A 121,417-nucleotide genomic window follows, 5' to 3' on the forward strand; every position below is an offset into this window, starting at 1 on the left:
TAAAACAGACCACTCGCAGTGGTAAGAGGCCCTGGAACTCGGCTACGAATCTGAGAAAAGAACACATGATTTTATTCTGACAGTGAACTCAACAGAGAACACACTTCATCCCAGTTTGCTGATTGCTTTTGCCACTGGAATCCCTTATTCTTTCTGAGGAAAGAGCAGGCAGGAAAAATAGCCCTGGGATAAGAAGTTTCAGGGAGAACAGAAGAAACAGTTAGAGTGAGAGAATGTACTTGTCTGAATAACTGACACACTGTAATTAGACAGGGATGCCAGTAAACAGTGGCACTTTAAGATTTCTGAATGTAAATCATGTTTTTAGAACATAAGAACATAAGAAAGTTTACAAACGAGAGGAGGCCATTCAGCCCATCTTGCTAGTTTGGTTGTTAGTAGCTTATTGATCCCAGAATCTCATCAAGCAGCTTCTTGAAGGATCCCAGGGTGTCAGCTTCAACAACATTACTGGGGAGTTGGTTCCAGACCCTCACAATTCTCTGGGTAAAAAAGTGCTTCCTATTTTCTGTTCTGAATGCCCCTTTATCTAATCTCCATTTGTGACCCCTGGTCCTTTTACCCATGTTGATACAGCATTATGCATTCATGACTCGGGTACCAGTCTCCTTCCTCCTGTTTCTTCACCTCAGGGTTGTTGCTGTTCTCTTCTCTCCTGTTTTGAATCATTGCTTAATGAAACCTTCCTCACTCACTCTCATCACCCTCCACCAGCAATAGCCAACAGCTGTACAAAAACAGCAGCTGACAGAGAACTACTTCAGGATATAAAACAAAAAGGATTTACAGAAACACAGCTCAACCCGGGCTCTGCTCTCACAGTTTGTGGACGTCAGCAGTGACTCACGAGCGACTTGCTTTCCTTGTCTCTGCTGCTAGTGTGTGTTTTTCTCTTTGCCTTAGTCAGTTCATTTTTTTGTCTTCACAACATCAAAAATTCACATTGGAGAGGCATCATAAATGAAGCATCTTTTCCACCTTCACTCCTGAAAAATTATTTTCATGCATTGTGATTAATCCTCACACTTGGGAGTTCAGTAGCCTGTGTTAGACAGGACTGTTTGTGTCGTACATGATCACCCCTACACAGCATATCCGTGGATGCAGACCCCTACCTGTTAGGACATCAGGAGATTCAGCCTCAGCGTTGACCTATTTTATTTAGAGATCAACCATCACAAAATGTTTTTTTTAAATGACTTCAAATGGAATACAATAGGAATTACATCAGGAAACATTATTATTTCTGTTACATTATTATTACATTATAATCCTCTAGTTATTATTTATTTCTTAGCAGATGCCCTTATCCAGGGCAACTTACAATTGTTACAAGATATCACATTATTTTTACATACAATTACATTATTTTTTTACACATTATTTTTACACACAATTAGCCATTTATACAGTTGGGTTTTTAATGAAGCAATCTAGGTAAAGTACCTTGCTCAAGGGTACAGCAGCAGTGTCCCCCACCTGGGATTGAACCCACGACCCTCTGGTCAAGAGTCCAGAGCCCTAACAACTACTCCACACTGCTGCCAGAGTCCAGAGCCCTAACCACTACTCCACACTGCTGCCAGAGTCCAGAGCCCTGACCACTACTCCACATTGCTGCCAGAGTCCACAGCCCTAACCACTACTCCACACTGCTGCCAGAGTCCAGAGCCCTGACCACTACTCCACACTGCTGCCAAAGTCCAGAGCCCTGACCACTACTCCACACTGCTGCCAGAGTCCAGAGCCCTGACCACTACTCCACACTGCTGCCAGAGTCCAGAGTCCTAACCACTACTCCACACTGCTGCCAGAGTCCAGAGCCCTGACCACTACTCCACACTGCTGCCAGAGTCCACAGCCCTGACCACTACTCCACACTGCTGCCAGAGTCCAGAGCCCTGACCACTACTCCACATTGCTGCCAGAGTCCAGAGCCCTGACCACTACTCCACACTGCTGCCAGAGTCCAGAGCCCTGACCACTACTCCACACTGCTGCCAGAGTCCAGAGCCCTAACCACTACTCCACACTGCTGACAGAGTCCAGAGCCCTAACCACTACTCCACACTGCTGCCAGAGTGCAGAGCCCTAACCACTACTCCACACTGCTGCCAGAGCCCAGAGCCCTGACCACTACTCCACACTGCTGCCAGAGTCCAGAGCCCTAACCACTACTCCACACTGCTGCCAGAGTCTAGAGCCCTAACCACTACTCCACACTGCTGCCAGAGTCCAGAGCCCTAACCACTACTCCACACTGCTGCCAGAGTCCAGAGCCCTAACCACTACTCCACACTGCTGCCAGAGTCCAGAGCCCTGACCACTACTCCACACTGCTGCCAGAGTCCAGAGCCCTAACCACTACTCCACACTGCTGCCCTGATTATTATTTTGATAATAAATCTGTATACAGTATATTTCCATTTGCAGTCATTTTCTTAAAGTGATACCAGTAGAATTTTTTTTTTAATTCAGGACATTAAGGAGGTGCTGGAGAGCTGAAATGACAGTCACTAATCCACATGTTTTAATGCAGTCACCCCCCTATATCAGCTATTCATACGCACCCTTTAATTTCATCACAAACAGACACTGGCCGTTTTATTAGGACGTATAGAGGAAATGCATTAAAAACAATCCAGTTATACTGTGCCCTTTGATCACCAGAGGCAGCTCATCCTAATAAATAAGAACACAAGTGCACACTTCCACTTGTGCATTGTTGAACTTTATTGCATTGCTGAATCGGAATTAACATCAAAGCATTTCAAAGCACAATAAGGACTATTGAGTTCATTGAGTTCTGACCTCGTTCACGCTGCGGGAAGAGCCTGCCATGAGTATGAGATCCTTTGATTTATTTCCACAACTGTATAACTGCAACATGTATCTGTTGGGAATTAGCACTCAGTACACTACGGCCCTTGAACACCACCAGATACTCTGTGACCTTTGACCCTGGAACCTAAAGCCATTACCAGGAAAGCTCATTACGAGATGGGCGTCCTCTGGACATTTGCTACCAAGTTGTTAAGCGATGTCATGCTATATTTTGGGATCTTGTTTGAAGCTCACTGAAACACAGAAATAAGCTCGCGTTCAACCTTCTGCATTTACCATGTAATAGGCAGCTAATTGGAGGGCTGTTAGTAAGCGATTGGCTGTGTAACAGTAGCATCCTTCCTTCTGTTGTGATCATTGCAGTGAATGTGCTCCTCACAGGACAGTGGCCCAAAGAACCTCCAAAATGCTTATCATTGCATTTTTAACATTTTCTTCTACAGATGCTTGACTAAGAGCTCTATTTTCAACTGCTCTTCCCCGGCAACTTAGTTAGTTCTTGCTAATTTTGTAATGTATCCCATTCGGTCACAATTTTGTTATTTAATTTTTAGAAATGTTAAAACAATTTGTGTGAACTCTATGGAGTTCAAGATGTTGCCCTGCCAAAACTTGTTGACTTTCATTTGAAGGCCAAAAATATCTGTACAGGTACTATAAAATGCTTTAAAAGTAAAAAACAAAACAAAAAGAAGCTGAATTCAGTCTTGGATATACAAAAAAGAAGACGCGTCTGGGTGGTGATGGTCTCCTCCTTCGTCGTGCTGTTAGGTGTTTATCAATCACCTGTGATGTTTTTCAGCTTGCTATGCGAACCAATGCTTTGGCGCTAAGCAGGGTCGGCACAGTCTTCCTCCGTGACATTGAAGTTTGACACCCACATCTGTGCAAACGTTGTTATTCACCGGCATCTCTGTCCATTAAAATACACGGCGAGGTGTGAATGGCAAGCTCGCTGACCCAGTCAGGATTACATCTTGTGGGTCTCGAACCGGAGATCCTGTCATTTTAGACAAGGAGATAAATGACTACACTGCTCCGAGCGAGCTGTGGAGAGCACCCCTGGTCCTCTTTGCACTTCACTGCTCTCCTCAAGTTAATTGCTTATAAAATAAAACATTAAGGCATTAACATTTTGACTGTGCATTATTACATTTGTCATCCAGTAATAAGAGTGAATCTACATAGAAAATTGCATGGTGCAATGTGAAAGGAGGCCATCCTGTTTGTTATGGATAGCATTTGCAAGTTGTGGCTGTGCTGATGAATCATGCTGTAAGAATCTTGATAGCTCATTCATTTTTATTATGATGTGCGAGGCAAATCCTATAGGATTCTAGCTGTCTTTGTACACAGGAAGACTACAGTAATGTATGAATCAATTTGAATTCCCAATCAAAACCGAGCTTTCCTGTCAGGAGCTTACTTTAATATAATATACATAGATTAGCAATATTTGTGCTGTTCCATTTGAGCAGCACTAGAAAATCTCATTTGAAACATATTCATTTTTTTCTAAAAAAAAACATTCACAGATCTTATATGTCATTGTAAACTAGGGCAGGGATGGTGGAAATATACAATTGTAGGAACAATACTGATTTTTTCTTTGTTATTTTCTGAGCGTGGCTAGTATTGTCATGACCGCAGTCACTAACAGTGAGAGTTTGATCACCAGTGCTTTATACTTTAGTATAGCACTATATTAATTAAAAGGATTAGGAAAGTTGACTTGCATGTGTCATACAGCGTTATGCAAATCTTCTCAAAACTGCTACTGATAGGAATAGGCGCTGTTACTACCCTAAGAGATATACTGTATACAGACCAATAAGAGCTGTGAAACTCTCAGATCTCTGCATGATTACAAAAAAGACAACTGTAGGTCCATCTATAAGAGAATAAAGCTACAAATGCAGCCGTGCTGGGGGTAAAGTAGCTTATGCATTAGCTGTGATCATTTGCTTGGTTGGGGCTGAATGTGGAGATTATTTTTGGGGGATGGTGAATCAGGTCAAAAGGGTTTAGAATCATATCTGGATTTCAAGGACATTACTGAAATCTAACGGGCCAAATTCTTAACAAGGGCAGAGGAAACCACAGTTACACAGCGATTCAGCTTCACAGGAAGAATTAATCCAAGATGCAGCAAAACAAATAAGGTTCATAAAGAGATTCGAGTCAATACTGGGACTGAAATCGCCTATTTATATGCATGTCATGTTGGTTTATGAAGAATTCTGCACATACTTATACAGTGTTACACAGGGGCATATATTAACTCCAGTTTTTTTTTTTTTTTTTACATAGTTAATTAAAGACGGGAGGAAACTCCTTAAAATATATAGTCAAATTCAAATATAGCATTGTAGCATTCCATATCAAGATGTGTTTCCTCACCTTACTCACCAGCATAATCTGCAAGGATCGCCTTTCCAGGGAGTACAAGTTACTGAGTACAACCTACAAAACCTTAAGTCAATGTACTGGGTCTTCCCAAGATTCCCCCTGCTCTTGAAACAAAGCAAAAGTTAATGGAGATGTAATGATAGCACGCGTGAGCATTGTTTTAACATTAGCAGAGAAGGTGTTGAATATTTAAAAACTGGCAACCAAGGTGCAATCAGTTAACCTCTGGAGCTGGGATGCAAGGTGTATTAATAACTAATGGGAAAGTCCTGCTGACTTGTGAGTGAATCGCTATAATGAGATGGCCACAGCAAACTAGCAACCATGAGTATTAGCATAAAGGAAGTATGGGGCCTTATGCCTTTATCTGGATGAATATTAATGCTTAGCAACGCACGTACTGTACTACTGCGGTCTTGATCAAAAGCTGGTATGAGTCTTCAGGGTTGTGTTATTAGCCACATATAAATGGTCTAATTTGCATCATCCAAAATGTTATTGTGTGCAGTTCTGGGGATAAAAGCAAAGTGCATGTACAGAACCGTATAGCATATAGAGACAACTCATTGAGCAAATTTAGATTTTGTTTTTAACACTCAAATAGGAAATACTTGGGTCACATTATTCTAGCCTGCACCTCCCCCTCCCAACATGCCTTTGCTGTGGTGCATGTGTGTGAGGATTATTATTATTTTATTTTTTTTTGTCTTCATATGTTACTGTTTTATAAGGAATTTTAAATCAAATCAAATGTCTTTGGATTTACCAGAAATCGACTCCAGCTGCTTGCAAACAATGCCCATCTGTAGCACAGTGCATTGGCAGCGATGACAGCCCCTATCCATTTGGAACGGTTGTAGACCCTCATACAGGAAGTCAATATTCATTTGAACAAACAGCCAAACAGCCCTTCGGCATCCAATCAGCGCTGCCTACAAGCCCCCATCCTCTTGTATTTGATCAACACATGGCTCTGTGAGGCCAGGAGCTCTCTGTTTGCTCAGGAGTCTGTCAAAACACACTAAGGATGGCGGCTGTTTCCTTACAACTACATTTACAGCACTTGTTCCTGGGCTGATTCCTTCTAAAAAGGCATTCAATCTTATAGTGGAAGTGACTAACTCACAAGGTATGTAAATGACACAGGCTCACCAGTTTTCCAAGCTGGCTTCTGTTCCATTCTCTTTTTTGCAGGGAAGCTGGACACTTCTTCACGTGTGTCTCCTGAAGCATCACAAGACGTGACATCCTATTTATTAAAAACGCACAGAATAGCCTACAATACATTTAGCATTGTGACGGGTATGCACAGAAGAATTGTATTTAGTAAGATATAACATGTGTATGTCGAAACCTTTGCATGAACATGCACATACTTCTCATTTATTAAATCACACCCAAGCATTTATACTAAAAACAGGTAACATTACATTATGGATAATATCCATGATCTCAGCTCAGAGGGATTGCTGGGCACAGCGTAATCCACTTACACTAGCATTTTAAACCAAGATGAAATGTGCTACCTTGGTGTTAATAGTATTATCACTCTAATGAACTAATCATGCATACATATTCATGAGTTGTTTTCATGCAAAATAACACCTGTGTTGAAATAAATTGCCATCTGCTTTCACTACTTTGCCTCATTTCCTTCTCTTTCATTTACCAATGAAGTAAAACATTATTAAATATATGTGTGATGCTCATAATATCAGGAGTGCTGAATAGGGTACTGCTGGAGCCCAGTGACTTACAGCACCAGTAGGAGTAGGGCTGCATCATATCTATCACTGTAACCCTTTAAGAGCCCTACATGCTGTCCCCTTCATGTATTTATATTGGACCACTTTCCTATACACGTCAAAATATGTTACATTCAAAATATACAGTAGCACAAGACCTTATGTAACTACAGGTACATGGTGCAAGGCAAATGTAGTTATTTGTGATTGCAATGCATCTATACTACTGAAGGTATGATCCGGTATGAGACATATTGAAAGGTGCACACGTGTACAATGGAAATAGGTCATGGAGTGATCTATATTTGAACGTGTATCAGGTTGTGAAGCTGATATTATATGTTAAGGAAGGGTAATGGTGTCTGTGAAGGGCATATGAATGTGTTACATAGAGTATGCTGAAAAATATAGTGTGACCGTCTTTCAACACAAACACGTTAAATTCACATGGCCAGTCAGCTACCTAAACCGATACACACAATTACCTGCAGAGTCATTCTCGGAACCCCATGGAAAAACAATGACTGTCTTTATTGATCAGCGAGGAAAAACACCTGCCCCCGCTCTCCCAGGAGTTAAAGAAGACATCACTGCATCTGTGACTCCTGCAGCGCTCCTTAGGGGAACCCTCTGTCCAATGGCTTTCAGTTCAATCCGGGACACTGTCTTGCCTCCCAGCAGTTTCTCAGCTTTTAGCACTTCAGATGTGTCAAGCTTCCACATTTCAGGTGGTAAAACATTCCCGTATCCCCCAACGTGCAACTCTCCTTGAGGCTGCAAAATAGACCGAAAATACAAAATGACCCTCTCAGCGGATCTCAGAGCAGGAGCAGGCATCACTATCGTTTGGTAATTCTAGACTCTAAATGCTTCTGAAATCTCAGCATTCAACTCTTCTATACACGTGGTCCAGAAGTCTTCAGTCTTGGCTGTTAATCTGACTCGTGTTTAAAGCTCTAAAGTAATTCAGCCAGCACGAGAGAATGACTACATGGCGGCTGTGACGCAAAATAAATCGTCACAATGTCCGTCACTCTGGTCATGGTAACGGTGAGAGGCAAGCATTTAAACACTGAAATAAGTTTGGTACAGTAGTCACAACACAGTGTTAAGTTGACAACGACAGGTAAATGTCTATTTTATTCAATTTCAATGTTTGTGTTTTCACAAAGACTAACGCAATGCAGATTGAGTAATTTCTAGGAGATCCTGCTGCAGATGACATACCTAAAGAAAACAGAGTCACACACATTGCACTTGTGCCTTTGATCTTCATGAAAAAAATCAACAATAAAATCAGCAGTCAGACCATAAAGAAACCCTTTTGAAACCTTCAGAAGGAATGCTGGGATGCGGTGAGGGAAGAGAAAAGCGTCCACAGCATTATAAAGTAGCACAGCAGAGGCCTACAGAACAAAGACTGCTTGCCCTTAGTGGTTTTATTCTTTGTTTTATTACCTTTCATACTGAATACTAAGAAATAACTAAACAAAGAATCATATTGGTAATTCTGCTTGACAAGCCATTCAGCTGTTGTTTTATGAAGGACTTACGATATGATAGCTCCTGCAGCATGGTTGCTTTAACAGATTGTGCTTTTCCACCTGAGGCACTTCTGTTACTGACCCCTGCTGGTGGGATGTATTAATAAGCTCTATAACTACTCGTACAAACAGGTCTGACCCTTTTGTACAGCTATCAACTACCCATGTGAATGAATTATGAAGGACTTTGAAGCATTCCTTTTTAAAACAGCCTTTACCAGTTTGGGGATACATAGTGTACAGTAGTATTCTATTCTGGAAGTAACACAGTTCTACTACAGCCTGAAAGTATTCTAAATAAGACTTTTCAGCATATGCAGTTTTGTTTTTGTACATGTAGCTCTGTGTATGCTGGTCTTTATGGAAAGATACATCTATACAAATCGTAATAAACTTAACTTCAGTTTAAAGGCTGGCAAAGAAAAAAACAATCATCTGGTGCTTTAACTGAGGAAAACTAAAATCGGTACTTTCACCAAAAGTTCCCTTTTTAATTTTGAACCCTATGTAGTAATAACTTCACAAGCATTAATATATTTAAATAGAAATAAGTGTGTAGTTACCGTGGCATCAAAAGTATCAGAAGTCGGCTCTTTTGAGCAAAAAACTATATATATATATTTTTTTTTTCTTAGGGTTTTTTTTTTTTTGCACTGCAGGAAATGATTAGCAATTCATTGTGCGAAGGAAGGCCAGACTGTATATGAATAGTGAGTGCCAGGCCCCAGGAACGCTTTGCTGCTGTTATCTGCGTTCAGTAAACCTATCTTGCTTCCTTAGAGAAACGCATTGCCCCTGTTGATTATCAGCCAGGAAACAACCTCACATAAAGCGGCAGAGACAACATCTAATCTTCACCATGAAAAATAGTCTTCCCCCTCTCACGTTTTAGATAAGTCTGTATTAATACAGATGTATGCAAAGCAGAACCCAGCCTGTCACTGTGCTAATCATTCCAGGGATGATAAATGATGTTTATTTTCTGATGATGGAATGAAACCCCTTGGCTGATGATAATTGTAATAAAAAGGCCATATCAAGCCACTAAAGTTATTAAATTATAAACCCATAATCGGCATTAATGTCTCATCCCGACCCTGACGGGAGCCTCGCTCAGGCACTCTAGAGACAGCTTGCTGGAATGTGTCCACCTTCAAGCTTGCAGCTTGCCCTTGACCCTTGAAAACGTGTTTTGGGTAGCTCTTTTTTTCCCACTCGCTAACGTTCACATATTCTAAGCTGCTATCCTAATGTGAAACCAAAGAAGAATAAGATTGAATCCTTGATGAAGTTAAGGATTCTGAGAGTTTCTGCTTTCGTCTCCTGCACATGACCTGGTCTGATTGTTGCAGAAATCTTTCGGGTTCAGTGGAATCACTTTTGGCTGAGCAACTTAACTGTCAGCCTACACTGGACATTTATAGAAAGCTGACTGAAAAATTCCTGGCTCCTGTCCTTCGGTATCAATATCCCACACTCTCCCAGTGTTTTTCTTTAGTCAATAAGAGGGAATATGTAGCTTTCCTGCACAGCGTAAGCTAATGGAAAAAGAAAACCTGCACTAAAGACCCATTGTTTTCTGAATTACGCTAGCAATGCCAAAGACGTAGAAAGACACAGGGATTCTGTCTCATTGAGCTGTAACAGATGTTAAAAGCTGTGGATTCCAGCTTTACACCTACAAAAGTGACTTGTAACCTCAAAATAAAATTCAAACTCGAAGTTAAGACTGATCTCTTAAAGGACACAAGACAAAAATACCAGTGCCATACAAAACATAAAAAGTAGCTTCATGAAAGAAATGAATGTGTTTGCATTTGTGCTAAATCAGTCCTATTGTCACAGATATTTCCAGCATGTGAGACATTGCACATCAGAATCCACAACTCGTTAAGGTCTCTTCTTTGTACTCTGCAAAGCCCTTGAGCTCGTGAGGAGAGGGTTGTTCATTAGACAGCTGGAGACTTGCAGCCATTTTCCAGAGTTGTCCGTTCTTTAAAAAAAAAAAGTGTTTGAATGTCTCTGAGGGAACTGGAGCTCCTGGTGCACAGCCAGCTGGACTGAAAAGAAAAAATGAAAAAGGGCTCGGTCTAATGGGGCTCCTCTTCTTTTAGGTGAGACCCGTCGAAGGAATTCAAGAATGTGCATCTTTACACCTCTGTGGATACCATACAGACAGCAAGACAGCTCTGTGGTAAAAAGAAGAAAAAGGAAAGGGGGACAGCCTAACCAGATCCTTGAATATTGCTGTTCATGCTGCTGACATATACAGTACTGTACAGATGACTCGGTTTCTAGTAAGTTTCTAGAAATGCCAGCACTGGTGTTCCCTACTTATCCAGTCTCAATCTGCCCCTACATTGTGTACACATAATTAACTCAAATACTAGTTGCCGTTTTACAGGTCTGATGCAGTTATCTGGCTGGCTCAATTGGTAGAGCATTGGTTTTTGGGTTATAAGGTAGCTAGTTCTAGTCCCACTTGAGGCACAAGTGTTGATTTCTTATTTTCCAAAATATTGTTTAATTTACCCTATAGACCTGTAATCCAGGCCAATGCACAAATAAAACCAAGTTCAGAATCCCAGCTTATCTACATCACAAAAAGTAATGTTGTTTTCAAACAAGTGAGCGAGCTAGCTAGCTGTGTTGATAAAGCCCAGGACTCTTATTCTCACGTCAGTGAGTTCAAACCCTGTGTTAGGGGTATGCATTTTTGAAGACTTTGCCCTTTTTGATGGAAGGTTTTACAAAATGGGACAAGGTGTCACAGTGGTCTTAATATAGAATACAATAAAGAGGTTAGAACATAAGAAAGTTTACAAGCGAGAGGAGGCTATTCAGCTCATTTTGCTCGTTTGGTTGTTAGTAGCTTATTGATCCCAGAATCTCATCAAGCAGCTTCTTGAAGGATCCCAAGGTGTCAGCTTCAACAACATTACTGGGGAGTTGGTTCCATACCCTCATAATTCTCTGTGTAAAAAAGTGCCTCCTATTTTCTGTTCTGAATGCCCCTTTAGCTAATCTCCATTTGTGATCCCTGGTCCTTGTTTCTTTTTTCAGGTAAAAAGTCCCCTGGGTTGACATTGTCAATACCTTTTAGAATTTTGAATGCTTGAATCAGATCACTGCATAGTCTTCTTTGTTCAATTCTTTTAGCCTGTCTGCATATGACATGCCTTTTAAACCCGGGATAATTCTGGTTGCTCTTCTTTGCACTCTTTCTAGAGCAGCAATATCCTTTTTGTAACGAGGTGACCAGAACTGAACACAATATTCTAGGTGAGGTCTTACCAATGCATTGTAAAGTTTTAACATTACTTCCCTTGATTTAAATTCAACACTTCTCACAATATATCCGAGCATCTTGTTGGCCTTTTTTATAGCTTTCCCACATTGTCTAGATGAAGACATTTCTGAGTCAACATAAACTCCTAGGTCTTTTTCATAGATCCCTTCTTCAATTTCAGTATCTCCCATATGATATTTATAATGCACATTTTTATTGCTTGCGTGCAATACTTTACACTTTTCTCTATTAAATGTCATTTGCCATGTTTTTGCCCAGTTCTGAATGCTGTCTAGATCATTTTGAATGACCTTTGCTGTTGCAACAGTGTTTGCCACTCCTCCTATTTTTGTGTCGTCTGCAAATTTAAGGTTTGCTTACTATAACAGGATCTAAATCATTAATGTAGACCTTATATGTAATGCTAACCTCTTACATGGAGGCAAATGGTGCAGTGTGATAATTCACTAGCATGCTGTGCGGCTCACCTTGGAGTACTGGGTTCAAATCCAGCTGTTTCATTAGTTTTAAAGAATTGGATAATTTACCTTGTAGTCAATGAAAAAGCAGGCTCTTCAATAGAAGTGAGATGACACAGTGGTTTAATTCCCTCGTAATGCTATGATGCTCCTCTTTGAAAGGACTGGGTTCAAATCCAGATAATTCCTTACTTTATTTTCAAAGAATTGGATCATTTTCTATATAGACAATGATAAAGTTATTTTTGCCATGGAGGTGAGGTGGCACAGTGGGATAATTTGCTAGCAGGTTGCGCTGTTCTCCTTGGTGTTCTGGGCTCCCACGCCAGTTAGGAGAATGGAAGTGTTGCTGCTTAAGAGAAGATTCACACTGTGCTTGTTCTCTACTTGCATGCACAAGTCTCTTTTAAAGGTTATTATTGTGTGCATTGAAGAAGAGAATGTGTTGTATCTTACATACGTAAAGTAATGGGTAAAACAACAGGAGTCCAGAAGACACTTGTGTATTTTTAATGTTCCTTTATTATTAACAAAGGCAATCAACTTAACCTTAACACAGGCTGACCCAATCTTCCCTGAAAATCACTCGCACCTTCTTTATATCAGCTTCAGTAGCCAATCCCTATTAAGGCGCACTCTCAAACTAGATTTTTATTGGACAATTCAAACACAAATGACCCAGCCATCAATACTTCAAAATCAAAATGCAATCATTTGTATTATTTTGTGGTGTCTAATACACCACATAATGAAGACACAAGAATCATTGAATACACCCAAGAAAAATCTTTAAAAGAGTGCATGCAAGTGGAGGAAAAAAAAACAGTTTGCCTCCTCTCCTCTCCAGCAGCAACACTCCCACCTTCCGCTCTCAGCCGTTGTGTATAGATTAGTAAATGAACTTCAAACCCTTTCCAGGAACAGCGTTTCCAAGTCCCGTTTGCTACTAGAGAGAGCCTTTGGCTTCACAAGAAGAGAGCAGATGTGTTGTTTTCAAATGTATTGTTTCATAACTATTCATTTAAAATAAGAAATGGAGAAGCAACAAGTCCGGAAAGGGAATTCATTCCCCGAAGTCTATAAATCCCTGCCTATATACTGTAGGTTAAATGAAGCTATTGAACAGCCTGCATGCTCCATCTAGTGGAGCAGTGGCACTATAAGCCAAGCCAAACTTCTGAAGCTTTGCTTTAAAGACAACACTTAGTGTTTATGTTGCCAGTATTGGACTCAAAGATTCTAAAATCAGCCGATAGAATGCATAGAATGCACTTTGGAGATTCTAGAACATGTTTCTTTTATGACTGGCTAAGCACAATGAACCCACGAGTAAAGACTAGAGCAGGGTTTGCTCATTTCAATTCCAAAGGCTATGTTTCTAACCCCTTCCACATGTCTGCTGAAGAAATCAAGCTTGGCAGGTAGCAATGAGCCACACTTCTCTCCACATTAAACACACACACCAAATGCATGGTTTTCATCGTAGCACACAATATTCAAAACACATGTGGGAAGGCTATGGTATTGTGATCACTATATATACAGATACATAGATGTACATATCTAACCCTCTGGTAAGTAGAACAAAGAGGTGCGTTTGCATTTCACTTGCACATTGTTCCTGTTTCCATACAGCCCAGTGGCTCAGAGGCTCAGCTGGGTTTTATCATGCCGGGACCCTCTGGGCCTAAACTGTTGATGGCGTCTGTCTTCTCTTTAAAACAAAGCCGCTCTCTGTGATCTCCCAAGCCGACTTTTGCAAACTGAGTGGGATTTACCTGCTCCCAACCTAACCTCTAACCTCTAGCCCTGATCCCTAACCCCTGACTGCAGCACAGAGAGAATTCATTCAAAGTTTATTTTAGGCATCTTCACTACTTTCGCTCCCAATAAAGCACAGGGTTGTTCTAAAAATGTTTTTTACTCAACTATACTGCATAGCTGTAAAAGACAGTGGACCTCCCAATCATCAGCCTGACACAGTGGGTCTGGTTCTAGTAGCGCACTCCTTATTTATAGACGTAGGCTTGTTTTAATAGCCTGTTTGATAAATGATCGTACATGAGGATTGGCTTTTATGAAACACGGGGCTTATGATTTATTTTAGTGTTCCAGAATTCTCTAAGCCCATTTCCCTGAATACATGAAACCTTAACCCTAACCCTAATGCTAACACTGTTTAGTTTTTAAGTAAAGTAGGAGCTGTTTTCTGAAAAGGGTGCACAATGTTGCTGATTTAAAATAAAATAAAAATTAGATTGAACTGTGGTCTGTTCTGGAGTTCATTTAATGTTCCTGGATGGCAGGACACATTATGTGGCTACACCCTGGGTAAAGAAGCACTAAAAAAGATAATTCCTTCTGTAAATAGACATTAAATCATTGTTATACCATCAAGAAGCATCTTGCTTATTCTGACTTGACATCGTGCACTACTTGTTTGAAGATTAAAAATGATCTAAAGGCAGACAATTTTAACAGCTGTGATAAAAAAAAAAAAAAAAGCCTGAAGCTCATGTTTCAAAGACCCCTGGGTCCTTATTTGATCTTCGAAGGACTGCCATTGAAAGGTGGGCCACAGGTAGAGTTTGTGTTTCTCGTCTGAGCTGGATCCAGTCTTCTGTGCAGTGACCTCTTACTCTGCCAGCGTCTGCTGCGATACACCATTCCCATCATGCACAGGGCATGCCAGTTCCCAGGAGTGCCTGCTCGCTCCTGCCATCTGCCATGATTTATAGAAAATGGGCAATGATTTATGGCCCAGTCATCCCACAATGAAGTCATTTTCTTTTATTTGCTTGGCCTCTGACTCTCCCCGAACTCCCAGCCAGGTTTGGGAAATGAGTGCTAATCATACACCGAAATGATATTTAAGCAGGGGGACTGGCTGGGAATTCGGGCCTTTAATAGAATGAATTTTCAACAGAGGGTGTTTGCTAATCATGAGCTGGAACATGCTGGCTGTTTGAGGTGAGAACAGAACTTGCCAGTTCAGAGCTCTGGAGGTGAAGTGCTTGCTGATTAGTAACTCTCATTGAGGGTATATTTCAATAGGCAGGCCCTGGACTAGTTCAAGTCACCACCTATCCTTGTTCTGAAGCCCTGACGCTGCAGACAAACTAGGTCTGCTGTCAAGGGGGCTCCCCCTGCTGGAGCATTTTTAGTGCTGTCCTCCTTCTGCCTCGAAAGGTCGAGAGCTTTCAGTCCCAGACAGCCCGGTATCCGCTCTGCGATCTCGATCAGGGACGACGGGGTGGAGAGGGTAAGGAGCGGACAGGATGGGTCCACACTGCCAGCAACGCGGCCAGCTGCCTACGAGAGATCAGGCATGGGAAAGCATGACAGCTCACCACTGCACCCGGCCGGGGTTAGGGGTTGACAAACTAGAAGCACATGCCACATGTAGCACACACTTTTAATCTGGGTTTGCCCTCAAATGATACTTCATTTGTTCCGCTGACAGCTTCCCTGGCATGTGGTTTATAATGTATATAATACCTTCCTGTTGAAAGTCCTCTTGACGCACTTCGACTAAGGGCTGGTACACTAGTATGTGCTTCCATATCTGACTGCTGAAATGATTGATGTTTCACAACGAACAGCCTTGAAGGTGAAGCTGTGGGCCATTCTGAAGAACAGACTGTGTTGCAGGAAGTAAAAAGAATGGACCCGTTCCCTCCTGAGTAATTCAAAAACTGTTAGTGGTGCTGTCTCTGGTTCTCCTGCGTTCCTATGATACAGACTTTAGAAAAGCATCAGACACATCAATTGAAGTAGAATTCGTAGGTACAGTGCATCTATGTGCATTTTAAAGCCTGTCTAAATTAGCATGGGTGTGAGCTGAACAAGACACATACAAATAAATAAATAAACAGCAGCGTAATCCCGTTGTGCTCATATTACATGCCTGTCACACACAGTTTCAGAATGAATACAGTTATCTTCTGGGTCCTGCCTTGACTGCTTTCATTCTTTGGCAGCAGCACTCGCTGCTATGCTGAACGCCCCTGTTAAATTCACCACCATGAACCACAGCTCAGTGAAACCCCCTCCGAAGTCCCACGATGCTCCCTGTGCGCACACGGCGCTCAGTGAAACCCCCTCCGCAGTCCCACGATGCTCCCTGTGCACACACGGCGCTCAGTGAAACCCCCTCCGCAGTCCCACGATGCTCCCTGTGCGCACACGGCGCTCAGTGAAACCCCCTCCGCAGTCCCACGATGCTCCCTGTGCGCACACGGCGCTCAGTGAAACCCCCTCCGCAGTCCCACGATGCTCCCTGTGCGCACACGGCGCTCAGTGAAACCCTCTCCGCAGTCCCACGATGCTCCCTGTGCACACACGGCGCTCAGTGAAACCCCCTCCGCAGTCCCACGATGCTCCCTGTGCGCACACGGCGCTCAGTGAAACCCCCTCCGCAGTCCCACGATGCTCCCTGTGCGCACACGGCGCTCAGTGAAACCCCCTCCGCAGTCCCACGATGCTCCCTGTGCGCACACGGCGCTCAGTGAAACCCCCTCCGCAGTCCCACGATGCTCCCTGTGCACACACGGCGCTCAGTGAAACCCCCTCCGCAGTCCCACGATGCTCCCTGTGCGCACACGGCGCTCAGTGAAACCCCCTCCGCAGTCCCACGATGCTCCCTGTGCGCACACGGCGCTCAGTGAAACCCCCTCCGCAGTCCCATGATGCTCCTTGTTTAAGTGACAGCATCAGGACAGAAGCACAGACACCAGTCTTCATTACTTGATATTAATCCTGTGCCTGGTAATGATGTATTATACATTGCCAGTCGCTCTCACACTCATACATTGTATTCCAGTCGCTCTCACACATTGTCTAAGTATTCTATAACTGAACCTGTTGTCTTTTATTAAACCCAAGTTCTCATTCTCTCATGTTACAGCATTTTCACTTGCAGGAAAGTCCTACAGGTCCAACACCATGATAACAGTGTACCTCATGTCCAGTGAGCTATGATGACAATAACATTGGATTTTCTTTACTGTAGGACTATAGCTAGAGCCCCCTCTTGTGTCTGTTAGCTGCAATGACCGTCAGAAAACACCAATTCTAATCTTTATTAAACCATTTTACCCGAACCCCAGAGACAGAGAGAGATCATTATATGGTAAAAACTGAATTAAAAGATTCATGAAAATCCCATGAAAACAGTAGAACATTGGCGGGGGAAATCGATTTAGCCAATTACGATTCACTATTTCATTTCTGTATTAACAAAATGCTTTTTTTTTCTCCAGATGTATCAGCATATGCTTCCTGTTCTGCGCAGCTACATAGGAAACCTCCAGGAGGCTACAGGGAAAGCAGGAGCTGCAGCCCTTCAGACTGACACTCAGGTTCAGCTTCATTAATCAAACGATTTCCAGGCCCAAACCACTTGGCTTTTCCATCAGGTGTAAAGGCTGACAGCCCAGGCACCAGTGAAGGCTTCTGAGGGACATTTCAAATGCTGCCTGACTCTCATTACTTCTGAGCGACATTTCAAATGCTGCCTGACTCTCATTACTTCTTTGGAAAAGCACAGGCACGCACACTGGCTGTTTTAAAGGGGGTTTAATGGGGTTTTTTTTGTTTTTTTTTAACCAGCATAAAAAAAAACAGAGGGGAAGAGTTAAAAGTCAAATTGCTGGGTGGTATAAACAGTATTCATGGCATGGTACAGTACTGTATAAATATCATAAAAGTGTCACCTCGTTGTTTAAGGTGTTTCAATACCCTTATAAAGGTTTCGCACTGTATTTTGGCACTGTGTTTTTTGCAGTTTCCCCCCCATGCTTTTCCCATGGTTATAATATGCATTTCCCACAGTTTACCCTTGTTTGCTATGTATTTTTAATATGCGTTATCATGCATTGCCCGGTCTTTACCATGCTTCCCTATGCTTTACTATGATTTCACTGTGGTAAAGACAGATACTGCTCAGAGTTTTGTATTTATATTGTTTTTTTAACTACAGGTAGTGGACAAAAATATGGGTAAATGAGGGACACCAAGTATACTGAAAGCAAGGGCTTCCACACAGGTGTGGCTCATGCGTTAATTAAGCAAATAACATCCCAGCATGCTTAGGGTCATGTATAAAAATGCTGGACAGGCCTGGTTGCCTATAATTATGGCTAGCATGGCTGCAAGAGGAGACCTCAGTGACTTTGAAAGAGGGGTGATTGTTGGGGTGCATTTGGCAGGAGCTTCAGTGACCAAGACAGCTCAACTTGCTGATGTTTCACGAGCAACGGTGTCTAAGGTGATGTCGGCATGGAACTCCGAGGGAAAGACATCATCAGCAAAGGGCAACAGTGGGCGGAAGCGCATACTCCAGGATCATGATATCCGTGCATTAATTCGAAGTGCAAGGCAAAACAGACGAGCAACTGCAGATCAATTGACTGCAAATTTCAACCTGGGGCGCGAGCAGCCAGTTTCATCAAAAACGGTCCGCCGAGAACTCCACAGAGTGGGATACCATAATTAAGTGACTTTACATTGGTGTTTCCATTTTTTTGTCCACTACCAGTATTTTCTTTTACTGCAGCACACGACTCAGTTGTACTATTTCAACAGCACACTAGAGGGAGCTGTATTTCACTAAATGAAAGCTCTTCCTCACTGGTATTGCTGTTCCACACTGGGGATTATCAGATGTGCTCTAACCCCTTCTGAATCTGCTGCTGTTCTGGCCTTGCTACAGTAACAAGGACCCCCTCCCCCTTCCCCCTATTACCACAGAGGAACCCTATGAATGAAGGGAGGGCAATCATGCTAAAAAAAACTTTAAATATTATCAACTATGATTAAACATAAAGAAAATGTTTTGAAAACAAATTAAATAAACAAGATAAACGAGATGTATCGCCTTGTAGGAATGACAACCACCACTAAGCGCTGTATCTTGTCAGTATTTGATTTATGGAAAGAAAAGCAGCCAACTTCTACATTTCTCATGGGCCTTTAACTCTGTACTGTGATGTGATCAGCAAACCCATCTCTCGGTCTCCAAACACAGCGTTCACCTTACTTGTGGATCAAGAACATCTCGGCGACACATGTGGCAGCAACCTTCAGTACATCCAGGGCCAGGGGAGCCCCTGTGATAAACTACAAGCTGCACTTGCGAAACACATGCAGTAAGACTTGGCGCTGGATGTGGTCCGCTAATAAATTTATATATATATATATATATATATATATATATATCCTTTATACTTAGATATACTTAGATATCTATATCGACCTGTCTGTCTATCTATCTATCTATCTATCTATCTATCTGTGTCTATCTATATATCTATCTATGTATATACTTATTGTTATTGGGTTTTGTAACAAGCACATTACAGTAAGTAAAAACACATAGTGTACAATCTAAGTACACAGTATACATTTATATCTATATTTATTTATATAGTAGCGTGCACGGGGGAAGGCAGCAGCAGGGCTGGTAGGTGATGTAATCACACACAAAGACATGAGCCCGATATACGCTCCTTGCAGAGGAGCCAGCTCCTTTGTACAGCGTTATCGGCGCTATGCTTTAGTGCGAGAGGACCCGGGTTCGCGCCCGCCCTCCGCCTGTGTGTGGATTGCCTCGCCCTGTGTGATGCGCCTGCCTGCAGGAACTGAGGTTCGCTACAATATCACTGAGGAATTCATTTTATGATTTTAATAAGAAACTTCAGAGTCTGTGAGACCAGATGCATACTTGCCTAATGCTTTTCAACATGTCTACTTTGAAATGTTATGTCTATGTAAGTTTTTCCCTGTGATGCGGAACGCACACATAGGCACCTCCACACTATATAGAAACAGTATCACAGGTGCGTTTATACAGTCATTATTTACAGAAAAAGCAACGCAGACCTGCAGGAAGATTCCGATGACAGAACTAATACAAATTCCTAATGTCTCTCTGTTTCACATTGCGGCTCTTTTCTCTGCCTTTCTAACCTCTGGAAGGAGTGAGTAATGGATCATTGCCATGGTGTCTGGAAAAGAATGCTGTAGGCTATGCCTTTATTACAACAAGAGAAGGGAGGGCCCCCGAAACCAGCCTGTTCCAACTTAAACTAATCACAGAAACTCAGCTAACACGCCTTTCCGTCTCCACAATTACAATATGAAGGGAAATGATGCATGACCACTTTATGTCATGTAATTACACAATGGCTCTTTGAACAGGTACTGCATTCGCTGCTCCCTCAGAAGCCATTCGTCCAGCTGTAACTGGTCTGGCCTCCCTCAGCCAGCTGTTATATCATAATATTGACTTTCTCCAGGACCGGAACATCAATAACATCTGGAAGCTCACAGTCAACAAACATCCACATTCCATTCTACTACAGCGCATACAGACCACATTATACCTGTACATTATTAAATAATGGTTAACTCTTGTGAAGTTAATATTTCTCTCATTCTGTCTGTTCTGTTATAAGACAACACAGGACTCCTATCTTTCTATTTATTTATTTTTTTTAAATGGAGAAACAGTTCATTTTATGAAACCTACAGTGCCTATAGTAAGTATTCACCCCCCTTGGACATTTTCACAGTCTGTTGTGTTACAACCTGAAATCTTGATGCATTTAAATGGAATTTTTTTTCCTTTGATTTACACAACCTACTCAACACTTTGAAGAAGCAAGAGAATTTTTATTGTGAAACAACAGTTAATGAAAAATTAAAAAATGATGAAATGTCTTGGTTAGATAAGTATCCACCCCCTGAGTCAATACTTGCTAGAACCACCTTTGGCAGCAATTACAGCTGTGAGTCTTTTGGGGTAAGTCTCTACCAGGTTTGCACATCTGGATCGTGCAATATTCGCCCATTCTTCTTGGCATAATTGTTCAAGCTCTGTCAAGTTGGATGGGGATCGGTGGTGGACAGCAGTCTTCAAGTCTTGCCACAGATTCTCAATCGGATTCAAGTCTGGGCTTTGACTGGGCCACTCTAGGACATTCACTTTCTTGTTTTTAAGCCACTCCAGTGTTGTTTTGGCTGTGTGTTTGGGGTCATTGTCCTGCTGAAAGGTGAATCTCCGTCCCAGTCTTAGGTTTTTTGCAGACTGAAGCAGGTTTTCCTCAAGGATTTGCCTGTATTTAGCTCCATCCATTTTGCCCTCTACCCTGACAAGCTTCCCAGTTCCTGCCGATGAAAAGCATCCCCATAGCATGCTGCCACCACCATGCTTCACAGTAGGGATGGTGTTACCTGGGTGATGTGCTGTGTTGGGTTTGTGCCAGACATAACGCTTTGCATTTAGGCCAAATAGTTCAATTTTTGTTTCACCGGACTGCAGAATCTTTTGCCACATCGTTTCAGAGTCTCCCACATGGCTTTTTGCAAATTCCAAGCAGGATTTTACATGGGCTTTTTTAGAAATGGCTTCCTTCTTGCCACTCTTCCATACAGGTCAGATTTGTGGAGTACCTGAGCTATTGTTGACACATGGACAGTTTCTCCCATCTCAGCCATGGAACGTTGTAGGTCTTTCAGAGTTGTCATTGGCCTCTTGGTGGCTTCTCTGACCAATGCCCTTCTTACCCGGCTGCTCAGTTTGGGAGGACAGCCTGCTCTAATCAGATTCTGGGTGGTGTCGTATACCTTCCACTTCTTAATGATTGACTTGACTGTGCTCCAAGGGATATTCAATGTCGTTTTATACCCCTCTCCTGATCTGTGCCTTTCCACAACTTTATCCCAGAGTTGTTTTGAAAACTCCTTGGTCTTCATGATATTATCTTTGCTTTGAATGCACTACCCAACTGTGGGACCTTACAGAGACAGGTGTATATAATGTGAACCACTTTTATTGCACACAGATGGACTCCATTTAACTTATTGTGTGAATTCTGAAGGCAATTGGTGTGTCATAGCAAAGGGGGTGAATATTTATCTAATGAAGCCTTTTCAGGTTTTTATTTTAAATTGATTTGTGCCCCGTGCCCCCCCCCCCCCATTTTTTCACACATTGAAAGTGTTGAGTAGGTTGTGTAAATCAAAAGGGAAACAAATTTAAATGCATCAGATTTCAGGTTGTAACAAACTGTTAAAACATCCAAGGGAGGTGAATACTTACTATAAGCACTGTATATATAAACCACCAAGTAATATTGTATTTAAGAGTCACCAAAGCTCTCTTTTTGCAAAAAAGGAGATTTCATTCAAATACACAGTTCAATTTAGTTTAATATTAATGGTAAAAGAAGCAGAAGAGGAACAGGCTGTCTTGGCTGTTATGGTTTGCTTTCACACACAAACTCCGCAAAATACGATTACTGATCAGGAATAGATATACTGAAGGGGTTTGATTACTGATCAGGAATAGATATGAGTGGGTTTGATTACTGATCAGGAATAGATATGAGTGGGTTTGATTACTGATCAGGAATAGATATACGGAGTGGGTTTGATTACTGATCAGGAATAGATATACTGAAGGGGTTTGACCCTGACAGGACATCCCCCACACAAATACACAAGTATGGACAGAATTCCTTGTGGTTACAATACAAACACACATGTAGACAGCTAGTTAGAAAACAACTGCACACACACCTTGGAAACAAATAGTGATTTTTATTACATTGTATAAAACTTGGGACAGAACAGAACAAGCAAAAAAAGTTGAATGCCACTGAATATAAAAGAATAAATAAAAAAAATTAAAAAACCCCACACATTGAAAAAAGAATCATTAACTGAATATGCAATACAACCCCTTACATTCTCACAGGATACACACACACACAGAATAAAAGATCTTTGAAACACAAAGTTAGACATGTAATAACATAGAAGACTGAAACAGCATCAAGAGAAAAGGACCCCAGCAATGCCATTATATTTAGTTGATTTGTATTTGGTATGCGCTTCATGGTTAAATACAAAGTACATGGCATACATCTGAAACTTGATTGCCTTGTGCACATACAACTGACTGTATTCACATTACTGTTTCAAATGGTATTACCTGGAGATCTTGCAGCATGCCATCTTCATTATTATAACCCCACTCATGGGTTTACTCTCCCCGTGTGTTTGTTCATAAGCTTTTGTCAACAAGGACAAAGTGCAGACTTTTCAAATATAAGTTTCTGTCCCCAGCTGTACTTTACAGCTCCAAGTTAACATTTGGCCTTGGTTTGTAAATGTATCTATTGCACACTCAAGAGATTACACACAGTCTAGAAATCCAGCTATGCCCAAGCCACGCAGCTCAAGGACCTTGTTCAGTACATGGTTCAAATAAAGCACCCCTCCATCAAGCTTAGAAAGAGAACACACATGAATGCCATTTAAAAGAAAACAGAACTCAATACTGCATTTGCCTTTTGACAAAAAAACGCATTTCTTTTTGAATGTCACATTGCACAAAAGGCACACCCACTGCACCCAGGACACATTTGTCACAGGCTGCAAAAGCAGAGAGAGAGAATGACCCCGATACTGTCAAGTCATGTAGTGGACTCATCTGTGAAATTCCCAGAGGTGATGCTAAAATAAAAATAGAAATGAAATACCTGCACTGGAAAAATACACAGGCTAAGAACAGGAGTTCTGTTGACACTTATATTTATTTATTTTTCCATAGTTTTGCTGCTTCTGAATTTAGTACACATGAACAGTAAGGGACACAGGCTACAGCCGGGCACCAGGAAATCTTCCTCTGAAAATCCTATAAAGCTAATCTTGACTTGAATACACTGCACACCTACCTCTGCTTCTCTCAAGCAGAGTGCTGGTTTTATGAATTGCAGTACTGGGGACCAAAAACTCAAGGGCATTTCCAATGAAAGGGACGAGAGCGAGCGAGCCAAACTCAAGGGCATTCCCAATGAAAGGGACGAGAGCGAGCGAGCCAAACTCAAGGGCATTCCCAATGAAAGGGACGAGAGCGAGCGATCCGAACTCAAGGGCATTCACAATGAATTAGGCACGACAGCGAGCGATCCGAACTCAAGAGCATTCACAATGAATTAGGCACGACAGCGAGCGATCCGAACTCAAGAGCATTCACAATGAAAGGGACGAGAGCGAGCAAGCGAGCCAGCCTGCTCCCTGTGGAGTTGCTTTCCTAACCAGCTCTTCTATATTATTGGCAAGTGGGCAGTGAAAAATGAACTCCCCCAATTTTCTCAATAAAATCCATACGTCTTGTCTGGGTCCCTACACAGGGATCAGACCGGAGCGGTTTGGGAAGCTTGGTCGGCAGTGCACCCACACTCTGCCCTCATTCAGTACTCCAGCACCACACCACTGTGCCTCGAGAGAGCTTTTAGCATTCCAAGAGGGTGCACCTCACAACACAACAGGCCATAGAAGTGTCCTTAATTACCTCCATGCTAACATTACGAACTGAGAAAACCAGCAACCCGAGACCTTGAGCAATGTGTTTTTACCTGCTCAGTTTAGAACGCCACGTTCTAGCTTTGAAAGCTAGCTGACTAATATTCACCCAGATTCAGAAATGGAGTCAAAACTAAAGATTGAGATTGATTGTTTTTAAGCAATTGATAAGATTGGCTGTTCTTTTATTTATATTGTGCTAAAAGGCAATAAATAAAATTAAAAAAATAATACCTTCCCTGCTGCAAGAAAAAAAAAAGACATCCTAATAGATGAAAGTATAAATCCTACTTGCAGTGCAGAGCTGAATGTGTTCATCTTCATCACATCTCTTCAGTAGCAAAACAGCACTGCACTCGCCAGCAAGCACACATGGCAAGGGAAGCCAACGCTGCACTTTCACTTTCTGGAAAGACCACTTGAAGTCCCTTCTTCGATAGACTGTTTAACCCCATCTTCATTTTTCCTTTACTTATTTGATAGCATATCTCCAGCACTATTATGATATGATAAAATAAATATAATGTAAGTGCCCTCCCCCTCCCAAATATCATATCAAAATACTAAAACCATTTCCCTTTTCTTCATTTTTTTTGATCAAACAAAATTTAATATATATTATTCCCATCATTTCTAGACTAACTCACACATCTGTGTACCGCATGTAACTGTTACCTTGTAAAACTCTTTTATAGCCAGTATGTCTTGTACAACGTGCACCCCTTGTATAAAACACTAGCAAAATGTTTAAAAGGGTGCACATTATACTCTGAAGATGACGCAAGTTACCTGGAACATCAATCATTGTGCTGCTCCTTGTAGGAATGGGACAAAGACACACAGTGACACCTTGCAAATAAGTCAACAAGAAAAAACCCCAACTTCCCTTCCCCTCCTGTTTCTTCTTTTGTCTTCTACTCCATGTATTAAGATTCCAAGCGTTTCAAAACACGTTTATCCTGTACATCTGCTTGGGCGAGGGCTTCACCGCCCCCACCCCCCAGTCTTTGAGTTTTCTTGCTCACTCAACAAAAGTACTCTGCAGCCAAATCACTTCAAAATAATATGATAGCCCTCGCTGCCTTCAGCTGAAATCAGAAACAAAACTCCATCAGTGAACTTTTAAATACAGAAGAACTTGCATCATACTTGCCAGTGTTTATCAAATGCAGGGTGCACCCTACATTATTCAAGAATTATATATTATATTCATTCCAAATAACACACCCAATGATACTTCAATCCCCTCGCTCCCTCTCTGAACTCCCCCTCGCAGAGATACAAGTGGAGAGAGAATTGCACACAAACAATACCTTTTAGTGTGTTGATTACAAAACACGACTCATCGATTAAGTAATGCACCATCTAAAAAGAAAAGGAAAAAAACGGATGAAGAGAAAAAACAAACATTTTGAATACAGCAAGCACACTTTGGGCTAGAGAGGTTGCAGCAAATGATGCATGAAACCCATTCACTTTGCTGTACCCTCATTTGCATCACTCAGGTGCATGACCAGAACCAAAAATAAAGCAATAAGTGTTAATCAGTAACTTCAGCACTTCATTGAGCCTCCTAGCTCGGGGCTTCTGTGTCCCTCATTCCAGCTTACCGTATAATCACTCTGAAGGCTGCAGAACGGCAGAGGGCGAGGGGCAGAGCATTGTGAAGGTTCAGATAAGCATTCCATAGTTAAAGTGAAGTATTAATGTGCTGCTTTACACCTCATTAGCCTTTACAGCTCAGGCTTAGTGCACTGGCACATGTTTCACATTTCTATTGGTTTGAGAGTCACGGTTTGAAGGGGTTGCAAGCTTGTATAAAACAGAATCAGTATGAAGCGACACAGTATTCTTACAGTTATCAGACCATGCAGTATACAGACATATATACACATTTTATATATATATATATATATATATATATATATATATATATATATATAAAAAAGAGTGCTAGAAGAACACAGACCTCCACAGCGTTTGCGTTTCTCTGGCTTCCAACAAGGCTGAACAGGAACTGACCTGATCAACCTACACCCTCCTGGCATGAACCGCAGCTGGATTGTTTTTAGAACATTTTACAGCACTGGGGGAAAATCAACCTAGACTGCATCACCAACCTATTTGTGGTTATCCCAGGACAATCCATAAACAGTGATTGGGAAGAAAAAAAACTAAAAGTTGATGCAATGCTAGGCTATAGGTTGATCAAATCAACCCCTTAGTTCCTTAAAGTGGTACTTTATAATGACAGTGATGGAGTGTCGTGGATAGAATGACAGTGATGGAGTGTCGTGGATAGAATGACAGTGATGGAGTGTCGTGGATAGAATGACAGTGATGGAGTGTCGTGGAAAGAATGACAGTGATGGAGTGTCGTGGATAGAATGACAGTGAAGGAGTGTCGTGGATAGAATGACAGTGATGGTCTCATAGTTTTTTGTACAGCAATATCTATGGACTCTCCTGATCAGTTCCCTAAACTTCAAGGAATCTCCTAATAGGGCTGTCAAAGCCTTAGCCCTTCAGTGTCATTCTCTGGGGCTCAATCACTTTGTTTGGTTCATTACGATTCCCGGAAAGAAAAATATTGTTTCTTTGCCTTGTGACTTGAGAAGGTCACTAGCCACTTTCATCAGTGCACGATGTATGATGTGATGTGTTCTGGTTTCCTTTTGTGGTCCCTTACCTCATCAGACACTAAGATATGGACCCCTGTGGGTCCTTGTCTGTAGATCTGGTTGATTTGGCAAGGTGCAATGCTGTATAGGTTAGCTATCTTCTCTGTCAATTCTAGTGCTGTCAATTCTTCCAAATAGATAGCATGGTATACTAAAGAGAAAAGGGAAAATATTTAGATTAATTTGACTGATTTAGGCAGCGTATGATTGTGCTGTATCCACTAATCATTAGTGTGTCAGTACTGCGGTATTATCCATTGACTGGCACACTGATGCTTTCAGAATACAGCCCTGTCTCTTCACCAGAATGCTGTGCAAGTGCCATGAGCACTCCTTCCAATAGAGAGGGCCTTCCTTAGCCAGCCTGGCTCATTGATGAGATAGAGAGGACCTTCCTCAGCCAGCCTGGCTCATTGATGAGATAGAGAGGGCCTTCCTCAGCCAGCCTGGCTCATTGATGAGATAGAGAGGACCTTCCTCAGCCAGCCTGGCTCATTGATGAGATACCCAAGAAACACTCTTACCGCACAATGTGCCGGCGCTCTGGTCCTGTTTCTGTGGTTGCACAGCCCTGCTGTGCTCTGCTTCTTGACACACATAGACTGTGAGGCGTGGGCGGACGTTCCTGGTGGAATTCAAAGCACTCGGATTATTTTTTTGGTCACTTTTTCTATGCAGTTTGAAATGCCCACTTGGAATGCTCCTCCTCCTCCTCCTCACTTCCCCGCTCTCCCTCCCTCTCCTCCACATTCCCCCCTCCCTCCTCCCACTCTTTTCACGCTTCCAAAACTTAGCGCCCGAACCCTCGAAGGCCCAAGGGCAATGCAGAGCTGTGTGGGTCCCTGTTCAGGACCGGGTACTCAGCACTGAGTCTCACCCTGAGCCCAAGGGCAATGCAGAGCTCTGTGGGTCCCTGTTCAGGACCGGGCACTCAGCACCGAGTCTCACCCTGAGCCCAAGGGCAATGCAAAGCTCTGTGGGTCCCTGGCCAGGACCGGGCACTCAGCACCAAGTCTAACCCTGAGCCCAAGGGCGTGGGTCCCTGTTCAGGACCGGGCACTCAGCACCGAGTCTCACCCCGAGCCCAAGGGCAATGCAAAGCTCTGTGGGTCCCTGGCCAGGACCGGGCACTCAACACCGAGTCTAACCCTGAGCCCAAGGGCAATGCAAAGCTCTGTGGGTCCCTGGCCAGGACCGGGCACTCAACACCGAGTCTAACCCTGAGCCCAAGGGCAATGCAGAGCTCTGTGGGTCCCTGGCCAGGACTGGGCACTCAACACCGAGTCTCACCTTGAGCCCAAGGGCAATGCAAAGCTCTGTGGGTCCCTGGCCAGGACCGGGCACTCAACACCGAGTCTCACCTTGAGCCCACACAGCAGATCCCCCTTATCAGCAGTACTAATGAAATGTTCTGTGGTCCCAGAGGAGTTGCAGGGACACCACCTACCTTCTCTTGATTATATTGTAAAGCCGGATTCCATCGGCAGGACCGCAGATCTGGACCAAGTCTTCTTTGGACATCTTTAGTAAATCAGCACCTGACAGATTTAACCAGGCCAATGCAAAGAAATCAAATAACACACCACATAGAGAAATCTCTGCTTTCAGACTAGGTGTTTCTCAGTATATGCTAGAAACACATCTTAAAAGGGAAGACATCTGTAACTAGAGTGATGCCATTTGTGTTGTGTGGTTAAATACATTAAAGCAGAGGTGTCCAAATCACGGTCCTGGGGGGCTATTCCAGTCCAGATTTAACAGGTAAAATGAGATCATAAACTTCTTCAGGGTCTGGATGGAGGTTTAAATTGGTTCAATCAAACACTTCAGAACTGGGTGGAAGGGTTAGCTTTGGCCAGCCCTGCATTAAAGGGAAGCTCTTGTTTAGTGCAGTTCTGACTACTTTTCCTTCGTAACTTTAAAAAAGATAAATCAGACAACCACAGGTAAAGTTTCCACTCACCTGAGAAATTAGCAAACAGCCGGGAGTAGGGCGAGAAGCGATGTCGGTGCAGCCACTGCTGGGCATCTTGGATGGAAGCGTTGGGCAGGAGGGGCTACATTGCAAAAAGAAGATTTGTAATGAACAGTTGCACCAGACTCCTCAAAACACACTCCTAAAAAAATAAAAAAGCATCACATTAACATACATCTTCATCACACTTACATCGGCGAGGTTGGGAAGGAGCAGGTCCCCCTCTTCATTTGGAGAGACATTTCTACTATTTCACAAAGCAGGAAAGAAAAAGAACACAAACAGGTCAACGTGCAAGCTCAATCCACGAGGTCATTTATCATGGGGATGCACTGTGTGTGTCTGTGTGTGTGTGTGTGTGTGTGTCTGTGTGTCTCCGCACAGCGCCTGGCTCTATCACTGCCCCAGTATTCAGCAGCACAGGACTCAGTTTCTGGTTTTTTTTTATGAAGCATGTTACAGTTGGTGTTCCTCTTACGTGCTACTATGCTTAGTACTTCTCACACCAGCCTGGGGATGAGAAAGGGACTGGTACTCAGTCCAGATTCTGAGAGACATTAAGAAGCGGCAGGGCTGCGATGTACTTCTGACTTTCAAAAAAGTTATCAAGACGAGATGACAAACTGAAAATGATACAAAAGCGATTTTATACAAGAATGCATCAGTTAAGAGAACTCTCATTGCACACATGCAAAATTTCTCTTTAACCCTTTAAGTCCTGAATTATTTTTGTCACGCTGAAAATGTAAGTTATAGAATTCAGAACAATAAAGCCTTTATTGAGTATAGATATGAACGGGGCAAAAAAGAAATGAAACTCGTATATTTTGTTAAATGGGGCTTTAGAGGACTGACGACAGGACTGGCGTCGCTGAGAGAAGGGCTGAGGGTTAAACAATAATTCGACTAGGAAAGTCAAATGAAGAACTGGGTATCATTGTCAGCTAGAATGCTACAGCACAGTGGAGTGGAGAAGGTGCTACTTACCCATCTCTAAGGCTGAAGCTCGGTGAAGAGCTGCTGTAACCAGGGGAAGGGGTGTTCGTCACACAGGGCAGGTCAGGCCAGGGAGAACACTAAATTGAAAATCAAAATGCCGCCTTTCAGTACTTTCGGGTACTTTGCGAGTATTTGTATTTTCAGCAGTGAAACCAGTGGTTCGGAAAGATCTAAAGCAATGATATAAATGGGAAAATTCCTCTGTTGCAATACAACTTTTCAACCATGAAATGTTATTGCTTTACTATTATTTTTTTACAAGCTGATTTTACATCTGTTTACCAGGAAACAGCCAATTCTGCTAAGCAGTTAAACGACAGGGTCCTGCCGACTGTGTTGCCCAGACTTCGAGAGCACTGACACAGATAGTCTTTGACCCTCCTTGAAGACAGTCTCTCTGGTTAATGAAGCAGCGTGCTCACCTGCACCAGGCTGTGCGTGATGACATCGTATATGCAATGCTGGTAAGGGAGCTCACCTCTGTAAGGAAAGTGGTTTCGTAGGACTGCTGATATTTCTCCCTTTCCTGAGGGCTTCTTTTCTCCATCTTTTCTCGGTCTGTCTTTTGTTTTCTGTCGGCTCCTTTGGGCTTGATGGAAAGAAGAATAAATATGTAAACATGTTCAATTTTTAATATCTGATCTATATTTTAAACGCATCACCTTAAAGTATACTAGTATAGAGAACTAAACTGTTACTATGCACTGCAGTAGAACCCGGGCGATCACTAGCTTTCAAAATGAAAGTGTCCACAATTAAAGATTTACACAGGAACTAAGCAACCTTTTCATTGGTCCTTCTTACATTCAATTCCTTTAGAGATTGACAGTGCCTCAGATTAACACAACAGCATTCCCTTGGCTTTGGAGGAGATGACGATGACCAATATTCCCAGTGGGGAATGTATTTGCAGTCACCCCCTTTTTGATCTCCTTGCATTGCAAAGGGATCTATCTGTAGCTTCCAGGTGAAGGTCTAATGTAGGTATACCAGCATTAAGGCCAGATTTGATCTCAGTCCTGTCGACTGCATTTCCACACCTTGAACACTTTGACCTGAGTGCTTGCCGAGTTCACGTGCTCCGTGTACTCGCCGCTCGCGTTCTGTTTGAACGAGTCGATCTGGATCCGGAACGGGACGCCCTTCTCTCCTCCGTGCTTCCTGGGAGTAAACTCTGTACTGATGCAATGAACCTGCAATAAAGACCCCCATGAATGCGACAAACCAAGCTTTGAAAAACAAGGAACTTTGAAAATCTGAATGACGAGAGTTACCTGGATAAATGCGGAGGCTCTTTTGGCTGGGTCCCACAGGAACTCAATAGTGTTCAGCTGGGTTGGGTTGGCTCTGGGCTCAATGATCCCAACTGACAATGGGATATCTACAGAAAAAATAAATACAATAAAAAAAAAAAAAAGATTCAAACCCAGGCCTCCACAGAGAAGTGCATGTGGTGCTGGGGAATTAGCCCACTGCACCAATCAGCCCTTTACGGATTTGAGAAACCGCAGCAATAGGGTTGCAGGGATGGCAAGAAGACTCCTATTGCATAGCAGTTTCACCCATTCCAGGTTAATACAAGTTTGTTAAGCCACAGTGTGTATAGGTAACAAGCTCATGTGTGTCTCATAGTAAAACCAGGTATAGATCAAAGTTCTATGCAATGGGAGTCTTATTTCCATCCCTCGGACAGGGAGAAACTGGGAGCTAGGGAGAACAGCTCAATTAAATTCACGTGCATTAGTGATGTTTAAGGCAGACAGTCACCACCAGGACAAATACAGTATTTTTTGGTCCTCATGTTTAAGCTTAGATTTGGGTTCTCACCGATGTCAAGGATCCTGTCTCCTGGTCTGTTCCACTTCCACCCCTCCAGCTGCTGGTGTTCCGTGTACTGCAACCGTCGGTCATGAAAAACCACGCGGATGATGCTCTGAAACACAGGGGACTTGTTCACACACATACACACCCTGAAACACAGGGGACTCGTTCACACACAGCCCATAGCAGACCTCTCCACCAACACAATGACGCATCCAAAAAAACACACTATCTAAATCACACACAAGTGAGGACCAACACTAGTATAGCGAGCTGGAGGAAGTCATGCATAACTGCGAGGAATACTGTACGCCTCCCATTGCACAGCAGTGTAAGCAGTTCCAGGTATCCCATTGAGCCTGAAAGCTCTTCAAAGAGTTACATTAGAGAGAAGGCATCGTTGCATTCACAGCAAGACTGGCATCCTTGAATTTAAAGCACATATAGCTACAACCTTTCTTTCACTTACCTTAACATATTTGCTGCTTAAATCTGTACAACACACTTGTTTTCTGTTGTTAAGCATGCGGATTTCATAGGATTGACCTGCATTTTGAGAAATTAAAAGAAACCATTACATTTTTTTTGACAAAAGGACAGCAGGTTATTCAATAAACCTGACCCTTAGCTGTAGCACTGCAGACATACTGCCACTTTATATTTTCTCTCTGCACACTTTTAAAAATCCAGATTTCACAAATCCATTCTTTGAAACCTGCAGCAAGCTCAATGTAAATTTAGAGCATTACTAATGACCACATTTGTATGTATCACCAGTTTCTTGTCTTAAAGTCTGTGTGGTAAAATACAGAACGCAATGATGGGGAATGCTACTGCGGCACTAGGAACAGGCATATCTATTTTTAAGAAAAATAAAAAACTGAAATATCTTGCTTGCATAAGTATTCAACCCCCACACATTAATATTTGGTAGAGCCACCTTTCGCTGCAATAACAGCTTTAAGTCTTTTGGGGTAAGTATGTACCAGCTTTGCACACAGTGTCGGAGTGATTTTGGCCCATTCTTCTTAGCAGATTTGCTCCAGGTTGTTCAGGTTGGTTGAAAGACGCTTGTGGACCGCAATTTTCAAATAGTGCCACAGATTCTCAATGGGATTGAGATCAGGACTTTGACTGGGCCACTGTAGGACATTCACCTTTTTGTTCTTGAGCCACTCCAATGTTGCTTTGGCCTTGTGCTTGGGATCATTGTCCTGCTGAAAGGTGAATTTCCTCCCAAGCTTCAGTTTTTTAGCGGACTGAAGCAGGTTCTCTTGCAGTATTTCCCTGTAGTTTGCTCCATCCATTCTTCCTTCAATTTTAACAAGATGCCCAGTCCCTGCTGATGAGAAGCATCCCCACAGCATGATGCTGCCACCACCATACTTCACTGTAGGGATGGTGTGTCTTGAGGCATGGGCAGTGTTAGGTTTGCGCCACACATAGAGCTTTGAGTTTTGGCCAAAAAGCTCTATCTTGGTCTCATCTGACCACAAAACCTTTTCCCACATCGCAGCTGGGTCACTCTCAAGCTTTCTGGCAAACTCCAGACGTGCTTTCAGATGGTACTTTTTGAGTAACGGCTTCTATTTTGCCACCCTCCCATACAGGCCAGTGTTATGCAGAGCTCTTGATATGGCTGACTGGTGCACCATTACTCCACTCCCAGCCACTGAACTCTGTAGCTCCTTCAAAGTGAGTGTTGGCCTCTCTGTGGCTTCTCTCACAAGTCTCCTTCTTGTCTGAGCGCTGAGTTTTGAGGGACGGCCTTTTCTTGGCAGTGCCTGGGTGGTGTGATGCAGCTTATTGATACAAATGTGCTCACTGGGATATCCAAACACTTGGATATTATTTTGTACCCTTTCCCTAATCTATGCATTTGTATTACTTTATCTCTAACTTCTGTAGAATGCTCTTTGGTCTTCATTTTCCTTCAGATTCACAGCCTGACCAATGATCCTTCAACAGTGGGGTTTTTATCCAGAAAATGTGACAGCAACTTTAATGGTTCACAGGTGGAGGCCAATGGTATGGTAATTGTGTCCTCGTTAGGGCAATTTCTTTCATCGGTGTAAACTCGGAGCTTCTATAGCACAGGGGATGAATACTTATGCAAGCAAGATATTTCAGTTTTTTTTATTTTTCTTAAAAATATTTCCCAACATAAAACCAATGTCACCTTACAATGATTGATTTTGAGTTTCAGAGTTTTAAAATAAAATATCAAACAGAACGAAATTTCAATGTACCATTTGTAATTCAGTAATATGAGAGAATTGGTCAGGGGTCTGAATACTTTTGCAAGGCACTATATATATATATATATATATATATATATATATATATATATATATATATATATATATATATATATATATATATATAAATAAATAAATAAATAATGTGACATCTTGTAATAATTGTAAGTCGCTCTGGATAAGGGTGTCTGCTAAAAAAATTAATATATATATATATATATATATATATATATATATATATATATATATATATATATATATATATATATATATATATATACACACACACATAAAAAGTGTAGGAAATACAGACAGATAGCTAGGACGAGTGAACAGGCAAGCTCACTATATTAAAGTTGGCTGAGTTGTTTTTACAGTACAGGTGCATATTTATATACTGACTGTATAAAAGCAATCCTCTTATAGCGCCCCTGCCCGTCTCTATGTAGTGCATGGACAGCTGAAAGGTAACTCCGTCTTACCTTGGTTCAGGTAAGTCAGTGTCTCCTCGTGCAGTTTGACAGCAGGGGACGTGGCTGCACACAGAACGTATTGAAATGGGGGCACTTTCGAATCACTCTCTGGAGATGGCTGAGGCTCCTCTTGTTTGAAAATTGGAAGAGCCAGTACATCACTGCAATTGAAAAAGAAACCCTTAATATCAAGATTCACATCCTGCACAACACAAAGCACAAGCAAGGATATATGCTAACGGCACACTAGAGGCTAGTTATGGGGGGTCATTCTCGGGTGTGACAAAAACAACAATGTATGAATGCATACTGAACCCTGCAAGGTGGCACAATGCCTTCACCACAGTAGCAGCATGTCATTCCATGTGAAAGGTGCGCGGTTCTGTCCTGACCTGCTTTACCACATGCACAGGTGTAGATACTGACTGCAGTGAATGACAAGGTTAGAATTCCACCCAGGTGTTCTGGAGACTTCATGATACAAGATTCTGGAATAGCAGTTCAGAACAATAGCCTAATGCTACCAACCAGAGGTCAGAACTCTGGTACTGTATACACAGGATTGCTCTCCATCGTTAAAATACTGAAACTCTCAAATTGTTGTACAAGGGATAGCCACACCGAGTTTTATGAAATGTTACCGGTACCTAATGGAGTTTAACCCTTCAAATGAAACGCTGTCCACGGCAATAGTTAACCTATTAAGTTTGTAAAACTGGTTGTTCCAAATTCCTTATTATTTGACTTGGTACAGTGTTTTTATGCCCTCACTTATACACACCAATTACAAATAGCCTTTTGTTGACAAAATCTCTACAAATGAAGCAAAGCAAACAAAAACAACGTTTAAAAGTAGTAACACAACGGGGGGAGAAACCTGCTGCACACGCTAACCCTGTTCCACAATCTGAACTCGGAGGCACCAACTAGCACGTAGGCTGTTTTTTTATCAAGCATTTTTGCCAATCCGGTTTTGCAATGACAGATGTTTGATCTAACTGGTCCTCTACATTGTGTAGCAGGTTTGAATGAACAAAATCAGCACATGGAATTATTTGAATGTGTTGCCTTGATCTAGCAGGTCTGCAAACGCGATCAAATCGGAAAACACTCGGTTCCGCATCCGGATCCAGCACCAACCCAAATCCCGTCGCCAAAAAATCTTCAGCAATTAATTTGCACGGCCAGGAGAAAGACATTCTTAATAAATGACTTCTCAAAGAAGCAGCTGCCCTTAATTAGGGGTTTAGATATAAACCCCGCTGAATATGAATTAATAGCTAAATAAACACATTATGGCTCCTGCAATGGCACGGTTACATTGGCATTTAATTGTAAGCAATGTTTTTAAAGTAAAACGCCCATGCAGAGGGTTTAAGCATGATAGGGTCACATGACCACAGCCTCCCCTCACGTGAGGAGTGTTAATTCCTATCACCTGGTCTAAGGTAAAGCGCCTCTCCAGAGTTCATCACCGTGTAAAGCGCCTCTCCCAAACAGACGTCACCACCGTGCTGCATTTAAACTCCTGCTTGTTCACAATGCTATTTTAAACTCGGGTTTCATATGGAAAGCGTGGAGATGCCACTCAATGTTCTGGTATCTTCTGTAGGCGGTGTGTAAGTTCATTTCCAAACCGCGTATGGGGATCAGTAGGAGTGTTTCAGTGTACCCTTGATGTTCAATGATTGTGCTTTAGAAGAGAGATTTACCAATGGATACTGTATGTAGTATTTCATATCACACTATTTACCAAAACACTGGCAATCTACTCACAGTGCACGAGAGGAATCTTAAAGAATTTGTGTTGTTAATGAATATAAAGAAATATTCGCATCAATGTGTACAGGCTTTTACAACAGACAGAATACAATGCATCTAATCATTTGGAATACTAGTCAAATAAATGTATGGGGAAAATAAACGACTTTACACACCTGTAAACAGTAAACATTTCCTCAGGTCCCGGAGGCTTTTCCAAGTTTCAAGACTGTTCCTCTTTTTCGAGTTGTAATGGTTTATATGAAATATGTACTTACTAGTGCATATAGACATATATACCCTATATATATAGATATAAACATATATACAACTATGAATTATATTTTAATAAATTATGCTCTGTATACAACTATTCAAAGCATATCCAAAAATCAAAATGCAATAACTATTGCTACGTGTAAGTAAAGTAAGCCATTGTCACAGAGTTCAAGGAGGTCGTTTTGCATGGTGAAGAACAACCAGCTCGGACAGGCAGTCGAGCACACCTTACCGCAGAAAGCTCGTGGATGAAGATTGCTGGTGGTAAGGCTCGGGCTGAGAGTGCCAGAACAGCATGTTTCCTCGATCCCGAAACAGAATGCGATTCCAGCGAAAACTGCAGGGGATGAAAGCAGAAGCCACGGGTCTCTGGATGCTACAGGCAGTGTGTGAACTGGGGAAAGGGAACGTCTCGTCAGTCTATTTATCCACGGGCTGACGTCTACAATCATTTGGCACAGTTAAGGTGACCTCAGGGCAAACACGGGCACCACCCTCTTTTCACAGGCACACGCATTCTCTACTATACTTTCTGTGGTAGAAACCTGCTTCAGCATGCATTACCGTTGAATAGTAAGTAGGTGCTATATACATAAAACTCAGGCTAATATCTCGTGCTTCGTCCACTGCTGGGAGCAAATAGTGAACACCTTTTGAGGGCAAGATAAACGGGTGAGGGGGTAAGCGACATAGGCGACTGTCTACCGAGGCAAAACAATGGATGCAATAGAGTAAATAATAGCAATGCTATCCTGGCTGTATTTAGAGACACCGATACCGTCCGAACTACGAAAGTAATTAAGAACCACACGGAGCCGTGCGAATTGAAACATTAACAAGGGGCTCACCGTTTTACTTGGGAGTTTATGTAGCCGCGAGTATGTTACACAATACGCTGTGTTGCAAAGCCAATAACGTTGTATTTAATACTGTTCTTTCACTGTGTGTTTCAGAGCAGAGCAGTGCACTGATCGGGTTCACTTGATGATACCGTTTATGATGTTTGTGCCTTGGTGGACGTTTGAATAGAAGAATGTCGTTCATGTAGATTTGTATTGAATTGTTGGGGTGTTAGGGAGTGGAGTCAGTGCTTTGGGATGAAGATGTATGATCCTAATGGAGACCACTGTAGCACTGAGAAGCAAGATCCAATAGGATTCAAGCACTGCCAGTCTCAATGCCACTTCACGTGGTGAAACTTGAATTGGGGTCATTGGACAAAAACAATATACCGCTATATGAAAACAAAGAAAACAGCAACTCATTTAAAATAAATAAATACATAAAATACATATCATGTGCTGAATTAAATCAACAAACAAGAAAAAGACAACAAAAGTACCTTTTGAAGTTGGTTTTATTTCTAGAGCAAACAAGTGTATATTTTTAGCAAATTCTATCACATGTGGATGTTAACAAAAACCATGTCATTATCTGTACAGTCGACGCAATACACAAAATAAAACAAATAATATAAATACAGACATGGATTTTACATGACAAAAGCAAGCGCAGTGAACACTCTGCTAGAAATCCCATTTCTAAGGCATGATGCATCTGCAGAATAGAGGAACAGTTAAACATTATGTTTAGCAAAGACTTGCTGATTTAAAAAAAGAAAAAAAAAAAATCGGGCTTCTTTCCCCTGTGTAGACATTTCATTGATTCTCATCTGCAAAGGGAAGCAGGTTTTTATATGACAAAGGCAAATTACTTATACATGGTCTTAATAAGCTGTTAGTAGTAAGCGATTAAAAAAAAAAAAAAAAAAGGTACGGTCAGTTCCAGTCAGGGCAAGCACACATAGTGTACCTTTGCAAAAAGCCACATGCCTCAATATGTTGCACTACATGAGAACTAGAGAGGACTTTTAAACCACTGGGTGTTTACAACATTTCTGTTCTTTCATAGAACACTCATGCAGTCTGTGGAACAATGGGCACAAAGATTCTAAATCCTGGTAACCAGTGGCGACTAGATTTCAGATGTATTTTGAAATGCAGTAGGAAGTAAGTCTCTGTGCTCTGGGCGACTGGACTGACTGTTGAGTAGTTTTTAAATCCTCTCAGTCACAGCACAGGGGATGGCACTGAAACATGCAGGTAGTGGATACTGCTAACGTGCAAAAGAACAAGGACCGGCTCTCCAGGGCAGGAAGAGACCTTTTTGCTTCCCGACAAGATTGTAAAAGCTGTGGATTTTTTTTATTTTAAACAACGTACAAAATGATCAATTGATCTTTGATCGACTGATAACTGCTTTGATTTCAAAAGAAACTCCACTCCAGGGAGCAGAGCACGAGGGTTTTACTAAAATGTAAAACATGACTCGATCCAACGAATTGGGTTAACTGCACTGGGTATTTACAAAAACACAAACAAATAACAGCAATAATACACATAGCTGTGCGTTCATTCAGTTCACAGTCATTGTATTGAAACAGTACTTTGACATGAAGGTAAGGCCTGTCTTTACTGTCCACCCCAAAATGTACCAGAACATCCAATAAAGTATATGCACCATTAGGTAGGTATAGTATTTTAAAGCAGGATATCATCAACCATATATAAATGTGTGTGTGTGTCGTTGTGGTATTGATAGTGCCTGGTAGGTGGCTGAAATCTGGGTATATTTGTTAACTATTCAGTGCATTGACTTACAGTACATCTAGCCAGTGTAAAAATAATAGATGCATTTTGGGATTTGTAGTGTAGCTCAGTTGAACCTCCTTTAATATTTAACTTGACATGAAAACTTTGTTATTATTATGTTATTATTATTATGGAGTAGTGGTTAGGGCTCTGGACTCTTGACCGGAGGGTTGTGGGTTCAATCCCCAGTGGGGGACACTGCTGTTGTACCCTTGAGCAAGGTACTTTATCTAGATTGCTCCAGTAAAAACCCAACTGTATAAATGGGTAATTGTATGTAAAATAATGTGATATCTGTATAATGTGAAATAATGTATAATGTGTTATCTTGTAACAATTGTAAGTCGCCCTGGATAAGGGCGTCTGCTAAGAAATAAATAATAATAATAATAATAATAATATTAATAATAATAATAATTATTATTATTATTATTATTATTATTTACTGTTATGGGGATAAATATAAAGTTATTGTTTCTAATTTAGCCTTTCATTGTTTCTCTTAAAATACAGATTGATGTCTTTTCAATTGGAAATGTGATCAGTGATGACCACGTCAAAGAAATCTCAAATATGAATCAAAGTAAAAACAATAATAAACACACACACACACACACACTGTTATATCCAACAGCCGTATGTCTTCTTACAGCCCTCCAATTGGCCAGCACGTCAAATTCCAAATACTAGAACCCATCAAGCTGCCACGACATGTTGAACTAACAGTACAAACAACAACATGCTTCCACTGGCCTTAAAAAGAACAACCTGTAAAGCATTTTACTGAGCACACTTTGGACCAAAGCATTGTTCTTTTCAAACTGCCCTGTGCACCCCAAAACAATGTTAAGAGCTGTGCAATACTGGTCCTTCAATATATCAGCTGTTTAAAAAAACAAGATGCCACCCTAATGTAGTCAAAGCTTCCTCAGAATCAGTAAAAAGCAAACATGCTTGGTAATGTCATTGTGCCCAAACATCAGCAATACAGTGTGTTGCCTTCAGTTCAGTATTCCGTTACAGTACCACTGAGCCTGCCCAATGATCTCAAAGTGTTAACTGGAATTTCTGTTGAAGGTTAAAATGCTTAATCCTAATCAGTTCATGTCTGTCCCTCCCCTCCCTATCTAAACATGTAAAATGATTTGCAAGAATGGATATTCAATAAGGACCTTGTGGAAATGCTGGACCATTGGTTACCTCATTTCAGATCGCAGTTCAAATTTAAATAATACTTCTACCTCTCAAATCCTCGGACAAGCAGCTTTGTTTCGGGTTGCAATTTAAAAATTAAAATTAAATTAAAATGTGAATATTTCTAAATAATGTTAAGTGAAGAGCAAATAAAACATTTTTTGTTGGCCGTATCATTTATATATATATAAAAAAAAAATGAAATAAAATATACCTTCGCTCAAATATCAGAAATTGACTGACTTGAATATACAATGTGAAACTTCCGTATTTCAAAATCCTGTGAAAATTAGCGCTTACATTAAAAAACAAAACAAAACAAAAAAACGATTCGACACTTACTCGGGCCTCGTTTACATTCATGGCTCTAAGAAAGGGGACTGAAAAGAAGAAGAGAAAGCTAAAGAATGCTACACAGAAAAGAGGAGAAGCGTTTGAAACATTGACTGCAATAGGATCTTTCCCCTAGCTTTGTACAAAGGAGTGTGCTGATGTTAACACAAGAGCAGAAAGGTCTGTGGAGGCGCAGCTCTGCGATCCAATCCTGCCGGACGAGGTTTCAGTCCCACGCTGCTCTGCTAGCTGTGAGTCGACACGTCCGAGGAGGAGCTGCTGTTGCTGTTGGTGGTCTGGGCTCTCTTGATGTACAGATTCAACAGCTTCATCTGAAACACACAATGCTTGTTCAGTGAGCACTCGGTTTACTGAGGGCTCTCATCTGAAACACACAATGCTTGTTCAGTGAGCACTCGGTTTACTGAGGGCTCTCATCTGAAACACACAATGCTTGTTCAGTGAGCACTCGGTTTACTGAGGGGTTGATCCGATCATCTTCCACCCTGCTGGGATGAGACACTTCTATAGTGTACACTGCCGAACCCCCCGGATTGATCACATACTTCTGTCACTGAGGAGCAATCCTGGGGTGAGTGCAATCCAGAGTGATTCTGCATGCATTAAAACACTGCATTAAAATCCAGCTGTGCCTTACCAGCTTGGGGTTATCAAACTGACAACCTTCTTAAACACAAATATACAATATATAAACACTAAATCCAAAGTCTCAGCGCTTTCATTCAGCACTGTAACAATTCTGAATAAGTTCAGGTTTTGCAACTTTGCAAGCTTCTAGTGCCACGTTTATGAATGCAAGTTGATCAACCAATCACTGCAATCCTTGGAGAGTCCAATGGGAATCGGTTTGAGATTTTTACATTTGCGTAGCCCTCATGTCCTGCACTATGATTGCAATTACTGTGTATCAAAATCTTACCACCATGACATGGGAACAAAATGCATGCTTTTTGTGAATTATGTTTCTTAGTAAGCAGTTTCACAGGAAATTCATACATAAGAAAGCAAAAAAAAAAAAAAAGCAATAGTTTTTTGTTTTTCCAGACAGAAACACAAGCTCTCTAACAGGACTCTGTAATGGCAGACAGTCATAGTTGTGTAATTACATAACTGTATAGTACTGTGGGTAATTGCACAACTCTGCTCAGCACAAACAGGATGAATTCTGCCAATCAAGTGGCAAACTAATAATAACAAAAGAGCATGTGATGAAGTGAGAAACCCAGGCAGGAAGGAAGAATGAAACGCAGGAAAGCAATGGACAGAGGCAGTGATCATGTGATTTATAGAGTTAATTGGAAGCAACCATCGTCTACTATCAGTGCTGTTCTGATAGACAGTAATGAGCAGAGCTCTGTGCCAAACAGGGTGGGGATCTCGGATCTTATCAGCACCCAGTACAGCATTACCACAGGCTTCCATTGCTTGTGTTCAGTATCTTTTCCATCACAATAAAGGGTGTGGGTGGTTCAGTGAGAAGGTTACTCACACTACTGAGTAGACACGTGATTTCTAAAGCCTTTGTTAATACAGTTTTGAGGGCAACAGTTCCCCCCACCCCTCCCCCCCCAAATGTTTGACTCCTATTGCATAGCAGGTCTTGCCATTCCGTGCTTTATTAAGAACCAGCAGGGAAGTATAAATGGATTTACCTGCTCAGTAATGCTTTTGTCCAAATCTTGTTTTAATTTGAACCCTTTTTGATCCACTGTGGTTTCTTCTGGTAGTGACATTGTTTTGTTGTGTACATGTACTGGCAGTAACAGCATTAGTTCTAAACAGCTGATGTCAGACAACAGGGCGTTTAGTCTTATTAACTACAGGGGGGGTCCGTGCATCTTGAGTATCGGCGTGCCTCCTGAATGATACCAAGACTGTGAAACAGGAGCTTTATAGACAAATTATTAATTCCATAATCCGGACTGGGAGGTACAAGCACTCCTACACAATACAGTACTTCAGCACTGTTACCGTACCTTGCTTCCAGTGAGCTGTGCAAGGTGTGGCTTCAGCTCTTCTCCAATTACTGAATAGATGGCTACCAGGCAGAAGACACTGGCCTTGCGAACACTGCTCTCTGTGTTATCATAGCCCTAAAAACACACACACACACAGAAACAGAAATAGCTGACAGATCAAACACGAAAAATAAAAAAAAGACAGAATTCAAACAAATCCCCCCCACCCCGCCCTCCCCCCACAACATTCTTGTATTTCCTGCATGATTTGAAGCTTGTGAAACTGTAACACAATACTAAAACAACAGTGTTTCACAAGCGCACACGACTAGCTGCAGCTCTACCTGAAGCAATCCAGGGATAATGTCTGGGAGGAGCTGGTGGAGACTCTCCTTTGAAATGCGCTCAATGACCTTTGTTTGCATTTTGATAGCAGCCAGGTTAATGGGGTAATCGGCCGTCTGGATGATGGGGCACAGCACTTTGATGCACTGTTCAGGGTGAATGGAGCTGGCCAGAGTGGAAGCTGCCTCCTCCGCAGCCCTCACAACCTGAGAGAGAAATTCAATAGAGCACACACAAGCCCTTTCCATTAGAGGTCATTGCAAAGACAAGCAAGGTAGCAGGCCAAAGACAAGGCAAGCAGTAACGCACACTGCGTGTTCCTCAGTGCTTAACCAGTGCTTTTCAATCCACTCTCTCACCTCGCTAGCTTTACTGTACAGTATTACCTCTCCTGTTTTCTTTCATTTCTTATTGTTCTCTGCTTGCTTTTTTAATGTCATTTAAAGTAATGAAAGTATTTCAAATGCAACACTATCGACACTTTTGCTGTAGGTGACACATGAAATGATGTTACAGGAAGCTACAGAACTTTATTATTTATACTGCAGCACTGTCTGCATATTCCAGCTGGGTGTAGGGGTAAGAAGATGGGGTTTAAAAACATTTCATATTACATTAAAAATAAAAAATAAAAACTGCTGCCAATGCTGCAAAATAGACAAGTTTACCCTCAGTTTACATCCCAGTCTCACAAGCAAGCAAAGCTGTTTTTATCTCAAACCTTCACATACAACCACAAGCACGTGTGCACCTGGATCAATCCTTTTTTTATTTTCGCATTCACAAACAATTCATGAATTTGTTTGCAGAATAAACACACACATAATGCAAGTCATAATCTAGCTTTAAGCACTCCCAAAGTCGTGATGTGAACATCAACATTTCCAATGAAATATTTAGTAACATAAGCATAACGTATCGCTCAATTGGAAAAGGAGGCTGCTGGCTCTGGTTGCGGAAGTAGACTGGAGGTTTTCTATTGACAGGACTGACAGGTAATCTGCAGAATTCATGCTGCCCGCCTCTCAGGGGCCCCAGCGCTTCACACTTACAATGCTGTGCCTCAATATTTCATTAGAATCTCAACAGCTGTGGTTTACACTACAGTGAACATTACGGCTAGCCCATTAGTTACTGCAGAATGTAGGCAGCTAGTAGATCAAATGACAGTTTATGAGCCTGAGATAAAAAAAAAAAGGAGTCTAATCTTCCGCAGCATCTCTCTTCACAGCAAACTTCCAATTACCTTTTCGCTTGTCCAAGGGCAGACGGCCACTCTAGACGTTTTGAATATTAATAGAGAATTGCTAGTGCAATTGAGGCTAAACTTGGGGGTGTATGGAGGCTGTCTGTCAGACTTCCCGTATGTCTGACATATACTGGAGAACCACTGCTCAAGATGCCCAATGCTCAATGAAACCTGAAAAGGGTATCCTTTAACACACGGGGGGCACGGCACTGGCTTGCTTGTCTGAGTTGCTTTTAAATGAAAGGACATAGAGGCAGTTGTATAAGAAAAATGTAGCCTTTACATTACACCACTAGTCTAACTATACATGTGTGATCACATGAACATAAGAGTTTACAAGCGAGAGGAGGCCATTCAGCCCATCTTGCTCGTTTGGTTGTTAGTAGCTTATTGATCCCAGAATCTCATCAAGCAGCTTCTTGAAGGGTGTCAGCTTCAACAACATTACTGGGGAGTTGGTTCCAAACCCTCACAATTATCTGTGTAAGAAAGTGCCTCCTATTTTCTGTTCTGAATGCCCCTTTATCTAATCTCCACTTGTGACCCCTGGTCCTTGTTTCTTTTTTCAGGTCGAAAAAGTCCCCTGGGTCGACATTGTCAATACCTTTTAGGATTCTGAATGCTTGAATCAGATCACCGCGTAGTCTTCTTTGTTCAAGAGTGAATAGATTCAATTATTTTAACCTGTCTGCATATGACATTCCTTTTAAACCAGGGATAATTCTGGTCGCTCTTCTTTGCACTCTTTCTAGAGCAGCAATATCCTTTTTGTAACAAGGTGACCAGAACTGAACACAGTATTCTAGATGAGGTCTTACTAATGCATTGTAAAGTTTTAACATTACTTCCCTTGATTTAAATTCAACACTTTTCACAATGTATCTGAGCATCTTGTTGGCCTTTTTTATAGCCTCCCCACATTGTCTAGGACTTTCTAAGTGTTATTCAAATAAATACAGAATGCATTGGCACTTGCTGCAACTTCAAAACATTTCCCTCATTGGATAAACAGATGAGATAGTGGGTTCCATTTCGCTCTCGTGATTTGGGCAGGTTGAGATTAAAGAGTCACAGAGCCTGTGAGACTGAAGCCCAGCAGAACAAGCCTAGTTGTGGTTCTCTTTGCGTTGCAGAGGAGTACAGTCTGCCTGGCACTCACCTCTTTATGGGAATCCTTATGTGCCTCCAGTGTCTTCATGATTGTGAGCTCTGCGTAGTTTTTGAACCGTGCCGGCTGGTTCCTCAGGATCTCTTTCAATACACGCAGTGCCAGGGCTCTGATGGAGTGCTAAAAGACAGACGGGCAGAAAACGAGGGAATCAAACCTACTGTATCAATCAAAAACTGTAGAATCCGACAATTGATCTGGATATGGGCGTGCAGGAACACAGACCCCCTCATTCGGTTCGGTTTGTAACGGCAGTTCACCGCCTGCAGAATATAAGCACTCTCACTTCTTTTGGCTGAGAATACCAAACTGTTGCCAGAGTCAGCAGCAAACAGCAGCACCTGCACATCGATGCTTAAAAACGCACCCCATGCAAGAATTGTAGGCCGTTTAAAACACAGATAACCGGAGCTCGGGGTCTCTGCAAAGGGGACGCACCTCCTTGTCTCCCAGCGTCTCCAGCAGCAGCAGCAGGATGGTCTTGAAGTGCTCGTCCCACACGGCCAGGCTGCCCTCGCGGGTGATCTTCAGGAGCTCCAGCAGGGCGCCCCTCCGCTCCTCCACACGCTCGTTGTGATTGGACAGCTCCTTCAGGAGGTCAGCCACCAGGTCTGAGTGGTCGATGGGAACTTCAGGGACAAAATGTAAAAGCAGGTTACCACCAGGGTGGGGTGGGGGGCATGCTACCTGCAACCTGTCTGCTCATCCCCATAAAAACAAAACATATATGTGAATGATTGTCATTGGAATGCCGATGGGCGCCTGTCTACTAGGTTCCTAGAAGGCCTGCTGGCATCTGTATCCTGTTCTATGATAGCTTTGTCTCAGAAGGACAGAAGTGCTGGCAAACATTCTAAGAGGACTTTTGTAAAGCACCATGCATCTTTGAATTCCACAAGCCAGACACGTGCAAGTCTGGGTTAGCATGGCAGAAATGGCAATGGAATTAGTTTGTTAATAGGGTTTCCCTCTGGCTTTACGTGCTGCTAAAGGATACCATTTGCATGTCATAAAGCAGCGGAACAGCATAAAGGGTTAATGATAGAACATATTCATTTATTTATTTTTTAATTCTTATATATATTTTTTAACTCCATATATGCTAACAAACTGTGCCTAAATTTATCCAGCAAAGACCAAAACTAACTTCAATTAAATACATCAAACTGTCCGACAAAATTAGAAGCATGAGATTCATTGCTAGGCGTGTCTAAAGTTACGGATGAAGCATCTTCACCTACTAAAATAAAAGTACACTATACAACACACCTATTGTTTCTTAGAAGCTTAAAAAAGAATGGTAGTACACAGTAATGGTAGTAGACAATTATTTAAACAATGTCTATTTGCATACAACAGTTCAAAAACACACCTGCTTGTTATCTAGGATTGGCAGAGGTGCCCAAAATCATCCCATCATGCAATTCAAAACACAGCCCACACAAGAGGAGAACAGCGTGCACTGTATCAATCTCACTTTACCCATAAACACGGCACTCTCATTTCTACTGAATCTTTAAAGATACAGTACTGTGTTAGGACAATGAAAGTGTGGCAATGGACCAGAATTAATGTGGGCAGGTGCAGTTGGTCTGGTACCGTATTGCCGTGGAATATTCCAAAGTGAAGCCATCACTGCTGTCATTATGCTAAACCGCTGTGACTCTTCAACTGACCTTCCCCTCGACTGATTTATTTTTATTTTATTTTTTCTTACTTTAGAATCTCCAATTATTTTTACACCCGATTTTCTCCCAATTTGGAATGCCCAATTATTATTATTATTATTATTATTATTATTATTATTATTATTATTATTATTATTATTATTTATTTATTTATTTATTTATTTTTCTCCTTCACCGCAGTGATTCCCCACACAGCTTGGGTCCCGAGGCCCAGTGGGCGTCCTCCGATCCCACCAGCCAGGAACTCGAGAGCGGATGTCCGCAGGCTACCAGTCTCTGCAGGACAAAGACCAGCCCAGCAAATCTCCGCCCCCAAGCTCACTCAGTGCCTGGCCTGTAGGGGTCACTGCAGAGCGGTGAGGAGAAACAGTCTAAGCCGGATCCCACCTCCCCAACCCCGGAAGCGCCAAAACCAATGCAGCACCCCCCCGGAGTCCCCAGCGAAGACCAGCTGCCTCGCACAACCAGGATTCGGACCTGCGATCTCTGGTTGTATGACTCGCCTGCACGCCACGTGGCAGTGCTTTTACCAGGTGAGCCATTCAGGGACCCCACGGAGTCCTCAGCGAAGACCGGCTGCCTCGCACAACCAGGATTCGGACCTGCGATCTCTGGTTGTATGACTCGCCTGCACGCCGCGTGGCAGTGCTTTTACCAGGTGAGCCATTCAGGGACCCCCCCGGAGTCCTCAGCGAAGACCGGCTGCCTCGCACAACCAGGATTCGGACCTAGTTTAAATTGCTTAATTGTGCATTACTGTAAGCTCATTAATGATTATTTTGTTGATGGAAAATGTGTATGTAGAAATAAGCAAACAGTGTTTGACATTAACGTTTTTTGTTAATGGAAAATGTTTATGCAGAAAGAAATATGCTGTTTGCCATTAATGATTATTTTGTCAATTGACAATTTATTTGCAGGAATAAATACATTCTTTGATGATATACTTGCATTAACCAATACGCTTCGGTAAATAATAACATTAGAATAGATGTTTGTATGGCTCAATCGTCACTCTAATGGGCAATCTGTGGTATTTATATACTCCATTGCCTTTGACCAGCACTGTGTAAAAAGATCAGGTTTGTCACTGCTGCTATGTCCTATTGTTTGTAATCGTATTACTTGTATCAGGTGACTCCACCATTGTGCAACAGAGGGAGGCTTTCATTCTTTCCAGGGACACAATAACACGCATTTTAAAGTGAACTAAACAACCCAACTATCAATCTGGGGGGAAAAATAGAATAACCTTTGGGTTTGCAATGTATTGATTTATGATTCTGCAACAGGATTTATTGTGCATTTAAAATGATTTTACCAGGTGTAAAACCCTTGGGATGCAACATCTTGTTTTCAACGCAGTCCTGGCGACGGCCTGGAGAGGACAGGAACACTCAGGGTTAACAGAAGAATGTCACACTGCAGGTACATTTGTAAGCGGTGAAAACATTACAAAGAAACAAATCATTGATAATAATACATGTTTATCATTTAATTATGAGGTGAGAATACGTACCAATGGGCATGCCGAACCCTCTTTAAATATGAGGTGAGAATATGGCCCAATGGGCATGCTGAACCCTCTGACTATGTGAGAATATGTCTCAATGGGCACGCCGAACCCTCTAACTATGTGAGAATATGTCCCAATGGGCACGCCGAACCCTCTAACTATGTGAGAATATGTCTCAATGGGCATGCTGAATCCTCTAACTATGTGAGAATATGTCTCAATGGGCATGCTGAATCCTCTAACTATGTGAGAATATGTCTCAATGGGCATGCTGAATCCTCTAACTATGTGAGAATATGTCTCAATGGGCATGCTGAATCCTCTTTTCTGTGCTGCAGTGTAGTCGGGGTTAACAAAAAATCCCAGCAAATACTTCAAAATAATGTCCTGAAAGTATGGAGATCAAAACAAAAACAAACAAAAAGTGAGGCGTCCCCTCCTAACTGGTGCTAGCAAGGCTGGGTTTGGGGTTTCGGGTCATCAACACTGCATTTGTAAATACACCTGTTTTCAGGTAAACACTGACACACAAGCACTGATCAGATCTCACTCAGCGATGGCAGAGGGGTTTGAACTGCAAACTTCACTTTAATTATAGCATTCGGGTGTTTTGCAAACAGCACAGGGCCAGTTTTACAGTTTGCATTGAGGAGAATTTGTGTGCAGATACAACACAGTGCCCTTTCCATCTTTCAGCCAAGATGCAGAGATATGATCTGACAGGCGTCTTTAGAATGCAGGCTGTTTAAAACAAGCCTTTTACAGAAAGCAACCCAGTGATCTGTCGCTTTGATGGTGCAGGAAGCATTTTGCTCAGAAAATGAATTAAACATTTTTCCTCATTCCTTGCTATCTTAAATTACTCTGCACAACTTTCCATGTTTTTATACTAGCTGCCAACAGAAAGGGATGAAACGACTCTATGGAACAAAAGTTAAAAACCCCGGAGTGTGATTGTGGGTGAATGGGGTTGTTGAGAGGTTATGAAGGGCACTGCGAAGGTGTGCCAGTACATACCCTGCTCCATATCATCATCGAACACAGCCTCGTTGAGAGCGCTCTTGTCGTAGGTGCTGATTGTGTCTGTGTAGTTGTAAGGGTTGTATTCACGACTCCGGGGCCCGGAGAAGGAGCGCGGGGGAGGCGTGTTGAGTAAAGAGGTTTTGTTATCGAGAGCTGTTCTCCCTCCTTCCACCGCATCGATGCCGACACGAAGATCTGTCACCGGAGACACCATCCCACCCTCTCTGCACACCTGCAAACAGAACAGACAACACCTGGTCACTGGAGACACCATCCCACCCTCTCTGCGCACCTGCAAACAGAACAGAGAACACCTGGTCACTGGAGACACCATCCCACCCTCTCTGCACACCTGCAAACAGAACAGACAACACCTGGTCACTGGAGACACCATCCCACCCTCTCTGCACACCTGCAAACAGAACAGACAACACCTGGTCTCTCAATCGTTCAACTCAAGAAATCCAGTTTTTCTCTTATATGTTATAAATGCAGCTCTTCTTTTAAATGAAACCATTTATTTTAATTAAAAACTCTTTCCTTAACAGGCTGGAATGCAAGCTGACTAATTTGAAATAGAAAACTAGAAATGCTAATCAAGAGGTTACTTTTGAGAATGCCCCAGAGTGTTACCAAGTAAAGGTTTCTTTTAGCACAGTATATATTATAGATGCATGGTTAACTATACAATAAATGGGTCCCTGCAGGCTACAGGTGATTAGGAGTGGGATACAAAAGGTAAAACTTTACCATGCTGGATTTTAAGTCAATGGCCAGACCTTTAATTTGAACAATTAAATGCCTTTATTACCCTATTAGCACAAGCCCAAAGGTATGCGTTTGCAATCCCAATGGGAAAGTTATAGTTTGGTTGTGGACATTCTGCTTAACAAAAACAGAACAGACAATTCAGTAAATCTAATATCACTACATTATAACATTACTACGCCCTTCCAATAACTTGATGGCCAATAGACTAACAACTGAATATACAAACTGTATTTTCATGGTGCGAAGGACATAGCGATTTCATTCGTTGTCCAAGATCTCAACATGACATGGCTGGGATTCACGAAGGACCCCCAATAGAAGTTTCATGAATACTGCACTGAATTCATCAAGACAAACTTGACTCACAAGTGCACTGGAATGCCCAAGCACGTTTGAAATGAGAAAAGCTACTTTATTTATGTAGCTAGATTCCATTTCTTGTACGAACACGTTATTTCTTTTCCTGTCCGGCAACACAATGTCCTGCAGGCTGGATTTTATAATAATGTAGCGGGGTGGCTAAGCATTGTCTATCCCATGTGATGCAGACATGGGCATCACAGGGCTCAACTCTCTGGAAGAGCACTTACTCCATCGTCCTTCTTTCCCTCTCGTTTGATTGGCTCGTGCAGATCCTCCTGGCTCCGGTAGCTGAAGCTCTGGATGGCTTCCGTCACTCCGCGCAGCGAGCTGTAGATCTCATCCGAGTTCATGTTCTCAGTGTCGTAGTCCAGCATGCTGTAGGAGCAAAACAACACAAGACACGTCTTTGAAACGGTCTGTAACCTGCATGTCTGAAGCACTATGAAATAGGGCTGTTCCCGAGCATTTCCTGTGCACCAGAACATCAAGGAAAAATAACATTTCACAAGAATTTTTAAACTTCTTAAATAAAATCAAATGGCCAATTACTATTGCAATTACATAATAGAGGACATTACTAAAGCTTCTGACGTTTTTTTTTCTTCATGTAAATCTTAGAGAACAAGTTGTTTTAATGTTGGATTGTTTTGTTTATGAATTGTAAAGCAGACCATTGATTGCAAAGAAATCTATTGAAACTGATTGTTTGCAACATGCATTTAATGGAAATCAGGTGTCTGGCAGATTGAAAGACAGTTTGACCAAACAAAACTCAAATAATCCGTTCCCTACTTAAACAGCATGAGAACAGTAGGGAGGGCTGTGCTGCGATGGGGAGAGAAACGGAGGAAACCTACAACATAACAAATAAATACAATACTGAAATAAGAAAAGCAGGCCACTAAAAAAAGTATTGTATTGTATAGAGTATTGTACTTGTGACAATGCATCACTGGGGTGTCACAATATGATGAGATATTCACTGGAGTATTGTACTCATGACGATGCATCACTGGGGTGTCACAATGTGTTAGGCTGATGTAACCGAGCTTAGGAAATGAGATGAAGGTTACTTATATATATATATATATATAAATATATATATACATATATACACACATTTCACTGTAATTAGCAAAAAACAAAAACAGCCTGGTTGCAACAGTAAACAAAGAAGAAGAGCATTTCCACCATCTGCTCAAAAGTTAGTAATCAGTGAAAGCAATCACTGGTGTCCAGTTGCTGTATTTTACAATGTACTGGACATGGCAGCCATCAATTCCTTCGTTTGTACAATGAATGCACCGGGGAAAAATCAGTAGGAGAGATCTCTTATGATGCTAGCCACGGTGCTTTGGCAGGAACATTTCGATCAGAAAACTGCAAAGCCGCAGGGAAACGCAGCTCAACCTGGATACAGTGCACATCAAGTGACACACGCAACAGAAACCAATGCCAGGTAACTAAATGCAATAAAAATAAAACATCTAATATCTGTGCCCAGTGTGAAAGAGCAGTATGTGGTAAATGCACACAAGCTGATAAGTGTTACATCTGTGTGGATTGTGTGAACATGGGGGCTACTTTGAAGTATGTTCCCCTGAATGCACATTCCCGTTACACAATGGAAACACAGTTATTTTCTTTTTTATTATTATTTCAATTTTACAATTGTGTATGTAAGCCTACATATAACCAGTTTACAGCTGGTTACACTATTTTCTTTTGAAATGTTTATTTTATTATAGTTTTTCATTTTTTTATGTCATGCATTATATGTGCTAATTTAAAAAATAAAGCCTTTTGTTTTTTTAAATAGTGTTTCTGCTATGCAAATGTTAAATAAAACAGTCAGTTGTATCTGATAGTTTGTGCTTCATTTTCGTATCAAAGCTGTTTAAAATATGCCCGTCAAAATTACTACTGCTGGCGGTTCTAGGTAGTAGCATAAACCTGGCGGTTCTAGTGTTAAGTCAGTTCTTGGTAGAAGCACCTTTTGCAGCAATTACTGCTATGAGTCTTTTTGGATAGGTCTCTACTAGCTTTGCACAGTAGGATGGTGAAATTATTGCACATTCTTAACGGGAAAATTGCTCCAGTTCTGATAAGTTTGTTGGGGATCGTCAATGGACTGCAATCCTCAAGTCTTGCCATACATTTTCATTGTCCTTGTCCTGCTGAAATGTGAATTTCCTTCCCAGTTTATAATTGGTAAATAATTGGTATTTTATTTATCACAATAAACATGACTGATTAAATTTATGTAACTGTCGACCTTTTGGGAAACTGAAGTGTACATGAGATATTGAATGAGTCTGAATCAGACAACAAGGATTAATTATAATTATAGAAAAAAAAAAAAAAAGTATTCAAATCAATTCAAAACTTGCCCTTCTGATCACTCTTTGCTCCTTCTTTGTTAAACTACAGTATTTCCCTAATAAATAGTTTTAAAAAATATTTTAAACTTTCAGCTCTTTTAAAAGAGCCTTTGGTGTTTAGATGGATGTTTTGTTGCTGCTGCTCCCGGGCTGTCCGTACTCCTCCTCTGGTCGGGTGCATCTCCTGCCCTGCCTGCTGCCCCCGGTCCCACCCCTGTGCAGCTGTGTGATCCGACGCATCTCCACAATTCCTGCCACACCTTTCTCTGCACATGCATTCATCTAGGTACGCTGGCATCACCTCTTTGCTGTGCCCTGCATGGTTTCTTAAAACAGGCCCAGCAGTTCTCCACGTTGCGCAGCCATGAACTGCAAAGTCAGTTTGAGAAGTAACTGGTTATTCCATAATGCAAACAACGTCTTTCTCTCCACTGTGAAGAGGTAGCGCTAATCTGGTATGGATACCTCACTACCCCGGATAACAAAGGACGATTTAAAAGAACGAATATATATTCGGTGCTGTGGCTTCGAATGGATTTCTGGCGCAGTCAATGCTACATGTCAAGTTACAGGGGCAAACTAACAGTCAAAACACATGTCATATATTTCAATTGGTTTCAAAAGTTAATGGGGGGGGGGGGGGGGGAGGGGGGAGTACAGGACATGCAGGTTCCCTTCCTTCCCTCTAAATACTGTGGCACCCCGGCTGGTGCTTGCTGGTTACCTGGGAGAGTAAGAGCGTCTGAAGGCCCTGTGAGGGGGTGCAGCAGGGATGGAGTGAGGCTGAGCGGGGGGAGGGGGGTGCTTGGACAGCCCATCAGCACTCCAACCCCACAAGCGACTGCAGCCACACAGCAGTCAGGAGGAAAGGAAGGAAGGAAGGGTCAACAAAAACAAAGAAAACAGAAAGAGAAAGAGAGAGAGAAAAAAGAAAACTAGTTCCAGTGGCTTGTTAGGGGCATGCAATTATTAGAAAAAACTGTAAAGAATTAACAAAAGCACAGAAACAAAAGGGGAATGCTCTTTTTTACTCCGATAAAATAAACTTTTGATTCTTAAAAAAAAATTAAAAATAAGAGGCTCAAAGGAATGTGTTGGGTTACAGAGTTCACTAGGCAGGGTGTCAATCAGAACAGTTTAGTATCAATGTCAGCACACAGGAGCGCTTTTGTAACTTAGACAACACACTCTCTGTGTTTACTTTCTTAAACGACTTGCATGACCTGAAATCAACGCACACAAAAAAGGCCTACTATATCCAATGGAGTTTGTGCTTTCTATAGGGGCTTACTGTAAAGTCATTCATACCAAGTCACATTAATAGTCCTGCATCATTCCCAAAAACAAAACAGACAAAACCCATGTTCAGCGACAGGCTGCAATGAAGTCCCACCTGATCCGCTACACTGCAGCAACAAGAATGTCCCATTCGTACTGTATAGAGTCCCACTTTAATAACAGAGCACTCCACTTTGTTAGGGTTCTGCTGGAAGTAGGGGGCTGACACAAGGTAAACATTCAGCTAGCATTGAATTAAAGACAGCAGAATGAAATGGGAAATTGGTCAAGGATCTATAGGGAAAACCACATCTCTTTGCCCGCTTGTTTTCTTTCTATACACTTCTATAATGTAGTTCATTTACTGTATAAACTGCTATACCCATGTATTCACATACAGTAATTAAGGGGGCATTTGTTCTTTTTAGGAATTGGGTCAGTATGACGTGGGTGCGACCTTATTAAGCCACTGGCTATAAAAGTGAAAGTGACTTGACCTAATTTCCCATTTCAGATTTAGACACTCCAGCTTGTCACCATGTAGCCCGGGGTGTGCTGGGATGCACAGCGTTACCTTGGCGACAGTCCCCCATGGGAACAGTTGGTTGGCGAGGTGAGGGGGCTGGTTCTGCTGCTGGAGTGTCGTGAGGTGGTTCGTCCAATCGTGTTGCTAGGAGAGCCCTGAGATGGGAAGAGAATCCATCAGGAGCCATGGCTGGGGTTTGTGGGTTAGAGCAAGGCAAAGACACTAAGCAGTGGGTCTATCATACTGAACTGAACTGAACTGTAACAAATGAGGACGGCCTCAAGGACCCTCATCTCAGATCTGTCATATTTCTTATACACTGACAATTCAAATCAAGTGGATGCTGATAATATATTTGAAGAGATGATGCTATTTGTTAGATTAACAATTGTGTACAATTGTTACACAATTATAAAAGCAAACCAAGGTCTCTTATGCAAAGAAAGCCAATGGGTGTGTTCTTTACCACGCTGGTGTTGCTGGAGTTCTTCAGGTGGCTGTGCAGGAGCTTGGTGGCACCGTCCTGGAATGTTTTTGGCAAGGCACCCAGCAGCATGGTGAACTCGGGGGTGTTCAACTCAAAGAGAGAAATCAGGACCACCTGGGCAGCCTGGGGAACACAGACAATCACTTCAGAGAAGAGAGAGAGAGACCAGGACAGCCTGGGAACACAGACAATCACTTCAGAGAGAGAGAGAGAGAGAGAGAGAGAGAGAGAGAGAGAGAGAGAGAGAGAGAGACCAGGACAGCCTGGGAACACAGACAATCACTTCAGAGACCAGGACAGAGAAAAGAAAACAAGGCACACAATTTAAAAACTTTTTTTTCTTTTTTTTATCTAAAGAGTGAAAATGGACGGCAAAAATTTGACAACTTCCACCCCTCCTCCTTTTAATTGTTTTGTTTTATTACAAAATCACTTGTTCTCTTACCTTAACAGAGATAACCTGATTAAGAGCACTGTAAGATACTATTATAGACATCATGTGGGAAGATTTTCTAAAGTTAAGTAACAGATTATAATTCAGGACCCCTCAGTGGTTGCATGTTGGACAGGAACATATTGTGTTCTTGCTAGAGCATGGAATTTAAAAGGAATCATTATTGTTAAACCCGTTATTAACACACAGCTATACAGTGATTAGGACTCAACCCCAAACTGGGCAAACTTTTTTTCTTTTTGCAATGTCTGGCATAGTAAAGCATGTCAACTGCAACATCCCTAATGTATGAATAAGAGCATTTCACTTACTGCACACCCTCGGAGAATATGTGCTGCAGGCATATATATAATATTTTTATGGGTTTATTGTCTTTCAGGATATACATAACCAGCTACAGAATAATAAGCAAATGGTGGTGTACCCGAGCACCTCTGGAGGCTTAAAGAATAGAACCAAGCAAATGCTTCTGTAACTCGGCGATTGCAGAATCTCTCTTAGGAAGAGTCCAAAGGTGTGCGCTTGCCCGGTTACAGGGTCGGGTACTAAACACATATTAGATTACCAAGCCTGCATGCTGCTGCTGCACCACGCTTTCACATTAGGGAATGCAGCACACAGTTCTCTGTTTGGTTTTAGTAGTCTTGAGTTAATAAGCTGTCACACTGGAGATCCACACACAGGCACGGTTAACTGCTGCAGTGAAGCGCAGGGCTGTGGTTGTTGTTTGCTTGTTTGTTTTTTTAGCAAATCTACCAAAAGCAGGTAATCCCAAGTTTACAAGAGACAGCTAATGCAGGATTTCTAATGCATTTGTTTAGTTCAGCATTTTGAAGGGACTGTACAGTACACTTGTGAGGACGTGAATTATAAAATGATAGAATCATAATCTTTACTCATTTTCTGCTTTTTACTCCTGACGCTCCTGAGACGCACTGAATAAATGGACCGCAAAGGGTTAAAATGTCCCCTTGTTTAACTAATCTGGTCATTCTTCATTATTTTCGTCTTTGCCCCTTTCTACCCCCTACAAGGAGAAGCATGAAGATTTATAAAACATATTCATTTAGGATTCGAAAATTTGATGCACTGTATCTAAATGGAAACTTTGATAAGAAATTTAAGAAAAATAATAATAATAACAATAATAATAATAATTTGGAAGAGAAGTTCTTGATGATGCACTTTATTTGATCTGTTGACTTTGAGCCCGGCATTTACAACCTCCCTCCACAGAGACGTGTGGCGAGAACACAATGCATGTAACTAATACTAAGATATTAACAACAAACAATTCCATACAGCACAGATTCTTCTGCTGCCAGAGGCTGTCCTGTAGGTTTGAGATCTGATAGCACGCCTGCCAAGAACATACTGTAACCCAGTAACAAACATTCTTGTGTACACAACCAGCAGCCCTCAACCCAGCTCAAAATAAAAGAAAACAAAAAACAAAACTGAAAAAGACAAGCAGACAGATGGATGCACGCACACATGGTGATTTCAAAGCCAGCCACACAGAGCCAGGTTATTGAGACAGACCACGCTGTGGGTTCAATGTTTCGTTTCATTGCGATTAGTATATTGTGCAGTTGCTTGCGTTTCAGTCTACCTGCTTGCACCTTTCTTCCAGATTTCCTTCCCCAGGCACTGAAGGGGTGGTACTGGACCTGGTAGGCAACTCATCAGTCACCCAGTTATGAAGGGTCTGGGTTTAACAGGTAGAATGGTAGGGTTAGGAAACAAAACAAAAAACGCAGGTTTACCTTCTTTTAAAACACCAGCACAATACTGACACTGGAAGAGCAGGTGCAGCAGTGGCCTGTGCCACAGCGAGAAAGAGAACGGCATTGGCAGGGTGCTGCTGCTGCTGTATAAACACAGCCCCTGTTCCCCTGGTGTCGTGGCACAAGCCAGGGCTGGGCTTCCTTACACCCAGGTAGGGGACAAGATTAACAGCTGTGTTCTACTATACATCTGGGAATCAACACAAGAGCAACAGAAATGCACAGGAAAAACCTGCAGAAACAACTACTGCATTACAGCTATTACTTACACAAATGCAATTCCCACAATTAGCATTTTACAGCTGGCTTTAAAGCTTTTAGAAGGAGTTGCACTGTTTACCAGCACTGACTTTTATGGCTGGGGGTTGATAAAGGTCACGCTTCTTCTCAGGAAACAAGAAAATGCAGTGTTTGAAGGTTCCGCCTGCACAGCTCGGCAAGGCTTGTGGTAATGCAGGACACTTTGTCATTGAGTTACTGGAAGGGAAACGCTCTTCACTTCACCATGAGAGCCAATATTAATGTGTGTTACAGGCAAAGCCCAATCAATACAATACAAAAGAAAACCCATTCTAAAGGGATTTGGTAGGAAAGGAAGGACATTCATCACTTTTCCTTGTTAACCAATTATCAAGGACTGTCAGGGATTATTATTGCACATAGCAGAAGTCATTACGAAGGATATATAAATTAATGTGCAAAGCACTTCAATGCAATCAAGATATCACATGTAAAACCACAGTTAAGAATATACCATGATTACAATTCACTGCATCAATTCAATCAATCTGAAACACGCGCATGAATCCCTGAAACAATAAAGCTAAAAATAAAACCCCATATCAATAAGCAGCTCAATCCAAAGCATGCAGGTGTGCTTGAGACGGGTCTTGGGAAGGGTCATCAGAACTATACATAATTTACAGTAAATTAGTGCTCTGAAAGAAATTGAAAACCCTTCTTTAACCTGCTTACAATGCAGCAGCATGCTCTCAGGGCTAGAACATACCTACAACTGTTGCCTGAAGGGATGCACTGCTATGCTTCGTAAGCCAAATTGTACCTGCCTGACCGACCAAGCCTGCAGAGTACACTCACAGAGACAGAATTACTGCTGCCCTCGTTATCAATATCGCAATATACAATAAACACAGAGGCGTGCATTAGAGCGGGTGTAGGCGAGGTCAAAGCAGGTATGAGCTTTGAGTGATTTAGGCATTTCATTGCATTATTACAAAAAACAAGAACAACAACAATAATATATCAATGCATTTACTAGCAAATGGTTTTTAGCATTCTAACCTTTTCCAGCCTGCACAGAGCTCAACAAGTCAGCTCCCATCTTCTTTAATAACCGAGTCAAGCAGAAGCACAACTGCATGTGCTATTAACAGTACATGTCAGGAATTTCTATTCGAAGGCACTGTAAGTAGGTACAGATCTTCAATTAAATACATACTTCTGATACAGAAACATTATAAAAGGGTCCCCCTTTGTCACAATCTCTGCAATCTTTTCCAAGTGGGAGAGATCAAAACGATGACTGATGTGCTGGCTTTGCCCGAGTGCTGTGTATCCTCCCAATGGACTGATTCAGGTAATAAGCACTGCAGTGAAACACCTTGCCTTGTGGGGAAGACACTTCAGCAGATGGGAATGGGGCTGGGTTTGAACTCAAGAGGAGCTCCTAGGAAGGATCTACCCGGCCAAATTCACCACCAACAGCTTGAACAATTCACAGAAACTAATCTGTTCATAAGAATAGAAATAAACACACACACAGCACAAACAGGGATGGAAATAAGGCTCCCATTGCACAGCAGTTTGAGCCATTCCTGGTTTTACTATACACTGGGAATCCTATTTCCATCCCTGGATATGTGTGATTAGCCACTCCTTTCTTGGAAAAAACTAAACTGCTTTTCTTATTACAGATCAATATACTTCCTTAAAACAGGCCAGTAATTTCAGCCCCCAACTGTCCAGACAGCTTACCTTTCTCACGTCAGAGCTCTTTGGTTCTGTTGTCCAGGTTATAATTCTAGAAACAGCCAGTCGAGTCTCACTGGAGTTCACAAAGTCAGTGGGATCCATCTGCCTGGCCAGAGACTCGATATACTTCAGGATTGCAACTTTTACCTGGACCACGGGGAAATAAACAGAAACATCAGAAAGAAAGAGAAAGGAGACAGTGCTATACAATTACTTATGGCTACCTTAAAAGTCAAATTTTACCAAATACGTACTAGCACCATTTCATATGTCTGAAATATTCCTGTTTAAAAGCTACTCATGAACTGAATGTCAGTCCTGTTTCAAAGCTGCAATTGTACCGCTTCCCTGCACAGATCACATGAAAGACAGCAGAGAGATGGGGAATAAGAGACTGAGGCTTAGTGTGAAACTCCCAGAGGTAACTCTGCTCTTCCACGCTGCTTCATGTGAAACTCCCAGAGACAACTCTGCTCTTCCACGCTGCTTCATGTGAAACTCCCAGAGGCAACTCTGCTCTTCCACGCTGCTTCATGTGAAACTCCCAGAGGCAACTCTGCTCTTCCACGCTGCTTCATGTGAAACTCCCAGAGGCAACTCTGCTCTTCCACGCTGCTTCGTGTGAAACTCCCAGAGGCAACTCTGCTCTTCCACGCTGCTTCGTGTGAAACTCCCAGAGGCAACTCTGCTCTTCCACGCTGCTTCATGTGAAACTCCCAGAGACAACTCTGCTCTTCCACGCTGCTTCATGTGAAACTCCCAGAGGCAACTCTGCTCTTCCACGCTGCTTCATGTGAAACTCCCAGAGGCAACTCTGCTCTTCCACGCTGCTTCATGTGAAACTCCCAGAGGCAACTCTGCTCTTCCACGCTGCTTCATGTGAAACTCCCAGAGACAACTCTGCTCTTCCACGCTGCTTCATGTGAAACTCCCAGAGACAACTCTGCTCTTCCACGCTGCTTCATGTGAAACTCCCAGAGGCAACTCTGCTCTTCCACGCTGCTTCATGTGAAACTCCCAGAGACAACTCTGCTCTTCCACGCTGCTTCATGTGAAACTCCCAGAGGCAACTCTGCTCTTCCACGCTGCTTCATGTGAAACTCCCAGACGCAACTCTGCTCTTCCACGCTGCTTCATGTGAAACTCCCAGAGGCAACTCTGCTCTTCCACGCTGCTTCATGTGAAACTCCCAGAGACAACTCTGCTCTTCCACGCTGCTTCATGTGAAACTCCCAGAGGCAACTCTGCTCTTCCACGCTGCTTCATGTGAAACTCCCAGAGGCAACTCTGCTCTTCCACGCTGCTTCATGTGAAACTCCCAGAGGCAACTCTGCTCTTCCACGCTGCTTCATGTGAAACTCCCAGAGGCAACTCTGCTCTTCCACGCTGCTTCATGTGAAACTCCCAGAGGCAACTCTGCTCTTCCACGCTGCTTCATGTGAAACTCCCAGAGGCAACTCTGCTCTTCCACGCTGCTTCATGTGAAACTCCCAGAGGCAACTCTGCTCTTCCACGCTGCTTCGTGTGAAACTCCCAGAGGCAACTCTGCTCTTCCACGCTGCTTCCTGTGAAACTCCCAGAGGCAACTCTGCTCTTCCACGCTGCTTCATGTGAAACTCCCAGAGGCAACTCTGCTCTTCCACGCTGCTTCATGTGAAACTCCCAGAGGCAACTCTGCTCTTCCACGCTGCTTCATGTGAAACTCCCAGACACAACTCTGCTCTTCCACGCTGCTTCATGTGAAACTCCCAGAGGCAACTCTGCTCTTCCACGCTGCTTCATGTGAAACTCCCAGAGGCAACTCTGCTCTTCCACGCTGCTTCATGTGAAACTCCCAGAGGCAACTCTGCTCTTCCACGCTGCTTCATGTGAAACTCCCAGAGGCAACTCTGCTCTTCCACGCTGCTTCATGTGAAACTCCCAGAGGCAACTCTGCTCTTCCACGCTGCTTCATGTGAAACTCCCAGAGGCAACTCTGCTCTTCCACGCTGCTTCATGTGAAACTCCCAGAGGCAACTCTGCTCTTCCACGCTGCTTCATGTGAAACTCCCAGAGACAACTCTGCTCTTCCACGCTGCTTCGTGTGAAACTCCCAGAGGCAACTCTGCTCTTCCACGCTGCTTCATGTGAAACTCCCAGAGACAACTCTGCTCTTCCACGCTGCTTCATGTGAAACTCCCAGAGACAACTCTGCTCTTCCACGCTGCTTCATGTGAAACTCCCAGAGACAACTCTGCTCTTCCACGCTGCTTCGTGTGAAACTCCCAGAGGCAGCTCTGCTCTTCCACGCTGCTTCGTGTGACCTCTTCAAGTAGAATGATGGCAGTTCACACTGAGACATAAACAAAATAAAATGATACAACACCGCTTCCTTTTTCCAAGGGACACTCCAGGTACGTACCTTGAGGTTTGGCGTTTGTGTTTGATCGACTATAAACCTCATCAGAATGTTAAACTGTTGATCGAAAGGGAAGGAGTCCCTGTGAAGATAAAAAAATAACACACGTCGCTGGTAAATACTGCCAGCAAGTCAAAAAAGGAGGAAGATTTCAAAAGAGAAAAGGAGATTAACTGACCTGGTGACATCCAGCGCTTTCTGCACTTTTGCCTGCACAGAGCCCAGCAAGTCAGCACCCATCTTCTTTAACAACTGTGTCAGCAGCACAAAGAGCCAGTCCTGCAGGTCCTCTTTATGGATGGTAATAAAATCAACCAGGGTCTCCAAGAACATGCTGAATACCTGGCAGGTACGACCACATAAACCCATCACATATGGGAAGAGGCCAGCATTGCCAAGGGCATGTTCATTACTCATATAGAGAGTGAACACAAGCACTTCTATACAGGAGAAGTGGAAACCCTTCATCTAACCCTGTACGATGCACAGAACAACGAATCTCATCTTATTCTTCCATGACGAAAAACACTCCAGAAATCAAATGGAAGCACTAAACCAAACGTTTACATACAATCTATATAAAAATCTAGATTCTTAGCTATACACATTTATTAATTATGTAAGAAAGCACTGCATAACAATCAAGCTAGCCAAAAATATCCACAGTTTTTAAGAGCATGCTTTAAAAAGGCATGTATACTTCTTTTCACTTCAAAAACCTCTAGCAATACAGCTGTATGCTGATTTCACCATTTAGAAAAAAGAAATGCACACACTTACTCTCTGATGTTACGATCCAACCCAAGGCAAAACATGCAACAAGATGAACACTCTATTAGTACCACACAGTAAAACTGTTCAGAATTATCAAAACATGCAGATTTGTTTATCATGATTGTTTTTAAATCAAAACTTCACACAGTACATACTCTAGAATAACTGCACAGTGTATTACTTTTATCAGTTTTGTTATCTGAGCCAAAACAGACATACAATCAATCCTAACACAATTAAAATCCCAATTTGTCCCTTCATCTCCCTCTTTGTTATGAATAAGGTATCTCCTGAAGCAAATACATTTTGTGCTTAAATATGGAAAGAAAAAAGAAAGAATGTGTTTGTAGAGGAACTAAAACACAAAGCAGTGCCCTCTGCAGGCAAGGGCCTTTAACTGCAGTGAATAACATCCATGCCATTTCTACACTCACGCTAGTACGAAGTGGCTGGCTGTCCCATTATAGTTCAGTGCTGACCATTTTGTGCTGTATCAATGCTTTGAGAAGAGATTTCAAATATACAATAGCAGGGATCCACTATCTCTGCCCAGACTTACAGGAAAGAAAATAAAAACTATTTTCTTATGCACAGATTGCCAATTCAAACACTTTCAAAAGGTTTTTAATGGAAATGATGCGTTTTGCAGAAATAACTGTTTGCATTTTGATGATCCTTAATTAAACATCACGGCATGCCATGCATTGACACACAAATGACTTGCATCAAAACAAAAATAAAAAAACCGAAATAGCCACGTGATCAGGTGGTTTGCACTGTACAGTGAAAGCAGGTACACTCACCTTGCTGTGAGGATCGGCAAACATTCTGGTGAAGATCTCACAAAGTCTTTTCAGTTCAACACGGCTGCAACAACAAAAAAAAAAAAAAAAAAGTTAAAAGTTGAAGAAAATACAGTCCCCCCTGCTCAAAGACAGCTCGAGGGATGAGCCCCATTCATTTCAGCAGTGCCTCTCGAGGGATGAGCCCCATTTATTTCAGCAGTGCCTCTCGAGGGATGTGCCCCATTCATTTCAGCAGTGCCTCTCGAGGGATGTGCCCCATTCATTTCAGCAGTGCCTCTCGAGGGATGTGCCCCATTCATTTCAGCAGTGCCTCTCGAGGGATGTGCCCCATTCATTTCAGCAGTGCCTCTCGAGGGATGTGCCCCGTTCATTTCAGCAGTGCCTCTCGAGGGATGAGCCCCATTCATTTCAGCAGTGCCTCTCGAGGGATGAGCCCCATTCATTTTAGCAGTGCCTCTCGAGGGATGTGCCCCATTCATTTCAGCAGTGCCTCTCGAGGGATGTGCCCCATTCATTTCAGCAGTGCCTCTCGAGGGATGTGCCCCATTCATTTCAGCAGTGCCTCTCGAGGGATGAGCCCCGTTCATTTCAGCAGTGCCTCTCGAGGGATGCTTTGCCCACCTCAGTGTCCTCTGGCTCTTCAGTAGATTCTGCAGGCCCACAAGCCCCTCCTTCCTCTCAGACCAGTTGGAGCTGGCACAGTGGTTGAGGACCTCGGCCACGTCCTCGGTCTGCCGCAGGTAGTGAGGGACGCCCCCGTTCCTCGACCCGTAGGAGCGCTCGGAGCAGGCGCTGGACGCGTCGCTGTTAGCATCGTCGTCGGAGTACATGCCCGGGGGATCAAACCTCCTCCGCACTGGCTTCCTCTGAAACAGAAAGTGTGTCACTGAACAATGTGGGGAACACTGCTACATGCAGCTCTGAAACACACACACACACACACACACACACACACACACTGACCATGTCACTGAACAGTGTGGGGAACACTGCTACATGCAGCTCTGAAACACACACACACACACACACACACACACACTGACCATGTCACTGAACAGTGTGGGGAACACTGCTACATGCAGCTCTGAAACACACACACGCACACACACACACACACACACTGACCATGTCACTGAACAATGTGGGGAACACTGCTACATGCAGCTCTGAAACACACACACACACACACACACACACACACACACACACACACACACACACACACACACACTGACCATGTCACTGAACAGTGTGGGGAACACTGCTACATGCAGCTCTGAAACACACACACACACACACACACACACACACACACACTGACCATGTCACTGAACAGTGTGGGGAACACTGCTACATGCAGCTCTGAAACACACACACACACACGCGCACACACACACACACACACACACACACACACACACACAGAGACACACACACACACACACACAGACACACACACACACGCACACACACACAGACACAGACACACACAGACACAGACACACACACACACACAGAGACACACACACACACACACAGACACACACACACACGCACACACACGCACACACACAGAGACACACACACACACTGACCGTGTCACTGAACAGTGTGGGGAACACTGCTACATGCAGCTCTGAAACACACACACACACACACACACACACACACACACACACACACACACACACACACACACACACACACACACTGACCATGTCACTGAACGTGGGGCCGTTATCACATGATAACACAGTTGCATGCTGCTCTGAACAGTATGGCTTTTAGCACAGTTTCATTATACCGATCATTCCACTGCTGCGGTACGGATTCCTGAATCAGAGCACTGCAGTGTAATCCTGTTACATGTGCAAGGATGTGTGGTTAGTACAGTAAAGGTGAAAATAATACAAGAAAGAAAATCCAAACTACCTGATTCCTGGAGTCTCCTAACAGCTGAAGAACAATAAGGAGGGAAAAGCAGAACATTATTTTACAAGCACAGAAAGTAAACAAAACAACAACAGCAGTTACTTAAGCATCAGGATAGCTTCTTCCAAGCAGGTGAGTGAACACTACTTTAACACAGAAAGTGCAACATTGAACTGTATTTTACTTCTAAACCTGACAATGTGACATGCAATGCAATATTCATGGCTACCCCAGTTAGCAGCACGAGGAACATGACAATGTATGGAACGGTTATAGACTCGTACCAGTGCATCAGCGACTGCAGCCTCCACCTCTGTACTGACACGCAGAAACTGCATGGCGTTCACTGAAGCAGAAATCCTGGCTTGATGGGACAGCCCAAACCGATCTGCAAAATAAGAGAAGCAGGATCAGTGAGAGAGGTGCATGCAACTCAACAACTGGATACACTTCCAGAGCTTGAAAACATTAATCAGACAGCAAAACCAAAGGTTGCAATGAATTCTGGTAATATTTACACAACTAAAACCAAAACAACCAAGTCATTTAAATCCAGGGACTCCTAAGCACTTTCAAGGTGTAGCTCATGTAAACAGACAGGAACATATCCCTCGGTTTCTTTCATCTCTGTTTTAACACCACTAATGCAATCTTCTTAATACTGCAATTTTATACTAGACATTGAACCAAGAATATACAAGTCCAAAGATATTCAGAAAGACTGCGTTTCTATGATCAAGTTGGAATAGCTTGATCCACATGGAAACCCAGAAGAAAACGTCCTCTAGAAAGTAAACCAAGCTGAGGAGTCACATTGGAAAAGACCCGGTTTTCAAAAAGACTTCTGAGAAACATAAAGAGGAAGCATGGAATGGTTAGGAGATACACAGTAAAGAATAAAAACGCATGGTATAAAATTACAAAACCAGCACACAGTATGTACCGCTACCAAAACCATTCCAATGAGAAACCCAAAATACAAAGAGAAACACTTCTGAAGAGGATGCAATGTCTTGCGCCGAAGCTAAAACATTAAAGCAATTGTAAAAGAAAAAAAAAGTGGGGATGGAAAAATAAGTGAACTTAAAAAAAAACAAAAACAAAAAAATACAGAGTGTGACACTGAAAGACATGCGAGTGGCTAGCGCTGGTTCACCTGGCTGTCCGACAGACTCAGCAGTGGAGAGAGCACTGGTGGACCTGGAGTGACGCCTGGAAGCTGTAAGGAAAGGAAGGGCAACACCCCAGGGGTTAATACAGCTCCTTCAGGGAGCCTTACTGCCTGGACTGCAGAGACGTGAGCAATCCCTTTCCATACCTTCTTATGACACGGTGACATGCACAGATAAGCAGGGGTTCTGATGCAATCTGCTGGACTCTGGATCTTTAGCACAGATAAGAAAGACTGCATTCACAAGCACCAGAGACCGTCCTACAATTTACCAGCGAAGATTCCTATACAGAGGTGGCTGCTCTAAACAAACACCAGTTACGTGGCAAGTGCGAGTCTTATAGTGTAGCCCCTCTGTGGCTGGGCGGTTCTTTTTGTTTGTATGCGTTTGCACATATTCCAGGGTAAAAAAAAAAAAACACTACTTCTTTTGTTGTGCCCAGCGTAGTAACAAAACACAAAATGAATTCGCTGCCCAGCATTCATATCGTACATATCCATTACTATTCACTTTCTAACCCTCCTGGGAAGGACTGATGTAAAAGGAAACCATAAAAACAAACACATCAATCAGTGATGTGACAGCGTAAACGTACCCTATATAAAGCGTTTATTCAGGATAGAGAACTCGTTTGACAGCTGCATTTTAAATGAAGTCTAAAGTACATGGCCTACACCAGGGCTGACCAATCACAGTCCTGGAAGGCAATTCCACTGCAGGTTTAACAGTGACATGGTCTACACCAGGGCTGACCAATCACAGTCCCGGAAGGCCATTCCACTGCAGGTTTAACAGTGACATGGTCTACACCAGGGCTGACCAATCACAGTCCCGGAAGGCCATTCCACTGCAGGTTTAACAGTGACATGGTCTACACGAGGACTGTCCAATCACAGTCCTGGAAGGCCATTCCACTGCAGGTTTAACAGTGACATGGTCTACACCAGGGCTGTCCAATCACAGTCCTGGAAGGCAATTCCACTGCAGGTTTAACAGTGACATGGTCTACACCAGGGCTGTCCAATCACAGTCCTGGAAGGCAATTCCACTGCAGGTTTAACAGTGACATGGTCTACACCAGGGCTGACCAATCACAGTCCTGGAATGCCATTCCACTGCAGGTTTAACAGTGACATGGTCTAGACGAGGGCTGTCCAATCACAGTCCTGGAAGGCCATTCCACTGCAGGTTTAACAGTGACATGGTCTAGACGAGGGCTGTCCAATCACAGTCCTGGAAGGCCATTCCACTGCAGGTTTAACAGTGACATGGTCTACACCAGGGCTGTCCAATCACAGTCCTGGAAGGCCATTCCACTGCAGGTTTAACAGTGACATGGTCTACACCAGGGCTGACCAATCACAGTCCTGGAAGGCCAGTCCACTGCAGGTTTAACAGGTAAGATGCAACAATGAACTACTCCAGGGTTTGCATGCAGGTTTAATTTGGTTCAATCAAACAATTTAGAACAGGGTTTGGAACAAAGACCATGAGTTCCAAAGCCCTGGTCCCCACCGAACACGTTGTTTTAGGAGCTGCTCTGGGGTTTAACAGAAACATGCTTAACATTCAAACAAAGGGTATCATTTTCCTCAGCATCTTTCTATAAGAAACTGTAATAAGCTATAAGAAAATGGAATATGTAGGACACTCAGCTAACAGCTCCATTTTCTCCTGGTGAGCTTCAGCTCTTTCACACATTCATACTGAATTCAAATATAGTGGAGAAGTGCTTTGTGGATAAATCAGCACCAGATCATTCCAGGTTACCACTCGGGTACAGAGTGTTCAAAACAAGGGGATGACAATTCAATTAGGATGATGAAACTACTGGCACGTCAGCAAACAAGTGACAACTCTAGCTGCTGTGAAGTCTACAGTATTTCTAAATAAATGCAATACCTTGCAAAAGATACACATTTTAAACTAGGGTCCAGTGGGTGCAATGTGACATTACACAGATGAGAAATGCATACGTTACTGCTCCTGGCTAGCTGAACTGATTCATACACTCAAATGCACCATTAATGGGTACGTTGTGCTTACAGCAGATATAAAACTGTCTATAGGCTTGGCTCATCTTAGCAGCCTAAAAGAGTTTTTATAACAGCGCTCTTATGTAATATTACACATCCTGCTTGTAGGTCAAACCACTCTTGTATGTGGTCAAAACCAGATGATTACATATTATACTGAGGGACAATTGACCATCAGTCATAAAAGCACACAACTCTACTGACATGTAACAAGAATTGTTTTGTTGTTGTGACAGAGAAATATGAGCAGTGATTAAATCTAACTGCGAACACCATTCACTGTATATTATATCCCCCTTATAAACACACTGTAGCACCTGTTCCTCAAATCACAAGAGCAGCAGCACCTGCAGCAACACAGGCAGGACTACCCTCCCCTCCAGCCCTGTATTGCACACTCCACACCGTGACAGTCAATGAGAGCTTGCACACTCCACACCGCGACAGTCAATGAGAGCTTGCACACTCCACACCGCGACAGTCAATGAGAGCTTGCACACTCCACACCGTGACAGTCAATGAGAGCTTGCACACTCCACACCGTGACAGTCAATGAGCGCTTGCACACTCCACACCGTGACAGTCAATGAGAGCTTGCACACTCCACACCGTGACAGTCAATGAGCGCTTGCACACTCCACACCGTGACAGTCAATGAGAGCTTGCACACCGCGACAGTCAATGAGAGCTTGCACACTCCACACCGTGACAGTCAATGAGAGCTTGCACACTCCACACCGTGACAGTCAATGAGCGCTTGCACACTCCACACCGTGACAGTCAATGAGAGCTTGCACACCGCGACAGTCAATGAGAGCTTGCACACTCCACACCGTGACAGTCAATGAGAGCTTGCACACTCCACACCGCGACAGTCAATGAGAGCTTGCACACTCCACACCGTGACAGTCAATGAGAGCTTGCACACTCCACACCGCGACAGACAATGAGAGCTTGCACACACCACACCGTGACAGTCAATGAGAGCTTGCACACTGTTGCTGGCAGTTCCTGGCTCCTCCAGTCAGACTGTTGTGTCGATCACACCTGGGTGTGGATTGTTATTTCAGGAAAGTGCTTTGGCACACTAAGCTTCCCAACAGAGAAGGTTGGTACTGTACAATCATAGCATGCAAAGAGAGAGGGGGTAGCTGAGGAAGGAGAGAAAGCAAGCCCATTCCAGCTGGCAGTCTCTTGCGGGGTGTGGGGAGAGGGGAGGGGAGTGGGGAGCCCAGCCCTGTCTTGTACTCACCCAGTGCAGTGAAGCCCCAAGCAGGGCTCGTATCTCGACTGCTCTCACGACTGGTGTCGCGGCTGCACCCCTGACTCATGCTGGGTCAAGGGATACAGCTGCTCTGGGGTGTGGGGAGAGGGGAGGGGAGGGGAGGGGAGCGGGGAGCCGAGCCCTGTCTTGTACTCACCCAGTGCAGTGAAGCCCCGAGCAGGGCTCGTATCTCGACTGCTCTCACGACTGGTGTCGCGGCTGCACCCCTGACTCATGCTGGGTCGAGGGATACGGCTGCTCCGGGCTGGCGTGCAGTGGGGAAGAGTGTCACAATGTGAGCAGGATTAGCACGGAGCGAGGCTTTCAAATGCAGCCAGCCGCCCTTTCTTTTTGTGGGTTTTTTTCAGCAACATAATTTGTCGACCACAGAGACATTTAAGTGTTAATTATAGAAGAAAGAAATGAACCAAGCCAGGATTAAAATAGAAATAGCAGTGCACTCAACCTTCAGACTTAATACAGCACACACCCCCCACCACCACCACAAACACATTTTTATTATACAAACAGATTTGGGATTCTTTATAGTAAGAATTGCTCGCAAACCAATTAATTAAATTCAGAATGAGTTTCAAACCTAGAAAAGATTTGTTTTATATTACAGGTCTTGAAAATATGACATTTATTCTGAACAAGTATATTTATATCACATTTATCTGATGTATTAGCTGCATTATGGGATATAAACGTAATTAGCTGGACCTGCTTCGGTAGCAAGTTTCCCTTCTGATTTTCACAAAGATCTTACAAATAGGACAGTTAAATAGGTAATAACTCCAGGAGACAATGCTGACTAATAGAAGCATATTTAAAATGCTGTTTATTTATTCTATAAAAAAAAAAAATCCTTGGTTTGCTGAAACAAATCTAATTTGGCTACTGGTGCAGAATAGCTACTGTCTGTATTCAATTCCAATACAGTTTAATATGCACCTGCACTGAAAACCAAGGATCTCATTTAACAAGGGAAGCTAATCTGAGTGTGTCTGATCAGCACCTGAATCCCTGCCGGTGCCAGGTATTGCCGAGCCCTGGCAGAGCAGATCAGTGAATAAAATGTGCACACATTCATCTGCCTGCCTGCCTCTTACTGATACAGCTTCCCTGATGCAGGATGGGAGCTGTACTGAAGCTGTTGGTGCATGAGTGAGTGAGTGAGTGAGGGAGTGAGGGAGTGAGGGAGGGAGTGAGTGAGGGAGTGTTTTGTACTTTTTCAACGGTAGTGGAGGCTAATGCCCAGCCTACAAGGGTGTTATTCTTTTGTTTAACCTTTATTTTGGTCGTTCCTGTTTGTTTTTGTGTTTAATAAACATGCACAGCTCTCTGTCTATGGGTCTAATTCCTGTCGGTAGCAGCCTGGGCCGTGATGCTACAGCCTAACAGAGAAACCCTTTTGCTACTTATAGAAATAAGTCCATTCAGCACATTACTAGTGCTTAGATATTCACACTGCACCCGCAGTTTTATTTTGTTTAAACACATACTTGGAGACATTGGGTAGTTTCTTCTATTAGCTATATATCTCTGTATGTCGATCTAATACAAGTCATTCCAAACCCTCTCGCTTCACCCTGACAATGTGGACTTCCTGAGGGGCCCAGCACACAAACCCTTGCCAGCTCGGTATCCTCACCTAATCCCAGTCTGTTGGGGCTGGTCTCTCTGCTGCAGCCCTGACTGCGAGGGATCTTGCTTCTCTTCTCTGAGGGAGTGGACACCAAGGCGCCCCGCTGAGCTCTCCTGTATGACTGCCCCAGGAGCTTCCCTGGAGAGCCGGAGCGACTGCCCGCTGCAAACAAACAGCAGCCAACAGAGGCACAGCTCAGTGCAGGAGGAACACACACACGCACACACGCACAGATTCTCAAAGACATTTACTGCAAAATGGCATTAGCAACTAAGAACAAAACACAACATTTATAAATTGACTAATAAGTACTGTCCTTTTATTCAGGGATTGTGGTTGGCTCCTAGGAAAATTGATCCAGGGATGATGATGAAGACTACGAACTACCAGGGAACAGCCTTCTTTGCAACCTTAACTTGATCTTTAAGCAGATTAATCATGCAGCTTCAAAAGGATCATTATGATCAAGGAGAGCCATATCCCACACCAAACCCAGAGTGGTGTGAAGGAGGGCCATTAACCAGAGGAGGGAAGAGATAGTAGAGAGCCTTACCACCAGCAGGGTTAGCCGATCTGGATCCTTGTTTGTGAAAGCAAGATAGAATAGCGAAAAGAAGCGAGTTACACACACACACACACACATTTTAATGGGCGCCCCCCATTATTAGTAATAACCTCCCCCCCAGCAGGCATTCCGAGAGGAGGGTACACACTCACGTTGAGACTGGGAGACCTTGGCCCGGGTGCGGCCCCGGTTGTCCGCTGGAGTTGTGCTGCCCCCCGCAGCACTGCCAGAACTCTGCCTCCTGGTGCGCACTCGGCCTGGGGAGGGAAGGGAAGGGAAGCCAGCGTTACTAACCACGAAACCAGCAAACGCAACCTAAAAAAAAAAAAAAAAAAAAAAAAGGTCTTTTAAAATATAAAACTGGGAATGCTTCCATTCAGGTCCGCATGGACCCCACATATGATGCACACACACACACACACACACACACTGTCACGAATACGAACTGGTACAGAACATGGATGCATGGATTTTATCCGACGACTTCCTCTATTTTAGTTATTTTTTCTTGTCAGCTACAAGACTCTTGCATGGTACGCTGCTATATTGAGCTTGTTTCCTGCTCCCGTGATAGAAGGTAATAGCCCTGAGCTGCTGACGCTCTGATGCAAAATGAAAATGCAGCACAGCTCCTGGCTATACCGCTCAGTGTCACACGGAAGACATTTAATTCACGACATGGAAAATTTTTCAGTAAATCTTGAGAAGCTTAAGTGATCTTGTGATAACATGAACACAGAACACAGCGCTGCACCATGAACACCAAATAAGCAGGAGTTTATTAGTTAAAACCTAAAACTGGAAACACACTACAGAATTTACTGACTGACCAAAAATACCAATTTATAACATTATATATATATATATATATTATTTGTTTATTTAACAGACGCCTTTATCCAAGGCGACTTACAGAGACTAGGGTGTGTGAACTATGCATCAGCTGCAGAGTCACTAACAATTACATCTCACCCGAAAGACAGAGTACAAGGAGGTTAAGTGACTTGCTCAGGGTCACACAATCAGTCAGTGGTTGAGGTACGCTTCAGGAGGAATTCTGTGTGTTATAAATGTGGTGCGCAGCTATAGTTTACTATAGTATACTGTAGAGAGAGTGTGTAATCTTTTACATTCTGAAAATGACTGTATGCGTCTATCTGCGTGTGTGTGTGTGTTTAATTTATTTTAAAAACTATAGCCGTTGAGAGGTAACCTCTTGTTTTCATGAGAATGTTAGTACACGAAACTGTCCTGTTTGAGACACTAAGAGTTTCAGCGGTCTGTTAATTAACTCTGTAAAGAGAACTACTTGGTGGCACTGCTTTTGTCTGCTAACCTTGTGGCTTTAGATCTTACAAAAAAAACAAAAAAATGAATACATCAATGATCAACACACTCCTTTTTTAATTGAAGTTATAATCAATAATTATAACGCTTTAAATTATTTTTGCCACCTGCTTCTTTGTCAGTGCACGCTGGTTGCAAATTAATCTAATTTGCATTGATTTATACTTCCAAACATGCCCTCAGTCAAATATACCATTGCTAATGAGAGTTCAAGACAGGATGATAAATGTGCAAGCACTATATAAAAACACACATAAAGAGCGTGCAACCTGCAAAAACTAGTTTGAATGTTTATAGCCATTTAAAAACCAAAACAAACGTCAATCTACAGTACTTTACATACTGTGGATTATTTCCACGTAGCCTAGTTTTACAGGATGTATTTACATCTATTTCATAAGTTGTGTGCTGCATACAGCCAATACAAACTCTTCAGTCTTGAACCATTGCTAACTGAGCATGCCCAGAAACTGAACTCCAGGACTGAATGAATGCACTGCTGTGGCAGTTTGATTCCAGAATGAACCCACAAGGGAAGGTTTTATTAGTAAACTAAGACTCTCAGTTCAATCAGGGAGAAGTCTGATCCAGAGGTGCACTCAATGGTATATGCTGTGCAGACACACGGGTACATGTGCTTCTGTTCTGAGCATGCTCTTAATTTAAACCTGAGCCACCCTCCAGCCAGGATTACCATCCTCCTCTCTGACACGCCCTGGGTAAGAAGGAAACAATGACGGTAAATGTGGTTATAGAAATGGGCTTGTAACCAGGAGGTTCCCGGTTCAAATCCCACCTCAGCCACTGACTCATTGTGTGACCCTGAGCAAGTCACTTAACCTCCTTGTGCTCCGTCTTTCGGTGAGACGTAGTTGTAAGTGACTCTGCAGCTGATGCATAGTTCACACACCCTAGTTTCTGTAAGTCACCTTGGATAAAGGCGTCTGCTAAATAAACTAATAATAAACAGTCAGCAACACCAAGAAGGGGTGACAACTAACAATCCGCATGAGAGAGAAGAAGAGAATCCTTAACTGTCTGCCGGGATAGAAGCGAGATTCCCATTGCATAGCATTGCAATCCGTTCCAGCTATTATGAGCTTCTTGCAGTCATTGCAGGTTTGTGCACACTAACACTTTGCATTCTGAAAGGAGGGATCTTCTACCCCCTACAGACGCTTCAAGAGCTCCATCACAGTTTACAGAACAACGGGCTGGGTCTGGAGAGGCTGGAGCCCTGCCCTGGAAGCCCAGCACTCAGTCGGATCAACAGAAGGCAGTTCCAGACACCTTCCACCACAGGAGCTGCTTAAAAATCTGCTTTCTTTTTGTTTACTGCTAAACTAAATATAAAATGTTAATGATTTTTCTGTTTGAATCATAATATTATTGTAAGACGTGAATTCAAGTGTAACATACAGACACAAACAGCAAATACAGAACAGGGAATCCAATCGCAGGGATCGTTCTCAATCACATATTTAAACCGAACACTGGATTTTTTTTTTCTACCAAGTTCTTTTAAAATCTGAAATGCTTTCTGCTGGGATTTTGTAAAGTGGTTAATCTGTCAATCTTAAAGGATTTAAAAAGGGGGGAAACACAGCATTAGGAGTCTTGCTTTGTTTCTTTTCCGTTAAAAACATCTCCCAGGAGCCTTTGGGACTCCCGACTTCAGTACTCTGTGAATCACGTGATGGTGGAAAGCACTGCAGCCCCAACATGGGTCAGTCCATTTATCATGTTGAAGCAAACACAGATACACAGTGAATGCTAGTTTTTAAACAACATTGTTATAAAGGACGAAGGTACAGCCATGCAAACAAACCATGCAGATCACTACTGCTCACAGATGAGGAGCAGGTATATCACACACAGTGTGGGAAACAGATACCAAGAACAACACAAGGCTGTGGACAGACTCGTTACACAAACAAACATCTTACCCTCTGATTTAGCGGGTGTACCACCTTTGAGAAAATCAAGAAAGCAGGGGACGGGGTAACATGGAAAGAGAAAGAGGTTAGCAGAGAGGAGGGGCATCACAGAAAGAGAAGCAGAGGTTAGCAGAGAGGAAGGGCATCACAGAAAGAGAAGCAGAGGTTAGCAGAGAGGAGGGGCATCACAGAAAGAGAAGCAGAGGTTAGCAGAGAGGAGGTGTATCGAAGTTATGCTACATGGATGTATTAAGTCCACTGCAATATAAACATGGCATTAACACAGGTGAAACAAAACATGAAAAAGCATGGAACCTAATTCAATAAATTATTATTATTATTATTATTATTATTATTATTATTATTATTATTATTATTATTATTAATAATAATAATAATAATAATAACAATAATAAGTATATAGTAGCTTTCTTTTTCTTGTTTCCTTCTGGAATACACTTCGACTTGAATTAATGAAATTAATTTAATATTAACCCAGGATTAGTCATCAATGTTGTTTATATATATTTCCTTTAGATGGAGTGCTGTATATGTATAAAGCATGCAAGCTGAAGGGAAGGCAAATAGCTGAGCAGTCAGGAGTAAATGTTTAACAGTCCTGAATACTGAATTAGACACTGGTATCTAGGAATAATTAAGGTCCTGTAAGCAATGCGCTTGGTAGATGCAGCTAATTACTATTATTTTGGTTGTTGGCAAGCCGGGTCTTTAATACCATATTCAACCCCACCAGCTACCCAGTGCATGATAAGAATCCATTCCTGTAGGTTAAGTGGACAGTGGGTTGCTTTACCTAAAGATGCGTAGGAGCCCGGGGGCAGGGCAGCCGCAGTGCTGAAAGGTGTGGCGCTGGGAGCTGCCGTCATCCTTGACTTGGCGCTGGCCGCCGCGTTCACATCCACGTCACTGCGAGAGCGTTGCAGGGATCCGGGGGTGCTCACAGACTTGGAACCGACTACTGATGCTTTCAGGGATCGATAGAAAGAACAGCAGTTATCAGACACACACACAGGACACAGTAAGGTGACATGCAACTCCTGCAGTGTGGTGCTCTGACAGCACGGACGCATTACTGGACGATGAACACTCTCGCTGTGGCACGGTGTTATTCCAATTTCCTTGAGTCTAGAGCACATCGATGAAGTCTCTCTTAAAATCAGCAAAACAACTGAAGCAGCATGAATCCTTACCTCTGGACACGCTGCTTCCCGCAGGGGGCCGCTTCGTAGACAAAGGACGGCTGAAAAAACAACAGCAGATTCAATGAGGGAAACAGAAACGTTCTGCAACAATATTTCCGCACTACCAGCCTGGAAAATAAATATTTGAGCAGTTTCCTCCCAGGGTACCCGACGTCCTTGTAAAAGCTTTGTAAACTCTACTGGCATGCTGCATTCGCTCTGCTGCTTTGCTTCACTGTTCGAGTTTGTAGTGAGAACGGGTTTGACCCCTATAGCACAATTTAAGACTTGCAATGTGCTTCACTGCACAGGGAGAACACTGGGTGAGCTCCAGTAAAGTGTGCACAAACACTGTGCCAAACTAACTGAATTTTGTCACTGCAGACAAAGGGCTCTATTGAGTGGGCTGAAAACAGTGGTGGATCTGTGTGCCCGAGCCCCTTAGATCATTAAAGGTTATTTAAATCAACATCTGTAGCAGAGCATGTGAGTCTCTCTGTTTAAACAGTCTGGGAGGTCTGAGAACTGCAGAGCAGAGAGTATCCCAGCACCTCCGCTCAATTCATTATTGTGCAATTCACTTCCAACTGGAAGCACACATGCAAACATTTGAGGAGAAACAAAGTGTGAAAGCCAGACACCTGGACACATGCATGCTTTAAAAGGGTTGTTTAAACACCAGGGTTTCAATACTTTTAAAGAAAGTCACAAGTACTTTAATTCACTGCACAGCCAGCTCTTTGAAACCCGTTATTTTCACTTCCTCTTTGTGACACTGCAGGAGCTATTTTTACTTTTTTTATTTTTATTTTTTTAAAGAAATACAGAAAGATATTAGGGCTGAAAAACGAGACAGTGAATAACTGATTATTACCACAAAAACAACTGCCGTCTATGACAAAGCTAATTTTGTCAGCATGTTTATATATTTTGGATGTCTACTAGAAGAGGCTTTTAATCCAGCAGTTTCCAAAACAGTCTTGCATAAGATTTTTTGCACAGCAGCTCAGCTGCCTTGTTGATTCGAGCACAGTGCAGTGCAGTGCAGTGCAGTGCGGCCCAGTGCGGTGCGGTGCGATGCAGTGCAGTGCTTTCCACTCACTTGAGGCTTTCCTGGGAGCTGGAGGAGGACCTGTCTGACTGAGGCAAGGAGACGATGCTGTCCGAGTTCTTCAGGTGAGACTGCAGGGCTTTCTGGTAAGAAGACTCCAAGTTATGAAAAAGGAGCTCTGCTTCCCGACTGAAATGACCATGGAATCCCCAGTAGCACCTGATTAGAGGGACGGACGAGGGTCATCGGCTCCAGTTATTACAGTATTTAAAGAACACATTATTAGAATGAATGTAAGCAGAATATTTACACGCACGCACACACACACATCTACAATTATTAACATAAAAGCTGATGTTAAAAAATCAACTTAGAAATGGGATGCACCTTATCTCGTGCCTTTATTTTTTATTTTTTTTCAACTTGATTTGATTCTTTTAGCCAAGGGAAAATATAATATACAAAAGTACAAGCTGTATACATGTTACAATATTTTAAAGCAAACCAAAAATCAATGTCGATAACAAAAAAAAAAGGCGGCAAATAAATATATGTAACAATAAACATACTTTCTTGCTACCGATCTGGCCTCGGAGTCTGCATCGTGGACGCCCTTCTTAATTGTTTCAGTCAAGACCGGCAGGTGTCTATGATAATAAGAAAACATGGTTAAGAACATAAGAAAGTTTACAAACGAGAGGAGGCCATTCGGCCCATCTTGCTCGTTTGGTTGTTAGTAGCTTATTGATCCCAGAATCTCATCAAGCAGCTTCTTGAAGGATCCCAGGGTGTCAGCTTCAACAACATTACTGGGGAGTTGGTTCCAGACCCTCAATTCTCTGTGTAAAAAAGTGCCTCCTATTTTCTGTTCTGAATGCCCCTTTATCTAATCTCCATTTGTGAGACCTGGTCCTTGTTTCTTCTGAGTGAAGAACGGAGCATGGCTCACCTTCCCACAAACTCCAGCTTGGAAAGGAACCTGGTCAGGGTATCTCTGGTGGCATTTAAACTCAACAAACAATCTCCTTCGCTTTACCTCACAAAAGCCATTTGGGAACCAAAACGGGAAGCAGAGCTCAGAATGCATTTTTAAAAGGTCTTCCTTGTGTTGCTATAGAAACTGCTGAGATGCAGGGCTCAGTGCGCTCACACTCCTCATCCCTTTAACCCATAGAAGGCTGTTAATCCCCGATCCAGGACTGCTTAATGAATCTTACCTCTCTAATGACTGCGTCTGCCATTCCTGGAGCAGCAGGTCTAGAAATGTGTAGCAGCGCCTGGGACACACACACAGAGGAATACATTACAAAAAAAAAAAAAAAAAGAAAACTGTTCTGCAGTGTTCAAAGCAAATGCAGTGCAGCTTAAAGGCAAGATCTCCATCTGCATTAGAATTTAAATCACCAAATGGAGTGAAATGATTTCACCCACGATTACCTTCTAACAGCTACAGATTTCGATGTGCAGTTACTGGTCATGATGGGAATCAGCCTGGGGTAGTGTGTGTGCTGGAAAACAGAATGGAAAGGATTGCATCGATAAGTAGCGGATCTGAAAGTGAGGGAGTACGTTTTCAACAGGAATGCACATCCTGTAAAACACTTCCATTACACTGTCCAGATAGGCAGAAGTGAGCACTTTGTACCTCGCTGCACTGTCCAGCAGCCAGGTCACAGTGAACTGCACACTGTGGATTAGGTCTGCGTAGTGCTGAACACACACGAGCACTCGTAAGCACACAACAAACTTAATCAGAACCGAGGAATCTTCACTGTTCCCAAAAGGAATCATTTGTGAAGGTTGCTTGTTTAAGACAGCTGAATACAATACAAGGATGGAAATAAGACTCCCATTGCATAGCAGTTTGATCCATTCCTGGTTTTACCTGAGCTTGTTACCTACACAATGCAGCTAATCAAGAGCGTATTAAAACCTGGAATGGGAAAAAACTGCTATGCAACAGGAATCTCATTTTCATCCCTGTAGAACCTCAAAAAAAACAAGGGCTAGTAAGCATCTAACAAAAAGACAAAAATGTACAATCAGTTCTAGTTGTCACATCATTTGTATAGGGTGACAAATTCTTTGGTTTACAGAATATTGTTACTGGAACAGAAGCTGTAATTGGAATAATAAATCAGCCAGTTAAACACTGATTCTGTGACTTGACAAGAAAAGAAACACAAGAACAAAGCTGGTGCGTCTACCCACACTATGATGAGGTTTATAGCGGCTATGCCAGTTGTAGCCATGATGTCTACTCACACGTATGATGAGGTTTATAGCCGCTATGCCAGATGTAGCCATGATTTTGGCACTGTTCGGAACTAGATTAAGGAGAGTTGGCATGATGCTTTCAGCACCGTGGTCAAATCTGTTTCCCAGAACTGTAGAGAGATGCCTGGAAAGAACAAGGGATGTGCATTGATAAGAAAGAGCAGCATGTTTTAAATCACAAGTTTTCATGTTCATTAACGCTTCAATTGATTTGGAACTTATCATTACATCAAATGATGTGGTGTTCCTGTGTCTAGACTTGGGTACCTGAAGCAGAGTTAAACACACACACACACACACACACACACACACACACACACACACACACACACACAAGATGTGGGAAGAGTGCTTACTCTGCCCAAAAGAGGCACCGACACCAACGAACACTTACAATTATAAGATATTCAGTACTTAAACTTAGGACCACATTTTCAGTGTTTAAGAAGATTCCCTATTAGACAAACATATTAACAAGAAGGGTCTTTATCAATAACCTACAAAATACTGATCAGGTCCAAACTTACTTCTAAGTTTTAATGAGATGTGACATGCCAAAGCAATCTGAAAGTAAGGCAGCAATATACAGGTTTAATCTTAATTTAATCTGCAACATGAATGGGAATGCAGGTGTACAATACTGTTGGAACTACACTGGTACTTGTATATAGGCAAGACAAAAAAAAAAAAAAAAAAAAAACTACACATATCCCCCAGTTTGCCAACAAAACAGATGTATTTATTTAACAGGGAGACATCATCGATAGATTAAACTAATGGCAAAGGCTGGCTAGTCTGCTATGTGCAATCAAACTGAAAATTCAGGTCAGTTAGCTACACAAAAAAAGCTATAATCCTAAAATCAAATATTGAAAATGAGTAATCTGTACCCCAGGGTGATGCAAGCCTCCCTCACGACTTGTGAGCGCAGATCTTTAGCCGATAGCTTGAAGGCTCCCTCCAGAAGACGCAGCTGCTGTAAGTAGCCGTCGTATTCCACAGCACCGGCCAGAAGCAAAGAGCGAACCTTCTTCAGCTGGAAAAAACAAGAAAGAACAAACTAAATGAGTGAGCTGCATGCTTCTGGCATATCAGAAACACGAGTCGTTTCATTTAATGGAAGCAGGGTAGCAATCAATGATATGAATGAGTCTCCAGGGGTAGTTGTGAAATGTTCATACAATTGAAAAGGGAAAGCAGATGAGAGAGTGGCTGGCTCAAACACAGCTGCTGCAAAGAGAATGCAAGACATCGACGTACAGCAACTACTCTCTGCTCCCAGTCATGTTTGTCATCCGATAAGATTTCTCTGATCTTGTTCATGGAGTCTTCAAGCTCTCTGTTGGAATAGATCTGAAAACAAAGAGAAAGCTCTGTTAGATATGCAATCCCCATTGCCATTGATATCGATGGAGCTCATGTTAGATATGCAATCCCCATTGCTATTGATCTCGATGGAGCTCATGTTAGATACGCAATCCCCATTGCTATTGATCTCGATGGAGCTCATGTTAGATATGCAATCCCCATTGCCATTGATATCGATGGAGCTCATGTTAGATATGCAATCCCCATTGCTATTGATCTCGATGGAGCTCATGTTAGATACGCAATCCCCATTGCTATTGATCTCGATGGAGCTCATGTTAGATATGCAATCCCCATTGCTACTGATATCGATGGAGCTCATGTTAGATATGCAATCCCCATTGCTATTGATCTCGATGGAGCTCATGTTAGATATGCAATCCCCATTGCTATTGATATCGATGGAGCTCATGTTAGATATGCAATCCCCATTGCTATTGATATCGATGGAGCTCATGTTAGATATGCAATCCCCATTGCTACTGATATCGATGGAGCTCATGTTAGATACGCAATCCCCATTGCTACTGATATCGATGGAGCTCATGTTAGATACGCAATCCCCATTGCTATTGATATCGATGGAGCTCATGTTAGATATGCAATCCCCATTGCTATTGATATCGATGGAGCTCGTGTTAGATATGCAATCCCCATTGCTATTGATATCGATGGAGCTCATGTTCGATACGCAATCCCCATTGCTATTGATATCGATGGAGTTCGTGTTAGATATGCAATCCCCATTGCTATTGATATCGATGGAGCTCATGTTAGATATGCAATCCCCATTGCTATTGATCTCGATGGAGCTCATGTTAGATATGCAATCCCCATTGCTATTGATCTCGATGGAGCTCATGTTAGATATGCAATCCCCATTGCTATTGATATCGATGGAGTTCATTCTCTGTAATTTACAGTTAAAAAAGAAAGTTTTAATCTGAACAACAGGTACACGGCCTATTCTCAAAACATTTTAGCAGAGTTTGTAATTATTCCATGGCTCTTCTTGATATAAATACCCTAACTATGCACACCTACCTGTACAGGTGGAACGTCATCAAACGCCCGAATGAAGTCGTCTTCATCTATAGCACCTGCACTTGCTTCCTTTCCTAAAATGAAGGGGGGGGGGGGGCAGAAGGACGACAAGTTGATTTGTGACAATCAAACAGTGAGAGCTCTGTTAATCTGTGTGTGTGTGTGTGTGTGTGTGTGTGTGTGTGTGTGCGTGTGCGTGTGCGTCCTCCACACCTACTACCTCCTGATTCTCATGCTGTGCCCACACTCCAGTGCAGGTCTCTGTGTAATACATCTGTTAATATGTGTGTGTGTCCTGAACACCTACTACCTCCTGATTCTCATGCTGTGCCCAGACTCCAGTGCAGGTCTCTTGTGTAATACAGAATGACGGAATGATCTGGTGTGATGCTTGTACTGGTGTGTATGAATACATCTTGCAGTAACAGGTATTCCCTAGACTTCAATTTCACAGCCATTACCGTTTCCTATTGTAGTCTATGTTGCGTGTCAATAGGCTAAACAGAATATCTTAAAACAATACAGCAAACACCTACATTTTTCTGACTTGCCAATACATCTAGCACCCTCAATAACCATTTTTCTGCCCCCAATCTAGACTGTGTGTAATATGTGCTTATACATAAGCAAGTTTTCAACAAGCAGCCCAATCCTATTATATATAATTATACGTTGTTTCTTCATATGGTTTGCCTTGTTAAAAAATGCAATTTTGTGCATGGAACTAGACGCTACTTTAAGTGTGTTTCTGTCCCACCTGCAGTCTTGGGCCCAGCTGCAGAGCTCGGTCTGCGAGCTATCCCCATGCTGGCCCCTTTCTTGCCACTAGGGGGAGCCTTGGAGGAGGCGGAGCTGGCAGAGGAAGGCCTGTTCCCATCCACAGAGTCTTCATCCTCAACACTCTTATCTGGAAGGAAAATAAAAAAGAAATACGACTTTCCTGTGAACTGCATACCAAAACCCAACCGTCAAAAACAAGATGATTCACCCAAACTTTTGGGATTGAGGAAGCCACCTCAACAACAAAGAAGAGCCGTCCATGGTATTTGTGAAAGTGTTCCTTTTCTTTTCATCCAGCATTGAGAGGGAAAGGAGACACACTTTCCCTCGGCTTCATCAGGTCATCTACATTCACAAGCACACTCTCCTCCTCATAACCGTGGCCCACAACACACGGAACTGAAAGACTTCAAGCTGCAGCAGTTATATTTACAGTAGCACTGTTTAAAGTTGCTACACTGCTGCTATGAAGACTCATTCACAGCATGTGGATCAAAAACAAACAAAATAAATCAGTGAGACCAATGATCAATAGCTCTGAATAATTCAACAAATCTGCACACCTCAATACTGAATAATTGAACCAATCTGCACACCCCCAATACAGGTTGCAGTCCTGCACAGAGCATGCAGTATTCAGGAGCAGTTCCATGACATACCACAGAACATACAGCATTCAAAAACACGCTCCCCTCTGAAACAACAGGACATTAAAACTATTTCCACTACACTTCTTGACAGCACAAACAGAAATGTAACCCTTTGTTTTTGCATTCAATTTAATTTCCTCTCTGTTCCCTACATTAAAGAAAAGGAGTGTCCAGAGTGATCATCACTGAGCTGCCAGCAGTACCGCTATCACCAGCTGCTTCAATACCCTGAAGAGTTTAATATTTCATATTAGCCTGCTGACCCCTACCTCTGAAATCATTCAGCAGCACGCAAGCTCTCCAGAGCGCTGGCTGTACGCAAACATTAAACAATGATTCCATGCCAATAATAATAATAATAACAATAATAATAATAATAATTATAATAATAATAATAATAATGACACAAACACAAAGCCTCTTGCTTACACGTACAGATCCTCTTGCACAACAGCTTCCTCAACATTCCTTCATGCTTTCCCATTCCCACTCACATCCGACACTGTTTCAAGGGTCGGATTGCTATCAGTCCAGACAGTGATCACTCACTCTCTCTCTCATCGTCTCTCTCTCTCTCACTGTTTCTCTGTTTCTCTCTCTCTCTCTCATCGTCTCTCTCTCTCTCACTGTTTCTCTCTCTCTCTCACTGTTTCTCTCTCTCTCTCTCACTGTTTCTCTGTTTCTTTCTCTCTCTCTCTCATCGTCTCTCTCTCTCTCTCACTGTTTCTCTGTTTCTCTCTCTCTCTCTCTCTCTCTCTCTCTCATCTTAAAGGGACAGGCTTGTTATCCCGGGTTTGCTAGTCATCCTTGTCATTCAGAGGTGCAGTATCGCTTCCTTCAGGACTATTTCACTGTGTCGAGATGGTGGAGGAGGTAACAGCAAGCGGCTCTCGCTATCAAGACCTGCCAGGGCTGGCTGGCACCTGCCCCATGTTTTGGATTAAGGTTCGATAGTGGTTAGCGATGACTCCATGTATTCATCACAGACAGCTGACGACAGCTGAGTGAGACTGCGCAGCTGTCATCAATTGTCTGTGATGAATACAGAGTCATCGTTAACCACTATCGAACCTTAACCCTTTAATAAGAGCATGACTAACCCTCCAAACACTCCTGTGGTTCTGTTGCTGAAGCAGATCAATTTACCAGCGCTTCACCGTTTCCACTACCGGCAGGCCATTTAAAGCACGGATCCGCCTGATGAAGAAAACGCTATACTGAAGCCCTGTTTCATGAAGATGCTGGGCTTGCTTGAAAAGCAGTTTTGATTTAAAAGTCTGTATCGTTGTTATATAATGAATAGGTCCATTGATGAATAATTTATAAAATTAGATGAATGTGGCCATTACTATTTCTGATGGAAACTGCATGCATATGGGTAAAAAGAATGAAAGATCGGATTTTACATTGAAAAAAAAAACAAAAAAAAAAAAAAAAAACACACACACACAACAACGAGAAGGTAACAAACAACAGTGAAGAGACGTGAAAAGGCCTCAGGATATAAAGGTACATGTAATATTCCTGGTAAGGCACAATCTCCCTCAGGGAAGTAAAGCAGTCTGTTACACACACACACACACACGCACACGTACGTTTGCATTCCTGTATTTGTGGGGACTTCTCATTGACTTCTCATTCACTACATTTTTATTTGCTATTTCTACTACAGTCAGACAAAACTCCACACAGGGTGAAAGTCAACAATAAACTAAATATTACTATCTTTGAAGGGACATTTTCTCTGCTCACTGATAGTAATGCCTACACGCACACGCACACGCACACGCACACGCACACGCACACGCACTCTCCCTGGGCATGCTGCAGTACCTGCTAAACTAACTCTCACAGCCAGTGGGTGCAGGTAAGCCCACAGCTGCTCCTCTCCAGATACCCCGTGTGTGCTGCTGCTAGACAACGGTGCCTGAAAACACTAGCAAAACAAGAGAAACAATTCTAAAGCTGCCGTATTCTCATTCCAGCTTTATATCATCATATTACAAACCACGATGCCTGAAGGGTTAAATAGAAAGGAATAGCAGATTGTTACATCACTAACTATGCAGTAAATGACATCACAGCACATTTAAATAGAGATAAGTGAGTGTGGTTGCCATGGCATCAAAACCTGACAAACACCTCCACTGTGTTTACAAACACACTTTCCCTTGACAAAGGCATGTTACATACCGACACGCTGGGAAGTTGGCTCTTTTGAGTAAAAACGTAGAAATAAAAAACACAGGTTAGAATACGCCATTTTAATGGTGATGTTTTATAGTATACTATATTAGAATTCACTGTGTCATCCGATTACCGATCATCACATCCAAGAAGCAAAACGGGCTCAGTTAGCTCATGCGGACAATTCTCTTTCAAACTGATCTGTGCTGTCAAAACACTTCCATTAAATGCATTTGTATTACCCGATTACAAACTCACAGTGCTTGCTACAGCTAAAACTGACTGAGACTGACAGATTGATTTACTGTTCGAGCAAGCCCAATTTTAAATAGTGTTTAAAGTACCTAAAAATACTGAGTTAATGCTTTTGAAAAAGAATTACCCCTCCTTTCATTGACAGAATTCCGCGGTGCTGAAGTACACTATCGTCCTGCATCTGCCTACATGCACATTGCAGATATTCACAATATTGGACAGTGAAGCCTCAACATCGCATACATGATGTCATAAATGGGGATTGTTTGTGACATACAATCAGCACTCTGATTGGCTAAAACCCTTATCAACTTTAACTTAAATCTAAGTATTTCAGTTACCAAAGAAAGTATTTTTAGTGTTTCAATACTTACCTCAAAACACCTCAAAAGAACAACAAACAAAAAAAAGAATTTAATAAAATTTGCTTTACATTACCATAATGCAGGTCATCTCTGATCATTCCAAAAATTGCTCAGTTTTGCTCATGGTAATAAATTGCTTGAAAATTATATCATAAATAATTTTAAATTCCATCTGGGCCACATGCAGGCTGGAGATGCAGAAAAAGAGATTTTTTTTTTTTTTTTGCCCTACAAGGAAATGGAAAAGTTTTTTTGATTCTGTACTTTCAGGTCTGGGGGTGATACGCACTGTGTAATAATCTTCAAAGAAACGGTGTGCAAAACAGCTTCTAGAAATCTGGGCATGGATTAACAACGAGGATCAAGAAACCTATAAAGACGACAAACGCAAGACGAGCAGCTTTTTATAAACATCGCTGGACTGAAGGTTTCCAAATCGGGCAGCATTCACAGGTTCCAGGCAGGCAGCTTGGGATGCAGTGTGTGGGTCTGAATATCTAGCAATGCCAGAGAGCTGCTCTGTGGTGCAATGTGTGGGTCTGAATATCTAGCAATGCCAGAGAGCTGCTCTGTGGTGCAATGTGTGGGTCTGAATATCTAGCAATGCCAGACAGCTGCTCTGTGGTCTCCACCACACCTGTCAGAGGACAAGAGGACTCCACAGATCGCTTCTGATTAGGATTATACTTTTTTTTTCTTTTTTTAAAAGGCCTTGGATTTAAAAATAGGTTCAGAAACTAAAGTAACAAAAAAATAAAACATACAATCTGGTGCCCAAACAGCTGCAGTGCAGTTGTTGCCCCCATCGTGCTGCAGCAATGTGGTGTCCGATTGCAGATTCGGAGCAGAAGAGATTTCTATAGCAGTGCAATACTAGAGAAGATTTTAGAAAACAAAAAAATAATAACTGGGTCTGCTATATAAAAGAAAACAAAGTTGACATAACTGGGTCCATTTTGGGGGACAGGGAATACCCAATCATCCAAGCATTATTATAGGACCCATTCAATGGCATTACAATTACAGCACGATCATAAAGGTATCTGGCAGCCTTGCTGTTTTTTTAATTTGCACATTAAAATTAAAATTAAAATAAAGCAGGAATCTGACAGCAAAATGTCAAGGAGCTCTATATGCAAGTCTTGAACTCCACTTCAGATCTCAAATCAGCCAGGCAGCAGCAGCAGCAGTAGTACAGGAAGTGCTCTTGTGTCTCCCTGCCTCCTTAGTAATGTGGCAGCTTGAGATCATGACCAGGGCAATAAACACCTGGGGAGGACAGACAGCTAAGGAAGCAAAGCCAGCAGCTCGAGTCAATGAGTTTGTTAAGTGAACAGCCATCACCGTTGAGATCAGGAACGGTTTTTAGTGCATTGCTATTCAGCGTTGAGTTGAGGTATGCATCCCTTCTGATGATCTACCAGCGAATCAATGATGATCACTAATCGGTGTCGAGTCATTCTCTAAATGATTTTCACTTTGTTGTCTGACATCAACCAGTTGGGTAACTTGGCTGTCTGGTAATCGTGTGCACTGTCAGGTTGCACTATTTCCACTTCATGAGACGCGACATTAAAAAGTAGGTCACTACCTTAAACCACTGCAGGCCTAAACCAGCTGGAAAGCTTGCTGCTCTGCGAAGTACACAGCATGAAAAGGAGCCTGTGTCGTCTCACTTACCTAGATTACTTCAGAAATGACAGCAGCAAGGCCAATACTGCTACTTCAAACCTTGAAAACACCTCTGAAAACACTGAACCCCCACGTTTACTGCTGAAGCCATCACTCCCAATGACGGAGCATTACATTCTTATATATGAATCCCATTTTTGTATATTCATTTTTATTAACAGTTTTAATGCAGAATATTTGTTTTATAAAAAATGCATTATATACAGACAGACAGTCATGCCTTTAGGTTAACTGGATTCTATTTAGCTGCCGTTCATTTTTACAGTGCAAAGAAGCCAGTAACAAGTGTGTAATGTGAGAGATTTCACTTCAAATCGGCAAACTCCATCTCAGGCTTTCACAAAAGCAATTTCACTGCTCTCTAAATCTGAAGAGACTTCTGGAGAGCTTGCTTAGGAGTTGAAATGCGGAAAAAAAGAAATAAGTAAAAAGAGAATTGTGTGTGAAAACAATTCCATCAGCACGACTTGGGAAGCGAATGCCCTTTCGTTAGGGAAGCAACATGTAAAAATAGAATGGGACTGAAGCCAGGGTCAGAGAAACACACCCTGAAAAACAAGATAATGTCAACAGCTAGGGACCCCAGTCCCAATGTGAAGGGAATGGAATACTCTACCCCAGACCCAATGTGAAGGGAATGGAATACTCTACCCCAGACCCAATGTGAAGGGAATGGAATACTCTACCCCAGACCCAATGAGAAGGGAATGGAATACTCTACCCCAGTCCCAATGAGAAGGGAATGGAATACTCTACCCCAGACCCAATGAGAAGGGAATGGAATACTCTACCCCAGTCCCAATGTGAAGGGAATGGAATACTCTACCCCAGACCCAATGTGAAGGGAATGGAATACTCTACCCCAGACCCAATGTGAAGGGAATGGAATACTCTACCCCAGACCCAATGTGAAGGGAATGGAATACTCTACCCCAGACCCAATGTGAAGGGAATGGAATACTCTACCCCAGACCCAATGAGAAGGGAATGGAATACTCTACCCCAGTCCCAATACGAAGGGAATGGAATACTCTACCCCAGACCCAATGAGAAGGGAATGGAATACTCTACCCCAGACCCAATGAGAAGGGAATGGAATACTCTACCCCAGACCCAATGAGAAGGGAATGGAATACTCTACCCCAGTCCCAATGAGAAGGGAATGGAATACTCTACCCCAGACCCAATGAGAAGGGAATGGAATACTCTACCCCAGATCCAATGAGAAGGGAATGGAATACTCTACCCCAGACCCAATGAGAAGGGAATGGAATACTCTACCCCAGTCCCAATGTGAAGGGAATGGAATACTCTACCCCAGTCCCAATGTGAGAAAGGGAATGGAATACTCTACCCAGGCCCAATGTGAAGGGAATGGAATACTCTACCCCAGACCCAATGTGAAGGGAATGGAATACTCTACCCCAGACCCAATGTGAAGGGAATGGAATACTCTACCCCAGACCCAATGTGAAGGGAATGGAATAGTCTACCCCAGACCCAATGTGAAGGGAATGGAATAGTCTACCCCAGACCCAATGTGAAGGGAATGGAATACTCTACCCCAGACCCAATGTGAGAAAGGGAAAGGAAGACTCTACCCCAGTCCCAATGTGAAGGGAATGGAATAGTCTACCCCAGACCCAATGTGAAGGGAATGGAATACTCTACCCCAGACCCAATGTGAAGGGAATGGAATACTCTACCCCAGACCCAATGTGAGAAAGGGAAAGGAAGACTCTACCCCAGACCCAATGTGAAGGGAATGGAATACTCTACCCCAGTCCCAATGTGAAGGGAATGGAATACTCTACTCTACCCCAGACCCAATGAGAAGGGAATGGAATACTCTACCCCAGACCCAATGTGAAGGGAATGGAATACTCTACCCCAGTCCCAATGTGAAGGGAATGGAATACTCTACCCCAGTCCCAATGTGAGAAAGGGAAAGGAAGACTCTTCACAGGCATGGCTCTATTGTTGTGCAGCACTCATATTATTCACTACATTAAGTACATTAACCGCATGCAATTCAGAAACTACAGCACAGAGGTTCAAGCAAATCTTTACCTGTCACAATTCTACTTTGTTCATGTTTACAGAATAAACTCCAACATATACGTACTTGCACTGAGCGCTTCCACTGGGTTCATCTGAACAGAAGCTGAGAGACGGCACGGGAACTGATTAAATATCCATAGAGTGCTATTGAAATCTTAACATCTACCAGACTGCAGTACAGGATATAACAAGAATGAAAAGGACGTGGCTCCCTGTACAATGCAGGACTCAGGCGTTCAGTTACAGATGATTTTATTACTGAAATTCAACCCGGCTGTGTACCGTGAATAGAATCACAGATGAATTTAAAACACCACAAGTCTCTGTACAGCCCTTCACTGGGTCCCTTGCCAGCTGTAATCTAACCAGGGCATTTGTGGGCCTGTGTGGCAGCTAACACTGTACTGGTTTGCATGGTTTTAGCAGCTATATAACCAAACAGCCAGACTGAAGTTGCTGTTTGTCAGCATAGCAGAGCGAAGCTGGGCTTTTCCCCATTTACAAAAACACAAAAGAAAAGTATTACAGGCCAGAAAAACAAAAAGAACAATCAATTCTATAGAACTGGAGCAAGATCTATCCCAGGCCAAGCCTCCAGCACCACATTCCCACTGCAAACAGCTGGACAGGCCAAGCACTCAAAGAAAAACATGCTCGTATACTTCCGTGCTGTGATTGGAATACAAAACAGAGATTCTTGCTCTGAACGTACCAGAAATGCAAATGAATTTCAGTACAATGATTCTACAGAATTGTTTTATATCAGTAGTTTATTAGATGTCTGCTGTGTCAGGAACACTTGAAGGTGCTTCCTCCCAAAAGACATCCCGCTAACACCACGAAACAGGGATTCAGCAGCATGAGAACTCCAATCTGCACCTGCTGCTGTCTGCATATATACTGCAAGTCCGGAAGACAGTACTACAGCAAGGCATTGCAACACTGAGGCACGTCTGATCATCGGTGCACATACACAACCTATAGAGATATACATACAGTCATAACATAGCTAGGAAAAATAACAACCTCCGATTGGTTAAACAGCATCACATGACCTTCCGTATCTATAGTGTATAGCATGACTTGCATACTAATGAGCCGCTTCACACTGAATAAATCACTACGCATCACTGCATTATAAATTCCATGACAAACTGCCATTTTATTTGTTTTTAGTTATAAAACCACTGCCAAAAATGAGTGACATTCCACCTATTTCCTTTAATATATTTGGGGATGAAAAAAGATAACTGGTTCAACACCAACTTTCTGAGTGAAGACAGCAGCCACCTGAAAAAATAAATAAATAAAATAGCACCAGCAACTGCCGTAGACACATAACAGTAGATGAGGAACAGCTAAATGAAATAGGAGAAAATGAAGATTGAAAAAAAAACACAAAGAAACGGCAGCATGGGCTGTTAATGTACTTAAAAGAAAAATGTGGACATTCATTTTAAGGAAAGAAGTGCAAAAAATCTCAACATTAAGGGAATTTTATGCCAGTGCAAGAAGTTCAATTTAGGACCAGTATTCAGAGAGCTGGACTAAATACATAATTTAACAGTAGAAGTGTTAACATCTCTACTGACAGCGAGTTTAAAACCAGCAATAATGTACTCCTGGCAGTCATGAAAACTTTTAGAAAAGCAGGTAGATAAGACCAGACAAACAGAGATGTGCAATTTATTTTTAATAAGTGATCAAGAAGTTAAATTAAATGTGGGACTATATTACACTGCAGATGTACACACAATCTACATTTCTGGTTTTGTCTTAATTTAAAATGTGTTTTAATTATTTGAATTCCCTCAAATGACAGGTAGCCATGTTATATTATCACTACCGCAGGCATGGTAGATATCATGGGAACCCACACACACCCACACCCACACCCACACCCACACCCACACCCACACCCACACCTGAGTAATACCACCACTGTTGTTGTTTTTGTTTTTTTTCTTTTCCTGGCGAGGACTGTGTGTACCACTCCCAATACAAATGACAAAAACATTCCCATCGCAAAATGAAACTCAACACTGCACTGGCAGAGGGTGCGTTTCCCCAGTATTCAGAACCCCCTGAAGGGATCTATTCATCATTTCAAGGTCACACGGCCAGCAGGCTATTCAGGACACACACAGAACACCTTCATGGACTTGTCTGGAAAGCGAACAAAAGCTGCATTCAGATTGTGTTTCTGTTTCAAGCACGTCCTTGGTAACCTGCTCTCCAGCCAAAGCAACACAAACAAAGCACATTTCACTAATAACATTTGTTTTCAAAGAGGATGTCAAAAATGGAATCTAAAGCAATAATTACATCTTTAATCTTATCAAGAAGGCGGCAGAGCCCTTGAGCTACTGTAACACCTATCTAATGAGCAAATCAAATGGAAATCATAAACGGTTATGAAAAACACATGGTCTGGGACTATAGTCTTCAATGGACCACTCAGCTTTCGAACTACTGTAACTATATACAGATAACCCAACAGTTTCCTCTTTGATCTCCGGTGGTCAGGCCGCAGATGCATTCTGTCCCAATCCTGACACGTGACAATGCAATGTTCCCCAGGCAGAGGGGATCCATTCCATTTACACAAACTCTCTGTCAAGGGCTTCTCATCGCTCTTCTGATTATTTCTAATCATCATTTCCATTTACCAAGCATGTACCACTCTATGAACCCTTCACTGGGTGAGGATGCCTAATGTCACATGGGGGGCTGCTGTTGATATATACACAGGAGTTTGATCCATTCCTGGCTTTGCTAGGAGTTTAATAAGACATACCTGAGCTTGTGATCTATACACTGTGGCTCGTAGTAAAACACGGGACGGGTGAAACTGCAATAGGATCCTTATTTCCATCCCTGTTATACCCCAGGCTCTCTGTACAGCACGTGACAGGATGGCAGTAGTTGTGTGATGATAATGGGTTGTAGGTTAGTCCAGTTGATGCAGATGTCACAGCTTAACTGCTCTGATCCGACACGCGGGGCTGTTCCAAAGCAAACTTGTTTTCCATGAATGGATGGCCACCTCCCGAGAGGAAAAGCACGTCAAACGCTGCCCAGCCCAGCAGAGTGGCACCCTCTTCCATTTTACAATGTAAACAGGATGAAACATTAGCCTGGTTGAATTGGTGCAGAAGCGTGGTCCGCACTCAGGGTTACGTCGTGTCACCCATTTCCATCCCTAACACTCTGTCTAGAATGCACTGCTCTTCAAAGAGAAACAGGAATGCCAGCCATTCTCCTCAATAGGATCAGCCAGTGATGAGGTCAACACCACAGGCTCTGCCACTTCATTTTAGTATTACTGTATATGAACACAATTCATTTCTCACAAAAATGTTTTAAATCCCAACAAAGTGCTAAACACGGCTTTAAATGTCATGAAGAATACAGCACTGCATGACACCAATATTACAAAAAAAGCACATGCCTGTTTTCAGAAGATGCAAAGCATCTTCCAAATGAAACTGTAATGAAGCCGGTATGTTGTTATTCTTTTTAAACTCAGCATAGCAGAGGCAATACAAAAAAGTGACACACTATGACAGAGTGAAGGAGATTTTTCAGCATACCAACACAAAATCATCTGCTGATCGATGACACAGAAATTGCCATAGTTTTGTAAGATAACCGTAAGGGACACGCATTCCTGAGTCCCGATTACCTATCCCCCTTTTAAATAAAATAAAAATGCCATCCAGTTTAGAATCTTACCTTCTCCGGCAGTCATAGTGAAGAGGATTCCTTCTCCACACACACACACACACAGTGCGCTGTGCAAGGAGCCCTAGATACAGCTCCCTTTAGAATCTCACCCACCCTTTTCCTAGTCTTGTGACCTCACAGACGACAACTGCCACTCTTCTCCAAAATAAAAGCCTGCCGCTCCCTCCTGCTTCTCACAGCCCATCTCCTGCTAGTATAATATCTATGTCTCTGCTCCAGCCTTCAGTTTACAAGACAGCTGGCATTCTTTCCATGGTAATGAGGCACAGCGGACTGCAGCAGTTGAGAAAGCGAGCTTTTCTGTTTATACGTCTGTATGTCGAATAAACTCTGGGTTACACACAGAGGCAATGTTTTTTTATGTACCGGTATTTATTTTTTTAATCCCTCATCTATCATCTGTAATGGAACCTGGAGTTTCCACGTCCATTTCCACAGGAAAGCACCCAGCACTGCAGAAGAAAAACGCCTTAACATGGACTTTAAAATGACCAACACCACAATATGAAAAGTTAAACCAGGCAGCAATCGTGTGCACTAAAACAGGCTCTGAACAGCACACAGGTCCTTTATCACAACTGCACTGCCCCGCGCCACCCTCTCACAGCGGTGGTGCTCAGCTCTTACACCTTTAATGAAAATTCTCCTGAACCACAAATCAATTTTCCAATACAATCGCTTGTGCCAGACACCATGACATTCTGAAGGACGTTTTCAAGCGCATGATAGGGAGGGCATTTCTCCAAATTCAGCAGACAGCGTGAACTTCTTTAAACATTTATAAGCAGCCATCTGGGCGAGTGAAGAAAAAACCAAAAAACCCACAACTACTGTAGTTCAAATGCCAGTTTATGTACAGTAGAGGTTTCAGGAGTAAGACAACATATACCTCTGGTAATCTTTATAACAGAACACTAGGTGCCCTGATACTGAGGCCACAGTTTGCAATGACTGGATTGTGCTCATTCTAAAATGCATTTCATCAGACAGCTTTGCAAAGCAGCGGAGACACATAGCGCTCCCTGGACGCGTCCCGCACAGCGCTCCCTGGACGCGTCCCGCACAGCGCTCCCTGGACGCGTCCCGCACAGCGCTCCCTGGACGCGTCCCGCACAGCGCTCCCTGGACATATTACATTTTGCATGCAGGGTTCATTAAGGTCACGCCTCCAGTGTTGATCTTGCTATTGTATCCTGAAGGCTGCATTCCAAAACCACAAACAAACTGAGCATTAATAAAAACAGGAATGGCTTTACTAAAAGGGAATGTGCACGTGCTTCAGCCTCAAAGATACTGATCAAACAAATCAGAAAGCCATCTAACAGATTCAGTACCTCAAACCTCCTTCATACTTTCCCTTGAAGCAGTATTAACTGTGGATTTATGACTCACCTGAAGACTGCATCATGTTCCCAGACTTTTGCACTTCATCGAATTTTGCAAAAATTACATTCAATCTGTTGTGGAGAAAAAAAGAAAAAAGTAACATTTCCATTTATTCCTGAATTCAAAAGAGCATGACCGAGAAAATGCATATCAAATGATATAACAAGATGAACCCTTTTAACCAGACCAATTCACAGAAAAAAAGAATACTGTGTTTATACCAACCTGCTCTTACCAGCAGGCAAACACAACAAGTCAAAGAAAGGCACCTTGAATAAGCAGTCACCTGTCCTAAAGAACCTCTCTCTGTCGCTCTCTCACACGCACACACACTTACTTCCTGTACCTGCAATGCACATGCAACGCACACGCATAGATCTATTCTGTAGATACACACACACACATGCACGCACACTTCTAATCTGTTAGTATAAACTGACAGTCAGGAGGCACCTGCCTCCATGTTATAATAGACTTGACCATTTAAAACCCCCTCTTTAGGTTTCAAAACCAAGAAGCTGTTTGGTAAAAATAAGGCACAAAGTTAATCTCTGTATGACGTGTTAATACGCACCTTGATTGGGGTAATCCCTTTTTACTGAGATCTGAGCGCACCCTCTCCCCTACATGTCTGTAAATTTCTACAAGGCAGTTCATTGCTCCGTCACGAACCTGTGCAGCAACAAAAACAAACACGCAAGTCAGTGTTAAATAAATGGAATACTGGTGCAACCTAGCTGTAATAATACAAGCAGCCAGAAGAGGGCACTGTTTAACTACATTTAAGGCTTTCAGGCATTTTCCCCATTGCAGAACACAAAGAGTTCAGTACTGTATGTGGATTAACAAAGCAAGATGAAAACGACAAGGGGGTGCTTTTATATGTTATTACAGAGGGTAAGAACCCTGTGCTTGGACGAGTGATAATGGGCACATCTTTACAATGGGGGAGTTTCCATGTGTTCTGATTGTACTCGAGACACTGCGATTGAGCTCAATGAAAAGGCCCGACACATTGCAGATTTATTTTCAGCCACAAACCTGATCCTCTCAAGCTGCTCTCCCAAAGGTGCACGCGCATCACCACTTCACCTGTAAATAACCACACATGGAAACTCCCCCAGAGACAGAGAGCCGGGCTCCGTGTTACTAAACAGAGAGCCGGGCTCCGTGTTACTAAACAGAGAGCCGGGCTCCGTGTTACTAAACAGAGAGCCGGGCTCCGTGTTACTAAACAGAGAGCCGGGCTCCGTGTTACTAAACAGAGAGCATGGGTTCATCTGAAACGGAGGGGGTTTTGATGTCAAAGCTGGATGTGCTATAAACTGATACAGTATTTTTAATGCATTAATACCCAAATCAATACATGAACTGCCACTCCCTGTCTGTTTGGGGTGTTTTGGGGGGTTGTGATACTACATTTCACCCAGGCCACAGTCCAAGACACCATAGAAAGCAGAGGATAACCTGGAAACATCCAGCAATGTATTTGCAGTTCCACATTTTACCAACAGAGGGCTCTAGGAGGACTCTGTCAGTAAACAATACCAGTGCAGACAGCTTCCATTGGCCCTGCGTAAACATTTCACTGGAGAGTTATTCAAGATATCAAAAATAAATAACTTAAAAAAAATAAAATAAACAGCATTTGAATACATTATAATAAACATCTTACCTGACTCGTTGGATCGCTTAATAAATTACATATGTGCGGTACAATTTTGCTTAGTGTTAAACCTTGAGCTCCATATCTGAAAAACAAAATAAAAAAGCAGCATTGAGTGGATTTTGCAGAACATCAGTGTCACTGAAGCTCACAGTGCAGTACGGAACGCACTGACTTTCCCATGATTGACAGCACAAGCTATTCTGCATCACTGTTAAAGCATGCAGAGATGACGAGATCAGTGTGCACTGGGATGGGACTCTACTCACATTTTTAATGTTGCAATAAGACAGAGGCAGACTCCCTCTCTGGTCCTGTTGTTCTTGTGTTTGAACCCTCCCAGCATTCGGTCCCAAACATACTGCAGGCACAGTGAAAACAAAATGCATCTCACAGTAAAGAGACAGCAGGGACTTCACACACCTTACCCTTTCATTGAGCTGATATAACCCAACTTCACTCACCATTGCACTACGTTCCTCTCTCTCACATATATACATATATATAGATATACTGCATGAGTAGGTTAGAGCCAGTCAGTGAAACAAAATAATGTGCACGTTCAAAATATGTATTAAACTGAAAGGTGTTAAACAATATCTATGATTTCAGTTATGAACTCCTCTCCTATTATTATCTACAGTTAAATCGTTTAATAAAAAATAAATGTGTTACTAAAGAAACTGACTCCCAATGCTAATTATTCACTGACTTGCACATGCTGTGTTGTGTATAACAGAGTGTGTGTGTGTGTGCGATATAGAAACACACACAGTGACAGAACAGCTAACTAATCCAGCCACAGGATCACACCTGGGTTATTGAAAGGGGGCGTGGCAGGACAGTCCTGGCTGTCTGTAGCAACACATTGTCAGAACGATTGAGGGTGTGGCCCCAGGGAGTGGAACCCTAATGCAGTCTGGAATCACTGCTCTCACTGCACTGTATGGCACTTGCCTGTGGGTTAGCAGCTTGCTCCATGATCTTTAGCAGCAGAGTTTGATCCTGGTCTCGAACTTGATCCTTTGCGTCGCCTAGCCTGTCAATTAAACTTGGCAGGACTGCAAGACATTAAAACAACAACAGCAATCCCCATTAGAAGGCGTGGTCTGTAACAGCACTCGCATGAAGAATGCAGGGGGGGCGTGTGTAAACCAGCTGATCAACCCCTTTGTGCTGATGTATTGTTACAGGGGATCAGGGTTATACAGCAGTGACTGATCATATTGCAAGTTAAAGGTAGCAGCGCATTTAAAAATAAACAGATTGTGTGCACACTGTACATTAATATCATGTATATACACTCAGCGAAGACGTGCGGCTCTTACCTGTGCTGATCTGGGGTCTAAAGATCACGTGCATTCAGCGAAGACATGCGGCTCTTACCTGTGCTGATCTGGGGTCTAAAGATCACGTGCATTCAGTGAAGACGTGCGGCTCTTACCTGTGCTGATCTGGGGTCTAAAGATCACGTGCATTCAGCGAAGACGTGCGGCTCTTACCTGTGCTGATCTGGGGTCTAAAGATCACGTGCATTCAGCGAAGACGTGCGGCTCTTACCTGTGCTGATCTGGGGTCTAAAGATCACGTGCATTCAGCGAAGACGTGCGGCTCTTACCTGTGCTGATCTGGGGTCTAAAGATCACGTGCACTCAGTGAAGACGTGCGGCTCTTACCTGTGCTGATCTGGGGTCTAAAGATCACGTGCATTCAGTGAAGACGTGCGGCTCTTACCTGTGCTGATCTGGGGTCTAAAGCGCTCTTGTAATCGCATGATTAAGGCAGATAAAATGTCCATACCCAGCAAAGCCACCTGGAAAACAGAAGAAACGAAATAAATACACTGAAAAACTACTGAATTACAGAAGCTTTTAGCACTGAAACCAAATGTACTCTAATTCTGGAATAAAACAACATCTAAATAAATCAACAGGTCTCATTTTACAGTTGGCGTGACTTTAATGAACCCTTTTTTTTTTTTTAAACCTTACAAATCTTAACACAAAATCAGTGGATTTTAAGATTACTTTCAAAAGCTATAATATATTAAAATAAATGTTAAAATGGAAATATTTTTTTTTAAAAACTACATTTTGATAATATACAGCATTTGTTTCATACTCAACAATTGTATTTTGAGTCATCCAAGATCACCTCTCCAGTAGAAGCATGTATTCAAATGAACTTTGCAAAGGATTATGGGTATTGTATTTTTGTAAGAAAACCACACAAAATCAGAATATTCTGAGCTTGCATTCTCAAAAAATGTGGATTTATAACAAATAAATACACTGAAGTGTACAAAATGACAAAGAATAGACAGATAACTGACATTGTCATTTACACACCATAACTGGTTAGTGGACCCCTTACTGTGTCTATCAATGTGCCAGCTGCTTCTAGCTTAACCTTCCTTGTCTTGGGGTTGCGTGGCTGTTCAATGAACGTCTAGTGAGAGCAGCCCTGCTAACACCATACCAACACATTCGCATCACCCAAGCACTAGCTTGGGCTATGGTGCAATTTTTGGAACCCTTTTTATTACTGTTTATTAAAGGAAAACAATACTGGATTGAATTCGATGCTGCTGCAGCACTGCCCTCTAGTGGTTCATGTTAGTACTGTGCTAAATGCAATGCACTTGATACTTTTCTGGAGTTATGGAGCAATTATGTCCATAGGAGGCTGTGTGGTCCACTGGTTAAAGAAAAGGGCTTGTAACCAGGTCCCCGGTTCAAATCCCACCTCAGCCACTGACTCATCGTGTGTCACTTAACCTCCTTGTGCTCCATCTTTCGGGTGAGATGTAATTGTAAGTGACTCTGCAGCTGATGCATAGTTCACACACCCTAGTCTCTGTAAGTCGCCTTGGATAAAGGCGTCTGCTAAATAAACAAATAATAATAATAATAATAATTTCTGGATCACATGTGATTCAATGCTTAGCCACCCCTCTATATTATTATTTTTTAAATCCAGCCTGACAAGACAGAATTTTTCATATGCAGTACATTATGCTGCCAGACAGGGGAAACAAAATAGTGTTTTGTACAAGAAGCGGAATCTAGTCACAAATAAAAGTACAAAAAAAAAAAAAAGTATAACATACTTTATGATGATAAAACAAAGTTTATTAGTAAAAACCCATTACACCTAAAATAGAGGCTTGACATTAGTCTGATATACTGTTCACTACACATACTGAATTCACTGCAAATAAAACATGTACTATCCATCAAAAACCTAGCCTTTTCTTCCTTTAAATTGAAACATATCACATGGCCTCAATAAAACAAAGCTGCAGTCCGGACCCACAAGGATCCTACAATAAAACAAAGCTGCAGTCCGGACCCACAAGGATCCTGCAATAAAACAAAGCTGCAGTCCGGACCCACAAGGATCCTGCAATAAAACAAAGCTGCAGTCCGGACCCACAAGGATCCTGCAATAAAACAAAGCTGCAGTCCGGACCCACAAGGATCCTGCAATAAAACAAAGCTGCAGTCCGGACCAACAAGGATCCTGCAATAAAACAAAGCTGCAGTCCGGACCAACAAGGATCCTGCAATAAAACAAAGCTGCAGTCCGGACCCACAAGGATCCTGCAATAAAACAAAGCTGCAGTCCGGACCCGCAAGGATCCTGCAATAAAACAAAACTGCAGTCCGGACCCGCAAGGATCCTGCAATAAAACAAAGCTGCAGACCAGACCCACAAGGATCCTGCAATAAAACCAAGCTGCAGTCCGGACCCACAAGGATCCTACAATAAAACAAAGCTGCAGTCCGGACCCACAAGGATCCTGCAATAAAACAAAGCTGCAGTCCGGACCCACAAGGATCCTGCAGTAAAACAAAGCTGCAGTCCGGACCCACAAGGATCCTGCAATAAAACAAAGCTGCAGTCCGGACCCACAAGGATCCTGCAATAAAACAAAGCTGCAGACCAGACCCACAAGGATCCTGCAATAAAACCAAGCTGCAGTCCGGACCCACAAGGATCCTGCAATAAAACAAAACTGCAGTCCGGACCCACAAGGATCCTGCAATAAAACAAAGCTGCAGACCAGACCCACAAGGATCCTGCAATAAAACAAAGCTGCAGTCCAGACCCGCAAGGATCCTGCAATAAAACAAAGCTGCAGTCCGGACCCACAAGGATCCTGCAATAAAACAAAGCTGCAGTCCGGACCCACAAGGATCCTGCACACAGTTTCTGGGAAATCGGTAGCCATTTTCTGCACTTGTAATGAATGACTCCATTAAAACGCACACAGATACTCCAGACTTGGTCGTCTGCCAGATCACCACATGGCAGCCTGCCTGCCGCAGTCTCCACAGCTCCCCCCAGCTCCCCCCAGCCTTGCAGGGTCTGTCTGCACAGTCAGAGCCTTCCTCCTCACTTTCTTCAATGCACACCCCGTCACTTCCACTACTGGAACAGGCAGCACTGCCCATCTGCATTACATTTCCTCTTCAACAAATCAGAGAGAGGGACCCTTCATCTTGACATCTTTCTAGCAGCATGCTCTTCTCAATCTCAAAACGACTGTCTGCTGACTCTGCCCATTGTTTACTGTGCTTTTGTGGTATTTTCCATCTTGCCGTGCTAAATCTGCACAACTGTGTGAAGCAGACATGTACTGTAGTTCTCTGGTTGTGTATTAAACCCTATTTTGTCTCTCTGAATTAAAGCTGCCGTGTCCCACACTCTTGTTCAATGTATAACTGTATGTAATTCATCCACGGATGTCTGTTTGCTGCAGTCTACCTTTCTACACTTTATCGTATAGCAGACCGAAGGTCATTCTCGCTGTACGAGACACAAGATGTACCGGTACAGTATTCGGAAAATCCTGCTTTTCTTTTGGATATTCCAGATGGGAGTTGTTTGTTTATTGTTCCCAGCCTTACCATTGCAACTTTAAAAACATACTTGAATGCACCTGTATCAGGTGTGTTTGAATGACAACAGCAATATGTCATTGCAGTTCAAAGAAACAGTGTGTTTCGCATGTACACCAACACACCCAACTGAAATACAGCCAATCACATGGTGGGCATGTGCTGCAAAAACAAAGATGTACAGGGATGGAAATAAGGCTCCCATTGCACAGGCTGTGTGGTCCAGTGGTTAAAGAAAAGGGCTTGTAACCAGGAGGTCCCCGGTTCAAATCCCACCTCAGCCACTGACTCATTGTGTGACCCTGAGCAAGTCACTTCACCTCCTTGTGCTCCGTCTTTTGGGTGAGACGTAGTTGTAAGTGACTCTGCAGCTGATGCATAGTTCACACACCCTAGTCTCTGTAAGTCGCCTTGGATAAAGGCGTCTGCTAAATAAACAAATAATAATAATGGGAGTCTTGTTTCCATCCCTGTGTACTCCATTACAATGGCTGCTTAAACCTGAACCGTTATCAGCTGCCCTTGACATTTCTTACAAGCTGCCTATCCTTTGCCCGGTGCTACCCTTAATTGGACAAGGCTGTGTAATAACAGAGCCCTGGCTGAAACGTCAGGAACGTCCCCATCCTGAAGCACACACAGCAAACCATACTTCCTAAGCCTGTTCTGTTTCAATCTTCTTACAGGTCTGAAGCATGCTCTTTGCAAACTGCAGGGATCTGGTCTGCATCACTAACCCCAACAACAACCACAACGCTGGACTGGCCGTGTGGAAAGATCTGAGTTTGCTGCAGCTAAAAACTGAGATATTTAAAAACATTTCCTAAAATACATGGCATGGGACTGATGGGACTGTCTTTCATTCCTTATGGCTACACCTTTACTGACCAATGCAAGCCTCTTGAGACAAAACACTGCAGTACTGTAGCTACGTTTACGGATGAACAACTGATCACTGGACTGGTTGTGCTAAAGCAAACTTTGAAATAAAAAGAAGGAAAACGTCAGCTCTCGTTACGACCTAAAACCTGTTAAACTTCAGAAGTGGATATTAATGCTAGAAAGGGCCTAGTAAAGCAAGTGCTGTTGCTTCTTTTTTCTCTCGAGAACGCGCCTCGTCTCTGTGCAGTCCTGATGTTCACCTCAAAGTATCTGATAATTTTAAAATCACTGCATACTGGTCCTCTCTAACCAAACCTTTGCTGACCTTTTAACAAAGACAGACAAGAGCCGAGAAATATGAACAGAAAGCAACTCCCGCACCATGAGACCTGCACTCCTTTGTACAGCAAGCCTCTGCAACAATGGCACTTTAACATCTACATTTTTTTTTTTTAAGATCCCTGCCTGTTTATTTAACAGCCATTCATGCTTGTTTCACTGCAATGCAGGATCCCACCCGCGAGCACACACACACTAACTATCCAAACTAGAAGGAAACAGCCATTGCATATTAAAAAGACACAGCAAGATGCATGGTGTACGAGTACTGCCTTGTATAACTGCTGTCACAAAAGAGCCTTGAGATTTGTGTCCGTTCGAACGAACTGTAAAACGGGATGCCACGGTGTTGACAAAGACACCCTTGCGCAACAGAAATCGGGGGAGTTCTGTCATTGATTGTTGCCTTATTGCCCACCATCAAAGGCTTCTACCTAGATGACCGAAATTTAAAAAAAAAAAAAAAAAAACACACAGTTACAGTAGTGGAGAATGCATCATTTGAAATGCAGAAGCTACTGTATCACCCCACCCCAGAACTATCCTACTGTATATTTCAATCCGACTGAAGTACACAGGGCTTTGTCTCTGACTGCCAGACTCCCACAACAGAGAAGCAGACAGTGTGAAATGCAATAGCAGCTCCAGGGTACATGCCACAGCACAGAGCATACATCCTGACACGCCTCCAGTGAGCCGCTCACACGGTTAACAGACAGCAGGCATGTTTATGGCAGAGCTCCAGCAGTTTCACCACAATCCCTGAAACATGTCTCGTCACCCGTTAAACAGCTCCGTCTGCAGGCTTGTAATCCTGCTTAATAAAACAATGAGGTATAAACCACCTACAGTATGTACTACAGTATACCCGGATGCTGCCTACTGCAACAGGACAAACACTGATATTGTGTGGTTTCTTTTGTAGTAAACAAAAATAACACAATCACATCATGTTGTCTGCAGGCAATTAGAGAAAAGAGAAAAGCTGCTTTTTCTTCTGAAATGGTGCCCTCTGACATTGAGTTTGCCTCTATGCTGTAGCATGTCAACATTCTTCAGCATGGCACAGCATTGTAAGCAGTACACATGACACAGGCCAGTCGGTTTATACAGAATGCAGTGCAGACACTCCTATAAGAAGCAGGATTCTGCCGCTGAAGGAACAGCGTGCTGCTGTAGGCTGCCAGGTTAATACCAGTCAGTCAGCACCGCACAGCTAACTGCGATAAGAAAACCAAACACTAATGTTAAAAAGCTTTAAAGAAATAACCAAGGTGCACACGTGTGACAGTGGTAATGCTTTGTGAATATGGACCACAAGCTTTAGAGTTTTACATTATTTCAAACCACTGCCCTGTTTGTCAGTTTTTGTGACCCTTGTTTACTAGTAAACTGTAAAAACCAGAGGTGTTTTATTTGTCTTGTGATTAATGACGAGGTATTAATGACTGGTGTCCTGTTTTACTACACAATGGTTATTATTATAACCAATTAGAGGCGCAGAGGCGGGTGGTCTCTTTAGCATCGTTTCAGAGGTTGTGGAAGCGAGCGCATGGTTGAATTAAGGGCGAGTCACACGGATGGCAACAATGCTAGCCTTTATGTTTTGTTAGTGGCTTTACTATCAGTCTATGACTATATCTACGATTACTGGAAGTACAATGCTAAGGTTCAACGTTTTACCGTCAAGGCCTCCTTGTGGGAGTTGAACAGGTTCATTTACAGTGGAGATGCTGAGATACAGGCTGGGCGATGACAAGAAACTGTTTCCTTGTCGGGTTAAAGCCTGTATGTGCTGAGCTCCTGGGACACTGCAACAAGCTCCCCAGTGAGAACTATTCAAGGGGTTTCACAGAAAACCAGGCTGCAAACTACCGAAACAGATCAGCCAGCTCACAGCATTCTCCTCCGTTTATTATTGTTTGGGACTGAAATGTTAACAACAACAAAATGTGTCGGCAAAAAACATCCGAAGCGGAGATACAGTGCTGTGTTAACAGCCTCCATGCTGTACACCTACTCTGGTGTTAAACCCATATGGTCTCCCTGCAATCCAGAACGCTTGGCAGTATATCCTGTGAAATCCACGGCTTCTTGGCAGTCCTGCAGTTCAGTACAGTACATGTCATTATTAGTTATGGTTTTTATCATAGAGCTACACTGTTAAGTGTGACCCAGGCAGGGTCTCTGCTGAGGCACATGGGCAGAGCTCCATGGGGAGGGAAGCAGTTTAAAAGCAGCTGTCTGTGATCCTCTGTTCCTGTAAATAGAGAAGAGCACTCCAGTCTCCAGAGCACTTTAAATACCTCCCCTTTTATGAGCGCTCATGCCATCATGAACAGAACAGCTAAGACCTATAGTACAAGCACTGGAAGAAAGGGGAAGGAAATATCCCTCACACTGAGCTAATAAGATCACGCTCGCTCTCCGCTGGTCATTACTGAACATGAGAAGCTGAATTCCAAGGACATGCTGCCAGGTCTGCACAGACCATCACATCTCCTAGCAGCCATTCAGTCCTCATTAGCGAGCTGTGACAAACAATACAAAATAAGAGCAGTATTGTACTGCAGATCTCGGAAGCTTTTGGATTCCTTTTAGAGGTTTTCATTGGATGCAGTTTTGCATGTTGCCATGATCAGAGAACTGAATAGCAGCAGTCCTTAGAACAGCAGCCCCCGAAAATGAATCCAAGCTGCCAGTATTATTCAATTGTCCCCTAAACCTCAGCCCAGTAAACTATGAAACACCCTGAAGAAATGTCAAAGACAGGATGACTTATAAAACAAGAATGCCTGCCAGACACCTGGAACAGAGTATGCAAATCTATCCTCTTCTCATTAAGGCAGAAACTTGCTGCTTCGGTAAGCTGGAAGAGAACATAGTTCTGAAAATAAATAGGTCTACTATGCAATTACCTGTGGAATTTCCAGTGCAATGTGCAATCTGGACTTTGTGTCCTCTCGGATGCATTATCACAACTTTCAAACGGTTTAGACAGAGGGCTACAGCCTCCTGGAAACTTTAATTGCAATGCGAATACGTGACAAAGAAAAGGAAAATAGTTGACATACAAACTGCATCACAAAGTGCTCATAAACAAGCAGTCTACTGTGCACAGAAGCAGGGGAAACCTTTTGTTTGGTCAATTAAAGCAGTCGAGCCCCTCACTGTGGAAGCACTTCAGCCAGGAGTGTAGCTGAGGCAACACCCCTCTCCATTCAAACATGAACCCAAAAGCAACACCCTCTCCATTCAAACATGAACCCAAAAGCAACGCCCCTCTCCATTCAAACATCAGCACGCTTTCTTCCCCCTCAAAGTGACCTCATTTCTTACTATGCAAAGCCATAAAAAGGCATTCCTCATCATTTTCCTGTGTGAGTCCTTTTCACTTGACCAGCTGATGACAGTCTGATGCATTCTGCCAGTACAGTAACAAGCCTGTTGACTGTATTACTGTATATGGGGGTTTTCAGAAGGGTTCAAACGCACAGCTGCTGTAAAGCACCAGCTCTGGAGCTGTGTCAAATACAATCTGGTCTGCAGGCCTATTTTAAACCAAGGACTTCATTATGCTGGGATCTACAATTGACTCTTTCACTGGGTCCATTTCTGACCTAAACAGCTAAGTATGTTGCTGTACTTGACCTAACACAGCTTACAGTAACTTTGGAAAGAGTAAGGCAAACCGCATGGTGCTCACTGTATTTACCAATATCAGATCTTGAAATATAAGAGCAGTTTTATTGATCTCAATAAGAGGCTTTCTTTTTTTTCCTAGTATTTTTTTTTCACATCCACAGTGAAATCAGTTCTAGAAATCTCTCCAAACCATCTTTTAACCCACCAGGTACATCCCGCTTGTAAAGCAGGCGGTCTGTCATTCAAAAGCTGCTGTACTGTATTTCCCAGCTCCTTTTCTTTTATTGGAATATCGCCTCCTTGCAAAACGTAATTGAGACGTCTAGATTACTGACAGAGTAGATTACTGACTTCATGCACGACTGCAGATATGACAGGAGTGTCACCCTGATACCGGCTCTACCAAGGGTTACATTATCATAGGCTGCACTGCTTCATGACCAACTGCAGATATGGAACAGTAAGCCTTCATAAGTCATACAAACACAAGCGCTCTTTACAAAGTGCGAGGCACTGAAAGAAAAAGGAAATGCACAGAAATGTACCAAAACCAAAAATCTCTATTTGAAACAAAATCCCTAATGAAGGAGTTTCATTTGAGGTTTCTGAAGGATTGTGGAGAGATGTACAGTACATACAGTATATGTACTGTGCAATGCCTTCACTTCAATGTGAGTGTGCAAAACTGGTTTAGGTCGTACTACAGTATACAATTCTAATTCATTTGTATACAGCACTCTTCATGCCATGGCAACCCACAGCGCTGTACAAAGTAAGAAACAAAACAGGAGAGCGCATGTGTAATATACACTCCCACTACAACCAGTTACATACAAGCACATTCAAAACAGGATGTTTTCAGTGAAGACGTAAAACAATCCAGTGTTTCAAGCTGCCTGATGTCAGCCGCAATAGAGTTCCACAAACGAGGAGCACGTCAGAACAAAGCTCCGGCTAAGAGTTCTGCATTTTCTGATCTCAAGGAATGAACAGGACACAGAGTTAGTAGTTCTTGGAGATAGGATGACCCTCATCCATGAAGAGCCTTAAGTTATTAAATAACTTTCAAATGCAATAAAAAGGGCACCCAGTCGAACGACCAATACATTAGTGGCAAATCAAGAGAGACAAGCTGTAATTGCAACCTATTTTCAGCTGTGCAAGGAGACTGTATTGACTTGCAACAGAAGATTGTGATGCACAGACAGTACAATTGATGAAGAAATCCCTTGAAGCAGAACCACAGGCATGCAGAAAAGAAGAAAGCAGGGTTATGTTAGTACACTAATCCAGAAGATTTATAGAGAAGTTATTTAAAATGGTAACTTAGGCACCATACTGTACCATAATATAAACATGTGAGAATGTGACCATGCACATACTGTACCATAATATAAACATGTGAGAATGTGACCATGCACATACTGTACCATAATATAAACATGTGAGAATGTGACCATGCACATACTGTACCATAATATAAACATGTGAGAATGTGACCATGCACATACTGTACCATAATATAAACATGTGAGAATGTGACCATGCACATACTGTACCATAATATAAAGAAACATTAACAAACTGCTCAGTTTTTTTTTTATTCCTGTATTCTCTACAGTCTAAAGCTGAGGGAACACGAAGCCCCAGGAACAGGCGCTTGAAACCTGGTTCCAGGAGACCAGGGGACCTAGTTTGAGAAAAATTTACTGTATCAAACCTCAAGTCTCCCCCGGTGAGCCATGCAGTCTCCTGAAACCAAGTTCCAAGCCCTGAAGTGGACCTACTAAAAGACTGACCTACTAACGAAGAGCAAGCCTCCAGAGAGACACAGTCACAAAGACTGACCTACTAACGAAGAGCAAGCCTCCAGAGAGACACAGTCACAAAGACTGACCTACTAACGAAGAGCAAGCCTCCAGAGAGACACAGTCACAAAGACTGACCTACTAACGAAGAGCAAGCCTCCAGAGAGACACAGTCACAAAGACTGACCTACTAACGAAGAGCAAGCCTCCAGAGAGACACAGTCACAAAGACTGACCTACTAACGAAGAGCAAGCCTCCAGAGAGACACAGTCACAAAGACTGACCTACTAACGAAGAGCAAGCCTCCAGAGAGACACAGTCACAAAGACTGACCTACTAACGAAGAGCAAGCCTCCAGAGAGACACAGTCACAAAGACTGACCTACTAACGAAGAGCAAGCCTCCAGAGAGACACAGTCACAAAGACTGACCTACTAACGAAGAGCAAGCCTCCAGAGACACAGTCACAAAGACTGACCTACTAACGAAGAGCAAGCCTCCAGAGAGACACAGTCACAAAGACTGACCTACTAACGAAGAGCAAGCCTCCAGAGAGACACAGTCACAAAGACTGACCTACTAACGAAGAGCAAGCCTCCAGAGAGACACAGTCACAAAGACTGACCTACTAACGAAGAGCAAGCCTCCAGAGAGACACAGTCACAAAGACTGACCTACTAACAAAGAGCAAGCCTCCAGAGAGACACAGTTACAAAGGACACCCTGCTCTCAAAGGGCTGTGCGCATCATGTGTACTGTAGAACTGCGCGGAAGCAGGAACATCATATTGGAGATTCAGATCAGGAGGCTTTTGGTTTCACTTAAGATACCAGCTTCTCTTGTTTTGTTAACTGTAGGTTGCAAAGTTAAAACTTGCAACATTCCCCAGATCCCTTTTGGGAAATGACTCCTAATGTTGTCCAGTCCAGAACTGGGGAAGACGACAGGTATTTAACAGGTCATGATTTGGAGGACAAAACACATTGGCCTTAACCCACGAGGGGGCTTTCAGTCACAGGTCCAGACTACGACTGTACAAGAAAATACTAGAGTGCTTAAAAAGCAGGCCTGTCCATAGGACACTGCTGGGCAAAGCCATTTCATTCCAGGTTGATAAAGGGTCTAAATAAATGTAACTCAGTCAAAGGTTTACTTTGCATAATTGAATAGTGAAGGACAAAGACCTGCACTGGACTGGAACTGCTGCAATGAAAGGCTTGTTTCATGTGTTTGTGTCCCCGGCCTAATTGCCTCAGTTGAACTTTGCTAGGTCAGTCACAATGACACTGAAGTTTATGAACTTAAGGCTAATTTGTACATCACTGTCACAATGTAAAAGCTGTACCAGGAGACCAGTATTCCTTTCAGTCCTTTTGGACTCAGACCTACACGTTTTCATCAGTGGATTTTATTAATAATTGTGAATACACTGCAGCTGGATAGTACTAGAGCTCAATTTTCAAGCCTCATACTATCTAGACATTATGTGTTCTACAGGAAAACACCACATTGCTTGGTTCCTACTGTATTTAGCACAAGCCTTGTATGGCATTTAAAAGGTCTTTCCTGTGCAGCACACTGTATCATAATGAAAAACCACACTGAATTACTTATCTTCTCCAGGAACATTTTTCCTGTCTAGATAAACGCCAGATAAGTAGAAAGAGTTTAATCTGGACCCTGCTTACTGTACTGTAGCACTATGACTCAGCATCTCAAAGTCCTGCATGCAGCACTACAGAATACATGAGCTCTGGGTCTGGAATGGGAGTCTTAAGCCTGTCTGAGCAGAACACAAACCAAGGAACAAGTTTCATCCATCACTTCCGAAACACTCCAGCCACAATTGAGGATGTTCATCTCTCAGAAATGAAGTCAAGTTGACACACCCGAGGAAGGCGTGAAGACAAAACAAACGTTTGATTTCTTCCAGTTTTACACCACAGTCCAGGATCAGTGTCCATGTGGTTTCAAAGAAGAATCAGGTTCTCTGGGGAGCAGGACCATGCACAGCTTGCAGGGAATGGGGACCTGTGTTCTCTCGGGAGCAGGACCATGCACAGCTCACAGGGAATGGGGACCTGTGTTCTCTGGGGAGCAGGACCATGCACAGCTCACAGGGAAGGAGGACTTGTGTTCTCTGGGGAGCAGGACCATGCACAGCTCACAGGGAAGGAGGACCTGTGTTCTCTGGGGAGCAGGACCATGCACAGCTCACAAGGAACGAGGACCTGTGTTCTCTGGGGAGCAGGACCATGCACAGCTCACAGGGAACGAGGACCTGTGTTCTCTGGGGAGCAGGACCATGCACAGCTCACAGGGAACGGGGACCTGTGTTCTCTGGGGAGCAGGACCATGCACAGCTCACAGGGAACGAGGACCTGTGTTCTCTGGGGAGCAGGACCATGCACAGCTCACAGGGAACAAGGACCTGTGTTCTCTGGGGAGCAGGACCATGCACAGCTCACAGGGAAGGAGGACTTGTGTTCTCTGGGGAGCAGGACCATGCACAGCTCACAGGGAACGAGGACCTGTGATCTCTGGGGAGCAGGACCATGCACAGCTCACAGGGAACGAGGACCTGTGTTCTCTGGGGAGCAGGACCATGCACAGCTCACAGGGAATGGGGACCTGTGCTCTATCTTTTCCTCTGAAGGCTGTTCTTTGGCTGGCCAGGTTTAAAAGCAACACCAACAGACAAGGTCGGGAAAAAAACTAAAACCTGGACCACAAAGATTCACAGCTAGGGAATTCTATACTTTTTACATAAGGGGGAATTTGGGGGAACTCCACAGATACCAGAACTTACATAAAAGACTGAAACAAGAGACAAATACAAGGTGCAATTGCTAAAATAAATAAATACATTCAATCTAGACTGTTACCTTTATGTAGCAAATAAAAATTGCTCAACAATCATATTCAATTTTTCATTAAATTATAATTAATTGATTGCATTGTTGTTAACTTAAGTCTTTCTGTGAACTTCATCTTACATGAAAGCAGATACACGGTCCAGAGAAGCAACACTTCCTTTAAGGCTTCTGGGGACAACTCCTGTACAACTCCCCTAGTGCTCACATGACAAACAAAGCAATAGTCACAATGCGGAAATCACAGTCAAAGAGAATTGCTTATGTGGTTCCACATTAACACCGAGATTCTCCCCTCCTCCTCCTCACCCCAACCATAACCTTTAGGATGGCCAGGGTGCAGATGGATGACAAAACAAACATGTCTCCCTTTGGAGCTTCACATTAGTATCAGTCTCAGCTGAGTAGGCTTGACATTTACAACCAAACGTGACGTATGCCCATTTCATACCTTTCAAAGTGCATCTCGCTAAAGCCTTACCTTAAAATGGCTGGAGTTTACCCAGGAGGTGGCAGTCCCATCCACCAGTCTATCCAGCATGGTCTGGTCGTGCTCCAGATCTGAAGACTTCTCTCGGTCCGAGATGTAGTCTATCAGCTCCTGCCCCACCTGGAGCCTCTTCCCCACGTCTTTCTGCATCACTTGTGACAAGCAGTACTCCATGCTGGGCTGCGTGTTTCTCACTACGGTATACTAGAGCAGCAGCACCAAAAAACAAAGGCTCAGGGGTGACCGCTCTGGAAATCAGAAACAGCTTTATTTTTATCCCTGGGGTTGACCCTGTGTTTGTGGAAGGTTACTGCGAGGTTGGGATATAGAGATGCAAGCTTGGGCACGACAGCAATGCACCATGTGTGTGTCTGTGTGTGTGTGGACAGCAGCTGGTGGGCTTTCTGAAGTGTCCAAACGGCTAGCAGCAGCAGCAGCAGCAGCACTGGGAATGGGTACAGTAGAAAGAGGAGACGGAGTAGGGGCTGGAAACACAGCTCTTCATAATTTAGTAGTGCATCAATCCAAGGCAGCCCTGCAAAGAAAATACAATTGTTTTAAATAACATGACAAGTTTGGCAGTTTATTTATCAAAAGGGGTTTCACATTTCCGAATTACGCAAAGCAGAGCAAAACGTTGTATCTTATTTAAACGCAGGATAATGCATGAAGTTCACACACTATAAAAATAAAAAAAACATGAGACAGCCCTTTTTTGCTGAACAGTAAGTGCATAAGAATAAGCTAACACTCCTGGGAGCTCCAGCAAACCAAGTTCATGCAGCAAATATTCAAAATGGTGATCTGTAAAAATCCAGCTGGTTTAAAACACAAATCTTTGTGCATATCAAGTTGAATATTTAAATTATTTTATCTTCATCACAGAAACATTTTACTGTGTTGCAAATTGTCTGCATAGTATTTCTGCTAGCCTATATTATGGATCTCCAAACTACTGGCACCATTCGTTTATTTTATAAGCAGTTCCTAACTGGATCAACTTGAAAGTCCAATTTACAGTATTATGCAGTATAGCTGACCTGAGGACATAAATATGTGAAATATGTGATGTTCATAACTTTGCAGAAACTGTCACATACTTACCAATTAATCTACCTTAGCAATACAGCTTGAATCTACAGTCCACCTCTGATACAGTTCGTTAACATTAATGTCACATTCAGATTGTATGCTATGTTGAATTGGACAGGCGGTCTTCTTTCTACGTGTAACGTTTTCAATCAGATGTACAGTATTTTTTTATAGTTAAGCATACCTCAACTGTCCTGTTTCTTCTTGGCGAATTCTAATGCAACTAAACACATTTCCACCTATGTATTTTTTTCTGCACTGGCACGTTGTTCCCGATGTCCACTATTACCCCGAAAGAAAAGCTACTAAAACCAGGCCCTGTTATTTACAAAGAGCCTGTGTAAAAGCACAGCTTGTCGCTGATTGAAATACTGAACCGGTATCGCGACGCAGCCCAGATTACAGGACACATACAAACTGCACTTGCATTAATAAAGGTAGCTGACAAGAACACGTCAACGTAGCTTTTATTTTTTGTTCAGAAGCTACCTCTGTCTGATGCTTTTCGACAGTCGACAGTAAACGCCGACAGAGAAAAGGCGTTCTTGGTTATTGTCCCTCCTTGCTGTACGCATACTGACACAACCCGCGGATCCTGTCAAAAACGACTTTACATTAAACATAAATACATCGCGCCGGAATAAGACAGGCCACAGCAAATTATCGCGGAGCCCTTGAACAACCTCTTTCTGATGGTGATAAATGATTACTGCCCCAACACATACAATATTTCTATTGATCACCCTAAATGCACCCAAATTCATGCTAGTCTTTAAAAAAGAGAAACGCATTTCTCAATGCTAAAGCACTCATAACCGTCCTGCACAGTATTTACCATGTCGAGCTCCTTGCTAGTGAAGATGTTAATTGCAGAGTGGTTGTTTACCAGGGAATTCTGTGTTTTAATCCAGCAGTCGGTCGAAATTACAGCTCCTCTCCAACCGCCTGGCTGCTGCAGCGGGATAAGAATGGAGGATCCAGAGCGCATGCGCAATGGCATATTGGCACTTAGAAATTGACGCACGCTTCCTGCTAACGGCTGTGGATTTAAAAGGGGCAGTACTTACTTAAATACTAAATATTATTATTATTATTATTATTATTATTATTATTATTATTATTATTATTATTATTATTATTATTAGTAGTATTAATAATAATAATAATAATAATAATAATAATAATAATAATAATAATATTTGAAAACGTTCCTTATAGTTACAAGTAATGTAACACCGTAGACTTGTCGAGCAATTATGCACGCTTTACTGGAAGTGAAGAGTAGGAAGGCCAATCAGATTTTAAAACTTGAGTTTCTTCACCTTTAGGTTTTATGCACTTGCGCCGCTGTTTAAGATGTACAACATGGCAAATGCATGGGGAAAAGGCATGGAGAGTGCAAAGTTACAATTCAAATCTACTTTGGTAAACTTTTACAAGGGGTATCACATTGGGTAAATGCTGGGAAGGAGGAAAGTACTGTACTTCTCCATCAGAGGCAAAGGAAACATGGTCAGTGTATTTCAGCAGTCAGACCCCCAGAGGAAAGGGAACATGGTCAGTGTATTTCAGCAGTCAGACCCCCAGAGAAAAGGGAACACGGTCAGTGTATTTCAGCAGTCAGACCCCCAGAGGAAAGGGAACACGGTCAGTGTATTTCAGCAGTCAGACCCCCAGAGAAAAGGGAACACGGTCAGTGTATTTCAGCAGTCAGACCCCCAGAGGAAAGGGAACACGGTCAGTGTATTTCAGCAGTCAGACCCCCAGAGAAAAGGGAACACGGTCAGTGTATTTCAGCAGTCAGACCCCCAGAGGAAAGGGAACACGGTCAGTGTATTTCAGCAGTCAGACCCCCAGAGAAAAGGGAACACGGTCAGTGTATTTCAGCAGTCAGACCCCCAGAGAAAAGGGAACACGGTCAGTGTATTTCAGCAGTCAGACCCCCAGAGGAAAGGGAACACGGTCAGTGTATTTCAGCAGTCAGACCCCCAGAGGAAAGGGAACACGGTCAGTGTATTTCAGCAGTCAGACCCCCAGAGGAAAGGGCACATGGTCAGTGTATTTCAGCAATCAGACCCCCAGAGGAAAGGGAACACGGTCAGTGTATTTCAGCAGTCAGACCTCCAGAGGAAAGGGAACACGGTCAGTGTATTTCAGCAGTCAGACCCCCAGAGGAAAGGGAACATGGTCAGTGTATTTCAGCAGTCAGACCCCCAGAGGAAAGGGAACACGGTCAGTGTATTTCAGCAGTCAGACCCCCAGAGAAAAGGGAACACGGTCAGTGTATTTCAGCAGTCAGACCCCCAGAGGAAAGGGAACACGGTCAGTGTATTTCAGCAGTCAGACCCCCAGAGAAAAGGGAACACGGTCAGTGTATTTCAGCAGTCAGACCCCCAGAGAAAAGGGAACACGGTCAGTGTATTTCAGCAGTCAGACCCCCAGAGGAAAGGGAACACGGTCAGTGTATTTCAGCAGTCAGACCCCCAGAGGAAAGGGAACACGGTCAGTGTATTTCAGCAGTCAGACCCCCAGAGGAAAGGGCACATGGTCAGTGTATTTCAGCAATCAGACCCCCAGAGGAAAGGGAACACGGTCAGTGTATTTCAGCAGTCAGACCTCCAGAGGAAAGGGAACACGGTCAGTGTATTTCAGCAGTCAGACCTCCAGAGGAAAGGGAACACGGTCAGTGTATTTCAGCAGTCAGACCCCCAGAGGAAAGGGAACACGGTCAGTGTATTTCAGCAGTCAGACCCCCAGAGGAAAGGGAACACGGTCAGTGTATTTCAGCAGTCAGACCCCCAGAGAAAAGGGAACACGGTCAGTGTATTTCAGCAGTCAGACCCCCAGAGGAAAGGGAACACGGTCAGTGTATTTCAGCAGTCAGACCCCCAGAGAAAAGGGAACACGGTCAGTGTATTTCAGCAGTCAGACCCCCAGAGAAAAGGGAACACGGTCAGTGTATTTCAGCAGTCAGACCTCCAGAGGAAAGGGAACACGGTCAGTGTATTTCAGCAGTCAGACCCCCAGAGGAAAGGGAACACGGTCAGTGTATTTCAGCAGTCAGACCCCCAGAGGAAAGGGAACACGGTCAGTGTATTTCAGCAGTCAGACCCCCAGAGAAAAGGGAACACGGTCAGTGTATTTCAGCAGTCAGACCCCCAGAGGAAAGGGAACACGGTCAGTGTATTTCAGCAGTCAGACCCCCAGAGAAAAGGGAACACGGTCAGTGTATTTCAGCAGTCAGACCCCCAGAGAAAAGGGAACACGGTCAGTGTATTTCAGCAGTATTTCAGCAGGTCACTGTCTCTGTACAACATGGCAAATGCATGGGGAAAAGGCATGGAGAGTGCAAAGTTACAATTCAAATCTACTTTGGTAAACTTTTACAAGGGGTATCACATTGGGTAAATGCTGGGAAGGAGGAAAGTACTGTACTTCTCCATCAGAGGCAAAGGAAACATGGTCAGTGTATTTCAGCAGTCAGACCCCCAGAGGAAAGGGAACATGGTCAGTGTATTTCAGCAGTCAGACCCCCAGAGAAAAGGGAACACGGTCAGTGTATTTCAGCAGTCAGACCCCCAGAGGAAAGGGAACACGGTCAGTGTATTTCAGCAGTCAGACCCCCAGAGAAAAGGGAACACGGTCAGTGTATTTCAGCAGTCAGACCCCCAGAGGAAAGGGAACACGGTCAGTGTATTTCAGCAGTCAGACCCCCAGAGAAAAGGGAACACGGTCAGTGTATTTCAGCAGTCAGACCTCCAGAGGAAAGGGAACACGGTCAGTGTATTTCAGCAGTCAGACCCCCAGAGGAAAGGGAACACGGTCAGTGTATTTCAGCAGTCAGACCTCCAGAGGAAAGGGAACACGGTCAGTTTATTTCAGCAGTCAGACCCCCAGAGAAAAGGGAACACGGTCAGTGTATTTCAGCAGTCAGACCCCCAGAGGAAAGGAACACGGTCAGTGTATTTCAGCAGTCAGACCCCCAGAGGAAAGGGCACATGGTCAGTGTATTTCAGCAATCAGACCCCCAGAGGAAAGGGAACACGGTCAGTGTATTTCAGCAGTCAGACCCCCAGAGGAAAGGGAACACGGTCAGTGTATTTCAGCAGTCAGACCCCCAGAGGAAAGGAACACGGTCAGTGTATTTCAGCAGTCAGACCCCCAGAGGAAAGGAACACGGTCAGTGTATTTCAGCAGTCAGACCCCCAGAGAAAAGGGAACACGGTCAGTGTATTTCAGCAGTCAGACCCCCAGAGGAAAGGAACACGGTCAGTGTATTTCAGCAGTCAGACCCCCAGAGGAAAGGGAACACGGTCAGTGTATTTCAGCAGTCAGACCCCCAGAGGAAAGGAACACGGTCAGTGTATTTCAGCAGTCAGACCTCCAGAGGAAAGGGAACACGGTCAGTGTATTTCAGCAGTCAGACCCCCAGAGGAAAGGGAACACGGTCAGTGTATTTCAGCAGTCAGACCTCCAGAGGAAAGGGAACACGGTCAGTTTATTTCAGCAGTCAGACCCCCAGAGGAAAGGAACACGGTCAGTGTATTTCAGCAGTCAGACCCCCAGAGGAAAGGAACACGGTCAGTGGATTTCAGCAGTCAGACCCCCAGAGGAAAGGGAACACAGTCAGTGTATTTCAGCAGTCAGATCCCCAGAGGAAAGGGAACACAGTCAGTGTATTTCAGCAGTCAGACCCCCAGAGGAAAGTGGAGCCAATGCAATGAAATTGGGGTGGGGTGGGGGTTCTATTGAAAGATCATTTGCACTTTCTCCCCCTCTTCCCCTCTGGGGCTGTATTATATACAGGTCTGTATTACACCCCTAACCCCCACCCTGCATATTTATTTTCAATGCCTAGAGCAATAACTGCAGCTTTGTAATAAACACATTCCTCTGCCGTACAATACATGACCTCACCCCTATAATCAGAGAGGTGTCAGCCTTTCAAAGAGCGTTAACAAGTAATATCAAGTGAGCTTTCCTCAGTATAAGCACCGAGGAGATCTGGGATAATGAGTCTACATGTCTGGACAGCAGTGCAAGCAAAGGGACTAGAGCAAGGTTATAAAGCAGATACACGCTGCTGGAAAATCTGTGCTATTACAAACAGGACAATACTGATCAATAGAGCTGGGTTATAAAGCAGATACACACTGCTGGAAAATCTGTGCTATTACAAACAGGACAATACTGATCAATAGAGCTGGGTTATAAAGCAAATACACACTGCTGGAAAATCTGTGCTATTACAAACAGGACAATACTGATCAATAGAGCTGGGTTATAAAGCAAATACACACTGCTGGAAAATCTGCGCTATTACAAACAGGACAATACTGATCAATAGAGCTGGGTTATAAAGCAAATACACACTGCTGGAAAATCTGTGCTATTACAAACAGGACAATACTGATCAATAGAGCTGGGTTATAAAGCAGATACACACTGCTGGAAAATCTGTGCTATTACAAACAGGACAATACTGATCAATAGCAGCTAGAACTAAGTTAAATAGCTTCTGTTCAAACTTTCTATTTATATATGGTACATATATACACAAATACAAATGTACAGTTCCAAGTACAGTTGTGAGGGAGTCATTTCACATCAGCAATCTATTCATTTGGTTTTACATAATACTGTACGGTATACCAAATCACTGCTGTGTGAGTTTCAATGACTTACATTTATTTTTTTTACAAATAACAACAGCACCTTGGAATGTTTATTATTATTATTATTATTATTACTACAGGTTTAATATGTATATTTCAAACGGGACATGCAATGTGGACAGTGTCCATTTGGGGAGGCTACAATGAAACATTTTGAAGTGTAACCTCACTCAGTATTATTGCCCACATCAAAGCCTGAGCCCGAGCCTGAGGGCTGTGCAGTTACAGGATACAGACAGTGCACATCATGATTTACTGCTCTATTCATTGCAGATCCCGCACATTACACAGCCTTGGCACAGCGAGCTGCGCTTCAGTTCAAAGGCTAACTTGATATCGTGACAAAGAGAACGGCCTGAGCAGCTCGCATTGATCAACACAGAACTGAAAGATCCCTTTGCCATCTCGACTCTCACACCTGTCTCTTTTCACACTGAACCCTCCCTCGTTCAGCACCTGCTTGTACTGTAGGGAATGTAGCAAGCCAGCCACTCAACACCTTGAGAGAATGAGCTGGACTGTGTCTGCTTACTACTGCGACTACATACAACTGGGAAGACAGCAGTGTAGGAGGAACAGTATCTACAGACACATAGATACATAGATATATACATAGATAGATAGATAGATAGATAGATATAGATAGATAGATAGATAGATAGACAGATAGATACATACATACATAGAGATACATAGATAGATAGATATTGTAATTAGTCATACTTAGTTATACATCTATAAGAAATATAAAACCGTCTTATATTTGTATGACAATATTTAACATTTCACAAGGATTCCTAGGGCTTCAGCCAATGTACAGTAATCCTTAGCTGGCTGCTTATTAAGGTGCATTATATGAAATGGAAAAACATGCCAACAGAGAGATTCGCTAGCTGCTAAGCGCAGGACACTGCATTGTTAGGTAACTTTAGAGTACAACTGAACAATACGTCACAGTCACACTCTGCTTGCTTAAATATGATATCTCTGTATCCTACATATTGTGCCCCTTCCATGGCAGAATACAAGTACAATGCTGGATACAAAACAAAATTACCCTTAAATACTTTTTACTGTAACAAAATAATTACTATATTTCAACATTTTATTAAGACGTGTCTTTACTTCAAATCAATGCATACGTTTTAGTTTATTTTCAATTATGGATTGTCAGTTCAGTGTCGTTGATGTGTGTAGATAGTGCTTGCCTATACATACATACACACATGCACTCTACTCATGATTTGTATCATGCAGTTTACGCAAATAATCCTTCTCAACGATATGCTAGCACTCTGCCAAATTGTATAATCAGTATTTTTATCTACATAAAGGACTTAAATTAACAATGCATTTCTGAAAACGAGTTATTCCTATTTAACAAATCATCTATACTGCAGCATGCAATAATAACATATTTACTGCCATAACAATGCTTTCGCGGTTATTATTATTATCATTATTATTATTATTATTATTATTATTATGGGTAACGGTTAATGCATCGGCTGCAGTACCAATTAAAAAAAAAAAAAAACACTTGCATTTATTAATTTCTATTTGGGAAACATACTCACCGGCTTTCTGTCTGTGTGTGTAAATGAGTTGGACGCCGCTGCTGACGTCATGACGCAGATGGAACACGTATCCCGGTCCTGTTCGAAGTGTTTTGTGTATTTACTGCTTACACTACTGTGTGTGTGATGTCACATCCGAGGGGGGTTATCACCTTTTATATATCATGGTTTAAAAAGCTAGGACTATTTATGCAGAAGATGAATTATATTATCGAAAAGTTGTATTGTATGTATGTTATGTACTAGATTGCATAATTACAACATCTATTAGGCGTATTTAATTTAATAATTGCATATTCTCGTTCCATATGGCATGTGACCAATTCTCATGAACTAAACTGTCCATTTTGATAAGCGTGTGATGTATCTGGTAGAACGCGTATGGT

At 42.8% G+C, this 121,417-nt stretch overlaps 2 protein-coding genes and 1 non-coding gene across 29 annotated transcripts; 1 reads left to right on the top strand and 2 right to left on the bottom strand.

Moving 5' to 3' along the window:
- Positions 1-22,913: 22,913 nt before the first annotated feature.
- On the bottom strand, positions 22,914-37,352 carry LOC117412067 (transcription factor CP2-like protein 1). Of its 6 annotated transcripts, none has more exons than XM_034020058.3 (15): positions 37,183-37,352; positions 34,920-35,071; positions 32,649-32,725; positions 32,186-32,291; positions 31,633-31,739; positions 31,399-31,551; positions 30,837-30,947; positions 30,347-30,435; positions 29,552-29,603; positions 29,348-29,441; positions 28,832-28,922; positions 27,909-28,009; positions 27,393-27,535; positions 26,017-26,068; positions 22,914-25,791 (listed from the first exon to the last, which is right to left on the bottom strand). In XM_034020058.3, the coding sequence occupies exons 1-15, from the start codon at positions 37,245-37,247 to the stop codon at positions 25,754-25,756; spliced, it is 1,431 nt and encodes a 476-aa protein (XP_033875949.3). In that variant the 5' UTR covers positions 37,248-37,352; the 3' UTR covers positions 22,914-25,753. The 6 variants fall into 6 exon arrangements, with proteins under 6 accessions (XP_033875949.3, XP_033875942.3, XP_034780349.2 ...); XM_034020051.3 differs by having other exon boundaries at positions 29,552-29,606; XM_034924458.2 differs by lacking the exon at positions 37,183-37,352 and adding an exon at positions 36,848-36,879 and having other exon boundaries at positions 29,552-29,606.
- A 937-nt stretch (positions 37,353-38,289) lies between these two features.
- On the bottom strand, positions 38,290-121,111 carry LOC117411585 (CLIP-associating protein 1-like). 22 transcript variants are annotated; one of them, XM_059032593.1, is made up of 44 exons: positions 121,032-121,111; positions 112,679-113,222; positions 99,480-99,558; positions 98,703-98,806; positions 98,015-98,106; positions 97,755-97,830; positions 96,654-96,751; positions 96,086-96,150; positions 83,714-83,863; positions 82,957-83,030; positions 81,805-81,897; positions 81,435-81,580; positions 80,533-80,668; positions 79,705-79,775; positions 79,485-79,544; positions 78,837-78,914; positions 78,319-78,486; positions 77,226-77,275; positions 76,829-76,999; positions 76,024-76,047; positions 72,883-72,987; positions 72,719-72,745; positions 72,172-72,327; positions 70,675-70,782; positions 67,202-67,264; positions 66,330-66,433; positions 66,046-66,069; positions 64,735-64,979; positions 64,111-64,174; positions 62,712-62,875; positions 62,537-62,615; positions 60,139-60,282; positions 57,969-58,064; positions 55,882-56,025; positions 55,464-55,570; positions 54,336-54,452; positions 51,458-51,605; positions 50,091-50,328; positions 48,879-48,935; positions 46,308-46,498; positions 45,861-45,989; positions 43,452-43,658; positions 43,126-43,242; positions 38,290-41,460 (listed from the first exon to the last, which is right to left on the bottom strand). In XM_059032593.1, exons 2-44 carry the CDS (start codon positions 112,859-112,861, stop codon positions 41,374-41,376), a joined length of 4,839 nt encoding a protein of 1,612 aa, XP_058888576.1. In that variant the 5' UTR covers positions 112,862-113,222; positions 121,032-121,111; the 3' UTR covers positions 38,290-41,373. The 22 variants fall into 22 exon arrangements, with proteins under 22 accessions (XP_058888576.1, XP_058888575.1, XP_058888573.1 ...); XM_059032592.1 differs by lacking the exon at positions 121,032-121,111 and adding an exon at positions 114,666-114,804; XM_059032590.1 differs by lacking the exon at positions 121,032-121,111 and adding an exon at positions 114,615-114,804.
- Positions 100,153-100,279, top strand: LOC117414930 (U4atac minor spliceosomal RNA). The gene has a single exon (XR_004546325.1). It is a non-coding gene; the product is annotated as a U4atac minor spliceosomal RNA (small nuclear RNA).
- Positions 121,112-121,417: the final 306 nt, after the last annotated feature.

The sequence above is a fragment of the Acipenser ruthenus genome, chromosome 10, assembly GCF_902713425.1.
Source record: "Acipenser ruthenus chromosome 10, fAciRut3.2 maternal haplotype, whole genome shotgun sequence".
NCBI lineage: Eukaryota > Metazoa > Chordata > Actinopteri > Acipenseriformes > Acipenseridae > Acipenser > Acipenser ruthenus.

What these genes read in the sequence shown, in the direction of transcription:
- LOC117411585 (XM_059032593.1), bottom strand. Translation starts at nt 112,861, where the DNA reads ATGGAGTACTGCTTGTCACAAGTGATGCAGAAAGACGTGGGGAAGAGG. An exon ending in ATGACGTTCCACCTGTACAG is followed by an intron (nt 81,898 to 82,956) that starts GTAGGTGTGCAT and finishes CTTTGTTTTCAG; the next exon opens with ATCTATTCCAACAGAGAGCT. An exon ending in AGCTCCCAGGAAAGCCTCAA is followed by an intron (nt 77,276 to 78,318) that starts GTGAGTGGAAAG and finishes TTGTTTTTTCAG; the next exon opens with CCGTCCTTTGTCTACGAAGC.
- LOC117412067 (XM_059032587.1), bottom strand. Translation starts at nt 36,109, where the DNA reads ATGTCTTTCTCCTGGCCGTGCAAATTAATTGCTGAAGATTTTTTGGCG. An exon ending in CTCAGGTCAAAGTGTTCAAG is followed by an intron (nt 30,948 to 31,398) that starts GTGTGGAAATGC and finishes CTTTCCATCAAG; the next exon opens with CCCAAAGGAGCCGACAGAAA. An exon ending in AGCTTCAGCCTTAGAGATGG is followed by an intron (nt 29,607 to 30,346) that starts GTAAGTAGCACC and finishes TTTGTGAAATAG; the next exon opens with TAGAAATGTCTCTCCAAATG.